At 39.9% G+C, this 144,179-nt stretch overlaps 1 protein-coding gene and 1 long non-coding RNA gene across 2 annotated transcripts; one reads left to right on the forward strand and one right to left on the reverse strand.

Annotated features, from left to right (window-relative positions):
* Window positions 1-5,291: 5,291 nt before the first annotated feature.
* On the reverse strand, window positions 5,292-12,164 carry LOC128647684 (uncharacterized). Its single transcript, XR_008400381.1, has 2 exons — window positions 12,049-12,164; window positions 5,292-5,869 (listed from the first exon to the last, which is right to left on the reverse strand). It is a non-coding gene; the product is annotated as an uncharacterized LOC128647684 (long non-coding RNA).
* Window positions 12,165-12,806: 642 nt separating this feature from the next.
* On the forward strand, window positions 12,807-117,766 carry FBXO4 (F-box protein 4). The gene is made up of 7 exons (XM_053701242.1): window positions 12,807-13,271; window positions 20,580-20,815; window positions 33,998-34,218; window positions 35,660-35,735; window positions 36,943-37,115; window positions 42,183-42,358; window positions 115,773-117,766. Exons 1-7 carry the CDS (start codon window positions 13,080-13,082, stop codon window positions 115,854-115,856), a joined length of 1,158 nt encoding a protein of 385 aa, XP_053557217.1. The 5' UTR covers window positions 12,807-13,079; the 3' UTR covers window positions 115,857-117,766.
* The last annotated feature ends 26,413 nt before the right edge of the window (window positions 117,767-144,179 follow it).

Consider the following 144,179-nt stretch of genomic DNA (forward strand, 5'->3'; position numbering starts at 1 on the left):
AGTCACACAAAGCTGCATGTAAATAATTAATACACTGATTAATTAACCCCAACTGTTCAATAAACCTCCTTCAGAGTATATTAACCCTGGATCCTATCAAGGTATAAAGGAGCCACACTGTGACCCTGTTATAGCGTTTTATGTATACAATTTGAAATGATCTTAGCTCCAGGATCTATGCTGTGGAACAGAACAAAGCCCCTCAAGTGTGACAGTCTTATAGCAGCTCTCCTGACATGTACTTGAGTGAGAGAAAGCAGGCAGTGAAACTTGTCAATACTGATTGCTTAGGAGCTGTTAGCAGTAGTCTGGATGGTTTCGCAGAAAAACTTTCCCTGCATCTCCAGACTCTAACATTCATCAATACTCTCACTGAGAAGTTGACATGACTACTTAAAAAACACCAGTCCTGTCTCGAAGGGCAGATACCCTTTTTCAGGACTCTCTGAATCTTCTGACACTTCTCTGCCACCTCCTAACATGACGAAAGGCAAAGAATGACTGCGGTAATGAGGAAGTTGGAGGGATATTTAAGACTTTGGCTGGGGTGTCTTTGCCTCTTCCTGGTGGCCAGGTGTTGTATTTCCCAACAGTAAGGAATGAAGCTGTGGACTCTCCCTATCTTAGGAAGGAAATATTGACACTTTGGGCCCAATTTGGACATTTCCACTTAGGGGTGTACTCACTTTTGTTGCCAACGGTTTAGACATTAATGGCTATGTTAAGTTATTTTGAGGGGACAGCAAATTTACACTGTTATACAGGCTGTACACTCACTACTTTATATTGTAGCAAAGTGTAATTTCTTCAGTGTAGTCACATGAAAAGATAGAATAAAATATTTACGAAAATGTGAGGGGTGTACTCACTTTTGTGGGATACTGTACATACAGTCATGGCCAAAAATATTGTCACCCTTGCATTTTTGTCAGATAATGCACCACTTCTCCAAGAAAATTTTTGCAATTACAAATGATTAGGCATTCTCATGTTTATTTATTTTGTTTGTATTGGTATGACACAAAAAGTGGTGAAAAAAAGCCAAATCTGACACATTCCAGGCAAAACTCCAAAAATGGACTTGACAACATTAATCGGCACCTTCTCAAAATTGTAAGAAATAATTGCATTAAAAGTTTGTGATGCTCCTGTAATTTGTAATTAAAAACTCACCTGTATCAATTAACAATAACTATTTACTAACTATTCTACCTAGTTAAAATAAATACAAACTTGCCTGTAAAATAAAAATAAAGCCTAAGCTAGCTACAATGTAACTATTAGTTATATTGTAGCTAGCTTAGGGTTTATTTTACAGGTAAGTATTTAGTTTTAAATAGGAATTATTTAGGTAATGATAGTAATTTTATTTAGATTTATTTTAATTATATTTAAGTTAGGGGGTGTTAGCGTTAGACTTAGGTTTAGGGGTTAATAAATTTAGAATAGTGGCGGCGACGTTGGGGGCGGCAGATTAGGGGTTAATAAATGTAGGTAGGTTGCGGTGACATTGGGGGAGGGAGATTAGGGGTTAATAAATATAATGTAGGTGTCGGCAATGTTGGGGACAGCAGATTAGGGGTTAATAAGTATAATGTAGGTGTCGGCGATGTCCGGAGCGGCAGATTAGGGGTTGATAAGTATAATGTAGGTGTCGGTGATGGCAAAATAGGGGTTAATAAGTAAGATTAGGGGTGTTTAGACTCGGGGTTCATGTTAGGGTGTTAGGTGTAAACATAAAATGTGTTTCCCCATAGGAATCAATGGGGCTGCGTTACTGAGCTAAACGCTGCTTTTTTGCAGGTGTTAGACTTTTTCTCAGCCGGCTCTCCCCATTGATGTCTATGGGGAAATTGTGCACAAGCACGTACAACCAGCTCACCACTGACTTAAGCAGCGCTGGTATTGGAGTGCGGTATGGAGCACAATTTTGCTCTACACTCACTTCTTGTCTGTTAATGCCGGGTTTATAAAAACCTGTAATACCAGCGCTGTAGGAAAGTGAGCGGTGAGAATAAAGTGCAACGCACCCCTCTTACCACAAAACTCGTAATCTAACCGATAGGTAACAAACGTACAGGAAGTTACCCCTGTTTGAACTGCATGAGCTGCAGTTCAATCATCAAGGGCCCAAATTTCTATCATCCACATAGTGGTAAAAAGTTTGACATCAATGGATTCTATACATGTGAAAGTACCCATGTGGTAAACATAATAAAATGTCCATGTACCTTAGATTATTTAGGAGAGACCACTCGAAAAGTAAGAGATTGTATGAGCCAACATTGCTCGAATATTAGATGTAAGAATCTAGAGGCTCCCCTGTCCAAGCATTTCCTGGAAAAAGGCCATGGCATGAGCCAGTTAAGATGGCAAGTCATTGACCATATCAAAATTCCGAGGAATGGCATAGACAGGGAGAGATTTTTACAACAAAAAGAAATGTGGTGGATACATAAACTAGACACATTATCTCCTAAAGGTCTCAATAAGGACTATGATTTAGCCTGTTTTTTTAGACAATGTTTCTTCTAATAATTTTTTGTTTTTAAACTATGTTTTTACTTACTAGGTTTATTTATTTTTTGTTTTCTCTATTTCCCAGATGCATAGATTTTGAAAAAGCTATCCAGCTAGCTCACAGTCCATTTTCATGTTCTACTTCACAATTGAGAAAGTGATATAATCAAGGTCAATATTCCCTGACCCCTGTATATATGTACAGATACTTAGCTATAATATATCTCCCTAAGACACTATGTCTCTAACATTGTATGCAAACATAATGTTGTAAATTTTGTTATTGTTACAAAAATGTTTTTTAAAATCATTGAAAATGTTACATTGAAAGCCCACAAGAGGGAGCCATTGTACAGCCAATGGCTGTCTGGCACGAAAAATGAAGGTACTACCCCCGAAACGTCGCTTTTTTAATGTCTTAAATAAAGAGTTTTTCAGATATCCAGGGCTGTAGACCTTGTTGAATATTGGTATTACCCAGGGACTTGGCAGTATCCCTTGTCTACACGAGCACTGTTCAGGAGTGCAGTTCCATCACTGTTGATGTATGTATATTCTCCTCTGTGACAGCATTTTATTAACCCCTTAATGACCACAGCACTTTTCCATTTTCTGTCCGTTTGGGACCAAGGCTATTTTTACATATTTGCGGTGTTTGTGTTTAGCTGTAATTTTCTTCTTACTCATTTACTGTACCCACACATATTATATACCGTTTTTCTCGCCATTAAATGGACTTTCTAAAGATACCATTATTTTCATCATATCATATAATTTACTATAAAAAAATGATAAAATATGAGGAAAAAATGGAAAAAAACACACTTTTTCTAACTTTGACCCCCAAAATCTTTTACATATCTAAAACCACCAAAAAACACCCATGCTAAATAGTTTCTAAATTTTGTCCTGAGTTTAGAAATACCCAATGTTTACATGTTCTTTGCTTTTTTTGCAAGTTATAGGGCCATAAATACAAGTAGCACTTTGCTATTTCCAAACCATTTTTCTTCCAAAATTAGCGCTAGTTACATTAGAACACTGATATCTTTCAGGAATCCCTGAATATCCCTTGACATGTATATATATTTTTTTAGTAGACATCCCAAGGTATTGATCTAGGCCAATTTTGGTATATTTCATACCACCATTTCACCGCCAAATGCGATCAAATACAAAAAATCGTTCACTTTTTCACAAATTTTTTCACAAACTTTCGGTTTCTCACTGAAATTATTTACAAACAACTTGTGCAATTATGGCATAAATGGTTGTAAATTCTTCTCTGGGATCCCCTTTGTTCAGAAATAGCAGACATATATGGCTTTGGCGTTGCTTTTTGGTAATTAGAAGGCCGCTAAATGCCACTGCGCACCACAAGTGTATTATGCCCAGCAGTTAAGGGGTTAATTAGGGAGCTTTTAGGGAGCTTGTAGGGTTAATTTTAGCTTTAGTGTAGTGTAGTAGACAACCCCAAGTATTGATCTAGGCACATTTTGGTATATTTCATGCCGCCATTTCACCGCCAAATGCGATCAAATTAAAAAAAACTGAAATCATTTACAAACAGCTTGTGCAATTATGGCACAAATGGTTGTAAATGCTTGTCTGGGATCCCCTTTGTTCAGAAATAGCAGACATATATGACTTTGGTGTTGCTTTCTGGTAATTAGAAGGCCGCTAAATCCTGCTGCGCCTCACACGTGTATTATGGCTAGCAGTGAAGGGGTTAATTAGGGAGTTTGTAGGGAGCTTGCAGGGTTAATTTTAGCTTTAGTGTAGAGATCAGCCTCCCATCTGACACATCCCACCCCCTGATCCCTCCCAAACAGCTCCCTTCCCTCCCCCACCCCACAATTGTCCCCGCCATCTTAAGTACTGGCAGAAAGTCTGCCAGTACTAAAATAAAAGGTTTTTTTTTTAAAAAAAATATAATAATTTTTAGCATACTTACATATGCTACTGTGTAGGATCCCCCCCTTAGCCCCCAACCTCCCTGATCCCCCCCAAAACCGCTCTCTAACCCTCCCCTCTACCTTATTGGGGGCCATCTTGGGTACTGGCAGCTTTCTGCCAGTACCCAGTTTGCAATAAAAAGTGGTTTTTTTTTTTTTTTTTTTTCTGTAGTGTAGCTTCCCCAACCCCCCTCCCCCCCCCACAGACAAACCCCCACCACCTTGCTGATCGTAAAAAAATTTTGACATTTTTCACATTTTTTATTTTCAGCATTTTCTGTAGTGTAGCGGTTCCCACCCGCTCCCTCCCCGTGCACGCGCCCTCCCCCACCCTCCCGTGCACGCGCGCGCGCCAGTGCGTGCCCCCAGCCACCCCCGCCCACGATCCCGCCCCCCTTCACATAATCAGGGCCATCGATGGCCGCCACCCGCCTCCTGGTCCGGCTCCCACCCACCAACGCAGCAAGCCACCGATCTCCGGTGCAGAGAGGGCCACAGAGTGGCTCTCTCTGCACCGGATGGCTTGAAAAGGTTATTGCAGGATGCCTCCATATCGAGGCATCACTGCAATAACCGGAAAGCATCTGGAAGCGAGCAGGATCGCTTCCAGCTGCTTTCCACACTGAGGACGTGCAGGGTACGTTCTCAGGCATTAACTGCCTTTTTTCTGAGGACGTACCCTGCACGTCCTCAGTCATTAAGGGGTTAAAACATTTACAATAATTTCTAAGGGGAATTGTGATTGTTCAGGACGAAACTAAAATGTCCTCCAAATCCATATTTTGGATTCGACAAAAGTACAAAAACACGTATTAATGCAAAGAAAAACATTTTTATTTCATTCACAATAATGTAAAATGCAATACATTTTAAATAAGAAAAAGTATTGAACTGAGAAGCAGCTAACAATAAAAGATGTATTGAAAGCTAAGAATGTTTTTTTCCCAATATTAAAATAGCTAAATGTAAGAGTAAAGTTTTAATGTCAATAAAGCAAATGGTGCAGCCATGTTGTAACCTAGTTTCCATCTCTGATAAAGCCACATAGGAGCAGTTATAAATGGGTCACTAGAACCAGTGATTGTGTCTGCACTTTTATCAGGCATTGTCCATGAATCAGAACAAGATAAATTATGACAAGTATATTGCAAAGTTTTTTTTACAGCAAATAATTAAATATTTTATATTGCAATACTGAAGTGTTTAATCTTTAAAATGATAACAAGATATAGAAGTGCGATAACAACGTTTCATTCCCAGCACATTGAGTATCACAAAGCTGTCTTTCTAAAACAAAACGTGCATACTTTGTTGTCGCATAATTGTAATATTTACTCCGTCATATCCAGCATTTATTTGTAAAGGTTTAGGAGCAGGGATTAGTTAGAAGGAGTCTGTAAAAATGAATTTTCTATTAAAAATCATGTAAAAACAAAAAATGCACAAATACATAAAATAGACAACTTTGTATTATAGTCAGTGGCGTAAAGGTGACAAGGAACAGTAAACACCATATAAAATATTAGTTAAGCATGGTTGTGCATTATTATGTACTTTCATTATTAAAGCAACAGTCAATTCCCAAATTGTTATTGTATAAAAAGATAGATAATGCCTTTACTACCCAATCCCCTAGCTTTTGCAAAACTGGGGAATGAGTAATAAAGGGATTATCTATCTTTTTAAACAATAAACATTTTTGAGTTGACTGTCCGTTTAACTGTGCTGTCTCTTCCTGTCATTTCTTGCAGCATGCTGTAGTTATCATGAGATTATCTGTGTATGCAACTATACTAAAATAAGTGTCACATGTCACCCCCAAGGCATAACATGCTGTAATCTGAGATGTCATCACAGAAAATGCAGCATGTCTGCAGAAAGAATAGGACACATGCAGGATGTGTTTGCGCTTTCACTTTGCAGCACTGCTCCACATTAGACTGTTCTCTTCAAACAGGCCTTTGCTCTGGCTGCACTGTGTAAGTTTTCCTAAACACAGTGCATCCAGAGCAAAGTGCTGTTTGAAGAAAACAGTCAAATATGGAGCAGCGCTGCAAAGCAGCAGAGCATTTATTGTTTATTGGCTCTCGGGGATTTTTTTCAACCCTCCCCTAGCCTCTCCTGATCTGCAAAGTTTTAACTTCTAAATGTAAGATGTTCTTGTGAGCACTGTGCCTTTTTTATTACTACATTTCTACCTTGTGATGTTAGATTAAGAGAAAAGGAAACACATTTATATGAGACATTTCTAAAAAGCTTTACTCTAAACTTAATCAACAAATTGCAATTGAGCTGGTGCTTAAGTGCAACTGCCTAATTTAAATTTTATTTCTAAATGACCTACAGAAAATTTGTCTCAAAAAAAAATCTCATTGCAGAAAGTGAAGAAAGGTTCTGCCTATGGGCATGTCACCTATCTCAGTACTGCAGTTATCATGAGATTGTCTAGTTATATGACAATCCTACAATGAGCCTCACATGGCCCAGTGGGAAAGGAGACCAGAAATCCCACTAATTGCATACTGTAGCTATAACAAGATAATGCTACAGTGAGACTACCATGGCATTTCAGAGTAGACCCTAATTAGTTACAACAAGGTAGAACAGGAACACAAATTTTATCAGGACTTTTCAGTGGGTGTATTCTTGAGCTGCTCTGCAGTGCCAAAATCCTGTAAAATGTGTACATATGTTTGGCAATGTGTGATTTAATTGCTAATATATATCATGCAGATAGAGAGAAAGGGACAGCAAGAAAGAGGAAGAGTGAGAGAGAGAGAGAGAGAGAGAGAGAGAGAGAGAGAAAACAAGATACAGCAAGAGAGAGAAAGTAAGCGAGAGTGAAAGAAAGAGAGACAGCAAGAGTGAGAGAAAGTGACAGCAAAAGAGAAAAAATCAGTGAGAGACAGTGGGAGTGTGACAGGGAAAGAGTGAAAGTGACAGCAAACGAAAAAAACCTTAGAGAGCGATAGCAAAAGTGTGACAGCAAGAGAGAGAGTGTGACATTGAGAAAGTAACAGCAAAAGAGAGAAAAAGCGTGACAGCGTGTGAGAGTGACAGAGTGAGAGTAACAGCTGGAAAGAGACAGCGAGTGTGACAGCAAGTGTGAAAGACAAAGCAAGAGAAAACGACAGTAAGAGAAAAGGGACAGCATAAGACAGAGAAAAAAAGCGTGAGAGTGTGACAGCAAGAGAGGCAGAGAAAGCAAAAGTGAAAGAAATGAGACCAAGAGAAAGGGACAGTGAGAAAGTGACATAAATGAGAGAGAGATAAAGCATACAGCAAGAGAGTGACAGAGTGAGAGGCAGCATGAGACAGAGAAAGACAGAAAGAGAGTGAGAGAGCGCGCAAGAGAAAGTGACATCAAAAAAAGAGAAAAAGCATGAGAGTGACAGTGGGAGAGAGTAAAAGCGTGAGATAGGAAGTGAGAGGCAGTTACAGAGAAAATGCAAGAGAGGCAGCGTGGGAGAGAGACAGCGTGAGAGAGAGAGCGCGAGAGAGAGAGGAGGCGTGAGAGAGAGAGAGAGAGAGAAGGCGTAAGAGATATAGAGAGAGCCAGCGTGAGAGAGAGAGAGAGAAAGAGAGACAGCGTGAGAGAGACACAGCGTGAGAGAGAGAGACACAGCGAGAGAGAGAGAGAGACAGCATGAGAGAGACACAGCGTGAGAGAGAGAGAGAGCGAGGAGGCGTGAGAGAGAGAGAGAGATAGGAGGCGTGAGAGAGATAGGAGGCGTGAGAGAGATAGGAGGCGTGAGAGAGATAGGAGGCGTGAGAGAGATAGGAGGCGTGAGAGAGAGCGAGAGGCAGCGTAAGAGAGATAGAGAGAGCCAGCGTGAGAGAGAGAGAGACAGCGCGCGAGAGAGACAGAGTGAGAGAGACAGCGTGAGAGAGAGAGAGACACAGCGTGAGAGACAGCGAGAGAGCGAGAGAGAGAGAGATAGGAGGCGTGAGAGAGATAGGAGGCGTGAGAGAGAGAGAGATAGGAGGCGTGAGAGACAGAGACAGCGTAAGAGAGATAGAGAGACAGCGTAAGAGAGAGAGAGAGAGAGACAGCGTAAGAGAGAGAGAGAGAGAGAGACACAGCATGAGAGAGAAAGTAAGAGAGTGAAAGAAAGAGAGACAGCAAGAGTGAGAGAAAGTGACAGCAAAAGAGAAAAAGCATGAGAAAGAATCAGTGAGAGACAGTGGGAGTGTGACAGGGAAAGAGTGAAAGTGACAGCAAACAAAAAAACATGAGAGAGCAATAGCAAAAGTGTGACAGCAAGAGAGAGAGAGACAGACAGCATGAGAGAGAGAGACAGCATGAGAGAGAGAGAGCATGAGAGAGAGAGAGACAGCATGAGAGAGAGAGACAGCATGAGAGAGAGAGAGCATGAAAGAGAGAGAGGCAGTGTGAGAGAGAGACACACAGAGTGAGAGGCAGCGTGAGAGAGTGACAGCAAGATAGAAAAAGAATGACAGAGGGACAGAAGAGAGAGAGTCAGGGTGAGAGAGAGGCAGCATGAAAAAGTAAAAGCGATAGAGAGGAAGTGAGAGGCAGTGACAGAAGAAATACTAGAGAGAGGCAGTGTGTAAGAGAGTGACAGCGTGAGAGGCAGTGTGAAAGTGATAGCCACAGAGAGGGAGAGAGAGAGAGACACACATACAGGTACACTGTGTGCCTCTGTCTCTTTTTCTGTCACTCTCTCTGTCAGTTTCACTCTTGCTGTCTCTATCAATCTCTCGTACATTGTCACTCTCTCTTGCTGCCACTGTCTCTCTGCCTCTCGCTTTCTCTCACTCTCTCCTGCCGTCACACTCACATGCTTTTTCTGTCTTTTGCTGTCACTTTCTCGCTGTCACACTCTCTCTCTTGTTGTTACTCTCTTACGCCATCACTCTCTCTCACTGTGTGTCTCTCTTTTTCTGTCACTCTCTCTTACGCCTTTTCTCTCCCTCTTTTTCCGTCACTTTCTCTATTGCTATTACGCTTTCTCTCGCTGTCCCTCTCTCTTGCTCTCAAGAGTTAAAGAATTGGTAAACTGTACATGTTTTTAAATCAAGGCTGGAATCTAAGTGATATTTTAGAGGGACGTTAAATAGATCACTTCTAATGAAGATGCGCAGTAATTTACTTTTTAATCTAGCCGTGCCATTTTAATACCCCTTTCTCCAGTCGGCCACTTTAAAAATCTTTTTTTTTTTTTGTGAGCTAACGGTTTGAACTGTTCTCAAATCAGCGCTCTAGCCGTACGGAACTTTTTTGTAGCTAGAGCATTGATTGGAGCGTGGGGTATTGGAATGGTAAGGCTAGATTATAAAGTAAGTTATAGCTCATCTTGATTAAAAGTGATCAATTAAAGGGTTACGAGCCATCTGGTTAAGCACCTGGGTAGTGCTTGGAGATTGGTGGCTAAATGTACCCACCAATCAGCAAGCGCTATCCAGGGTGCTGAACCGAAAATGGGCCGGCTCCAAAGCTTACAGTCCTGCTTTTCCAAATAAAGATACCTAGAGTACGAAGAAAAATGGATAATAGGAGTAAATTAGAAAGTTACCTAAAATTGCATGCTCTGTCTGAATCATGAAATAAAAAAAAATTAGGTTCAGTATCCCTTTAAAGTCCATGTAAGATATTGCTTAGATTCCAGACCTGATTAAAAACATGTAAAGTTTAGCATAACTAACGCTTCTCCAACAGTCATACATAGATTATTATGCCCAAGGTAGTTAAGATATATAGTGATAATCAGGACCGTCTTTAACACAGGGCAAAAGGGGCAGCTGCCCAGGGCCCAGTTTCTGTTGAGGGGCCCAAGAGTCCTAAAAAAAAAAAAAAAAAAAAAAAAAAAATTTTTTTTTTTTTTTTTTAATGGTTCATACCAGACTGCTGATGTGACATGGGGAACACACACATTCTATCCTAATACAAAGTACTCTGTGTATATATATATATATATATATATTTTTTTTTTTTTATTTTATTTTTTTTAAACTGTGCCAGACCGTGCTGGTGTCATGTGACATGCCAAGCTATTGCCATGTGCTGTTTTAGATGTGCACTGTGCAGCACTGAATGCTAAGCCCTAACTCGGCATCCAGCCATTCCCACTGCATAATAAAAGGTCCTACTGGGGTTACCACTATTACCAGGTCACTGCTCTAGTTGTGGGGATTGTTTCTGGGTAGGGCTGACTGTAGGCGCATGCAGCAGAAAGCTGGAGCGGCAAGCACGTGAGGATTTGAGCATCTGTGCAGCTGCACACACTGCTCTCTTCAGTCTTGAGGCTGTGCAACTCATCTCACACTGTATCCATGCAGCCTTGGACAGACAGCATCCAGTCTGCTGGTCCCCTTAGCCCTGCTCTTTCTGCTGTGGCCCTAAGATCAACTAACTGAAGTTTGTTAGGGGAACAGTGCTTTGTAGAAAGGTGTCAGTGGGAAGAATAAGTGAGTGCACACACACCCCTCCCCATGCAGCATTGTCTAGTGCAAGGTTAGAGGTAACTTGTTCCTAGCAAAGAAGTGACATGTGCTGCTGTGGCTGATGTATAGTGTCATGCTGATACTTCACACATTAATGTAAGGTTTATTTTTATAGTTTTTGTTTTCTCTCTGTCTCAGATTTTACAGCTTACCATAGTAGTTCTGCTGTTCCAGTCAGTAAACTTATACTGCACATCCATGCTTCCTCCTTTACCTTGCTTTGCTCCTGTTGGCTGCCCTAAATCTCTTTAACCAACTAACCTCACACCAGAATCACATTCAAAAGACTATTAAATGAATCCACAGTGGAGGAATTTATATATTTATTTACTTATTAGTACTGCTTAGGTCCAGTTTCACATATTGCAATTTATTTCATTTTTTTTAAATGATTAGCTCAGTAGTGGATAATCCACTGCTGGGCTAATAATAAAAAAAAAATGATTTAGTTGTTTTTTGGGATGTTGGGGTGGAGAGCGAAATTGCATGGGGGGGGGCAAGAAAATTTTCGCCCAGGGTCCAGTCAATATTAAAGACGGCCCTGGTGATAATATATGCTTGTTAAATAGGACATTAAACACTAAATAAATGCTAGATAGAATGATGCATTTAAAGAAAAAATTAGTTTGAGAATAACATGTAGCTGTATTTTTAAAGTTTTATTAGCTGTTTAAATATTGACAAAATAAGTGCAAAGTTTTAGTGGCTATAAAACAAAGGGAGCTGCCATGTTGTAACTTAGGTTACCTTCTCTGCTGTAGCCAACTAGGGACAGTTATAAATAAGTAACAAAAGTGTGCAGCCAATGGCTGTGTGGAATATAACAGTGTTCTACACTTCCATTTCTAACAGGAACTGAAAAGCTCACAATTTCATAATGGAATTACAGGAAAAGGGGACAAAATAAATAATAAAAGTATATTGCAGAGTTTTTTTTATATATACCATTTATCATTTTATATTACCATCTCAAAGTGTTGAATGTTCCTTTAAAAGGACAGTATATACCAACTGTCATATAACTGCATGTAATAGACACTAGTATAAAGAAGAATATGCACAGATACTGAACAAATAATCTAGTATAAAACTTTTTTTTTAAACTTACTTAGAAGATCCCAGTTTAGCACTATTGATGAGGTAAGGCTGGGACACCCAGTGAAAAGGACTGGGAAAACAGGAACAGCAGACAATCCATCCCCCTTCCCTGCATATGAAAAGACAGATTATACAAACAGGAGCCGCAGGGGTCTGTAGACATCGGTATACATCTAAAACTTTGGGGCTTTGTTAGGAGTCTGAAAATCAGCACAATGATATTTAAAAATCAGCAAAATTAAACATTTTTACAAAAAAACACTCCCAGGTGGGCTATATAAAAGGATCATGTACAAAACATGTATGCAAAGAAAATTCTAGTGTACAATCTATTTAACCATTTCCTGTTCTTATGCTTTTATATCCATTTTAAATACAAGTTTAAAATATATAGCTTAATAAATCTAGCTAAATGTCACTAATTATGTAATGACCACAAACATATACAAGACAACAATTTGTGTATATAAATAGTTAGCAGATTCAGTTGTACTTATCTTAGTGATTTTCCATTACTCATCTGCAATCCAAATACAAAAATGAAGAAATAAAACAAATGTTGGGCTCCATATGTAATCTCACTACCTTGCCACATTCATAAACTCAGATAACCACTCCTGACCAATCACACAGCTGCAGATGTAAAACAGAAGTTTTTTTTATTGATTTGAGTATCCCTTCTGCTTCCTCAACTCTCTCATACCATGTGATCACTGCAAGTCACGTGACTGCTGTAACGTCAGAAGGTCCTTTAGAGGAATGGAATCTAGCTGCTACCAAACACTCCTGACTTTTTCCCATCTGAATCTTGACTTTTCCACGAGGTCACGTGACAAAATATACTTCCTAACCACCAGCCGAAACCAAAACGTGGCCACGTGGAAGTTTCTAACAACAATGTTACGTCAAATGAAGAAAAAAAACAAGGAAGTATCGGGCTAGCAGAGCCTCCGGAAATTCCCAGCAAGCACTGACCTACCTCATTGTTACCATGGGGTGTGTCTGTCGTCCCTGGCCCTGGACAGAGTAACTCTCCTCACCATGGCGGAAGGTGGTTTAGCGATAACTGAATGGGGTCGGCTGGAGTCTGCAATCATCAGCGGTCTCAGGCATCTGAGAGATCGGTACCTACAGAGATCGCGTGTCTGGGGAGAGCAGAACAGAGATGTCACTGAAAGGGAACTATCAAGTGACAGCAGCGACCTGAATTTGACTTCCCTCTGTGGGTTACCGGTGAGCAACAGAGAGATCTAAGTTTTATTGAGCCGTTACAGTGTGATAAGGCTGCAAGTGAGTGTGTGCTCTAGTGACTATGAACAAAAATTCTGGGTGATAACTTCATCTGTGGGAAGAAAGTGACTGAATGTTGCTTGCAACTGACAGATCCCTGAGTGCACGAGATTTGCAAGTCCAGGAACCAGGGAGCAACTCTTCCTAGGATAACTTAAAGGGACACTGAACCCATTTTTTTTCTTTCATGATTCAGATAGATAGAGCATGACATTTTAATCAACTTTCTAATTTGCTCCTATTATCACATTTTCTTCATTCTCTTGGTATCTTTATTTGAAATGCAAGAACGTAAGTTTAGATGCCGGTCCATTTTTGGTGAACAACCTGGGTTGCTCTTGCTGATTGGTGGATAAATTCATCCACCAATAAAAAAGTACTGTCCAGAGTTCTGAACACCAAAAAATGCTTAGATGCATTATTTTTTAAATAAAGATAGCAAGAGAACGAAGAAACATTTATAATAGGAGTAAATTAGAAAGTTGCTTAAATTTGCATGCTCTATCTGAATCACAGAATAAAAAATTTGGATTCAGTGTCCCTTTAAGGGACATAAACCCCCCCCCCCCCATTTTTCTTTCATGATTCAAAAAGAGCAAGCAATTTTAAACAACTTTATAATTTACTTCTTTATTTTATTTGCTTCATTCTCTTAATATCCTTTTGCTGAAAGCATATCTAGATAGGCTCAGTAGCTGCTGATTGGTGGCTGCACATAGATACCTCGTGTGATTTGCTCACCCATGTGCATCACTATTTCTTCAACAAAGGATATCTAAAGAATAAAGCAAATTAGATAATTATATTACAATGTTGTTTAAAATTGTATTCTCTCCCTGAATCATGAAAGAAAATTTTGGGTTTGGTGTCTCTTTAGGTCTCCCAGCATATGTGACAGCTCACATTAATTTGCTGGCTATTGATTGTTTCTTGTATATTTGACAGCACTCTGTGTAGGGAGCTAGTTAATGACAGATCCCAGTGTGATAGTCTGTTTTGTGTGAGGGACAACTCACTGAGTTCTGCTCCATTTCATTTTCCTTCTGACACCTGCAGACTGATTGCCATCTCACTAAAGGCCTTATGAGCGTCTATAACATGTTACTGGGAACATATTACTGTGACAAAATATTTATTATACAGTGCCACTTTAAGTCACTTGTATTTACTAACATGTTGCTTTAAAGGGATACTGAACCCAAATTATCCTATTATCAATTTTTCTTCATTCTCTTATTATCTTTATTGGAAAAAGCAGGAATGTAAGCTTAAGAGCCGGCCCGTTTTTGGTTCAGGACCCTGGATAGCGCTTGCTGATTGGAATGCTAGACTTTCTCAAAAAACAAAACAACAAACATACAAAATTAATTAAGATTGTGTTAGGGTTAAAGGTTAATGAAACCCCAAATTTTTGTTTAAAAATTTAGATAGACCATAGAATTTTAGACAACTTTCCAATTTACTTCTTTTATCAGTTTTGCTTAATTATCTTGGTATCCTTTCTTGAAGGAGCAGCAATGCACTATTGGGAGCTAGCTGAACATATTGGTAAGCCAGTGGTAAGAGGTATAAATGTGCAGCCACCAATTAGCAGCTAATTTCCAGCTCCCCAGCCTAGATAGATATGCTTTTTAACCAAGGATACCAATATAATTAAGCAAATTACATAAAAGAAGCAAATTGGAAAGTTGTTTACAATTGTATGTTCTAGCTGAATCATGAAAGAAAATGTTTGTGTTTCATGTCCCTTTAAAGGGATAGTCTAGTCAAAATTAAACTTTCATGATTCAGATAGAACATGCAATTTTAAGTAACTTTCTAATTTATTCCTATTATAGATTTTTCTTCGTTCTCTTGGTATCTTTATTTGAATGTAAGTATAGGAGCCGGCCCGTTTTTGGTTCAGCACCTGGGTAGCGCTTGCTGATTGGTGGCTAAATTTAGACACCAATCAGAAAGTGCTACCCAGGTGCTGAACCAAAAATGGGCCGGCTCCTCCTATGCTTAGATTTTTACTTTTTCAAATAAAGATACCAAGAGAACGAAGAAAATTTGATAATAGGAGTAAATTAGAAAGTTGCTTAAAATTACATGCTCTATCTGAATCGTGAAAGTTTAATTTTGACTAGACAATTCCTTCAAGATGGTTATGTATAATAAGTAGCAGATCAATGTCCTGAACTCAAAACCGTTCACATTTTTGCCAGGTCACTGAACCATAATACAAACATTATAAATGTGTGATTAAAGCTGCTAGTATAACATGGAGAAATAACAGGAACAGAAAAGAATAATACAGCGCTAAAATCCAAAGGTTTATCTAAGCCACTCTCCTGCCACCTCCCCTAGATGGCAAAATTATAAAACTCAACAAAAAACGTAAATGAGAGGGCGCTAAAAGCTAAGAGAAACCAACACACTTAATCAGCATTAATTAGGCATCCATAATAAAGAAAAGAATACACCAAGTAATTTAAAAAGTTTTACTATCAAAAATAAATTGCACAATATGCGGGACGTCTCCCTGCAGAGGATAAATATTACAAATAAAATAAATCAAAAGAAAAGTACTATATGGAATACCACCCTAAAAATTAAAAATGTAAAAAATGAAAAAATATCAAAAATCAAAAAACAAAAAACAAAAATCTAAAAAACAATATTGCTGGCTAAGAGAATGTCCAATCTAAGGAAACGTCACATGTTCCTCTTTGTTGCTGTGGGATCCAGTGTATATCAGGGTTGGAAAACAAATGTTGCTGATTAGAAAGTGTCAATATAGTAGTTACTCCTTATGTTTGTATCAACTCTTCAAGTGTTAACACATATAGCAATTGTTTCCCATAATCTTATGTGTAGGCCAAAATACTGCTTCAGTATATGCAGAATGTGCAGTAGGTGGGACTTTGTTTATCAAAAAGGTATATTTGGATCACTACAGATAAATGAATATTGACTCTGTGAGCCTTGTTCGATAGTCACTAATTATTAGTATTTGTATACACTTCTCACCTTAACAGCCTGCTGTATGACATTTTACTTAGCAAAAATTACTTATACTTTTTACCGGAACTTTTCCTCGCCAAGCGCGATGACACTCTTAAGCGGCTGTGTGCCAGATGATCGCTTGTGACAGGCAGCTTGGGGTAATACCGGAAACTTTTCCTCGCCAAGTTCGATGACAATCTTGAACGGCTGTATATCAGATGACCACACTTGACAGGCAGCTGGGGTAATGCCGGAATCTTTTCTTCTCCGAAACCGTTACCTCTCCAGTCAGCGTCTTTACAGATTTTCACCTCCGTTGGTTGTATGCAGCTGTAGCAAAAGGGTAATCAGCTGAGCTGATATTGTGAAGCAACCTCCGCTCTTAGCGTATTCCACGCGCGGGTAATCTACTAGGTACCTAGTTGTAAGTTCTTGACAGGGTCAGCAACTCTCTTTCTCTACGCGTTTCACCCGTGTAGATGGGCTTTCTCAAGATGACAGTTGCTCCCGGAACTCATGTTTAAAAATCCGCTGCTGTGTTTCAATTGGATGATCATTTTCCTCAATTAGATCTTAAGGTGAGTTGCTAGTTAAGGTGGTATGTAGAGATCCAGAACAAAATTTTTTTGCTGCAACATTTGAATATTAGTCATTTAAAGGAGTTTCTATAAGTTTTTACTGGCCCCAGGAAATTTCGATTATTTGACATGGGTTATATCCGTACATTAAAGTTTTTCTTCAAAATACTATTTGAAGTATAAAGTGCTAAATGCATTAACAGAAAAAACATTATTAGGGTGGTATATTCCATTAGGTGGTATTCCAAAGTTTAAAAATTACTCTAAATTTACTCTATAGTTTAAACAATTTACTCTAAATAAAAGGAGTTAGTAATCAGATTGTACTCTGTATTCTTTACTGGCTTCTAAATGTGATATCTTTTATGGACTTTATTTATTAGAATTTGTTCTCCTGAAGGTACATTTTAAGATGTATAGCAGTACTGTTAAATGGTCCATGCCTGGCTTTGTCATAGAATTGTGTTATTGTTTTTTTCGGTAGTACATATTATTAGAAATCTGGGAAAGTTATTTGTATATAAAAAACAGAAGATGTGAATTGGTCACTTTGGGCTTATACTTTACATATAGTCTATAATTTGGGGGGTCTCTCTTGCTTTTAGACTCCTAGAAATGGTGATAGGTCCATTTCTGAATTCAGACCTCTTGGATGGAGGGTGTCAAGTTGATATATGAGCTCAGATTCCTTCTTTAATAACTTTTTTTCAAAATTGCCCCCTCTCCAGTCTCCTCTCACTATATGTATACCCCAAAATTTGAAGTGTTGCAGACTATTATTGTGGGTTTCCCTAAAATGCTTATAGAGATGGGTATCCATAAAAGATATCACATTTAGAAGCCAGTAAAGAATACAGAGTACAATCTGATTACTAACTCCTTTTATTTAGAGTAAATTGTTTAAACTATAGAGTAAATTTAGAGTAATTTTTAAACTTTGGAATACCACCTAATGGAATATACCACCCTAATAATGTTTTTTCTGTTAATGCATTTAGCACTTTATACTTCAAATAGTATTTTGAAGAAAAACTTTAATGTACGGATATAACCCATGTCAAATAATCGAAATTTCCTGGGGCCAGTAAAAACTTATAGAAACTCCTTTAAATGACTAATATTCAAATGTTGCAGCAAAAAAGTTTTGTTCTGGATCTCTACATACCACCTTAACTAGCATCTCACCTTAAGATCTAATTGAGGAAAATGATCATCCAATTGAAACACAGCAGCGGATTTTTAAACATGAGTTCCGGGAGCAACTGTCATCTTGAGAAAGCCCATCTACACGGGTGAAACGCGTAGAGAAAGAGAGTTGCTGACCCTGTCAAGAACTTACAACTAGGTACCTAGTAGATTACCCGCGCGTGGAATACGCTAAGAGCGGAGGTTGCTTCACAATATCAGCTCAGCTGATTACCCTTTTGCTACAGCTGCATACAACCAACGGAGGTGAAAATCTGTAAAGACGCTGACTGGAGAGGTAACGGTTTCGGAGAAGAAAAGATTCCGGCATTACCCCAGCTGCCTGTCAAGTGTGGTCATCTGATATACAGCCGTTCAAGATTGTCATCGAACTTGGCGAGGAAAAGATTCCGGTATTACCCCAAGCTGCCTGTCACAAGCGATCATCTGGCACACAGCCGCTTAAGAGTGTCATCGCGCTTGGCGAGGAAAAGTTCCGGTAAAAAGTATAAGTAATTTTTGCTAAGTAAAATGTCATACAGCAGGCTGTTAAGGTGAGAAGTGTATACAAATACTAATAATTAGTGACTATCGAACAAGGCTCACAGAGTCAATATTCATTTATCTGTAGTGATCCAAATATACCTTTCTTCATAAACAAAGTCCCACCTACTGCACATTCTGCATATACTGAAGCAGTATTTTGGCCTACACATAAGATTATGGGAAACAATTGCTATATGTGTTAACACTTGAAGAGTTGATACAAACATAAGGAGTAACTACTATATTGACACTTTCTAATCAGCAACATTTGTTTTCCAACACTGATACACACTGGATCCCACAGCAACAAAGAGGAACATGTGACGTTTCCTTAGATTGGACATTCTCTTAGCCAGCAATATTGTTTTTTAGATTTTTGTTTTTTGATTTTTGATATTTTTTCATTTTTTACATTTTTAATTTTTAGGGTGGTATTCCATATAGTACTTTTCTTTTGATTTATTTTATTTGTAATATTTATCCTCTGCAGGGAGACGTCCCGCATATTGTGCAATTTATTTTTGATAGTAAAACTTTTTAAATTACTTGGTGTATTGTTTTCTTTATTATGGATGCCTAATTAATGCTGATTAAGTGTGTTGGTTTCTCTTAGCTTTTAGCGCCCTCTCATTTACGTTTTTTGTTGAGTTTCATAATACAAACATAGCAATGCAGATTAAAACAATATAATATATATATATGTGTGTGTGTGTATGTGTGTTTTATGAAAAACAGCATATAGAGTCTGCCGTCTGTTTTTTTTGCATCACATTTTAAATGATTTTTTCAGAATATTTTATTTATTTAAAAAGCGTGTATTAAAAATTCAAAATGAAACTTTCTTGATTTAGATTCAATGTTAATCAATTTATTTATCTTATTAAATTTGCTTAATTTTCTTAGTATCCTTTGTTGAATGCACTACTGGGAGATTGTTTTTTTAGACATAATGCTATTGCACACTTAAAGGGATAGTCTATTTTATTGTTTTAGAAGATAGATAATCCCTTTATTTGCCATTCCCCAGTTTTGCATAACCAACACAGTTATATTAATATACTTTTTACCTCTGTGATTACCTTGTAGCTAAGCCTCTTCTGACAGCCCCCTGATCACATGACTTTTTATTTATTATCTATTGACTTGCATTTAGTACTGTGTTGTGCTAAATCTTAAATAACTCCTCCGGTGTGACCACAATGTTATGTATATGGCCCACATAAACTAGCAGTCTCCTGTTGTGAAAAGCAAATAAAAAAGCATGTGATAAGAGACTGTCTATAGTGGCTTAGAAACTGGCAGACATTTAGAGGTTTTAATGTTATAAAGTATATTAATATAACAATGTTGGTTATGCAAAACTGGGGAATGGGTAGTAAAGACGTTATCTATTTTTTAAGCATTAACAATTTTAGTGTAGACTGTCCCTTTAATAAACTACAGTATAGTGTAAATATTACTTTTATTTGCACTGGGTAACAAAAAAAAATGAGTTTGACTTTATTGCTAAATTTGCTTAATTGCTGTGGTCTGGAACCGAACCCCCAATATCTCCGAGGTATGCCTGTACTCTTCAACCAAGGATACCCACTAACAACGCAAATTTGTTAATAGCAGTAAATTGGAAAATTGTATAAAATTGCATGCTCTATCTAAATCATGAAATTTTAGTTTTACTGTCCCTTTAATGTTCAGAAACGTGATCAGCTGCGCAGTCCAACTCCAATTTTCAACTTTCTGATTGATCAAACATCTGGTGCCTGCAATTTATGTAATCTTGTAGTTAAATAACAAAGTGAATGAAAACGTAAGCAATCACTATGGTGATACAGTCAGACAAATCATACAAACTGCCTATATATAACATGCTGCTTTATCAATTAAAATGACCAGTTTTAAGTCATGCATAATCGTGACTTTATTTACTGATTCAGTATATTTTTCTATGTTTCAGACTGATATGCAGCTGTATATTATATCATTTCTTTCACCACAAGATGTATGCCAGCTTGGAATGACAAACCACTATTGGCATCTAATGGTACAAGACCGTCTACTCTGGCGATATTTTCTCTTACGAGATCTACCTACCTGGTCTTCCATTGAGTGGCAAAATGTACCAGATTTAGACGTTTTAACATCATGCTTTTCTGAATCGCCAGACAAAAAACCGTATGACTATATGAGTATGTAAGTGATGGGAACAGATTTTATAATAGTTTATATTTGCGTATAGCCTGCAAAAATAATAGTTTGCAGATATTAGACATTTAGAAAAGGTCCATAATAGTAAAAAAAAAATACATGTTCTAAACCGTTAAAGAATGGAATTTTAAGACTATTGATTATGCACTACTATGTATTTAACCCCACAAAGAGGATAAAAGCACAGTAGAAGTACTTATCGGGAGTCTGCTGATCCAGAGTGGACACTGCCGCTGATCCAATCAGCAGCGCTAGTTACATAGCTGATTAGTGCGACTAGCACTGTTGATTTAATCAGAGGTGGTTTCCGCTTGGAACACACAGTTCACTGTGGATCCCAAATGGTATTTCTACTGTGTGTTTAACACCTTTGCGTTGGTTAAACATACAGTAGTGATGGGCCCCTAGTCTTAAAATGACATGCTCTAACAAATTAGAGCATTTCATTTGTTTACTATTATGTCCCTTTAAATATAAGTTTAACTTGCATAATGTTTAAGATTATTTTCACCTGTTGAAATGTTCATTTATTAGGGTAAGACTGAGCCTGATTCTCTATATGATTAGTGCCCAGCCTGCCTGGAAACTGGAAAATCACTCAATAGCCTTGTGCTCTACTGGTTGGTACCTAGAGATCTAACCGTAAAATATCATCCGCATTTTGTTGATGAGAATTATTCTTGAAGAGAAATGAAACCCAAAATGTTTCTTTCATGATTCATGTAGAACATGCTTTTTAAACAACATTCCAATATACTTCTATCCTCATATTCTTTGTTTTCTTGTTATCCTTTGATGAAAAGCAGGGAACTCAGTTCAGGAGTGTGCATGTGTCTACAGCACTATATGGCAGCAGTTTTGGAAGAATGGTATACATTAGCAAGAGAACTAGATGTCCGCACTATTTCCAGTCTTGTAATGCCCCAACATGTGCACGCTACCTATCTAGATACAGGTGAAACTCGAAAAATTAGAATATCGTGCAAAAGTTAATTTATTTCACTAATGCAACTTAAAAGGTGAATAATATATGAGATAGATTCATTACATGCAAAGCAAGATAGTTCAAGCCGTGATTTGTCATAATTGTGATGATTATAGCTTACAGCTCATGAAAACCACAAATCCACAATCTCAGAAAATTAGAATATTAGATGCAATCAATAAAACAAGGATTGTACATAGAACAATATTGGACCTCTGAAAAGTATAAGCATGCATATTGTATGTACTCAGTGCTTGGTTTGGGCCCCTTTTGCAGCAATTACTGCCTCAATGCGGCGTGGCATGGAAGCTATTAGCTTGTGGCACTGCTGAGGTGTTATGGAAGACCAGGATTCTTCAATAGCGGCCTTCAACTCTTCTGCATTGTTCAGTCTCATGTCTCTCATCTTTCTCTTGGCAATGCCCCATAGATTCTCTATGGGGTTCAGGTCAGGCAAGTTTGCTGGCCAATTAAAGCACAGTAATCCCACGGTCATTAAACAAGGTTTTGGTGGTTTTGGCAGTGTGGGCAGGTGCCAAGTCCTGCTGGAAAATGAAGTCTGCATCCCCATAGAGCTTGTCTGCGGAAAGAAGCACGGAGTGCTCCAAAATCTCCTGGTAGACGGCTGCATTGACCCTGGACTTAATGAAGCACAGTGGACCAACACCAGCAGATGACATGGCTCCCCAAATCAACACAGACTGTGGAAACTTCCCACTGGACTTCAAGCATATTGCAGTGTGTGCCTCTCCATTCTTCATCCATACTCTGTGTCCTTGTTTTCCAAATGAGATGCAAAATTTGCTCTCATCAGAAAAGAGGACTTTGGACCACTGAGCAACAGACCAGGTCTGTTTTTCTTTAGCCCAGGTAAAACGCTTCTGATGTTGTTTGTTGTTCAGGAGTGGCTTGATAAGAGGAATACGACATTTGAAGTCCATGTCCAGGATCCTTCTGTGTGCGGTGGCTCTTGATGCACTGACTCCAGCCTCAGTCCACTCCTTGTGAAAGTCCCCAAAACTTTTGAATGGCCTTTTCCTGACAATCCTCTCCAGGCTGCGGTCATCCCTGCTGATTGTGCACCTTTTTCTTCCACACTTTTCCTTCCACATAACTTTCTATTAATGTGCTTTGATACAGCACTTTGGGAACATCCAACTTCTTTTGCAATTACCTTTTGAGGCTTTCCCTCCTTATGGAGGGTGTCAATGATGGTTTTCTGCACAACTGTCAGGTCAGCAGTCTTTCCCATGATTGTGATTCCTACTGAACCAGACTGAGAGACCATTTAAAGGCTGAGAAACCCTTTGCAGGTGTTATGGCTTAATTAGCTGATTAGAGTGGGACACTTTGAGCCTAGAATATTGCACCTTTTCACAATATTCTAATTTTCTGAGATTGTGGATTTGGGGTTTTCATGAGCTGTAAGCCATAATCATCACAATTATGACAAATCACGGCTTGAACTATCTTGCTTTGCATGTAATGAGTCGATCTCATATATTAGTTTCACCTTTTAAGTTGCATTAGTGAAATAAATGTACTTTTGCACGATATTCAAATTTTTCGAGTTTCACCTGTATCTCTTCAAAGAATAACATGAGAATGACACAAATTTGATAATAGAAGGAAATTGGAAACTTTTTTTTAAATTGTATTCACTATCTCAATCATGAAACTAAAATTGGGGTTCGTGTCCCTTTTAAGATACAGGGAGCTGATTTGAAAAGTACTTGTAGAGATCTAATGAATTGACTGATTATTCTTCCTTTTTTTATATCAGAAGTGGTGTTTTTTGATTGGCTCTTTGTAGTAGCTGCATAGACCTATGTGGTAACACGCAATAGATATTAAGAGAATAATAGGAGTTTTTGTTCCATGGGTCTTTAAATCTGTTAAACCCTGGTATAATATTTTCTTTCTTTGTTGATGTTTTTGGTACACAAATGCTGAATCGGTAAGTAATGAAGCATATCTGTAAAACACTTACTAGAAAATATCACATGGACATCTCTATGTAAAAAAACAAAATATCCTCGGTCACCACATCCCATTATAAATGGATATAAAGCAGTCTGTTTCATTGTTGTAATAAAAAAAAGCACTAAGAAGTGGTTAACTTAAAGGGACATAAAACCCAATTTTTTTCTTTCATGAATCAGATTAGGGCTGCACTATGATGCTATTAATCGTGATTTTAAATCGCCGCAATTTTTAATCTCGGGAGTATGTGTTTTTTTTTTTTATTAAAAACAATCCTTCCATGTGGCTGACTACTGCATTGAGGATTATTTTTGTAATAAAAAAATTTGCATACTGCTGCGATTTAAAATCGCGATTAATCGCATAATACGATCATGCAGCCATAGTACATACCCTAAGTATCAGACTGCAGACGTCCCTAGGGGGAAATATAAGTAAGTGACTTTCCCTCCTTTTCACTCTCCTGCATGGGCTCTGCTTTTAGACATAGATTGATCGGCTGCTACTGAGATCACAAACAGAACACGTTTTTATATCAAAAAATCGCAGCATGCAATTAATTGTGCAGCCCCAATTCAGATAGAACATAACATTTTAAACAACTTTCTAATTTACATCTATTATCATATTTTCTTTGTTTTCTTGTTATCTTTTGTTGAAAAGCAGAAATGTAAGCTCAGAGTGTGCACGTGTCTGCAGCACTATATAGCAGCAGTTTTGCAGCAGTGTTGTACATTAGCAAGAGCACTAGATGGCAGCACTATTTCCTGTTGTGTAGTACTTCGGGCATGTGCACGCTACCTACTTAGGTATCTCTTCAACAAAGAATAACATGAGAATGAAATAAATTTGATAGAAGTAAATTGGAAACTTTTTAAACATTGTATTCTCTATCTGAATTATGAAAGAAAAAATTTGAGTTTAATGTCCCTTTAAAATGAAAGTCAATCCTAGCGTTTGGGAAATGCTAGGATTGACCATTGAAACAAATAAAGGGGTCTTTCTTTCATTTTCACTCTGAAAGCTCCTTTATTTGTTTCAAGCGTTCACCGTTCTGAGCTGCTCAGACAGCCCACAGCAGAACGCTGTTTTGCTAGAGAGGTGACTTTTTTACCTCTTTGCCAATAGCCGTGTGGGAAATCTGACTTGGTGCCCTTTGGAGCCGGATTTCCCCTTTATTTGTTTCAATGGTCAATCCTAGCGTTTCACAAACGCTAGGATTGACTTTCACTTTAATATAAATCATTGAAATATGAATTATTCTTCATTTTAAAAGGATTTTACCTTTTCTTTCTTTTTTTAAACGTCATTTGTACAGGGTCTATAACTTCCTGTCACAACTTCTCTACAGGAAGACAAAGGAATAGTTTTCCCTTTGAATTGTTGCAAGAAGACGCCGATCTGCTAGCTGCAGTCAGTTTATTGCCCATGTTCAGTAGAGGACTTGTGACCTTCAGTGTTTGCTTATCTAGCTGTAGGCAGGGGCTGCGCTGAGAATATCTATGTTCATATTGAGCAAGAAAACAAGTAAATTGTTTGCTGGGTTTCTTTTATGTTTACTTTGATTTAACATATATTTTTTTCTACTAAAGGAGCACTGTTTCATATTCCTTTAAGCATCCAATTGGGATGCTTGTCCCAGGACTTGTATGGTAGTGCACATCTGATATGTGCTTTGCAGGAACAATCACTTCATTTCCCTACTCAGTTTAATGACGTTTACTGTGAAATCTTTTGAGATTATGGTAAAATTCCACAAGATCACAGTAAAGCAAAGTGTGAACTCTGTGCTGATTGGCTGTTTTTTCCTGCCATGCAGATGACAGTAAAAAAGAGTAGCTGATGTATAACTGGTCACAGAGCACTAACAAAGGTGAGCTGAAATCATTTTCAAGTAAAATATCTTCCTTTTTTACAGAGATGTTCATGTGATATTTTCACTAACTTTCAGTTAAAGGGACAGTCAAGTCAAAATTAAACTTTCATGATTCAGATAGGGCATGCAATTTTAAACAACTTTCCAATTTACTTTTATTATCTAATTTGCTAAATTCTTTAGATATCCTTTGTTGAAGAAATAGCAATGTACATGTGTGAGCCAATCACACAAGGCCTTTATGTGCAGCAACCAATCGGCAGCTACTGAGCATATCTAGATATGCTTTTTAGCAAGTGTTCTCAAGAGAATGAAGCAAATTAGATAATAGAAGTAAATTAGAAAGTTGTTTAAAATGACATGTTCTTTCTTAATCATGAAAGAAAAAAAATTGGGTTTCATGTCCCTTTTAACCCCTTAATGACTGAGGACGTGCAGGGTACGTCCTCAGAAAAAAGGCAGTTAATGCCTGAGAACGTACCCTGCACGTCCTCAGTCTGGAAAGCAGCTGGAAGCGATCCTGCTCGCTTCCAGCTGCTTTCCGGTTATTGCAGTGATGCCTCGATATCGAGGCATCCTGCAATAACATTTTTAAGCCATCCGGTGCAGAGAGAGCCACTCTGTGGCCCTCTCTGCACCGGAGATTGTTGGCTTACCGCGTTGGTGGGTGGGAGGCTGGTGGGAGGCGGGTGGTGGCCATCGATGGCCTTGGTGACGTGCAGGAGGGGCGGGATCGTGGGCGTGGGCGATCGGGGGCGCGCACTGACGCGCGCGCGTGCACGGGGAGGGAGCGGGTGGGAACCGCTACACTACAGAATAAAGTAAAAAAAAAAAGCATAAAAAAAGGGAATAAAAGTTTTTTATTTATTAATCAATTAAGGTGTTGGGGTTTGTCTGTTAGGGGGGGTGAATCTACACTACAGAATTTCTATTTTTGTTTTAAAAAAACACGTTTTTTTCTTGAAACTGGGTACTGGCAGACAGCTGCCAGTACCCAAGATGGCCCCCAATAATGCAGAGGGGGAGGGTAAGAGAGCTGTTTTGGGGGTGGATCAGGGAGGTTGGGGGCTAAGGGGGGATTCTACAAAGCAGCATATGTAAATATGCTAAAAAAAAAAAAAAGAACAAATTAAAAAAACCTTTTATTTTAGTACTGGCAGACTTTCTGCCAGTACTTAAGATGGCGGGGACAATTGTGGGGTGGGGGAGGGAAGGGAGCTGTTTGGGAGGGATCAGGGGGTCTGATGTGTCAGGTGGGAGGCTGATCTCTACACTAAAGCTAAAATTAACCCTGCAAGCTCCCTACAAACTACCTAATTAACCCCTTCACTGCTAGCCATAATATACGTGTGATGCGCAGCAGCATTTAGCGGCCTTCTAATTACCAAAAAGCAACGCCAAAGTCATATATGTCTGCTATTTCTGAACAAAGGGGATCCCAGAAAAGCATTTACAACCATTTGTGCCATAATTGCATAAGCTGTTTGTAAATAATTTCAGTGAGAAACCTAAAATTGTGAAAAATTTAACGTTTTTTTAAATTTGATCGCATATGGTGGTGAAATGGTGGCATGAAATATACCAAAATGGGCCTAGATCAATACTTGGGGTTGTCTACTACACTACACTAAAGCTAAAATTAACCATACAAGCTCCCTACATGCTCCCTAATTAACCCCTTCACTGCTGGGCATAAAACACGTGTGGTGCGCAGTGGCATTTAGCAGCCTTCTAATTACCAAAAAGCAACGCCAAAGCCATATATGTCTGCTATTTATGAACAAAGGGGATCCCAGAGAAGAATTTACAACCATTTATGCCATAATTGCACAAGTTGTTTGTAAATAATTTCAGTGAGAAACCTAAAGTTTGTGAAAAAATTTGTGAAAAAGTGAACAATTTTTTTTTATTTGATCGCATTTGGCGGTGAAATGGTGGCATGAAATATACCAAAATGGGCCTAGATCAATACTTTGAGATGTCTTCTAAAAAAAAATATATACATGTCAATGGATATTCAGGGATTCCTGAAAGATATCAGTGTCCCAATGTAACTAGCACTCATTTTGAAAAAAAGTGGTTTGGAAATAGCAAAGTGCTACTTGTATTTATGGCCCTATAACTTGCAAAAAAAGCAAAGAACATGTAAACATTGGGTATTTCTAAACTCAGAACAAAATTTAGAAACTATTTAGCATGGGATTTTTTTGGTGGTTGTAGATGTGTAACAGATTTTGGGGGTCAAAGTTAGAAAAAGTGTGTTTTTTTCCATTTTTTCCTCATATTTTATAAAAAAAATTAGAGTAAATTATAAGATATGATAAAAATAATGGTATCTTTAGAAAGCCCATTTAATGGCGAGAAAAACGGTATATAATATGTGTGGGTACAGTAAATGAGTAAGAGGAAAATTACAGCTAAACACAAACACCGCAAAAATGTAAAAATAGCCTTGGTCCCAAACGGACAGAAAATGGAAAAGTGCTGCGGTCATTAAGGGGTTAAAGGCATATGAAACCCAAAAGTTTTCTTTTGTAATTGACAGATCATAACGTTAAAAAAAGAAAGGAAAAAAAAACATTCAATTTACTTCTATTATCAAATTAGTTTTGTTCCCATTTTATTCTTTGTTTAAGAGATACCTAGGAAGGCGTCTGGATCACTATATGGCAAGTAATAGTGCTACCATCTAGTGCTCTTGCAAATGGATAACATTCTTGCAAAGCTGTTGCCATATAGTGCTCAAGACACGTGCACGCCCCTGCTTTTCAACAGAAGATACTAAGAGAACTAATAAAATGTGATAAGTAAATTAGAAAGTTGGTTAAAATTGCATGCTGCATCTGATTCATGAAAGACAAATGTGGGGTTTTATATCCCTTCACATTAGAACATTTTATTATTACACTGCATATTTGGGGTTGAACGCAATCCTGTGTACAATTTCTGATCTTCGGCAGGTATTGTCAGTGTTTTTTCGTTTTGTTTTTGCATGCTTCTGCCATTAATACCCGTAAAGCTTATGAGTATGGGTGTCATTATTATAAATTCAAATTGCAGGAAGTAGGCAAGGGTATATACTATAGATATATATGAAGACACTATGAATGCGCTTCAATAAAAACTTGTCAGCTTTCTATTATTAGTTAGGATCGTAGGTGTGTTAGAGCACTAATCACAGCTCATATACAACTAATCCTGTTGTCAAACAGATCTATTTCATAGAGACAGAGTCTATTAGGGAATATGTAGAGGCCTTACAGCGTGCTGACTATTCACTTCTTCTGATTTATGGCTCACCAGCCGTCTCAAATCAATGTGGACTTTAGTCACAATACAGCATAACGGAAATCGCCTCGGCAGGCCCACTCTACATACCTTCTTCACATGCGGCCGTCAGCCCCCTACGGACAGATCCTCCCCTCTGAGTAAACGTATGCGGGTATACTTGGAGACTATCAGGAAAACGGTTCCGCTTCTATTCCTTCCGCTCTCTAGGGCTGACAAGCCCCCAGGATCTCCTCTTCGGTTCTGTGGTGTGCGGCACGTCCGTGACGTCTCTAGATGGGTGTGTGCTCACCATCCAATCCTATTGCGGCTTCTCTACACAGCTGCTTAGCGTGGTGTAACGGCAATGTAAAAGTAATTTTGTCATTATTATAAGACATATAAAAGAATGGAGTTAAATCAGGAGTGCACTGTATTTAGGTTTAGTGCTGCCCTAGGCATTGAGTAATATTTTACTCCTCAAACTCTCTGCATCCACCAACTTATCCCCTTTTTGCCTCATATGTGTTTCTCACAAACATACTGAGCAGTAATTTATTCCCTCATTTATGCCAGGCTCACACAAAAGCACGTGATTATTCCGTTCTGTCATCACCTTTAGACCAATTTATAAACTATTTCTATTGCTTTGGAGAGCATAGGAGCTGCACAAAACTAAGCTGTTCTTCAACGTTTGTGGCCCCCCTAAAATAAAGTCAAAACTGATTGACCCATAAATGTATAATTTTTTTATTTTATAATCTTTTATTGAGGCTTTTATACATTACAACAAGAATCTTACAGTCGTTCACAGAGGTCATAAATATACAAAGGATTTTCAGGCAAAAACATTTAGGCACATAGTAAAATGAGCATCATTTGCAAACCTATGGAATGAAGTGGGAATAAAGGAGGCGTTGATACAATAACTAGTTAATTGCAAACTGAATACATATGCGATTGACAGGCTCCCACATTCCCCATAATGGTTTAAGCCAGGTTCTTACACTAGATATAACGGAGAGAGAAAATTAGACTGAGTGCTCAATGCCCAGAACAAGATTTCCTTAATAGCAGTGAATGCCTGAAATGCAATTAGACACAGTGAAGAAACCTAAATGAAACCTCCATTTTCTTTTTATATATAACCATGAGGTAACTACTGCATAGGTCACTTTTGGACCAACTAGCTTATGGGGGTATGGTTAATGGTAGTTACAGGGAGGCCACTGTTAAGCCTCTTGATGAAATAATAGGATAAATTAGAATAAAATTAGCGTCTTATTACATATTTGATAATATAGCATATGCAGTATATTGGAGATAAACATTGTGAACTTTAACAGCTTAAGCAATATAGCAATAGCGACAGTAAAATATAAACTTGTAATATATCCACTTGATAAAGCTTATTATGAACAACTGAGAATATAGAATTATCAGCGGATAAGCACCGGTCAGGTACGTGTAGAATATATGGAACTGGCTACAATGGCAGCGATGAACTATCAATAGCGTTCAGTGTGTAGTTAAAGGGCCACTGTAAGTAAATATTTTCTATGCCTGTTACTAACTAACTACCCCAAATACGCTTTTTATCAATAGCATTTCATTAACATATCTCTACCGTATATCAGAAATCTTGTCTGCAAATTTAATTGTTTTCCAAACCCACTCCGTGGGTATCTTTTGCTCTGTACCAATCCGTTTACAATACCTAGGTTTCAAAATGGCGCTTTAAACACAAAGTTATTGGTTTAGGTATTTTGAACATGCAGTGCTGAAAATAGTGGGCAGGATAACGTGACATCATTGGCGAATAAAAGATATAACTTTTAGAACGTTATGAAGCTTCGTTTTGGAGAAAATATAGGTCAGTAGGTTTTAATTAATGTTTATTAACTTTAATATGTTAGTTGTTTAGCTTAAAAGTTATAACAGAAAGTAATCCTTTAATATGGTGTTAACAATTTCCATTAGTTAGTAAACGAGTTAGACACACATGCTAGGCTAAAGCAAGAATATTATAACTGAAGTTCTTGTGAGCTGAAGACTTAGTGTTATCAATGGAATACAATTGTTAGCTCTGACGCATGCGAAAACCTAATGTGAAGTAGTTTCTGGGATAGATGACATGAGTAATGGTCAATTAGAAATAGCTAAGATAAAAATTAGTAACCAGAAGTATAAGTTTGGGTTTATACCCAGGTGGGCATTATAATGTATATGATATGTTGGAGCCCAAATTACACGGCTTTAGTTCCTATACACTGAACATAATCAGCAACAAATGAACCCTATTAAGATTGTCTAAGGGCTTCTATGACTGAGATTTTAATGCAGCTAAAAGTGAACCTTTATAGGGGAGGAAAAACAAAGTATGTAGACCCACTTGGTATGGGTTCAAATGTTTTCTCATGCATAGTAGGAGCCTGTATTAATACTGAATTGCAGCTTGTTATGAGGGCTCCATCGAGGTGCTGCAGTGCTCAAAAGTAAAGTAACATGGGAATCTGATGTCCTTTGCATAAGATGGAGGTGTGTATGTGTAAGCTATCTATGGCATACCTTGATCATATTTTTTTTCCATAAAGAAGAGGAATACATTGCGCCATTGCACATAATAGTGAGGAGAGCATTTCTTTGTAAAAGGGCTGCAGGGCGAGATATAACCAGTGTTGGTATCTGAATGTTAGGCTGAAGTTTAATGAACCCAACACTTATGCTCAAATGTCAGAAGCTGTATAGTTGAGGGAGGTGAATGGTGAAGCCAGATAAGAAGAGACCGCATACAAACATAATACCTATATAGAAACATATTTCAATGAGGCTGCAGTCCAGTTAATAGTCTGTGCAAACATATGTTCGTGCATAAGACCAAGGAGTCATTATTAATAAATGCCTGCCAGGAGGAATTGATGTACATGTGGACCCTACACAATACCTGCCCGTGCGGTCTGTAATAATAGATACATTACCCAATCCCAGTTCGTATGGCAATGACCTCATAGCTAGTAGAGCAAGAAGTGTAGTTGGAGCAATAGCGCTGATGGTGTGGCATTATCCACCTCAAAGCTACCGCAACACCAAGGGCGACGTAAACACGAGTACCAGGTATCATACTAGACCGAAGCCTAGAAGTCACTGAGCAAGGTTTGAAAGTGAAGGTTGCTTCTAGATTGCAGGATCGGTCCGACTTATGACCCAAGCGGTCGGTTGCATTTGCCCGGGCCAGAAACGTTCTCTCCTCCATTGCTATTACGGTCTCAGGTGGTTTGGCGATTGAGCAAAGGATCCCCGGTATCTGATTGCCCTTATTTGCTTCCTGATGTTTCTTATGTGTATCTTCAGTCAGCAGCGAGCCGTCGTGTACAGGCTCAGCCATGCAGGAGAAGGGCTGTGAGTAGCTGTGTGGTTTAACACTGTCTGCATTAGCTGCCATATTGTTCTCTGTAAAATCTCTCTCCCCAAGTTGGGCCCTCGTCAGGGACATCAACTGCGCAACATTTTTCCCCCAATGCTGACTTTCCTTGTGCTCCTCTTCATTTAGATCCTGCGATCTTGCTATGGTTAGCGCTGGTGCATATGCTGTATCTTTGTCTGAGGAGTTGTCACTCACTGCTCTCAAACTCCCGGACAGGGAGGTGAACTGTTCCTCCATCTTGTGTGTAAGCTGCTTCAGAAGCATCGCTATCTCTGCCGCCATAGTTGCCTATAATAGCAGGTTCTCATATGTCGGCATTGTCTATGAAATAGGAGTGCATTTAGAGCTTTTTAGTGTGTTCCACTTAGCCGACAGGAGTCGCTCATACCCTGTCTAACTTCCAACCTGGGGGGACTTAGTGATGATGAAATATAGGCCACCGCCTGCAGTCTGTCGATTTGGAGCTTCTAAAATCTGATTCACAGTAAAAAAAAAGGTATCCATAGACTCCGGATCCACTATTGAATGTATACCTTCAATTATACTGAAAGATCCACTGTTAGCATAGATGTGGTCGTCATTTAGATCAAGATACAGTCGGTGCTACTGGAATACGTGACGGCTTAGCCACGCCCCCCCAGTGTATATAATTTTTTAAGAAATATCTATCATTAGTAATATACTTTTTGTTCACTTTCCTTGTAATTTAACTGTGAAAATGTTATCCCTGAGAGATTGGAGTGCACCCTGCATGATTCTTTACATTGACTCTGCACCATTCGGCACAGTGATTGCTTGATCAGTGCAGGAGCTCATTTATGTCTGTTACGAACTTCCCACAACAAATGAGATACAGATAAGCACTTTAAAAGTGCTTAAAGAAAATGGTCTACTGTGTTAGAGCATTTTATTATTGCACTATTGTCTGTATATGACTGTGTTTAACCCTTGTACATGATTCTAAGATAACAAAGTACTTTGATAACCAAAGTAAACTGACAATTGCATCTATCTGTACCATTAACGTTTAATTTGGACTTGCATGCCCCTTTAATAGCTGATATTTACTGTTTTTTTAAAAAAAACACTTTTAAATTCTGTTCTATTTTCAAATGTGCTTCATTCTTTTGTGACCCTTGTTGAAAATGAATATGCACATATCATACACATGTGGAAGCTATTTGCTGATTGGCGCCTGCATACATTTGTCTCTTGTGATTGGCTAACTAGATGTCTTCAGCTAGCTGCAAGTAGTGCAATGTGTTTCCTTAAGCAAAGGGTAACAAGAGAATGAAGCAAATTTTGGAAAGTTGTTTAAAATTGCATATTCTATCCTAATCAAGAAAATGTTGGGGTTCGCTGTCCCTTTAAATATGCAAATTAGCACAATTTTACATGCTAAGTTATGAATTAAGCATGTTATTTTCCGACTGCAGTTAATTATGCAATGTATATGAAAATAAAAAAATTTGGATTTTTAAATATTTGTTGCATGCTTTTTTCTCATTTTAGAAATGTAACATCTGTCATAGTTCTAGCCTACCCAAGGCCAATACAGCAATCGGTAATCATTTCTACACTTTATAAGTACATCATTTTTTTTATTCACGTGTTGTTTTTTTATATAATCAGCTATTTGAAAAACTGCCCAAAAAACAGAAGATCTCTGAGATCTAAACATCCCATTTATGGAGCAGTCACTTCGTTTCTTCAATCGCTGGTGATTCACACAGAGCCTCGCTTCGCTATGTTTGGTCCTGGTCTAGAGCAACTTGATGACTCTTTGGTGACACGGATGATGACCTCTCCTGACCTGATACCAGTAGTGAGCATTGTGCAACGCCAAATTGATGGTGAGACTGGTAGCCATGCCCTATTATCATGGTTTTATATTATTTAGTTTATTTTGTTTTTTTAACATTTTGTTCATTCACAGCTAAAGGAAAACTAACAATACTATTTTAGTAACCTTCCTTTCAACAATTTCAAGTTTATTTATATTGTTGTAGTGAAATAGTCAAGAGAACTGTACACAATATTCAATAAAAGGCCTTATTAGCAATACATAAATTGGCATAAGAGCTTTTTCTGCTGGTTCATTTTCCCTTTACAGCTACACATCCTACTAGCTTTAAAGGGGCAGTAAACTTACATACTAATGTTATATAATTCTGTACATAGTGCAGAATTATATAACATTAGCTTACCGGCACATTTATACTTTCAATTATTTCAGAGAAATTATATGTGAAACCTTCCTTTTACCAGAACGCCGCTCTTTGCTCTACTGAGCGGGTCTGATTTTTCCACAGCGCATCCGGCAACACAGTCTAGTCACAGTGTGCCCGGTCACGCCATTAAAATGAATGTAGCTTGCACTGCTGCATTGTTGATTTAACTTTTAAAATCATATGAAATAATAATTCCAAAGTCATTAGCGCTGCATAACCTGTTGGTGCTCTACAAATAACTGATAATAATAATTTGTCTTTAAATTAAATGTAACATGGATGGGCAAAGATACTATGGAGTATATTTTTCTTGAATGTGAAAAGAAGCTTTCTATCTTCATAGACATAGTCTTAGTTTAGTGTACTTGGGTCATTTCTAGTCGTCCTGCAATTTAAAGGGCCATGACACCCACATTTTTTCTTTCATGATTTAGAAAGATAATGCATTTTTAAACATCTTTCTAATTTACTTCTATTATCTAATATGTTTTATTCTCTTGATATTCTTTGCTGGAAAGCATATCTAGATATGCTCAGTAGCTGCTGATTGGTTGCTGCACATAGAAGCCTCATGTGATTGGCTCACCCATGTGCATTGCTTTTTCTTCAACTAAGGATATCTAAAAAATGAAGCAAAATAAATAATAGAAGTAAATTGTAATGTTGTTTAAATTTGTATTCTCTATCTGAATCATGAAAGAAAGATTTTGGGTTTAGTGTCCCTTTAACCTAGAAACCTGTATTCTGACAGCAGATAAGAACTTGAAGTTCCACCCAGTCCACCCATATTTCTCATTGAAGTGTTTCACATTATAGTTGCTATCTTTCACTTTTTGCCATGCACTGGAGCTTTCTGTCTTCACAGGCAACTAATACAAACATATACCTTATTCCCAATTACACTATTGCATGATTTTAACAATAATGTTTTGAGAGAGATAATCCCAATTCATTTTATGAGTCCTGGGTTGCAAAGTGAATTTATGTGTGGTTTAATTTTGTGTTATTGTGTACTGACGCTTTTGGCTGTTTCCTGCATACATATTTGTTTGTTTTTACACAGGAATTGGTTCGGGTGTGACTTTTCAGCTAGACAGTCAACACAAATTCAACATTTTAACATTATATTCTACAACAAGGTAACCGTGTGCAATAATACTGGGCAATTAATTTGTTGTACCTATTTTTATACAGTACACGTTTTTAGTATTTACTTGAAATAATTTACTTAAAGGGACAGTAAATGTTTGAGAAAATGTTCCATAATTCTGCACTATGTGCAGTTCTTATGGCTTGTAACCTTTGGAGGAAAACAGACTTGTCCATGTGCGTGTCAATCCTTCCTCCTTTTCCCTCTCCCATCCATTAGATCCTGGCTTTACTGTTTGCTAGCTATGGCTGTCAGGAAGCAAAGCTTATATAAGTAAAAAGGGCTATACCCTGAAGACTTCTGCGATGTTTTCTATGTACTCCAAGAAGACACAAGGCATATACTCCCACTAGTAAGTGACTGTGTCACTGCTAATGGACTGTGAAGACAATGCGTGTTTGGTATTTCTGATTAATGTTATAATATATTTCATATTATGTGCATTGCCTACATTTATTTACATTATATATAGACACACACACATCTATACACACAAATACACACACACACTCACACACGTAATCACATGCACACACATACTCACACACATAATCACAGACACACATCTATACACACACTCACTCACACACACATATATAAACACACAGAATCACACACAAATACGCTCACACACGTGCTCACACACATACTCACACACTCATACACATCTATACACTTGCTCACACACATATAAACACACATAATCACACACACACACACACACACAAATATATATACATACACACACACACACACATAATCGCACAGATACACTCACACACAGTCAGACACACGTGCTGACACATGCGCATATATATATACACACACACGCACATATACACACACATAAACACATATACGTACATATATATTTACACAGGTACAAACACTGACACACACACCCATAAGCACATATATATTCGCACAAATACAAACACACACTCTCTCACACACACCAATAATTCTGCTGTCTTGTTATTAACATGATCTAGGTTAAAAACCTATTTCTAAGATCAATTTGTTTTCACATATCTTTCTTTTGCATCCTGACCTTACTCCTTTTTTTTTTTTTCTCTCCATGGAAAAATAATTACAATGAAAAATGCACCTTAGATCGCAAGCCCTTTTTGTGATGTTATTTTCTTAACTATAAAACCACGTTTTGCCGGATTCAAATAACCAATGTTATTTTGTAGAACGCAGCGAAAACAAGCTCGAATAGAACAGACCGCAACAGTAAACAAAATGTTTATGGGTAACAATCCCGGTGAGAACGAGGCACTCGTTTTTACTCTGATCCCTCAAGTGAAGGAAGTGTGTAAAGTTGTTGATGGCTTCATTTATGTGGCAAATGCTGAATCATGGAAAAGTGAGTAAATTGATTAAATCTTTATTCAGGTTGTTGCAAACTATAAAAGTCATTTTGTTTATAATTTATATGCAATTCTTTTTAATTATATATTTTTTTTATTCTGTCAGTGTGCAGTTTATTTTCATTACTTAAAATTGCTTTATTGATAAGCAATCATTTTTTCTTGATGTTCTGTTTGGCTTTTATAGTGTATGGATTTATGCACTAGATAATTAATGAATATTACAATAAAGTCAAAAGTGAGCTTTCAAGGTTCGGATAGTGCATGCCGTTTTAACCCTTTCACTGCTAAACCTTTTTCACACCCCTTTGCTAAGCTGATTTTGAGGTTGTTGTGTTTTTTTTTTTAAAATCAATTGTAAGCCATATTTCAGTAAGTGGCCAACACAAAGTATATACAGTTTGTTTCAGCAGAATCAGAATCTACTATTATTAAATGTATATTTCATTGCATGTGACAAGGCTGCAAAAAAAAATGTAAAATAAAATGTATATTTTTGTTGTTAGGATTTTAGTAAATAACATTAAAAATAACCATGTAACCACTGTTGCTACTGTTTGTATTAAAAACTAGAGAGTCCAATTGTGTCAGATTAGAAATTAACTTGTAGTATTTGGGATTTGCCAGTGTTCTGCAACTTGTCTTACATCTTATATTTACTGGATGGTTACAGTTGCTATGTTAATGGTCTTTAATAATTAATCACGGTTTCTTGCTAATTTCTCTCAGATTTCCTAAATTTATTTTATTTTTATTTTAAATCTATTTTTCAAACATATCCTTTGTGTATCTACTATTTGTTTCTGTTTGGATATTCTCTTGGATTTTCTCTTTGCTTCCTTTCTACTCTCCCCTATAATAATTTAATTAATAAGTCAGATTTGTGAATTTCACAAACCAGTAAAAAAAAAAAAATCCAAATTTCTAATATCATTATAAAAGCATATAAAATAAATAATAAATTGTAAATTAATTTCCAGTTCACTTGTTTTGTCGCAAAAAACTTTAATTCATTAGCACTTTTTTTCTATTAATTTAAATACATACTAAAGTCCAATTAAACTTCCATGATTCAGATAGGGCATGCAGTTTTAAAAAAACTTTCTAATTTACTTTTATCATCAAATTTGCTTTGTTCTCTTGTTATTTTTAGTTGAAAGCTAATCCTAGGTAGGCGCATATGCTAATTTCTAAGCCCTTGAAGGCCGCCTCTCATCTGGATGCATTTGACAGTTTTTCACAGCTAGAGGGCTTAAGTTCATGTGTTTCATATAGATAACACTGTGCTCATGCACGTGAAGTTATTTAAGAGTCAGCACTAATTGCCTGAAATGCAAGTCTGTCAAAAGATCTGAGATAAGGAGGCAGTCTGCAGAAGCTTAGATACAAGGTAATTACAGAGGTAAACAATATATTTCTATAACAGTGTTGGTTATGCAAAACTGGGGAATGGTAAATAAAGGGATTATCTATCTTTTTAAACAATAATATTTTTCGTGTTTACTATCCCTTTAATGTTGAACTGACTAATTGATTGAAGGGATGACTATAGCCTAGATTTATCAAGCCCCTACGGCAGCAAGTTCTCACAAGAACTTGCTCGCCGTGATTTATCAAGCAGCGGTCACCAGACCGCTGCTTCCCTAAGCTCTTCGCCACCTGTAAGGTGGCGAAATTCAATCTCCTTGGTCGAGTCCGACCAAGGAGATTGACAGCTCCTGCCCGCGCGTGATTGGCTGTGCGCGGGCAGGGGGCGGGATTGCACTGTTAATTACCTACGGGTAATTTCGCCCCCCCACAGGCAAGCTGAGGCGTACAGGGGCGCATATACGTGCCCCTGTACGCCTCAGCTAAGATAAATCTAGCCCTTTATACGGTACATGTGAGCTAAGGATGTCAACATCATGACTGTTATTTCAGTTAGTGGGTCTGACTTTTCTCTTTAGAATATTTTAGACATTGCATCTGATTTACATTAAGTGTAAGTAGAATGACTGCTCGGGTCCCATTTTATTTGCGTCTGTCGTCTCATGTTTTTCTTGGTTCAATAAAGTCAGATATAACAAAGGTGACACATTTTTATAAAAAGAGGCAAAAACGTAAGAAAGAAACAGCCACTATAAACAGCTTTACTTTCTCTCTGCGATATTTGTGACCGTAGAATCTACATTCTAAAGAAGGACAATTTATTAGCTTTAAAGAATTCAAGTTCTTGTGGCGTTAAAGCATTAGATTTAAGTATATAAAGTTAATATACAATAAATAATTAGATCCCAGTTATGTTATCTTTGGATAGTATACAGATAGTGGAGTATTTTGGGGATTGAAAATGCTCTTATGTGTTATGGCATTTTGATATTGCGCTCTTGTTTGCGTATAACCTGCAAATGCGTTAAACACATAGTTAAAGCCATCTCCATAGCAACAATGCGCTACTGGTAGCTAGCTGAAAACATCTGGTAAGCCATTGACATGAGGCATATGTGTAGCCACAGTCAGAAGCTAACTCCCAGTAGTGCATTGCTGTTCCTGAGCCTACTTAGGTATTCTTTCAACAAAGAATATCAAGAGAACAAACTAAATTTAATACTAGATGTAATTTAACATAGTTACATAATAAATTAATTGAAAATCACTCATCTCCATCATTTTCAATCTTTAACACACTCATTTTCACTACTGTTTATATTAAAAAAGGTAAAACCAAAATTGGCAATTTAAATAGTACCTCAAAGGGACAATGTCAGCTTGGATCAACAAGCTACTATACTGTCAATACGAACGGTTATTTCCCTCTGTATCCTATTCTGCAGAAAAAAAAATAAAAAAAATGTCTAGTCCTTTTTTTAATATCACCTACTGAATTTGCCAAAAAAAAAGCCTCATTAGGCAAATAATTCCATATTGTTATTGATCTTACTGTAAAGAACCTATTGCGCTACTGTAGTTTATTTCTTTCATAAAGGTTGTGTGAGTCCACGATCCATTACTCCTGGCCACTAGGAGGATGCAAAGATCCAAAGCTCCAAGAGCCCTTAAAACCCCTCCCACCTTACTGGAAACTAGTCTTGTCTTTGTAGGAGAAGAAGGAAGGTCCTCCAGGTGTTTGTAAGAAGGGTTTTCAGACCAATTTAAGGCCCAGTTTCTCCTCAGAGAGCTACATTCTGGACAGAGGGATGTCGTTGGAGTATGGATAGTGGCACGAAAACACCCTATGGGAGTTAGTCACAGCGCTGCGGAATCTGTTGGCGGTCTACAAATAACCAATAATAATAATAATAATGTGTTGCAGGGACCGGTCCCTAACCTCCTCCTGTCAGTTCAAAGTTATTCACCATATATCTATTGATCCCCTGCTATCACATGTACAGCACTGGATTGGATATCTAGTGGAAGCAGTTTTTTTCTGCTTATGGTAAGTCCGTTAGTATGGGTGCCAATCACGTAAGTGTGGGGGTTGTTGCCACCTGCTTAGCATATAGGCTATTAGTAGGTACTCACTTATGGGTATATCATAACTTGGGAACTATTATGTCAGGCATTTTAGCCATGGGTTTGTATTTGTAAGTACCTTATTTTCACTCTATGTAGGCATTGAGGTGTGTTAAATGTTTATTTTTTTCACGCTTCAGCTTGTTCGTGTGTGTTAGATATTTCATTTAGTGTGCTTCGTTTTTTCACGCGCTTAGTATTATGGGCATGTCATGTAAAGCAGAAGGTATCATCAATAATTCTGATTGCTCCAGCTTGGCCTCGCAGGACTTTGTTTGGAGATCTGCTACAGATGTCCACTTGTCTTGCGTGGCCACTTCCTCACATAGCAGACATATATGGCTTTGGCATTGCTTTTTGGTAATTAGAAGGCCTTGTATTATGCCCAGCAGTTAATTAGGTAACTTACAGGGTTAATTTTAGCTTTAGTGTAGAGATCAGCCTCCCACCTGACACATCCCACCCCTGAACCCTCCCTGACCCCTCTCAAACAGCTCTCTTCCCTCCCCCATCCCACAATTGTCACCACCATCTTAAGTCTGCCAGTACTAAAATAAAAGCCTTTTTTTTTTATCTTTTTTTTTTTTTTAATATATATATATATATATATATATATATATATATATATATATATATATATTCTGCAGTGTAGGATTCTCCCCCCCCCCCCAAACAGCTCTCTAACCCTCCCCTTCTAACTATTTGCCGCCATCTTGGGTACTGGCAGCTGTCTGCCAGTACCCAGTTTGCTAAATTTTGAGTCTTTTTTTTATTTTTTATAACCTAATTTTTTCTGTAGTGTAACTGCCCCCCTCAATACCCTACCCCTCCCACATCCCTTTCCCAACATTTACCCCGCCCCCCCTCTCCCTCCTTTCCTTTCACTAAAAGTGTTCCATAGTGTAGCGGTCCCACCCCTCTCTTCCCCACGGCACTCTACGGAAATCCTCCAGCGATGAACCGCCAACCCACCTCCCTGCTATAGCTTTCACCCACCAATGATCGGCACCTCTGCATCGGGTGCTTAGCAAAGGGTATTGCATGATGCCTCAACATCGAGGCATCGCTGCAATACCCTGAAAGCAGCTGGAATCAATCACGATCGCTTCCAGCGCTTGAAACCCCTGAGGACGTGTCAGCCATGTCCTTGGTCGTTAACGACTGTTTTTTTGTAGGACGTGCCTGGCACGTCCTCGGCCGTTAAGGGGTTATATATATATATATAAACTGTTAATAGATATAGACACATATAAACACATAAATATATATAAGTGCATTAGAGCCTTTTGCCAATAAAGTGAATTTAAAGTTTGACAAAAAAAATCCTATTAAAAACAGGGGCACTTTGATTCATTAAACTTTACATTTCACTTGTTTTGTTAAAATACTTACCTTTTATTCTTAAAAGCCGCTCCAGCGCTTCCCCCCTGCCCGTCGCAAGCCTCTTCATACGTCACCAGTGATGAATCTGGCTTCCTCTTTCCTTGGATTTGGATATTTAATATAATTTTAGCTTTTGTTTAGTGGGATTCTGATTCGTAAATTTGATGCTTTTTGTACACTTTTTTTAGGGCACAATCGCGAGGAAGAAGTGGCACAGATTTCAGCCATGACTGATCCATCGTTGGGTTCAAAGAGGAGGCCGATGTTGGTTTTATCATGTGTAACACATCCTGGAAATAAACGTATTCCCAGTGTGTATATGGCACATGAATTATGTCTTAACAGGTTAAATCGACCCTGGTTGGTAAGATATTAAGTTACATATTACTCCTTTTAGAAAAGTGTTGTCTGAAGGCAAGTTAGCAAATAAGAATTTTATCCAGTTAGCATTTACATTCTCTGAATTTAAAAATGTGCTTTTTCTTTCTTATGTCATTGAGTGTCCACGATTCATTCCAATTACTAGTTTGATATTCAACTCCTGGCCAGCAGGAAGAGGCAAAGAGCACCCCAACAGAGCTGTTAAGTGTCACTTCCCTTACCCATAATCCCCAGTTATTCTCTTTGCCTCTGTCAATGGAGGATGTGCAAAGATGGTGTCTGAAGATATATAATCCTTTTATGGGTACTTTTCCTGCAAGCAAGGATTGGGGCAATGCTGTTTCCATGTCAACCTCTTTAGTAAGAGTAATTGTGGGTATTAGCAGTTAGAAAGCAGCGAAGTGGTCTTTGCTTTATTTTTAACACCATTGCTACCCCTCTATAGAAAGCCAGGGTTGGTTACTCTGTTCTTTCTTTTTCTATGGGTCCCTGACAGAGAGTGGAGTATCCACAGGTAAGTGCCTTTGCCTTCTAGGTACTGAAGGACAGCACTTTTGAGGTTAATTCCTCTAGTGGATCAACATCTGGGACAAAATTTAGCCTTATATATGGGGTTAACATTTGGGCAGTATTGCAGGTACTGGTGTATGTGAGAGGTTAAGGGGTTGATCATTTTTCCCCTTAAATTTGACAGAAACGCTTGCTTTTGTCAGTGGCGGAGTTTCTTTTTCTTGGATCTGATCATGTGACTCCACTCTTCCGTTTTGCTACTTATGAAGAGTGGAGCGTCGTTACAGTCAGCTCAAACTTTTTGATATTAGCTATCGGATCGCAAAAAAGTCTAGCAGATCTGGACAAGAGCTATTCAGCTGCTAGGTTGATCGGATCTGCTCAAAGCAGGACAGTAAAATCGGCTGTGAAAGGAGACATTTTCTAAACAAGCAGGAGAGTCTCCTTGTCAGTTACTAGTTGCGACTCCGTTCCTGGTGTGTTAAGACTTCTCAGCCAGACTGAGGAATAGAGGTGTGAGAAAAAGATTTTTTTTTTTTTTGCTGCAGAACATTGTTTTAGGGGGTTGATATATATTTAAAATTTTTGGGAATTAGCTCTGTAATTATGGACACAGACCAAAATGCATCTATTTCCTTTGACAAATGTTTGCTTTGTCTGGAGGCTCAGGTTGTACCTCCTGTGCAATTTTGCGCCACATGCCTAGCTAAGACTTTGAAGTTTAAAGATAAATTACTCCTTTCTGAGCCATATATCTCTCAAGTTAATACTGTTCATGATATGCCTCAGCTTTCTCCTCGAACGTCCTCAGCCATAATAGTTTCACATACAGTGCCTTGCGGTTCCTCTCAACCTCCTGGGGTAGTTTATTTGCCATGAGATTTTGCTGCACAGATAACTTCTGCGGTTTCTGCAGCTTTATCAGCTTTCCCTGCTATGGGTAAGCATAAGAGGAAGTCTAAAAAATGTTCTACTAGTAAGGTTTCTGACCCCACTAAAACTGCGCTGGTCAACCTTTCTCAATTGTCTGATGAAGAGGATACCTCAGTAGCTTTTGAGGGCGAGATTTTAGACTCTGACTTTAAAGGGGAAAATTCTGAAGATTCAGAGGAGGTTAATTTTAGGTTTAAATAAGAACACCTTCAATTACTTTTAAAGGAGGTCCTTGCTACTTTGGACGACTCCGACTCTTCTGTCGCTAGCAACCCCAAAAAGTCTAGTAAACTTAATAGAGTTTATGATGTTCCTTCATCCGTGGAAGTCTTTCCCGTTCCAGACCGTATGTCGGAAATTATAACTCGGGAATGAGAAAAGCCAGGGATTCCTTTTTTCCCGTCCCCTGTTTTTAAGATAAAATGGTTCCTGTTGCTGATTCTATACGCGACTCGTGGCGTACAGTGCCCAAGGTAGAGGGAGCTATCTCTACTCTGGCCAAGAGGACCACTATTCCTATTGAGGATAGTTGCTATTTCAAGAATCCCATGGATTAAAAGCTAGGGGCTTTTTTTAAGAAAGATGTACATTCATCAGGGATTACAGTGGCAATCAGTTGTAAGTATTGCCATGGTGGCGGGGCAGCATCTTATTGGTGCGATTCCTTGTCTGACCTGATTACAGAAGAGACCACTATAGAGGAGATAAAGGATAGGATCAAGGCTCTTAAGTTGGCCAACACTTTTATCTGTGATGCCAACATGCAAGTGCTCAGACTGGGAGCCAAAATTTCTACACTGTTCTAGCTCGCAGAGCTCTGTGGTTAAAATCTTGGTCTGCAGATGTAACATCCAAGTCCAAGCTTTTGTCCTTACGGGTTATATGCCTTTCCTCCCTTATAGGGTCTTAGAGAATGGTTATTCTGTATTCTTAATATCAGGGCACCAAACTCCAATATTATATAAGTAGAATGGCCTCACTTCTTATATAAGTAATAGTGAGTGCAATAATTAGAAAGGACAGAGAGAGAGTAAGTAAACTATAATATGTATATTTATTATGCAGTATGCAAATTATTACAGAAATAAAGATTGGTTAGAAATATAATTTACAATAACATAAATCAGTTATTCATTACAAATCCTTATAAGTACAGAATATTACTAAATTATATGCTTGCTATAGTAATATATCATTTACATACCAATTCAACAGTCTTGACAGGTCTTTGTTATCAGGTGAAGGCTGAATGAAAAGTGTAAGATCCGTATTCTTTGTCGGGGGACTTTTTATATGCTTTTTACAGCTACCAAAAATACCTAAGACTATATTTGGCTACACATTATTAATAGTACATTAGATCATTACTAATGACCTATGATTAATATATGCTGACTAGAATATATTATATGCTGTTTATCAGTCTAAGTTAGTCTCAGAAATTTTACAAAAAGTTTCATGTGGTTAGACATCTGCTTCCTGTAACATTGTGGTTATGTGTTGGAAAAGGGAAAGAGAAATTATAAGGTCATACTTATGCTAACTTTGGATAGAGGAAGCATAAGTTCATACATATGCTAACTTTCACCTACTTACAAATAAATAGCAATGAAATGTTCTTTTAATTTGAACTAAACAGCTTGTAATGAAAGCATATGTGCTAGAGGTGTTTACCTGAATTTTATGCATAACCTGTGACAATAAGGGCAAGACCTTATTTGGTCCTGGTCTGGCTGAGATCATTTCTGAAATTGCAGGTGGAAAGGGATCTTTCCTACCTCAGAATTCTGGTGAGCTTTAGGTCTATTCTTCTTATCCTAATTTTCGTTCCTTCCCTAATTTCAAGGGACAAAAGTCTTCCTCTTCTTCTTCAAAGCCGGAACAATCCAGGACTTTATGGAGGTCCAGTCAGCCTTGGAACAAGCCGAGAAGCCTTCTGCTGATTCTAAGTCAGCATGAAGGAGCCGCCCGATCCAGTTTTGGATCAGGTGGGGGGCATTCTTTCCTTTTTTTTTGACAGGCTTAGATCCGCGATGCCCCAGATCCTTGGGCCGTGGATATAGTATCACAGGGTTACAGAATGGGATTCAAGTCATGCCCCCCCAGGTCCAGATTTATCCTGTCAAGGGTATCGGGAAACCAGGTAGAAAGGCCTTCTTAAACTGCGTAAAGGACCTATCTTCCCTGGGAGTGTTTGTTCCAGTTCTTGTAGAGGAAAAGGGTGAAGGATTCTGTTCAAATCTCTTTGTGGTTCCCAAAAAGGAGGGAACTTTCCCTCCCATCCTAGACCTAAAGTGTCTCAACAAATTCCTCAAGGTTCCGTCCTTCAAGATGGAAACTGTTTGCTCCATTCTTCCCTTGGTCCAAGAAGGTCAGTTCATGACGACCATAGATCTGAAGGACGCGTATCTTCATGTTCCCATCCACAGGGAGCATCACCAGTTTCTGAGGTTTGCTTTTCTGGACAAACATTTCCAGTTTGTTGCCCTTCCTTTTGGCCTTGCTACGGCTCCCAGAATCTAAACAAAGGTTCTGGGGGCTCTTTTGGCAGTGGCCAGATCTCAGGGAATAGCGTTGGCGCCTTACCTAGACGACATCTTGGTTCAATCGTCATATTTTCAACTAGCAAGATCTCATACAGAGATGTTATTGTCTATTCTACGTTCCCACGGGTGGAAAGGGAATCGCGAAAAGAGTTCTCTAGTACCAGATTCAAGTGTGTGTTTCTTGTGAACAATTATAGATTCTCTATACATGAACATTTTTCTGACGGATGTCAGGAAATCCAAATCGCTTCGTGCCTTTCTCTCCAGTCTTCTATTCGTCCATCAGTGGCTCAATGCATGGAGGTAATTGGTCTGATGGTTGCTTCGATGGATATCATTCCCTTTGCTCGGTTCCATCTGAGACCTCTGCAGTTATGCATGCTTGGTCAATGGAACGGAGACCACTCAGATCTATCGCAGATGATAGATCTGGATGGTCTAACAAGAGACTCTCTCTTGTGGTGGATGTCTCAGCGCACATGCTTCCTGAGACCTTCCTGGGTGCTTGTGATCACCAACGCCAGCCTGTTAGGCTGGGGAGCAGTTTGGGGCTCCTTAAAAGCTCAGGGCCTTTGGACCCGGGAGGAGTCTTCTCTTCCCATAAACATCTTAGAGTTGAGAGTGATCTTCAATTGAAAGCTTGGCCTCAACTAGCCTTGGTCCGGTTTATCAGATTCCAATCGGACATCATCACCTCGGTGGCTTACACAGGAACTTGGAGTTGGTTAGAAATGAAGGAGGTGGCACGCATTCTACAGTGGGCGGAAGCTCACGATTGTCTCCTATCTGCAATCCACATTCCAGGGGTGGTCAACTAGGAAGCGGATTTTCTGAGCAGATAGACCTTTCATCCCAGGGAGTGGGCTCTCCGTCTGGAGGTATTCTCAAAGATAACCCTCAGGTAGGGGTTCCGGAGTTGGGTCTTATGGCATCACATCAAAACGGCAAGCTTTCAAAGTATGGTTCAAGATCAAGAGATCCTCAAGCCGCTCTGATAGACGGTCCGTCGGTTCCTTGGAACTTCGGTCTGGCTTACCTGTTTACTCCATTTTATCTCCTTCCACGAGTCATTGCTCGTATCAAACAAGAGAGGGCGTCCTTGATTCCAATAGCTCCTACATGGCCTTGCAGGATTTGGTTCGCAGACTTGGTAAAGATGTTGTCTCTTCCACCTTGAAAGTTTCCTCTGAGGAAGGACCTTCTACTTCAGGGTCCTTTTCTCCACCTAAATCTGGATTCTCTGAAGCTGACTGCTTGGAGATTGAACGCCTAGTTTTGGCTAGACGTGACTTCACTGAAAAGGTCATTGATACTATGCTTCTGGCTCGTAAGCCTGTTACTCGCAGAATTTACCATAAGGTATGGCGTAAATAACTTTTTTTGGTGTGAATCAAAGGGTTTCTCTTAGAGCAGGGTAAGGGTTCCCCAAATTTTGGCTTTTCTTCAGGAGGGCGTGGAAAAGGGTTTGTCAGTCAGCACTCTAAATGGTCAGATTTCTGCACTGTCTATTCTTTTGCACAAACGTCTAGCAGATCTGCCAGATGTTCAATCTTTTGTTCAGGCCCTGGTCAGAATCAGGCCTGTGTTTAAACCTGTTGCTCCTCCTTGCAGCCTTAATCTTGTTCTTAAAGTTTTGCAGCAGGCTCTGTTTGAGCAGATGCATTCTGTTGATATTAAATTATCTTGGAAGGTTTTGTTTCTTCTTGCTATTTCTTCTGCTCGCAGAGTTTCAAAACTTTCAGTTCTGCAATGTGATTCCCCTTACCTTATTTTTCATGCGGATAAGGCGGTATTTCGTCCCAAGCTGGGATTTCTTCCTAAAGTAGTGTCGGATCGCAATATCAGTCAGGAAATTGTTGTTCCTTTCTTTTGTCCTAATCCTTCTTCTCAGAAGGAATGCCTGTTGCACAAACTGGATGTTGTGCCTGCTCTAAAATTTTGCCTTCAAGCAACTAAAGATTTTCAGCAGTCTACTGCCCTGTTCGTTGTTTTCTCTGGCAAGTGTAAGGGTCAGAAGGCCACTTCTACTCTTTCTCTCTGGTTGAGAAGTGTTATCCGGTTGACTTACGAGACAGCTGGACAACAGCCTCCTGAGAGAAATACGGCTCATTCCACTAGGGCTATCTCCTCTTCCTGGGCTTTCAAAAATGAAGCTTCTGTGGAGCAAATTTGCAAGGCAGCCACATGGTCCGTTTTACATACCTTTTACCAAATTCTATAAATTTTATACTTTTGCCCTTACTGAGGCTTCCTTTGGGGGAAAAGTTCTTCAAGCGGTTATGCCTTCTGTTTAGGTCCGCCTGTCTTGTTCTCCCTCCCTTTCATTCTGTGTTCTATAGCTTGGGTATTAGTTCCCACTAGTAATTGGAATGAATTGTGGACTCTCCATGCCATAGGAAAGAAAACAAAAATGTATGCTTACCTGATAAATTTATTTATTTCCGGGCATGGAGAGTCCACGACCCACCCTTATTTAAATTAAGATGGCTGTATTTTTGTACAAACCTCATGCACCTCTATACACTTGTGTTATCTTCTTTTTCTATTTTCCTTCCACCGAATGACTGGGGATTATGGGTAAGGGAAGTGACACTTAACAGCTCTGCTGGGGTGCTCTTTGCCTCCTCCTGCTGGCGAAGAGTTGAATATCCCACTAGTAATTGGAATAAATCGTGGAGTCTCCACCATGCCCGGGAAGAAATACATTTATCAGGTAAGCATAAATTTAGTTTTTTTTCTTCTTCCTTGTAAATGTTTGTTTTATAGAGCTGCACGTAAACGCGTACAATGAAAGCATCAGTTCTTACAGTTCTGTTTAGTGTATTTTTTGGTATTACTATTATTACTAACAGCATTATAACTTTGTCATATGAAATTATTTTTGTATGTCTGCTACAATAATCCAATGGTTCATGTCCTTTAAACTACTTTAGCTTAGATTAGTAAAAATCTCCTAGATGATGATGCACAATGGTTGCTTAGTGTGTACTTTAGGGTTGCACCGATACTTGTATCGGTACCAATACCAAGTATTTGCATGAGTACTTGTACTCGTGCAAATGCACCGATACTTAAACCGATACCTCCACTTCCTACCCATATGCTATCTTGTGGCGTTTTTTCAAACTGCATGTTCCCATTTCATTTTAAACTGGAGTGGAGACTAAACTAAAAATTGTTTACTACATTACTGTTCTGCCAATACAAATTGCTCTTATTTGTATTATTGTAGGAGAGATCACTGTACCTCGTTCAGACAAACCCCTGAAGTACTGGGCAGTTAATTAACAGATTGCCAGCTCTGGTTAAAATGACCCAAAAATATCTTTCTGCCCCATGCAGTAGTGTCGAAAGATAAAGGCTGTTCAACTTAGAATCGAACCTCCATACAAATGTCAGTTTGATGTTATATAACAGCCCTACAAGCCAATTGTATCACCCCTTTAAATTTAATATTTTATTGTAATATTTTTTATTTATAAACATGTTCAGTGAACTTTGTGACAAATAAAACTGTTTTATTATTTCATATTGAATTACAGTCCTTTATAATTATAAAGAAGGAATCTTAAATAATTAGTCTGTATTGTGCTTGGTAAACTGTCACATAACATAAAAAAAAAAGTATCGGTCATTGGTATCGGCGAGTATTTGAAAACAAGTATCTGTACTTGTACTCGGTCATAAAAAAATGGTATCGGTGCAACCCTAGTGTACTTGTACTTCAGATTTGTCTCTAATTGGCCACAGTGTACATCAAACACAATAGTATTTGCTGGGGAAAACAATGGACTGATGTTTTAGCTCTGCAATACACCCAAACAAACAGTTCAGTCCGCTTAAGCCCAGTATTAGAATATGCACTATAAGAATGTTCACCTTTTCTCCCATACAACTTAATGGAGACATTTGAAGAACGACAATATGGAAATAAAAGCAATTACTGTAATGCTGTAAAGCGTTTAGCTGTGGATCCTGCTTTCCTTTCCCAGCTACCTTTGGCTGGATCTGCAGCTTCCTTTCCACATTTAGAGAAAGTCGATTAGTAGGGCGTCCTAATGAATTGCAATAGTGCAAAATGGCTGTCACTCTCTACCTCCAGCACCAATCACCTGTGATCTGCTCTCAAGTGCGATATTCTGACCATGCTGCACCTCGGGTTAGACTAGTACAGTAATATAACACATTTTCGTGAGCACCAGTCTAGAATAAAATGGTTTTCTTTATTCATTCAAGATGGATAAAATGTGTACAAATTCAAAAGTTGCTGTTCCCATTATTTGTTTGCAGACTTAATTTCTCTCTCTTTCTCAAAAATTACTCAAAACTTACAGTACCGTTAATCCGGAAAATGTTTGTTTTGTAATTTTCCCTATGGGCCTTGCACCCAGACCTGTCTGGGGTTAACTTCCTGGGACTCTGGGGACAGTGCGGCTGCCTGAGAGTGCTATTGAGCACCTAGAGCTGTGCATGTTGCAGGGTCATAGGATGTGAACCCAGTCCAGTCTGAGAGTACAGTCCCCTTCCATGTTTTGTTTATGTCTAGGGTGATTACATAAGTCTGTGCACCCTTGACTTGTTCCCAGTTTGTTTGATTGAGAGCTTGCATTGTTTGGCTGTTGTAAGGACCCAGGTTTTGGGAGAGACCTTGACGTGGTACCTGGGCTTGTCCCATTTGGCCAGATGCAATAACTGACTCTTCCATTTTTGCTTTTAAAGCGACAGTCAACCCAAATTTTCAAATAGGTAATTCCTGTAAACTTGCTAATGATTCTTATTTTGCACTAATTTAGTAGCCTAAATTGTTTCCAAGCATTAGTACTTACTTTTTTTCTCTTGTGGCTGTTTAAAATGCCCGCCTGCCCCCTCCCATATTTCATCATCAGGATCTTCATTGTCCAGCCCTAACTGCTAATTCTCGTCCGTCCACACTCCCGTGTTTTGCGCATGCGCAATGCGCCGCTAACGCTGTAGGGGAAATGAGAAGGGATTTAGAGTTTTTTAAAACCTTCCCCCTACAGCGTTAGCGGGCACTACGCATGCGCAAAACACAGGAGTGTGGACGGACGAGAATTAGCAGTTAGAGCTGGACAATGAAGATCCTGATGACGAAATATGGGAGGGGGCAGGCGAGCATTTTAAACAGCCAAAAGAGAAAAAAGGAAGTACTAATGCTTAGAAACAATTTAGGCTATTAAATTAGGCTATAGTGCAAAATAAGAATCATTAGCAAGTTTATAGGAATGACCTATTTGAACATTTGGGTTGACTGTCTCTTAAATCTTAGCTGAGAGCTTGCAAGTGAGTGCTGGACTTTCTCTGTGTGCTGTATTAATTTGTTTTGTAATTTTCACTATGGGCCTTGCACCCAGCCTGCATGTTGCAGGGTCATAGGATGTGTACCTAGTCCAGTCTGAGAGTGCAGTCCCCTTCCGTGTTTTGTATGTGTAAAAAAAATTAAATATATATATATATGTATGTGTGTATATATATATATATATATATATATATATATATATATATACTGTATATACACACACAAGTCCAAGAAGGTAGAAGCACTTCTGGTAGCAATAAATAGGCATTTTGTTTTGAAAACGGGGGAGACCCTGAAGCGTCAACAAATAAATGGATTATTATAATTAAGACCCTGTGAGTGCCTTCCGTTCTATTGGACATTTTATATATATATATCAGGGACGTGCACTCATAGGAGGCAGGGGAGGCAGTGCCTACCCTGCCATATGTGGCCAAAGCTTAATTAAATTTTAATTAAAACAAAAAAAAGTCCCAAAAAAAATATTTCCCCCCCATGTAATGCTATGGAGAGGCAGGTACAGGAACGCTTCTCTCCATTGCAGTACATGGGTCAAAGGAAAAGCTGAGCTGCAGCTCACCTGTTTTGTCTCAATATATTAGCAGCAAAAATTGGGACCAATAGGAGGCACCCCTCTTAATGCCTCCTAGCAAGTGAAGGATATATAGATTAATCAGAAGGAGGATGCAGTAAGCAGGGTCATGTGACACAACTGGAAGCTGAGGTAACCTAAAAACAGATGACACCAAGCAGAAGAGTAAAGTAGTATTCTACATCTCTTGTGATTCACAAATTGTTCTCAGATACAGCTCATTAACAGGGGGGGGGCAGTAAGTGAGCATAACCCAATACTGACAGGAAGTCAAAGGGTCAATTCAAATTTAAATCCATAATTTAAAACCCAGAGTTTGAAGTTAAGTGTGCAGTGTCCACATTATTTAGATTAAAGTTTCTTTCATGTAATTAGCAAGAGTCCATGAGCTAGTGACGTATGGGATATACATTCCTACTAGGAGGGGCAAAGTTTCCCAAACCTCAAAATGCCTATAAATACACCCCTCACCACACCCACAATTCAGTTTTACAAACTTTGCCTCCTATGGAGGTGGTGAAGTAAGTTTGTGCTAGATTCTACGTTGATATGCGCTCCGCTGCAAGTTGGAGCCCGGTTTTCCTCTCAGCGTGCAGTGAATGTCAGAGGGATGTGAGGAGAGTATTGCCTATTTGAATGCAGTGATCTCCTTCTACGGGGTCTATTTCATAGGTTCTCTGTTATCGGTCGTAGAGATTCATCTCTTACCTCCCTTTTCAGATCGACGATATACTCTTATTTGTATACCATTACCTCTGCTGATTTTCGTTTCAGTACTGGTTTGGCTTTCTACAAACATGTAGATGAGTGTCCTGGGGTAAGTAAGTCTTATTTTCTGTGACACTCTAAGCTATGGTTGGGCACTTTATTTATAAAGTTCTAAATATATGTATTCAAACATTTATTTGCCTTGACTTATTTTCAGACAGTCAGTTTCATATTTGGGATAATGCATTTGAATCAATCATTTTTTCTTACCTTTAAAAAATTTGACTTTTTTTCCCTGTGGGCTGTTAGGCTCGCGGGGGCTGAAAATGCTTCATTTTATTGCGTCATTCTTGGCGCAGACTTTTTTGGCGCAAAAAATCTTTTCTGTTTCCGGCGTCATTTTTTGACGTCCTTTTGCGCCAAAAATGTCGGCGTTCCGGATGTGGCGTCATTTTTGGCGCCAAAAAGCATTTAGGCGCCAAACAATGTGGGCGTATTATTTGGCGCCAAAAAATATGGGCGTCGCTTTTGTCTCCACATTATTTCAGTCTCATTTTTTCTTTGCTTCTGGTTACTAGAAGCTTGTTTATTGGCATTTTTTCCCATTCCTGAAACTGTCATTTAAGGAATTTGATCAATTTTGCTTTATATGTTGTTTTTTCTCTTACATATTGCAAGATGTCTCACGTTGCATCTGAGTCAGAAGATACTTCAGGAAAATCGCTGTCTAGTGCTGGAACTACCAAAGCTAAGTGTATCTGCTGTAAACTTTTGGTAGCTATTCCTCCGGCTGTTGTTTGTATTAATTGTCATGACAAACTTGTTAAAGCAGATAATATTTCCTTTAGTAATGTACCATTGCCTGTTGCAGTTCCCTCAACATCTAAGGTGCAGAATGTTCCTGATAACATAAGAGATTTTGTTTCTGAATCCATCAAGAAGGCTATGTCTGTTATTTCTCCTTCTAGTAAACATAAAAAATCTTTTAAAACTTCTCTCTCTACAGATGAATTTTTAAATGATCATCATCATTCTGATTCTGATGACTCTTCTGGTTCAGAGGATTCTGTCTTAGAGATTGATGCTGATAAATCTTCATATTTATTTAAAATGGAATTTATTCGTTCTTTACTTAAAGAAGTACTAATTGCTTTAGAAATAGAGGATTCTGGTCCTCTTGATACTAATTCTAAACGTTTAGATAAGGTATTTAAATCTCCTGTGGTTATTCCAGAAGTTTTTCCTGTTCCTAATGCTATTTCTGAAGTAATTTCCAGAGTATGGGATAAATTGGGTAATTCATTTACTCCTTCTAAACGTTTTAAGCAATTATATCCTGTGCCGTCTGACAGATTAGAATTTTGGGACAAAATCCCTAAAGTCGATGGGGCTATTTCTACCCTTGCTAAACGTACTACTATTCCTACGTCAGATGGTACTTCGTTTAAAGATCCTTTAGATAGGAAAATTGAATCCTTTCTAAGAAAAGCTTATCTGTGTTCAGGTAATCTTCTTAGACCTGCTATATCTTTGGCTGATGTTGCTGCAGCTTCAACTTTTTGGTTGGAGACTTTAGCACAACAAGTAACAGATCATGATTCTCATAATATTATTATTCTTCTTCAGCATGCTAATAATTTTATCTGTGATGCCATTTTTGATATTATCAGAGTTGATGTCAGGTTTATGTCTCTAGCTATTTTAGCTAGAAGAGCTTTATGGCTTAAAACTTGGAATGCTGATATGGCTTCTAAATCAACTCTACTTTCCATTTCTTTCCAGGGTAACAAATTATTTGGTTCTCAGTTGGATTCCATTATCTCAACTGTTACTGGTGGGAAAGGAACTTTTTTACCACAGGATAAAAAATCTAAGGGTAAAAACAGGGCTAATAATCGTTTTCGTTCCTTTCGTTTCAACAAAGAACAAAAGCCTGATCCTTCATCCTCAGGAGCAGTTTCAGTTTGGAAACCATCTCCAGTCTGGAATAAATCCAAGCCTTCTAGAAAGGCAAAGCCTGCTTCTAAGTCCACATGAAGGTGCGGCCCTCATTCCAGCTCAGCTGGTAGGGGCAGGTTACGTTTTTTCAAAGAAATTTGGATCAATTCTGTTCACAATCTTTGGATTCAGAACATTGTTTCAGAAGGGTACAGAATTGGTTTCAAGATGAGACCTCCTGCAAAGAGATTTTTTCTTTCCCGTGTCCCAGTAAATCCAGTGAAAGCTCAAGCATTTCTGAATTGTGTTTCAGATCTAGAGTTGGCTGGAGTAATTATGCCAGTTCCAGTTCTGGAACAGGGGATGGGGTTTTATTCAAATCTCTTCATTGTACCAAAGAAGGAGAATTCCTTCAGACCAGTTCTGGATCTAAAAATATTGAATCGTTATGTAAGGATACCAACGTTCAAAATGGTAACTGTAAGGACTATCTTGCCTTTTGTTCAGCAAGGGCATTTTATGTCCACAATAGATTTACAGGATGCATATCTGCATATTCCGATTCATCCAGATCATTATCAGTTCCTGAGATTCTCTTTTCTGGACAAGCATTACCAGTTTGTGGCTCTGCCGTTTGGCCTAGCTACAGCTCCAAGAATTTTTACAAAGGTTCTCGGTGCCCTTCTGTCTGTAATCAGAGAACAGGGTATTGTGGTATTTCCTTATTTGGACGATATCTTGGTACTTGCTCAGTCTTTACATTTAGCAGAATCTCATACGAATCGACTTGTGTTGTTTCTTCAAGATCATGGTTGGAGGATCAATTCACCAAAAAGTTAATTGATTCCTCAGACAAGGGTAACCTTTCTGGGTTTCCAGATAGATTCAGTCTTCCTCAGACAAGGGTAACCTTTCTGGGTTTCCAGATAGATTCAGTGTCCATGACTCTGTCTTTAACAGACAAGAGACGTCTAAAATTGATTTCAGCTTGTCGAAACCTTCAGTCACAATCATTCCCTTCGGTAGCCTTATGCATGGAAATTCTAGGTCTTATGACTGCTGCATCGGACGCGATCCCCTTTGCTCGTTTTCACATGCGACCTCTTCAGCTCTGTATGCTGAATCAATGGTGCAAGGATTACACAAAGATATCTCAATTAATATCTTTAAAACCGATTGTACGACACTCTCTAACGTGGTGGACAGATCACCATCGTTTAATTCAGGGGGCTTCTTTTGTGCTTCCGACCTGGACTGTAATTTCAACAGATGCAAGTCTCACAGGTTGGGGAGCTGTGTGGGGATCTCTGACGGCACAAGGAGTTTGGGAATCTCAGGAGGTGAGATTACCGATCAATATTTTGGAACTCCGTGCAATTTTCAGAGCTCTTCAATCTTGGCCTCTTCTGAAGAGAGAATCGTTCATTTGTTTTCAGACAGACAATGTCACTACTGTGGCATACATCAATCATCAAGGAGGGACTCACAGTCCTCTGGCTATGAAAGAAGTATCTCGAATTCTGGTTTGGGCGGAATCCAGCTCCTGTCTAATCTCTGCGGTTCATATCCCAGGTATAGACAATTGGGAAGCGGATTATCTCAGTCGCCAAACGTTGCATCCGGGCGAATGGTCTCTTCACCCAGAGGTATTTCTTCAGATTGTTCAAATGTGGGAGCTTCCAGAAATAGATCTGATGGCGTCTCATCTAAACAAGAAACTTCCCAGGTATCTGTCCAGATCCCGGGATCCTCAGGCGGAAGCAGTGGATGCATTATCACTTCCTTGGAAGTATCATCCTGCTTATATCTTTCCGCCTCTAGTTCTTCTTCCAAGAGTAATCTCCAAGATTCTGAAGGAATGCTCGTTTGTTCTGCTGGTAGCTCCGGCATGGCCTCACAGGTTTTGGTATGCGGATCTTGTCCGGATGGCCTCTTACCCTCCGTGGACTCTTCCGCTACGACCAGACCTTCTGTCGCAAGGTCCTTTTTTCCATCAGGATCTCAAATCCTTAAATTTAAAGGTATGGAGATTGAACGCTTGATTCTTGGTCAAAGAGGTTTCTCTGACTCTGTGATTAATACTATGTTACAGGCTCGTAAATCTGTATCCAGAGAGATATATTATAGAGTCTGGAAGACTTATATTTCTTGGTGTCTTTCTCATCATTTTTCTTGGCATTCTTTTAGAATTCCGAGAATTTTACAGTTTCTTCAGGATGGTTTAGATAAAGGTTTATCCGCAAGTTCTTTGAAAGGACAAATCTCTGCTCTTTCTGTTCTTTTTCACAGAAAGATTGCTAATCTTCCTGATATTCATTGTTTTGTACAAGGTTTGGTTCGTATAAAACCTGTCATTAAGTCAATTTCTCCTCCTTGGAGTTTGAATTTGGTTCTGGGGGCTCTTCAAGCTCCTCCGTTTGAACCTATGCATTCATTGGACATTAAATTACTTTCTTGGAAAGTTTTGTTCCTTTTGGCAATCTCTTCTGCCAGAAGAGTTTCTGAATTATCTGCTCTTTCTTGTGAGTCTCCTTTTCTGATTTTTCATCAGGATAAGGCAGTGTTGCAAACTTCTTTTGAATTTTTACCTAAAGTTGTGAATTCTAACAACATTAGTAGGGAAATTGTGGTACCTTCATTATGTCCTAATCCTAAGAATTCTAAGGAGAAATCATTGCATTCTTTGGATGTTGTTAGAGCTTTGAAATATTATGTTGAAGCTACTAAGTCTTTCCGAAAGACTTCTAGTTTATTTGTTATCTTTTCTGGTTCTAGAAAAGGCCAGAAAGCTTCTGCCATTTCTTTGGCATCTTGGTTGAAATCTTTAATTCATCTTGCCTATGTTGAGTCGGGTAAATCTCCGCCTCAAAGGATTACAGCTCATTCTACTAGGTCAGTTTCTACTTCCTGGGCGTTTAGGAATGAAGCTTCGATTGATCAGATTTGCAAAGCAGCAACTTGGTCCTCTTTGCATACTTTTACTAAATTCTACCATTTTGATGTATTTTCTTCTTCTGAAGCAGTTTTTGGTAGAAAAGTACTTCAGGCAGCGGTTTCAGTTTGAATCTTCTGCTTATGTTTTTCATTAAACTTTATTTTGGGTGTGGATTATTTTCAGCAGGAATTGGCTGTCTTTATTTTATCCCTCCCTCTCTAGTGACTCTTGCGTGGAAAGATCCACATCTTGGGTAATCATTATCCCATACGTCACTAGCTCATGGACTCTTGCTAATTACATGAAAGAAAACATAATTTATGTAAGAACTTACCTGATAAATTAATTTCTTTCATATTAGCAAGAGTCCATGAGGCCCGCCCTTTTTTGGGGTGGTTATGATTTTTGTATAAAGCACAATTATTCCAATTCCTTATTTTATATGCTTTCGCACTTTTTTATCACCCCACTTCTTGGCTATTCGTTAAACTGAATTGTGGGTGTGGTGAGGGGTGTATTTATAGGCATTTTGAGGTTTGGGAAACTTTGCCCCTCCTGGTAGGAATGTATATCCCATACGTCACTAGCTCATGGACTCTTGCTAATATGAAAGAAATGAATTTATCAGGTAAGTTCTTACATAAATTATGTTTTTTGACATTGAATATTGCTAAGTCTCCCTTTTTCATGGTTATTTGACCTAATTAGGTACAAACTCCATATATGTTATGTCTGTTCAGTCACAGGATGCAGTATCTATTTTTATTTTTCTCTGTGTCTCCATTTATTTAAAGACTGCTGTTAACTTGTAATTCACAAATCAATTGAAAGCTGTTGCATTGTGTTTTTAATATGTGCTGCTTTTATACAAGTGTATATTAATAAAAAGCAGATAATGAGTCATTTAAAAATATATGTAATTATTGCAGTTAAATGTTTTTAGAAATAATGCCATTGTAAAGTAACTGGTTAAACACATAGTCAAAGGGAGACATTAAAAATTAAACTTTCATGATTGAAGTAGAGCATGAAATTTTAATAGATTTTTCTAGTTATTTATATTTTGAGAATTAGCATCAACTGTTACTGGCCCCATATCAGCAAATCAAATTAGTTTTTGAAAGGAACATGAAAGTCATAATTACATTTCCATCATTCAGATAGAAATTGCACACACAAAATAAAAAAAATAAACTTTCTATTTTACTTTTATTATTGTGTACTTAATTCTTTTGGTATCCTTTGGTGTCCTTTGTTGAAGAGCATACCTAAGTGGGATGTGCACGTTCGTTTTTTGAACACCATATTGCAGCAGCTGTGTTGGCAGTATTGATAACTTATCCTTTGTGTAAAACTTGTATGGTAAATTATTTCTATTTTTACAATACAGTAGTGAGTAGAGAAGATTGTGTATCATTCTAATTGCTTAGTAATTGGCACTGTGCCACAGAATTGTGTGAGTGTGTATGTGAGCAGAGTGTGTGTGGGTGTCAGTGAGCAGAATATGTGTGCTTTATTCTCCAGGTAATCAATACATTTTCTCAACAATGGTCCTCAAGTACCCCCAACAGGCCAGGTTTTCATTATAGCTGAATCAGTGCACAGGTGAAGTAATCAGCTGATCAGTAACTCAGTGATTACTAACTTGCTCCCACCCATCACCTGATTATGTCACCTGTGCACTGGTTCAGCTATCATTTAAACCTGCCCTGTTGGGGGTACTTGCGGCCCTCTGTACATATGTTTCTCTGGCATATCATGTCTAGTGCCTCACCAGCCTCTGACATCACTGCATGTCACTGATATATATATATATATATATATATATATATATACTGTGTGTGTGTGTGTATATGTATATATATATATATATATATATATAATTTATTTATATATATGTTTATATATACCTTTCCATTGCATTCCCTTAATAGGATAAATGTCAGTGCTTGCTCCTTATTGTAATAGCGTCAAAAATATCCAGGCACTCGAGCTTCATTTTAAAGTATTTATTTCCGGTACAATCTGGTTGTTATCACATTCCCAACGTTTTTATCTAACAATCAGACCTTTGTCAAGGTTAAATTATCTATACAATAAAATAAAGAAAGAAAGCATATGTTATTTATCATTGTCAATTTTTTTGGTACTTTGTTGTTATTGTTAGTTTCATTTAATGTTTAGTTATGCTTATGAAGATTATTGTACTTTTGTTACATACTTCTTAAAGGGACATAAAACTCTCTCGCCTAGATTTAGAGTTTTGTCGGTAAAGACTTGCGGTGCTAACGCTCCTTTTTTTTCCAGCGCACCCTTAAGACAACGCTGGTATTACGAGTTGTCTGAATGGCTGCGTTAGCCTCAGAAAAGGGAGCGTTGAGCATAATTTAGCTCCACTTCAACCCTCAATACCAGCGCTGCTTACGGTAGCGGTAAGCAGGAAAAACGTGCTCGTGCATGATATCCCCATAGGAAACAATGGGGCTGAGCTGGCTGAAAAAAAACCTAACACCTGCAAAAAAGCAGCGTTCAGCTCCTAACGCAGCCCCATTGATTCCTATGGGGAAATAATTTTTATGTCTACACCTAACACCCTAACATGAACCCCGGGTCTAAACACCCCTAACCTTACACTTATTAACCCCTAATCTGCCGCCCCCGACATCGCTGACACCTGCATTTTATTACTAACCCCTAATCTGTCGCTCCGGACACCGCCGCAACCTACATGATCGCTATGAACCCCTAATCTGCTGCCCCTAACATCGCCGACAACTACATTATATTTATTACTCCCTAATCTGCCACCCCCCAACGTCGCCGCCACCTACCTACACTTATTAACCCCTAATCTGCCGCTCCGGACACCGCCGCAACCTACATTATCGCTATAAACCCCTAATCTGCTGCCCTTAACATCGCCAACACCTACATTATATTTATTAACCCCTAATCTGTCCCCCAACATCGCCCCAACTATATTACATTTATTAACCCCTAATCTGTCCGTCCCCCCCCAACGTCGCCGCCACCTACCTACACTTATTAACCCCTAATCTGCCGACCGGACCTCGCTGCCAATATAATAAATGTATTAACCTCTAAACCACCACACTCCCGCCTCGAAAACACTATAATAAATTGTATCAACCCCTAATCTGCCCTCCCTAACATCGCCACCACCTACCTACACTTATTAACCCCTAATCTGCCGACCGGACCTCGCTGCCAATATAATAAATGTATTAACCTCTAAACCACCACACTCCCGCCTCGAAAACACTATAATAAATTGTATCAACCCCTAATCTGCCCTCCCTAACATCGCCACCACCTACCTACAATTATTAACCCCTAAACCTAAGTCTAACCCTAACACCCCCCTAAGTTAAATATAATTTAAATTAATCTAAATAAATGTACTATAGTTAAATTATTCCTATTTAAAACTAAATACTTACCTATAAAATAAACCCTAATATAGCTACAATATAACTAATAGTTACATTGTAGCTATTTTAGAATTTATATTTATTTTACAGGCAACTTTGTATTTATTTTAACTAGGTACAATAGCTATTAAATAGTTAATAACTATTTAATAGCTACCTAGTTAAAATAATTACAAAATTACCTGTAAAATAAATCCTAACCTAAGTTACAAATACACCTAACACTACACTATCAATAAATTAATTAAATAAATTACCTACAATTAGCTAAACTAAAATACAATTAATAAACTAATCTATAATACAATAAAAAACAAACACTAAATTACAGAAAATAAAAAAAATTACAAGAAGTTTAAACTAATTACACCTAATCTAAGCCCTCTAATAAAATAAAAAAGCCCCCCAAAATAATAAAATGCCCTACCCTATTCTAAATTAAAAAGTAATCAGCTCTTTTACCAGCCCTTAAAAGGGCTTTTTGCGGGGCATTGCCCCAAAGTAATCAGCTCTTTTACCTGTAAAAAAAATACAACCCCCTACAACATTAAAACCCACCACCCAGATACCCCTACTCTAACCCACCCAAACCCCCCTTAAATAAACCTAACGCTAACCCCCTGAAGATCTCCCTACCTTGAGTCGTCTTCACCCAGCCGAGCCAAATTCTTCATCCAAGCGGAGCAAGAAGAGGTCCTCCATCCGGTAGAAGTCTTCATCCAAGCGGGGCAGAAGGTCTTCCATCCGATTGAAGTGTTCATCCAAGCGGCATCTTCTATCTTCATCCATCCGGAGCAGAGCGGCAGCATCCTGAAGACCTCCGACGCGGAACATCCATCCTGGCCGACGACTGAACAAAGAATGACGGTTCCTTTAAATGATGTCATCCAAGATGGAGTCACTCGAATTCCGATTGGCTGATAGAATTCTATCAGCCAATCGGATTGACCTTGCATTCTATTGGCTGATCGGAACAGCCAATAGAATGCAAGGTCAATCCGATTGGCTAATTGAATCAGCCAATCATAATTTTCCTACCTTAATTCCGATTGACTGATAGAATCCTATCAGCCAATCGGAATTCGAGGGACGCCATCTTGGATGATGTCATTTAAAGGAACAGTCATTCGTCGTTCAGTCGTCGGCCAGGATGGATGTTCCGCGTCGGAGGTCTTCAGGATGCTGCCGCTCCGCTCCGGATGGATGAAGATAGAAGATGCCGCTTGGATGAACACTTCAATCGGATGGTAGACCTCTTCTGCCCCGCTTGGATGAAGACTTCTACTGGATGGAGGACCTCTTCTTGCTCCGCTTGGATGAAAAATTTGGCTCGGCTGGGTGAAGACGACTCAAGGTAGGGAGATCTTCAGGGGGTTAGTGTTAGGTTTATTTAAGGGGGGTTTGGGTGGGTTAGAGTAGGAGTATGTGGGTGGTGGGTTTTAATGTTGGGGGGGGTGTATTTTTTTACAGGTAAAAGAGCTGATTACTTTGGGGCAATGCCCCGCAAAAAGCCCTTTTAAGGGCTGGTAAAAGAGCTGATTACTTTGTAATTTAGAATAGGGTAGGGCATTTTATTATTTTGGGGGGCTTTTTTATTTTATTAGGGGGTTTAGATTAGGTGCAATTAGTTTAAACTTTTTTTTTGTATTATAGATTAGTTTATTTAATTGTATTTTAGTTTAGCTAATTGTAGGTAATTTATTTAATTAATTTATTGATAGTGTTGTGTTAGGTGTATTTGTAACAGGTTAGGATTTATTTTACAGGTAATTTTGTAATTATTTTAACTAGGTAGCTATTAAATAGTTATTAACTATTTAATAGCTATTGTACCTAGTTAAAATAAATACAAAGTATTGTAGCTATATTAGGGTTTATTTTATAGGTAAGTATTTAGTTTTAAATAAGAATAATTTATTTAATTATAGTAAATTTATTTAGATTAATTTAAATTATATTTAACTTAGGGGGGTTTTAGGGTTAGACTTAGGTTTAGGGGTTAATAACTTTATTATAGTAGCGGCGACGTTGGGGGCGGGAGATTAGGGGTTAATAATTGTAGGTAGGTGGCGGCGATGTTAGGGAGGGCAGATTAGGGGTTAATACAATTTATTATAGTGTTTGCGAGGCGGGAGTGTGGCGGTTTAGGGGTTAATACATTTATTATAATGATGGCGAGGTCCGGTCGGCAGATTAGGGGTTAATAAGTGTAGGTAGGTGGCGGCGACGTTGGGGGGGGGCAGATTAGGGGGTAATAAAAATAATATAGGTGTCGGCGATGTTAGGGGCAGCAGATTAGGGGTTCATAGGGATAATGTAGGTGGCGGCGGTGTCCGGAGCGGCAGATTCGGGGTTAAAAATTTTTATTATAGGGTTTGCGATGTGGGGGGGCTTCGGTTTAGGGGTTCATAGGTAGTTTATGGGTGTTAGTGTACTTTATTGCACAGTAGTTAAGAGCTTTATGTTCCCGCGTTAGCCCATAAAACTCTTAACTACAGACTTTTTTTTGCGGTTGGAGTCTTGTCAGTAGAGGCTCTACCGCTCACTTCTTCCAAGACTCGTAATACCAGCATTAGGCAAATCCCATTAAAAAGATAGGATACGCAATTAACGTAAGGGGATCTGCGGTAGCCTGGAGTCGCGGAAAGAAAGTGAGCGGTAGACCCTTTCCTGCCTGACTCTAAATACCATCGGGCGTTAAAAAGCTGCGTTAGGACCCCTTAACGCTGCTTTTTAACCCTAACGCAGAACTCTAAATCTAGGCGTCTGTGTTCTCTGTATTTGTCTTTCTTAATATGAGGAGAGTCCATGGCATCACTCCTTACTGTTGGGAAATACTGAACCTGGCCACCAGGAGGAGGCAAAGACACCCCAGCCAAAGGCTTAAATACTCCCCCTACTTCCCTCATATCCCAGTCATTCTTGCCTTTCGTCACAGGAGGTTGCCAGAGAAGTGTCAGAAGATTCGGAGTAGTTACTTATGAAGGCTATCTACCCTTCAAAATGAGACTGGTGTTTTAAGTAGTCTTGTCAGCCTCTCAGTGAGAGCATTGACGAATGTTAGAGTCTGGAGATGCAGGGAGACCCATCCAAACTCCTATTAACAGCTCCTAAGCAATCAGTGTTGAGGAGTTTAACTGCCTGCTTCAATCACTCAAGTCCATGTCAGGAGCGATGCTACAAGACTGTCAAACTTGAGAGGCTGTGTTTCTGTTCCACGGCATAGATTCCGATAAGATTGTTTCATTTTTTTATACACATATGATAACGCAAGAATACAGGGTCACAGTGTGGCTCCTTTTATCTGTATTGAATCAAGGGTTAATATCTCCAGAGGGGGATTATTGAACAGGGGGAATTTTATTTTATTATGATTATGCTGGGACATGTGTGAGATGAGGCTCAGGTAGATGTTGGAACGTACAGGTTTTTACTTTCGTTTTTTGAAGCTGGCACTTTTTTTTTTTCCTATTATAGCAGGGGCGGTCCTGCATTGCGCACCATGTGACCTGGTGTGGTCACACTGATTTCCGTACGGTAAAACGGAGAAGAAGCGGTTTCTCTGTTTGGCCTGGGTCATAGGAGGTGGTGAGTGCCCCACCCATTGGGGGTATAAAGGTGCCGTTTTATCTTATTAATCAATAGTCTGCTTTATAAGCACAAGCTGTGGAGGATTCTGATGCGTTAGAGGGTACTCCCTCTTTACCGTAGTCTAATACCTGTCTAATACCTATATTGTGAGGAGGCTATGGTACACCCGACTGCTCAATTATGTTCCACATGCCTTGATAAAGTTATCATGTCAAAGAAAGTTAATATGTTTGATACCACTGAGCCGTCTACCTCTGAGGAGTCTCCGTCCCGTGAGGTGCACACCCTACAGTCATCTCCTAATACACATGCAGCTTCCCGTAGCACTCCTAATCCTCCATCTGGACGGGGCCCTTTTACCGCCAGACTTTAATGAGCAGTTACAAACGGCAGTGTCTGCAGCCTTTAGTGCTTTACCTTGCCCTGCTAAGTACAAGCGAAAGGTCAAATATTGCTATCCTTCCCAGGGGTCATCTACTAGCTTTTTGGATTTGTCTGATACCAGATTATCCGATGATGAAGATTCCTCTGATACTTCAGAGGGTGCTCTTTCTGGGTCGGAATCTGCTGCCTCTAAGCCTCCAGCTGCGGAGGAACCAGACTTTAGATTTAAGATTGAGCATTTACGTTTTCTGCTAAAGGAAGTGTTTGCTACGTTAGAGGTTCCAGAGCCCAAATTGCCTGAGGAACCTTTGATTCCTAAATTAGATAAGGTCTACAAGGATAGGGTTGTACCACAAACTTTCCCGGTTCCCGTAAAGATGGCTAACATTATTAAGAATGATTGGGAAAGAATTGGCTCTTCATTTTCTCCTTCCTTTAAGAAATTGTTCCCGGTTGGAATTGTGGGGTTCCATCCCCAAGGTAGATTGGCGCTATCTCCACGCTTGCTAAACGCACTACTATCCCACTTTAGGCTAGTTTGTCATTTAAAGAGCCCATAGATAAGAAAATCAAAACTCTGTTAAGAAAGATGTTTCCACATATGGGATATTTTTTTCAACCGGCAGCGGCTGTTGCTGGAGTAGCTACCTACTGGAGCAACTCCTTATCTGAGTTGATTGAGGTGGAGGGTCCCCTCGATGTGATCCAGGAAAGAATTAAGGCCTTATGGGTGGCTAATTCTTTTATTTGTGATGCAAATATGCAAATTATTCGCCTGAATGCCAAGGCTTTAGGTTTTTCTGTTCAAGCCCGTAGGGCACTCTGGTCTGCGAACATGACTTCAGTCGAGACTTCTTTCCCTCCCATTTAAAGGAAAGATTCTATTTGTTCCAGGCCTGGACTTAATTATCTCCACGGTTACTGAAAGCAAAGGTGCCTTTTTACCACAGGATAAGAAGAACAAACCTAAGGGACAAGGTCCTATTTGTCGTTCCTTTCGTTCGGATAAATCCCAACGTCAGCAGCCCTCCGTTAAGCCCGAGCAATACAAGGGGACTTGGAAGCCGGCTTAGTCCTTGAATAAATCCAAGCAGAATAAGAAGCCCGCCGAGACAAAGTCAACATGAAGGGGCGGCCCCCAAATCGGCTCTGAATCTTGTAGGGGGCAGACTTTTGCTCTTTTCGAATGCTTTGTTTGGGGACTTGCTAGAACCATAGGTCCTGGAGGTCATCGCTCAGGGATACGGGATAGGTTTCAAGTCTCATCCACCCAGGGGCAGATCCCTATTGCCAAACCTGTCTTCAAGGCCAGAAAAGAGAGAGGCCTCTCTGGGGTGCGTGAGGGATCTCTCCTCCCTGGAAGTCATTGTCCTGATACCTCTTGCAGAAAAAGGTCCTGGGATACTACTCAAACCTTTTTGTGGTCCCAAAGAAGTAGGGAACTTTCCGCTCGATTCTGGATCTGAAGTGTTTAAACAAATTCCTATATGTCCCCTCTTTCAAGATGGAGACAATAAAGTCCATCCTTCCCTTGGTTCAGGAAGGACAGTTCATTACCACAATAGATCTGAAGGATGCTTACCTTCACGTTCCAATACACAAGGAACACTTCAAATTCCCAAGGTTAGCGTTCCTGGACCAGCACTTCAAGTTTATTGCACTAATTCTGTTTGGTCTAGCTACTGCTCCAAGAGTTTTTACAAAGGTTCTAGGGGCTCTGCTTGCAGTGGCCAGAACCAGAGGCATAGCAGTAGTGCCATACTTGGACGATATTCTGGTTCAAGCACCATCCTGTCATCTGGCAGAAAACCATTCGAAAGCTCTTCTATTTATTCTTCGATCTCGAGTTCTCTTATTCCCTGTACCAGGGTCGAATTCCTGGGTACTATAATAGACTCCATATCCATGAGGATATTCCATCCTGGAATATTGTGACTACGGATGCATATCTATCAGGATGGGGAGTGTTTGGGGTGCCAGGAAGGCACAGAGCCTGTGGACTCAAGAGGAGTCCCTCCACCCGATCAACATTTTGGCCTCTTCTGGGTTTGTCCCAGTTTATCAGATTCCAATCAGACAACATAAACTTGGTGGCTTACATCAACCGTCAGGGGGGAACAAGGAGCTCCCCTGGAAGTATCTCGGATTCTGGAATGGGTGGAGGCCCACAACTGCTCGCTGCAGGCGATACACATTCCGGGTGTGGACAACTGGGAAGCGGATTTCCTCAGCAGACAATCCTTTCATCCGGGGGAATGGTCTCTCCATCCTGAGGTGTTTGTGGAGATTTGCAACAGATGGAGGACGCCGGAGATGGATCTCATGGCATCCCGGCTCAATTCCAAGCTACCCAGATATGGGTCAAGGTCCAGGGATCCTCAGGCGGAGCGAATAGATGCATTAGCAGTGCCTTGGAGGTTCAATCTAGTTTACATTTTTCCGCTGTTACCACTTCTCCCTCGTGTAGTGGCCCGCATCAAGGATGTGGTTCGCGGACCTGGTGGGGATGTCCTCATTTACTCCATGGAAGTTACCTTGTTGCAGGGGTCTGCTGGAACAAGGTCCTTTTGTTCATCAAAATCTAGATTCTTTGAGGGTGACTGCGTGGAGATTAAGCACTTAATCTTAGCCTAGAGAGGTTTCTCTGAGAGGGTTATTGACACTCTCGTTCAGGCTTGTAAGCCTGTTACTCATCACATCTATCATAAGTTATGGAGAACTTATTCTGGTGTGAAGAGCGTGGTTTCGTTTGACATAAGGTCAAGGCTGCCAGGATTCTTTCCTTTCTCCAGGAGGTTCTGGAGTAGGACCTTTCTGCCAGTTCCCTGAGGGGACAGATTTCGGCCCTTTCTGTTCTGCTGCATAAGAGGCTTGCAGAGCTCCCTGACTTGCAATCATTTGTTAAGGCTCTGATCAGGATCAGACCTGTGTTTAGATCTTACGCTCCCCTTTGGAGTTTGAATCTTGTTCTTAAGTTTTTGCAATGGGCTCCGTTTGAGCCTATGCATTCGTTTGACATTAAATTGTTGTCCTGGAAGGTTCTTTTTCTATTGGCTATTGCGTCGGCACGCAGAGCTTCTGAGATTGCTGCTTTGGATGTGAGCCTCCTTATCTGGTGTTCCATACTGATAAGGCTGTCCTACGTACCCGCTTGGATTTTCTGCCTAAGGTGGTGGCTGATCGTAACATAAATCAGGAGATTGTGGTTCCTTCCTTGTGTCCTAATCCTCCTCCTTCAAAGGAACAATTTACTTCATAATCTGGATGTTCAAGCTTTGAAGTTTTATCTTCAAGCTACTAAGGATTTTAGACAATCTTCTTCCTTGTTTGATATCTACTCTGGGAAGCGTAAGGGTCTGAAGGCCTCTTCGACTTCCTTATCCTTTTGGTTGAGGAGTGTTATATGCTTAGCTTACGAGTCAGCGGGGCTTAGACCTCCTCAGAGGATTACGGCTCATTCCACTAGAATAAGTGGCTTCCTCTTGGGCCTTTAAGAACGAGGCCTCTGTATCAGATTTGTAGGGCGGCTACCTGGTCCTCCTTGCATACTTTTTAAAAATTCTACAAATTTGACGAAGCAGCTTTTGGGAGAAAGGTTTTGCAGGCTGTGGTGCCCTCAGAATAGGGACCGACTTTCTTTTACCCCTCCTGTTATCATTCAGTGTCCTCTAGAGCTTGGGTATAGGTTTCCCAACAGTAAGGAATAATGCCATGGACTCTCCTCATATTAAGAATGAAAACATAAATTATGCTTACCTGATAATTTTATTTCCTTCTGTATTAGAAGAGTTTTCGGCCTCTGCCCGTATACTCTGATGGGGGGACCAAAATTAGTTTTTCACTTCCGGCACCATTTATACCCTGATATTTCTTCTTCTGTTCCTTGTTCCCTTGGCAGAATGACTGGGATATGAGGGAAGTGGGGGGAGTATTTAAGCCTTTTGCTGGGGTGTCTTTGCCTCCTCCTGGTGGCCAGGTTCAGTATTTCCGAACTGTAAGGAATGATGCCATGGACTCTGCTCATACAGAAGGAAATTAAATTTCAGGTAAGCATAATTTATGGGTTTTTTTTGTTTTTTTTTAAATCCAGATATTCTCAGTTGGTACTAATTTTTTCCTAGCACATTTAGGTCTCATGATATTACTTCCATTGGTGTGCACTGCTGTTTTTTTTAACAAAGGATACAAAATGAAGAAAAAAATCTTATAACTAAATTTTAAAGTTGTTTACAATTGTATACTCAAACATTGGGTTTCATATCCCTTTGATTATCTTAGCATACTTTTTGGAAAATCATACCTACATAGACTCAGGAGCAGTAATTAACTACATTTTGGTGTCTTGTGGTTAAGGGCTACACGTGTCTTGTCATTGGCTTACGTGATATTTTCAGATAGCTCTAAGTAGTGCATTGCTTCTCTAGCAACAAAGGATACCAGCAGAACAGAGCAAATTCTAGATTACAATTAAATTTGAAAATTATTTAAAATTCTTTGATCTATCAGATTTATGTAATAATAATAGTTTTTACTGTCTTGTACCTTTATATTTATATACGTATTGTTTTTAAAAATATTGCAGTTGCAAAGGTGTTTTATAAATGGCTGCTTAACCAAACAACATAGAAATAAAACATGGCTGATGTTTCCATGCATTGCTTTCCTAACTCCCCTGGAAGAATAAAAATATGGATGGAGAGTACTGGCGATCATTTCATGATATAGATGCATTAATCAGATTAATAAGACAGAAACAACAAAATACCACATACAGAGTATGCTCTATACATTTTACAGAAGATAGCTTTAAAATGGTTGCATCTCGGAAAAAACTCAATATAAATGCCCTCTATTTCTTTCATGTAATTAGCAAGAGTCCATGAGCTAGTGACGTATGGGATATACATTCCTACCAGGAGGGGCAAAGTTTCCCAAACCTCAAAATGCCTATAAATACACCCCTCACCACACCCACAATTCAGTTTTACAAACTTTGCCTCCGATGGAGGTGGTGAAGTAAGTTTGTGCTAGATTCTACGTTGATATGCGCTCCGCAGCAAGTTGGAGCCCGGTTTTCCTCTCAGCGTGCAGTGAATGTCAGAGGGATGTGAGGAGAGTATTGCCTATTTGAATGCAGTGATCTCCTTCTACGGGGTCTATTTCATAGGTTCTCTGTTATCGGTCGTAGAGATTCATCTCTTACCTCCCTTTTCAGATCGACGATATACTCTTATATATACCATTACCTCTGCTGATTCTCGTTTCAGTACTGGTTTGGCTTTCTACAAACATGTAGATGAGTGTCCTGGGGTAAGTAAATCTTATTTTCTGTGACACTCTAAGCTATGGTTGGGCACTTTGTTTATAAAGTTCTAAATATATGTATTCAAACATTTATTTGCCTTGACTCAGAATGTTCAACTTTCCTTATTTTTCAGACAGTCAGTTTCATATTTGGGATAATGCATTTGATTTAATAATTTTTTCTTACCTTCAAAAATTTGACTATTTTCCCTGTGGGCTGTTAGGCTCGCGGGGGCTGAAAATGCTTCATTTTATTGCGTCATTCTTGGCGCGGACTTTTTTGGCGCAAAAATTCTTTTCCGTTTCCGGCGTCATACGTGTCGCCGGAAGTTGCGTCATTTTTTGACGTTATTTTGCGCCAAAAATGTCGGCGTTCCGGATGTGGCGTCATTTTTGGCGCCAAAAAGCATTTAGGCGCCAAATATTGTGGGCGTCTTATTTGGCGCTAAAAAATATGGGCGTCGCTTTTGTCTCCACATTATTTAAGTCTCATTTTTCATTGCTTCTGGTTGCTAGAAGCTTGTTCTTTGGCATTTTTTCCCATTCCTGAAACTGTCATTTAAGGAATTTGATCAATTTTGCTTTATATGTTGTTGTTTTTTCTCTTACATATTGCAAGATGTCTCACGTTGCATCTGAGTCAGAAGATACTACAGGAAAATCGCTGTCTAGTGCTGGATCTACCAAAGCTAAGTGTATCTGCTGTAAACTTTTGGTAGCTATTCCTCCAGCTGTTGTTTGTATTGATTGTCATGACAAACTTGTTAATGCAGATAATATTTCCTTTAGTAAAGTACCATTGCCTGTTGCAGTTCCTTCAACATCTAAGGTGCAGAATGTTCCTGATAACATAAGAGATTTTGTTTCTGAATCCATAAAGAAGGCTATGTCTGTTATTTCTCCTTCTAGTAAACGTAAAAAATCTTTTAAAACTTCTCTCCCTACAGATGAATTTTTAAATGAACATCATCATTCTGATTCTGATGACTCTTCTGGTTCAGGGGATTCTGTCTCAGAGGTTGATGCTGATAAATCTTCATATTTATTTAAAATGGAATTTATTCGTTCTTTACTTAAAGAAGTTCTAATTGCTTTAGAAATAGAGGATTCTGGTCCTCTTGATACTAATTCTAAACGTTTGGATAAGGTATTTAAATCTCCTGTGGTTATTCCAGAAGTTTTTCCTGTTCCTAATGCTATTTCTGCAGTAATGTCCAAAGAATGGGATAAATTGGGTAATTCATTTACTCCTTCTAAACGTTTTAAGCAATTATATCCTGTGCCGTCTGACAGATTAGAATTTTGGGACAAAATCCCTAAAGTTGATGGGGCTATTTCTACCCTTGCTAAACGTACTACTATTCCTACGTCAGATGGTACTTCGTTTAAGGATCCTTTAGATAGGAAAATTGAATCCTTTCTAAGAAAAGCTTATCTGTGTTCAGGTAATCTTCTTAGACCTGCTATATCTTTGGCTGATGTTGCTGCAGCTTCAACTTTTTGGTTGGAAACCTTAGCGCAACAAGTAACACATCATGATTCTCATGATATTATTATTCTTCTTCAGCATGCTAATAATTTTATCTGTGATGCCATCTTTGATATTATCAGAGTTGATGTCAGGTTTATGTCTCTAGCTATTTTAGCTAGAAGAGCTTTATGGCTTAAGACTTGGAATGCTGATATGGCTTCTAAATCAACTCTACTTTCCATTTCTTTCCAGGGTAACAAATTATTTGGTTCTCAGTTGGATTCTATTATTTCAACTGTTACTGGTGGGAAAGGAACTTTTTTACCACAGGATAAAAAATCTAAGGGTAAAAACAGAGCTAATAATCGTTTTCGTTCCTTTCGTTTCAACAAAGAACAAAAACCTGATCCTTCATCCTCAGGAGCAGTTTCAGTTTGGAAACCATCTCCAATCTGGAATAAATCCAAGCCAGCCAGAAAGGCAAAGCCTGCTTCTAAGTCCACATGAAGGTGCGGCCCTCATTCCAGCTCAGCTGGTAGGGGGCAGGTTACGTTTTTTCAAAGAAATTTGGATCAATTCTGTTCACAATCTTTGGATTCAGAACATTGTTTCAGAAGGGTACAGAATTGGTTTCAAGATGAGACCTCCTGCAAAGAGATTTTTTCTTTCCCGTGTCCCAGTAAATCCAGTAAAAGCTCAAGCATTTCTGAATTGTGTTTCAGATCTAGAGTTGACTGGAGTAATTATGCCAGTTCCAGTTCAGGAACAGGGGATGGGGTTTTATTCAAATCTCTTCATTGTACCAAAGAAGGAGAATTCCTTCAGACCAGTTCTGGATCTAAAAATATTGAATCGTTATGTAAGGATACCAACGTTCAAGATGGTAACTGTAAGGACTATCTTGCCTTTTGTTCAGCAAGGGAATTATATGTCCACAATAGGTTTACAGGATGCATATCTGCATATTCCGATTCATCCGGATCATTATCGGTTCCTGAGATTCTCTTTTCTGGACAAGCATTACCAGTTTGTGGCTCTGCCGTTTGGCCTTGCTACAGCTCCAAGAATTTTTACAAAGGTTCTCGGTGCCCTTCTGTCTGTAATCAGAGAACAGGGTATTGTGGTATTTCCTTATTTGGACGATATCTTGGTACTTGCTCAGTCTTTACATTTAGCAGAATTTCATACGAATCGACTTGTGTTGTTTCTTCAAGATCATGGTTGGAGGATCAATTTACCAAAAAGTTCATTGATTCCTCAGACAAGGGTAACCTTTCTGGGTTTCCAAATAGATTCAGTGTCCATGACTCTGTCTTTAACAGACAAGAGGCGTCTAAAACTGATGGCAGCTTGTCGAAACCTTCAGTCACAATCATTCCCTTCGGTAGCCTTATGCATGGAAATTCTAGGTCTTATGACTGCTGCATCGGACGCGATCCCCTTTGCTCGTTTTCACATGCGACCTCTTCAGCTTTGTATGCTGAATCAATGGTGCAAGGACTACACAAAGATATCTCAATTAATATCTTTAAAACCGATTGTTCGACACTCTCTAACGTGGTGGACAGATCACCATTGTTTAATTCAGGGGGCTTCTTTTATGCTTCCGACCTGGACTGTAATTTCAACAGATGCAAGTCTCACAGGTTGGGGAGCTGTGTGGGGATCTCTGACGGCACAAGGAGTTTGGGAATCTCAGGAGGTGAGATTACCGATCAATATTTTGGAACTCCGTGCAATTTTCAGAGCTCTTCAGTTTTGGCCTCTTCTGAAGAGAGAATCGTTCATTTGTTTTCAGACAGACAATGTCACAACTGTGGCATACATCAATCATCAAGGAGGAACTCACAGTCCTCTGGCTATGAAAGAAGTATCTCGAATTTTGGTTTGGGCGGAATCCAGCTCCTGTCTAATCTCTGCGGTTCATATCCCAGGTGTAGACAATTGGGAAGCGGATTATCTCAGTCGCCAAACGTTGCATCCGGGCGAATGGTCTCTTCACCCAGAGGTATTTCTTCAGATCGTTCAAATGTGGGAACTTCCAGAAATAGATTTGATGGCGTCCCATCTAAACAAGAAACTTCCCAGGTATCTGTCCAGATCCCGGGATCCTCAGGCGGAGGCAGTGGATGCATTATCACTTCCTTGGAAGTATCATCCTGCCTATATCTTTCCGCCTCTAGTTCTTCTTCCAAGAGTAATCTCCAAGATTCTGAAGGAATGCTCGTTTGTTCTGCTGGTAGCTCCGGCATGGCCTCACAGGTTTTGGTATGCGGATCTTGTCCGTATGGCCTCTTGCCAACCGTGGACTCTTCCGTTAAGACCAGACCTTCTGTCACAAGGTCCTTTTTTCCATCAGGATCTGAAATCCTTAAATTTAAAGGTATGGAGATTGAACACTTGATTCTTGGTCAAAGAGGTTTCTCTGACGCTGTGATTAATACTATGTTACAGGCTCGTAAATCTGTATCTAGAGAGATATATTATAGAGTCTGGAAGACTTATATTTCTTGGTGTATTTCTCATCATTTTTCTTGGCATTCTTTTAGAATTCCGAGAATTTTACAGTTTCTTCAGGATGGTTTAGATAAAGGTTTGTCCGCAAGTTCCTTGAAAGGACAAATCTCTGCTCTTTCTGTTCTTTTTCACAGAAAGATTGCTATTCTTCCTGATATTCATTGTTTTGTACAAGCTTTGGTTCGTATAAAACCTGTCATTAAGTCAATTTCTCCTCCTTGGAGTTTGAATTTGGTTCTGGGGGCTCTTCAAGCTCCTCCGTTTGAACCTATGCATTCATTGGACATTAAATTACTTTCTTGGAAAGTTTTGTTCCTTTTGGCCATCTCTTCTGCCAGAAGAGTTTCTGAATTATCTGCTCTTTCTTGTGAGTCTCCTTTTCTGATTTTTCATCAGGATAAGGCGGTGTTGCGAACTTCTTTTGAATTTTTACCTAAAGTTGTGAATTCCAACAACATTAGTAGAGAAATTGTGGTTCCTTCATTATGTCCTAATCCTAAGAATTCTAAGGAGAAATCGTTGCATTCTTTGGATGTTGTTAGAGCTTTGAAATATTATGTTGAAGCTACTAAATCTTTCAGAAAGACTTCTAGTCTATTTGTTATCTTTTCCGGTTCTAGAAAAGGCCAGAAAGCTTCTGCCATTTCTTTGGCATCTTGGTTGAAATCTTTAATTCATCTTGCCTATGTTGAGTCGGGTAAAACTCCGCCTCAGAGAATTACAGCTCATTCTACTAGGTCAGTTTCTACTTCCTGGGCGTTTAGGAATGAAGCTTCGGTTGATCAGATTTGCAAAGCAGCAACTTGGTCCTCTTTGCATACTTTTACTAAATTCTACCATTTTGATGTATTTTCTTCTTCTGAAGCAGTTTTTGGTAGAAAAGTACTTCAGGCAGCGGTTTCAGTTTGAATCTTCTGCTTATGTTTTTCGTTAAACTTTATTTTGGGTGTGGATTATTTTCAGCAGGAATTGGCTGTCTTTATTTTATCCCTCCCTCTCTAGTGACTCTTGTGTGGAAAGATCCACATCTTGGGTAATCATTATCCCATACGTCACTAGCTCATGGACTCTTGCTAATTACATGAAAGAAAACATAATTTATGTAAGAACTTACCTGATAAATTCATTTCTTTCATATTAGCAAGAGTCCATGAGGCCCGCCCTTTTTTTGTGGTGGTTATGATTTTGTATAAAGCACAATTATTCCAATTCCTTATTTTATATGCTTTCGCACTTTTTTATCACCCCACTTCTTGGCTATTCGTTAAACTGAATTGTGGGTGTGGTGAGGGGTGTATTTATAGGCATTTTGAGGTTTGGGAAACTTTGCCCCTCCTGGTAGGAATGTATATCCCATACGTCACTAGCTCATGGACTCTTGCTAATATGAAAGAAATGAATTTATCAGGTAAGTTCTTACATAAATTATGTTTTTTCCATCAAGGTCTAATGAGAACCAAAATATTTGTCACAATTAAAGGAATTGTCTAGTCAAAATTAAACTTTCATGGTTCAGATAGAGATGCAATTTTAAGCAATTTTCTAATTTACTCCTATTATCAATTTTTCTTTGTTTTCTTGCTATCTTTATTTGAATGTAAGCTTAGGAGCCGGCCCATTTTTGGTTCAGCACCTGGATAGCGCTTGCTTATTTGTGGCTAAATTTAGACACCAATCAGAAAGCTCTACCCAGATCCTGAACCAAAAATGGGCCGACTCCTATGTTTACATTCCTGCTTTTTCAAATAAAGATACCAAGAAAATGAAGAAAAATTGATAATAGGAGTAAATTAGAAAGTTGCTTAAAATTGTTAAAAGTTTTTAATTTTGACTAGACTATTCCTTTAAGAGACTATAAATATTGGACATACAGCTACAGTGTTTGGTCATGTTGAAGAAAGTAACTTGAATATTTGTAGAAATATACCATCATCTGAAACTATTACAATTACAACATAAGTATAAAATGAAAAACAAATATGAACTTTTCTTTAAAATTTTTACACATTAACAAGCATCCAATTTTGATTTTTAAAACAAACCGTAATTAATGTTTTTGAAAATATTCATTTTATAATGAAATACAATTAAAGCATGAAATGTGAAAAACCAAAAAAAAAAAAAAAAGCTATCATTGCTTCTCTTACATTCCTACCCATCAAAGTTTTGTTTGGTAATGATTACAATAATGAATCTTTTAGAAAAGATTCTTTAGTTTTATAACATATAATTGAAGTATGAAATGAGAACAAAATAACAACTATTTTAAAATAGTTTCTCTAACATTCCTATTCCAGAAAGTTTATTTTTCTAATATAAACAGTCGTGAATTTTCTTTGTCAGAATCTCGTAAATATTTATTTCTCCAACATTGGTGTGTCCGGTCCACGGCGTCATCCTTACTTGTGGGAAATATCTCTTCCCCAACAGGAAATGGCAAAGAGTCCCAGCAAAGCTGGCCATATAGTCCCTCCTAGGCTCCGCCCACCCTAATCATTCTCTTTGCCGTTGCACAGGCAACATCTCCACGGAGATGGTTAAGAGTTTTTTGGTGTTTAAATGTAGTTTTTTATTCTTCTATCAAGTGTTTGTTATTTTAAAATAGTGCTGTTTCCACATAGGACTGTTGAGATGAAGTAACTTCAGTTGGGGGAAACAGTTAGCAGACTTTTCTGCTTAAGGTATGACTAGCCATATTTCTAACAAGACCATGTAATGCTGGAAGGCTGTCATTTCCCCTCATGGGGACCGGTAAGCCATTTTCTTAGTCAAGCAAACAGAATAAAGGGCTTAATATGGGCTATAAAACTGGTAGACACTTTTATGGGCTAAATCGATTGTATAGGGGTTAAATTTGTAAACGGCTCCGGTTCCGTTATTTTAGGGGTTAAAGCTCTGAAAATTGGTGTGCAATACTCTTAATGCTTTAAGACACTGTGGTGAAATTTTGGTAATTTTTGAACAATTCCTTCATACTTTTTCACATATTCAGTAATAAAGTGTTTTCTGTTTAAAATTGAAAGAGACAGTAACGGTTTTGTTTTAAAACGTTTTTTGTGCTTTATTGACAAGTTTAAGCCTGTTTAACATGTCTGTGCCTTCGGATAAGCTATGTTCTATATGTATGAAAGCCAATGTGTCTCCCCATTTAAATTTGTGTGATAATTGTGCCATAGCGTCCAAACAAAGTAAGGACAGTACTGCCACAGATAATGAAATTGCCCAAGATGATTGCTCAGATGAGGGGAGTAAACATGATACTACATCATCTCCTACTGTGTCTACACCAGTTTTGCCCACGCAGGAGGCCCCTAGTACATCTAGCGCGCCAATGCTTATTACCATGCAACAATTGACGGCTGTAATGGATAACTCCATAGCAAATATTTTATCCAAAATGCCTACATATCAGAGAAAGCGCGATTGCTCTGTTTTAAACACTGAAGAGCAGGAGGGCGCTGATGATAATTGTTCTGTCATACCCTCACACCAATCTGAAGTGGCCATGAGGGAGGTTTTGTCAGATGGGGAAATTTCAGATTCAGGAAAAATTTCTCAACAAGCTGAACCTGATGTTGTGACATTTAAATTAGAACATCTCCGCGCACTGCTTAAAGAGGTGTTATCTACTCTGGATGATTGTGACAACTTGGTCATTCCAGAGAAATTATGTAAGATGGACAAGTTCCTAGAGGTTCCGGTGCACCCCGACGCTTTTCCTATACCCAAGCGGGTGGCGGACATAGTGAATAAGGAGTGGGATAAGCCCGGCATACCTTTTGTTCCCCCCCCTATATTTAAGAAATTATTTCCTATGGTCGACCCCAGAAAGGACTTATGGCAGACAGTCCCTAAGGTCGAGGCGGCAGTTTCTACTCTAAACAAGCGCACTACTATTCCGATCGAGGATAGTTGTGCTTTCAAAGATCCTATGGATAAAAAATTGGAGGGTTTGCTTAAAAAGATTTTTGTACAGCAAGGTTACCTTCTACAACCCATTTCGTGCATTGTTCCTGTCACTACAGCAACGTGGTTCTGGTTCGAGGAACTAGAAAAGTCGCTCAGTAGAGAGACTCCATATGAGGAGGTTATGGACAGAGTTCATGCACTTAAGTTGGCTAACTCTTTTATTTTAGATGCCGCTTTGCAATTAGCTAGATTAGCGGCGAAAAATTCAGGGTTTGCAATCGTGGCGCGCAGAGCGCTTTGGCTAAAGTCTTGGTCAGCGGATGTGTCATCCAAGACAAAATTGCTTAACATCCCTTTCAAAGGTAAAACTCTATTTGGACCAGAATTGAAAGAGATTATCTCAGACATCACTGGGGGAAAGGGCCACGCCCTTCCACAAGATAGGCCTTTCAAGGCCAAGAATAAGTCTAATTTTCGTTCCTTTCGCAATTTCAGGAACGGACCGGCCTCTAATTCTGCATCCTCTAAGCAAGAGGGTAATGCCTCACAACCCAAACCAGCCTGGAAACCGATGCAAGGCTGGAACAAGGGTAAGCAGGCCAAGAAGCCTGCTGCTGCTAACAAAACAGCATGAAGGAGTAGCCCCCGATCCGGGACCGGATCTAGTAGGGGGCAGACTCTCTCTCTTTGCTCAGGATTGGGCAAGAGATGTTCAGGATCCCTGGGCACTAGAAATAGTTTCTCAGGGTTATCTTCTGGAATTCAGGGAACTACCCCCAAGGGGAAGGTTCCACATGTCTCACTTATCCTTAAACCAAATAAAGAGACAGGCATTCTTACATTGTGTAGAAGACCTGTTAAAGATGGGAGTGATACACCCAGTTCCAATAAAGGAACAAGGAATGGGATTTTATTCAAATCTGTTCGTAGTTCCCAAAAAAGAGGGAACTTTCAGACCAATTTTGGATTTGAAAATCCTAAACAAATTTCTCAGGGTACCATCGTTCAAGATGGAAACCATTCGAACGATTCTACCCACTATCCAGGAAGGTCAATTTATGACTACCGTGGATCTAAAGGATGCGTACCTACATATTCCTATCCACAAAGAACATCATCAGTTCCTAAGGTTCGCCTTTCTGGACAAACATTACCAGTTTGTGGCCCTCCCATTCGGGTTAGCCACTGCTCCAAGGATTTTCACAAAGGTACTAGGGTCCCTTCTAGCGGTTCTAAGACGGAGGGGCATTGCAGTAGTACCTTACTTGGACGACATTCTAATACAAGCGTCGTCCCTGTCAAAAGCAAAGGCTCATACAGACATCGTTCTGGCCTTTCTCAGATCACACGGATGGAAGGTGAACATAGAAAAAAGTTCTCTGTCTCCGTCAACAAGAGTTCCCTTCTTGGGAACAATAATAGATTCCTTAGAAATGAGGATTTTTCTGACAGAGGTCAGAAAGTCAAAACTTCTAACACTTGTCAAGTTCTTCATTCTGTTCCACGTCCTTCCATAGCGCAGTGCATGGAAGTAGTAGGGTTGATGGTTGCAGCAATGGACATAGTTCCTTTTGCACGAATTCATCTAAGACCATTACAACTGTGCATGCTCAAACAGTAGAATGGGGACTATACAGACTTGTCTCCAATGATTCAGGTAGATCAGAAGACCAGAGATTCACTCCGTTGGTGGCTGACCCTGGACCATCTATCCCAGGGAATGAGCTTCCGCAGACCAGAGTGGGTCATTGTCACGACCGACGACAGTCTAGTGGGCTGGGGCGCGGTCTGGGAATCCCTGAAAGCTCAGGGACTATGGTCTCGGGAAGAGTCTCTTCTCCCGATAAACATTCTGGAACTAAGAGCGATCTTCAATGCTCTCAGGGCTTGGCCTCAGCTAGCAAAGGCCAGATTCATAAGATTCCAATCAGACAACATGACGACCGTTGCGTATATCAATCATCAGGGGGGAACAAGGAGTTCCCTGGCGATGAAAGAAGTGACCAAAATAATTCAATGGGCGGAGGATCACTCCTGCCACCTATCTGCGATCCACATCCCAGGTGTGGAAAACTGGGAAGCGGATTATCTGAGTCGTCAGACATTCCATCCGGGGGAGTGGGAACTCCACCCGGAGATCTTTGCCCAACTAACTCAATTATGGGGCATTTCGGACATGGATCTGATGGCGTCTCGTCAGAACTTCAAGGTTCCTTGCTACGGGTCCAGATCCAGGGATCCCAAGGCGACTCTAGTAGATGCACTAGTAGCACCTTGGACCTTCAACCTAGCTTATGTATGTCTACCGTTTCCTCTCATTCCCAGGCTGGTAGCCAGGATCAAACAGGAGAGGGCCTCGGTGATCTTGATAGCTCCTGCGTGGCCACGCAGGACTTGGTATGCAGACCTGGTGAATATGTCATCGGTTCCACCATGGAAGCTACCTTTGAGACAGGACCTTCTTGTTCAGGGTCCATTCGAACATCCAAATCTGGTCTCCCTCCAGCTGACGGCTTGGAGATTGAACGCTTGATTCTATCAAAGCGTGGGTTTTCAGATTCTGTGATACTCTGGTTCAGGCCAGAAAACCGGTAACTAGAAAGATTTACCATAAAATATGGAAAAGATATATCTGTTGGTGTGAATCCAAAGGATTCCCATGGAATAAGATAAAATTCCTAAGATTCTCTCCTTTCTACAAGAAGGTTTGGAGAAAGGATTATCTGCAAGTTCTCTAAAGGGACAGATCTCTGCTTTATCTGTCTTACTACACAAAAGACTGGCAGCTGTGCCAGATGTTCAAGCATTTGTTCAGGCTCTGGTTAGGATCAAGCCTGTTTACAGACCTTTGACTCCTCCCTGGAGTCTAAATCTAGTTCTTTCAGTTCTTCAAGGGGTTCCGTTTGAACCTCTACATTCCATATCTTGGAAAGTTTTGTTTTTGGTTGCTATTTCTTCTGCTAGAAGAGTTTCAGAGTTATCTGCTCTGCAGTGTTCTCCGCCCTATCTGGTGTTCCATGCAGATAAGGTGGTTTTGCGTACTAAGCCTGGTTTTCTTCCAAAGGTTGTTTCTAACAAGAATATTAACCAGGAGATAGTTGTACCTTCTTTATGTCCGAATCCAGTTTCAAAGAAGGAACGTTTGTTACACAATTTGGACGTAGTCCGTGCTCTAAAATTCTATTTAGAGGCTACAAAAGATTTCAGACAAACATCTTCTTTGTTTGTTGTCTATTCTGGTAAAAGGAGAGGTCAAAAAGCGACTTCTACCTCTCTTTCCTTTTGGCTTAAAAGCATCATCCGATTGGCTTATGAGACTGCCGGACGGCAGCCTCCTGAAAGAATCACAGCTCACTCCACTAGGGCTGTGGCTTCCACATGGGCCTTCAAGAACGAGGCTTCTGTTGACCAGATATGTAAGGCAGCGACTTGGTCTTCACTGCACACTTTTGCCAAATTTTACAAATTTGATACTTTCTCCAACATAGGTGTGTCCGGTCCACGGCGTCATCCTTACTTGTGGGATATTCTCTTCCCCAACAGGAAATGGCAAAGAGCCCAGCAAAGCTGGTCACATGATCCCTCCTAGGCTCCGCCTTCCCCAGTCATTCTCTTTGCCGTTCTACAGGCAACATCTCCAGGGAGATGGCTTAGAGTTTTTTGGTGTTTAAATGTAGTTTTTATTCTTCAATCAAGAGTTTGTTATTTTAAAATAGTGCTGGTATGTACTATTTACTCTGAAACAGGAAAGAGATGAAGATTTCTGTTTGTAAGAGGAAAATGATTTTAGCAACCGTTACTAAAATCGATGGCTGTTTCCACACAGGACTGTTGAGAGGAATTAACTTCAGTTGGGGGAAACAGTGAGCAGACTTTTGCTGCTTGAGGTATGACACATTTCTAACAAGACTCGGTAATGCTGGAAGCTGTCATTTTCCCTATGGGAACCGGTAAGCCATTTTCTTAGTTTAAGTAAAAGAATAAAGGGCTTCATTAGGGCTTAAAAAACTGGTAGACATTTTTCTGGGCTAAAACGATTACTTTACTAAGTATATTTGGCAGATTATTACTTTTAATAGTTGTTAAATCTTGGGGATTGTTTTAATAAAAACGGCAGGCACTGTATTGGACACCTTTTTCACTGGGGGCCTTTTCTAGTCATAGACAGAGCCTCATTTTCGCGCCTCTAATGCGCAGTTGTTTTTGGAAAGCATGGCATGCAGATGCATGTGTGAGGAGCTAAGAACCACTGAAAAAGCTTATAGAAGGCATCATTTGGTATCGTATTCCCCTCTGGGCTTGGTTGGGTCTCAGCAAAGCAGATACCTGGGACTGTATAGGGGTTAAATGTAAAAACGGCTCCGGTTCCGTTATTTTAAGGGTTAAAGCTTTCAAATTTGGTGTGCAATACTTTTAAGGCTTTAAGTTACTGTGGTGAAATTTTGGTGAAATTTGAACAATTCCTTCATACTTTTTCACATATTCAGTAATAAAGTGTGTTCAGTTTGAAATTTAAAGGGACAGTAACGGTTTTATTGTAAAACGTTTTTTGTGCTTTGTTGACAAGTTTAAGCCTGTTTAACATGTCTGAACCATCAGATAACGATGTTCTATATGTATGAAAGCCAATGTGTCTCCCCATTTAAATATATGTGATATATTTGTGTCATAATGTCCAAACAAAGTAGGGATAATAATGCCATAGATATGATATTGCCCAAGATGATTCCTCTAATGAGGGGAGTAAGCATGGTACTGCATCATCCCCTTCTGTGTCTACACCAGTTTTGCCCACACAAGAGGCCCCTAGTACATCTAGTGCGCCAATACTTATTACCATACAACAATTAATGGCTGTAATGGATAATTCTATTGCATGCATTTTTTTCCAAAATGCCTACTTATCAGAGAAAGCGTGATTGCTCTGTTTTAAACACTGAAGAGCAAGAGGACGCTGATGATATCTGTTCTGACATACCCTCACACCTATCTGAAGGGGCCAGGAGGGAGGTTTTGTCTGAGGGAGAAATTTCAGATTCAGGGAAAATTTCTCAACAAGCAGAACCTGATATTGTAACTTTTAAATTTAAATTTCAACATCTCCACGCACTACTTAAGGAGGTATTATCTACTCTGGATGATTGTGACAATTTGGTCATTCCAGAGAAATTAGGTAAGATGGACAAGTTCCTAGAGGTTCCGGTGCCCCCCGATGTTTTTCCTATACCCAAGCGGGTGGTGGACATAGTAAATAAGGAGTGGGAAAGGCCCGGCATACCTTTTTGTCCTCCCCCTATATTTAAGAAATTAGTTCCTATAGTCGACCCCAGAAAGGACTTATAGCATACAGTCCCCAAGGTCGAGGGGGCGGTTTCTACTCTAAACAAACGCACTTCTATTCCTATAGAAGATAGTTGTGCTTTCAAGATCCTATGGATTAAAGGTTAGAGGGTTTGCTTAAAAAGATGTTTGTTCAGCAAGGTTACCTTCTACAACCAATTTCATGCATTGTTCCTGTCACTACAGCTGCGTGTTTCTGGTTCGAAGAACTAGAAGAGTCGCTCAATAAAGAATCTTCGTACGAGGAGGTTTTGGACAGAGTTCAAGCTCTTAAATTGGCTAACTCTTTTCTCCAACATAGGTGCGTCCGGTCCACGGCGTCATCCTTACTTGTGGGATATTCTCTTCCCCAACAGGAAATGGCAAAGAGCCCAGCAAAGCTGGTCACATGATCCCTCCTAGGCTCCGCCTACCCCAGTCATTCTCTTTGCCGTTGTACAGGCAACATCTCCACGGAGATGGCTTAGAGTTTTTTAGTGTTTAACTGTAGTTTTTATTATTCAATCAAGAGTTTGTTATTTTGAAATAGTGCTGGTATGTACTATTTACTCAGAAACAGAAAAGAGATGAAGATTTCTGTTTGTATGAGGAAAATGATTTTAGCAACCGTCACTAAAATCCATGGCTGTTCCACACAGGACTGTTGAGAGCAATTAACTTCAGTTGGGGGAACAGTGTGCAGTCTCTTGCTGCTTGAGGTATGACACATTCTAACAAGACGATGTAATGCTGGAAGCTGTCATTTTCCCTATGGGATCCGGTAAGCCATGTTTATTACGATCGTAAATAAGGGCTTCACAAGGGCTTATTAAAACTGTAGACTTTTTTTGGGCTAAATCGATTCATTATTAACACATATTTAGCCTTGAGGAATCATTTTATCTGGGTATTTTGATATAATAATATCGGCAGGCACTGGTTTAGACACCTTATTCTTTAGGGGCTTTCCCAAAGCATAGGCAGAGTCTCATTTTCGCGCCGGTGTTGCGCACTTGTTTTTGAGAGGCATGGCATGCAGTCGCATGTGAGAGGAGCTCTGATACTTAGAAAAGACTTTCTGAAGGCGTCATTTGGTATCGTATTCCCCTTTGGGCTTGGTTGGGTCTCAGCAAAGCAGATACCAGGGACTGTAAAGGGGTTAAAGTTAAAAACGGCTCCGGTTCCGTTATTTTAAGGGTTAAAGCTTCCAAATTTGGTGTGCAATACTTTTAAGGCTTTAAGACACTGTGGTGAAAATTTGGTGAATTTTGAACAATTCCTTCATGTTTTTTCGCAATTGCAGTAATAAAGTGTGTTCAGTTTAAAATTTAAAGTGACAGTAACGGTTTTATTTTAAAACGTTTTTTGTACTTTGTTATCAAGTTTATGCCTGTTTAACATGTCTGAACTACCAGATAGACTGTGTTCTGAATGTGGGGAAGCCAGAATTCCTATTCATTTAAATAAATGTGATTTATGTGACAATGACAATGATGCCCAAGATGATTCCTCAAGTGAGGGGAGTAAGCATGGTACTGCATCATTCCCTCCTTCGTCTACACGAGTCTTGCCCACTCAGGAGGCCCCTAGTACATCTAGCGCGCCAATACTCCTTACTATGCAACAATTAACGGCTGTAATGGACAATTCTGTCAAAAACATTTTAGCCAAAATGAACACTTATCAGCGTAAGCGCGACTGCTCTGTTTTAGATACTGAAGAGCATGACGACGCTAATAATAATGTTTCTGAAGGGCCCCTAACCCAGTCTGATGGGGCCAGGGAGGTTTTGTCTGAGGGAGAAATTACTGATTCAGGGAACATTTCTCAACAAGCTGAACCTGATGTGATTACATTTAAATTTAAGTTGGAACATCTCCGCATTCTGCTTAAGGAGGTATTATCCACTCTGGATGATTGTGACAAGTTGGTCATCCCAGAGAAACTATGTAAAATGGACAAGTTCCTAGAGGTGCCGGGGCTCCCAGAAGCTTTTCCTATACCCAAGCGGGTGGCGGACATTGTTAATAAAGAATGGGAAAGGCCCGGTATTCCTTTCGTCCCTCCCCCCATATTTAAAAAATTGTTTCCTATGGTCGACCCCAGAAAGGACTTATGGCAGACAGTCCCCAAGGTCGAGGGAGCGGTTTCCACTTTAAACAAACGCACCACTATACCCATAGAGGATAGTTGTGCTTTCAAAGATCCTATGGATAAAAAATTAGAAGGTTTGCTTAAAAAGATGTTTGTTCAGCAGGGTTACCTTCTACAACCAATTTCATGCGTTGTCCCTGTCGCTACAGCCGCATGTTTCTGGTTCGATGAGCTGATAAAGGCGGTCGATAGTGATTCTCCTCCTTATGAGGAGATTATGGACAGAATCAATGCTCTCAAATTGGCTAATTCTTTTACCCTAGACGCCACTTTGCAATTGGCTAGATTAGCGGCTAAGAATTCTGGGTTTGCTATTGTGGCGCGCAGAGCGCTTTGGTTGAAATCTTGGTCGGCTGATGCGTCTTCCAAGAACAAGCTACTTAACATTCCTTTCAAGGGGAAAACGCTGTTTGGCCCTGACTTGAAAGAGATTATCTCTGATATCACTGGGGGTAAGGGCCACGCCCTTCCTCAGGATCGGCCTTTCAAGACAAAAAATAAACCTAATTTTCGTCCCTTTCGTAGAAACGGACCAGCCCAAAGTGCTACGTCCTCTAAGCAAGAGGGTAATACTTCTCAAGCCAAGCCAGCTTGGAGACCAATGCAAGGCTGGAACAAGGGAAAACAGGCCAAGAAACCTGCCACTGCTACCAAGACAGTATGAAATGTTGGCCCCCGATCCGGGACCGGATCTGGTGGGGGGCAGACTCTCTCTCTTCGCTCAGGCTTGGGCAAGAGATGTTCTGGATCCTTGGGCACTAGAAATAGTCTCCCAAGGTTATCTTCTGGAATTCAAGGGGCTTCCCCCAAGGGGGAGGTTCCACAGGTCTCAGTTGTCTTCAGACCACATAAAAAGACAGGCATTCTTACATTGTGTAGAAGACCTGTTAAAAATGGGAGTGATTCATCCTGTTCCATTAAGAGAACAAGGGATGGGGTTCTACTCCAATCTGTTCATAGTTCCCAAAAAAGAGGGAACGTTCAGACCAATCTTAGATCTCAAGATCTTAAACAAGTTTCTCAAGGTTCCATCGTTCAAGATGGAAACCATTCGAACTATTCTTCCTTCCATCCAGGAAGGTCAATTCATGACCACGGTGGATTTAAAGGATGCATATCTACATATTCCTATCCACAAGGAACATCATCGGTTCCTAAGGTTCGCATTCCTGGACAAGCATTACCAGTTCGTTACGCTTCCTTTCAGATTAGCCACTGCTCCAAGGATTTTCACGAAGGTACTAGGGTCCCTTCTAGCTGTGCTAAGACCAAGGGGCATTGCTGTAGTACCTTACTTGGACGACATTCTAATTCAAGCGTCGTCCCTTACTCAAGCAAAGGCTCACACGGACATAGTCCTGGCCTTTCTCAGATCTCACGGATGGAAAGTGAACGTGGAAAAGAGTTCTCTATCTCCGTCAACAAGGGTTCCCTTCTTGGGAACAATAATAGACTCCTTAGAAATGAGGATATTTCTGACAGAGGCCAGAAAAACAAAGCTTCTAGACTCTTGTCGGATACTTCATTCCGTTCCTCTTCCTTCCATAGCTCAGTGCATGGAAGTGATCGGGTTGATGGTAGCGGCAATGGACATAGTTCCTTTTGCACGCATTCATCTAAGACCATTACAACTGTGCATGCTCAGTCAGTGGAATGGGGACTATACAGACTTGTCTCCGAAGATACAAGTAAATCAGAAGACCAGAGACTCACTCCGTTGGTGGCTGTCCCTGGACAACCTGTCACGAGGGATGACATTCCGCAGACCAGAGTGGGTCATTGTCACGACCGACGCCAGTCTGATGGGCTGGGGCGCGGTCTGGGGATCCCTGAAAGCTCAGGGTCTTTGGTCTCGGGAAGAATCTCTTCTACCGATAAATATTCTGGAACTGAGAGCGATATTCAATGCTCTCAAGGCTTGGCCTCAGCTAGCGAGGGCCAAGTTCATATGGTTTCAATCAGACAACATGACAACTGTTGCGTACATCAACCATCAGGGGGGAACAAGGAGTTCCCTGGCGATGGAAGAAGTGACCAAAATCATTCTATGGGCGGAGTCTCACTCCTGCCACCTGTCTGCTATCCACATCCCAGGAGTGGAAAATTGGGAAGCGGATTTTCTGAGTCGTCAGACATTGCATCCGGGGGAGTGGGAACTCCATCCGGAAATCTTTGCCCAAGTCACTCAGCTGTGGGGCATTCCAGACATGGATCTGATGGCCTCTCGTCAGAACTTCAAAGTTCCTTGCTACGGGTCCAGATCCAGGGATCCCAAGGCGGCTCTAGTGGATGCACTAGTAGCACCTTGGACCTTCAAACTAGCTTATGTGTTCCCGCCGTTTCCTCTCATCCCCAGGCTGGTAGCCAGGATCAATCAGGAGAGGGCGTCGGTGATCTTGATAGCTCCTGCGTGGCCACGCAGGACTTGGTATGCAGATCTGGTGAATATGTCATCGGCTCCACCTTGGAAGCTACCTTTGAGACGAGACCTTCTTGTTCAGGGTCCGTTCGAACATCCGAACCTGGTTTCACTCCAGCTGACTGCTTGGAGATTGAACGCTTGATCCTATCGAAGCGAGGGTTCTCAGATTCTGTTATCGATACTCTGGTTCAGGCCAGAAAGCCTGTAACTAGAAAGATTTACCACAAAATTTGGAAAAAATATATCTGTTGGTGTGAATCTAAAGGATTCCCTTGGGATAAGGTTAAGATTCCTAAGATTCTATCCTTCCTTCAAGAAGGATTGGAAAAAGGATTGTCTGCAAGTTCCCTGAAGGGACAGATTTCTGCCTTGTCTGTGTTACTTCACATAAAGCTGGCAGCTGTGCCAGATGTTCAAGCCTTTGTTCAGGCTCTGGTTAGAATTAAGCCTGTTTACAAACCTTTGACTCCTCCTTGGAGTCTCAATTTAGTTCTTTCAGTTCTTCAGGGGGTTCCGTTTGAACCCTTACATTCCGTTGATATTAAGTTATTATCTTGGAAAGTTTTGTTTTTAGTTGCAATTTCTTCTGCTAGAAGAGTTTCAGAATTATCTGCTCTGCAGTGTTCTCCTCCTTATCTGGTGTTCCATGCAGATAAGGTGGTTTTACGTACTAAACCTGGTTTTCTTCCAAAAGTTGTTTCTAACAAAAACATTAACCAGGAGATTATCGTACCTTCTCTGTGTCCGAAACCAGTTTCAAAGAAGGAACGTTTGTTGCACAATTTGGATGTTGTTCGCGCTCTAAAATTCTATTTAGATGCTACAAAGGATTTTAGACAAACATCTTCCTTGTTTGTTGTTTATTCCGGTAAAAGGAGAGGTCAAAAAGCAACTTCTACCTCTCTCTCTTTTTGGATTAAAAGCATCATCAGATTGGCTTACGAGACTGCCGGACGGCAGCCTCCCGAAAGAATCACAGCTCATTCCACTAGGGCTGTGGCTTCCACATGGGCCTTCAAGAACGAGGCTTCTGTTGATCAGATATGTAGGGCAGCGACTTGGTCTTCACTGCACACTTTTACCAAATTTTACAAGTTTGATACTTTTGCTTCTTCTGAGGCTATTTTTGGGAGAAAGGTTTTGCAAGCCGTGGTGCCTTCCATTTAGGTGACCTGATTTGCTCCCTCCCTTCATCCGTGTCCTAAAGCTTTGGTATTGGTTCCCACAAGTAAGGATGACGCCGTGGACCGGACACACCTATGTTGGAGAAAACAGAATTTATGTTTACCTGATAAATTACTTTCTCCAACGGTGTGTCCGGTCCACGGCCCGCCCTGGTTTTTTTAATCAGGTCTGATAATTTATTTTCTTTAACTACAGTCACCACGGTACCATATGGTTTCTCCTATGCTAATATTCCTCCTTAACGTCGGTCGAATGACTGGGGTAGGCGGAGCCTAGGAGGGATCATGTGACCAGCTTTGCTGGGCTCTTTGCCATTTCCTGTTGGGGAAGAGAATATCCCACAAGTAAGGATGACGCCGTGGACCGGACACACCGTTGGAGAAAGTAATTTATCAGGTAAACATAAATTCTGTTTTTTATTTTAGATGCCGCTTTGCAATTAGCTAGATTAGCGGCGAATAATTCAGGGTTTGCTATCGTGGCGCGCAGAGCGCTTTTGCTTAACATCCCTTTCAAGGGTAAAACACTGTTTGGCCCTGACTTGAAAGAGATTATTTCAGACATCACTGGGGGAAAGGGCCACGCCCTTCCTCTGGATAGGTCTTTTAAGGCTAAAAAGAAGCCAAATTTTCGTCCCTTTCGCAGAAACGGACCAGCCTCAAATTCTACACCCTCTAAGCAAGAGGGTAATACTTCTCAAACCAAGCCAGCCTGGAGGCCGATGCAAGGCTGGAACAAGGGTAAGCAGGCCAAGTCACCTGCCACTGCTACCAAAACAGCATGAAGTGTTGGCCCCCGATCTGGGAAGGATCTGGTGGGGGGCAGACTTTCTCTCTTTGCTCAGGCTGGGGCAAGAGATGTTCAGGATCCTTGGGCGCTAGAAATAGTTTCTCAAGGTTATCTCCTGGAATTCAGGGAACTACCCCCAAGGGGGAGGTTCCACGGGTCTCAATTATCTTCGAACAGGCATTCTTACACTGTGTAGAAGACCTGTTAAGCATGGGAGTGATTCATCCTGTTCCATTAGGAGAACAAGGGATGGGTTTTTACTCCAACCTGTTCATAATTCCCAAAAAAGAGGGAACATTCAGACCTATTTTAGATCTCAAGATTCTAAACAAGTTTCTAAGGGTTTCATCATTCAAAATGGAAACCATTCGAACGATCCTTCCTACCATCCAGGAAGGTCAATTCATGACCACGGTGGACTTAAAGGATGCGTACCTACGTATTCCTATCCACAAGGAACATTTTCGGTTCCTAAGGTTCGCCTTTCTGGACAAGCATTACCTGTGGCACTTCCATTCGGATTAGCCACTGCTCCAAGGATTTTCACAAGGGTACTAGGGTCCCTTCTAGCGGTGCTAAGACCAAGGGGCATTGCAGTAGTACCTTACTTGGACGACATCCTGATTCAAGTGTCGTCTCTGTCAAAAGCAAGGGCTCATACGGACATTGTCCTAGCCTTTCTCAGATCTCACAGGTGGAAAGTGAACATAGAAAAAAGTTCTCTGTCCCCGTCAACAAGAGTTCCCTTCTTGGGAACAATAATAGTTTCCTTAGAAATGAAGGTTTTTCTGACAGAGGCCAGAAAATCAAAACTTCTAAGCTCTTGTCAGGTACTTCATTCTGTTCTTCTTCCTTCCATAGCGCAGTCCATGGAAGTAATAGGGTTGATGGTTGCGGCAATGGACATAGTTCCTTTTGCACGAATTCATCTAAGACCATTGCACCTGGGCATGCTCAGACAGTGGAATGGGGATTATACAGACTTGTCTCCGACGATACAAGTAGATCAAATAACCAGAGATTCACTCCGTTGGTGGCTGACCCTGGACAACCTGTCACAGGGAATGAGCTTCCGCAGACCAGAATAGGTCATTGTCACGACCGACGCCAGTCTGGTGGGCTGGGGCGCGGTCTGGGAACCCCTGAAAACTCAGGGTCTATGGTTTCGGGAAGACTCTCTTCTCCCGATAAACATAATGGAACTGAGAGCGATATTCAATGCTCTCAAGGCTTGGCCTCGACTAGCAAAGGCCAAATTCATAAGGTTTCAATCAGTCATCATGACGACTGTTACATATATCAACCATCAGGGGGTAACAAGGAGTTCCCTGGCGATGGAGGAGCATCCGGGGGAGTGGGAACTCCATCTGGAAATCTTTGCCCAAATAACTCAATTATGGGGCATTCCAGACTTGGTTCTGATGGCCTCTCGTCAGAACTTCATGGTCCCTTGTTACGGGTCCAAATCCAGGGATCCCAAGGCGACTCTATTGGATACAATAGTAGCACCTTGGATCTTCAACCTAGCTTATGTATTCCCACCGTTTCCTCTCATTCCCAGGCTGGTAGCCAGGATCAATCTGGAGAGGGCTTCGGTGACCTTGATAGTTCCTGTGTGGCCACGCAGGACTTGGTATGCAGACCTGGTGAATGTGTCATCGGCTCCACCATGGAAGCTACCTTTGAGACAGGACCTTCTTATTCAGGGTCCATTCGAACATCCGAATCTGGTTTTCCTCCAACTGACTGCTTGGAGTTTGAACGCTTGATTTTATCAAAGCGTGGGTTTTCAGATTCTGTAATAGATACTCTTATTCAGGCTAGAAAGCCTGTAACTAGAAAAATTTACCATAATATATGGAAAAAATATATATGTTGGTGTGAATCTAAAGGATTCCCATGGAACAAGATAAAAATTCCTAAGATTCTTTCCTTTCTACAAGAAGGTTTGGAGAAAGGATTTTCTGCGAGTTCTCTGAAGGGACAGATCTCTGCTTTATCTGTTTTACTTCACAAAAGGCTGGCAGCTGTGCCAGACGTTTAAGCGTTTGTTCAGGCTCTGGTAAGAATCAAGCCTGTTTACAGACCTTTGACTCTTCCCTGGAGTCTTAATCTAGTTCTTTCAGTTCTTCAAGGGGTTCCGTTTGAACCCTTACATTCCATAGATATTAAGTTATTATCTTGGAAAGTTTTGTTTTAGGTTGCAATTTCTTCCGCTAGAAGAGTTTCTGAGTTATCTGCTCTGCAGTGTTCTCCGCCCTATCTGGTCCATGCAGATAAGGTGGTTTTTACGTACTGAGCCTGGTTTTCTTCCGAAGGTTGTTTCCAACAAAAATATTAACCAGGAGATAGTTGTACCTTCTTTGTGTCCGAATCCAGTTTCATAGAAGGAACGTTTGTTACACAATTTGGACGTTGTCCGTGCTCTAAAATTCTATTTAGATGCTACAAAGGATTTCAGACAAACATCTTCCTTGTTTGTTGTTTATTCTGGTAATAGGAGAGGTCAAAAAGCAACTTCTACCTCTCTATCTTTTTGGCTTAAAAGCATCATCAGATTGGCTTATGAGACTGCCGGACGGCAGCCTCCTGAAAGAATCACAGCTCATTCCACTAGGGCCGTGGCTTCCACATGGGCCTTTAAGAACGAGGCTTCTGTTGATCAGATATGTAAGGCAGCGACTTGGTCTTCACTGCACACTTTTATCAAATTTTACAAATTTGATACTTTTGCTTCTTCTGAGGCTATTTTTGGGAGAAAGGTTTTGCAAACCGTGGTGCCTTCCATCTAGGTGACCTGATTTGCTCCCTCCCATCATCCGTGTCCTAAAGCTTTGGTATTGGTTCCCACAAGTAAGGATGACGCCGTGGACCGGACACACCTATGTTGGAGAAAACAGAATTTATGTTTACCTGATAATTTACTTTCTCCAACGGTGTGTCCGGTCCACGGCCCGCCCTGGTTTTTTAATCAGGTCTGATGATTTATTTTCTTTAACTACAGTCACCACGGTATCATATGATTTCTCCTATGCAAATATTCCTCCTTTACGTCGGTCGAATGACTGGGGAAGGCGGAGCCTAGGAGGGATCATGTGACCAGCTTTGCTGGGCTCTTTGCCATTTCCTGTTGGGGAAGAGAATATCCCACAAGTAAGGATGACGCCGTGGACCGGACACACCGTTGGAGAAAGTAATTTATCAGGTAAACATAAATTCTGTTTTTGATTCTTCGGAGGCTATTTTTGGGAGAAAGGTTTTGCAAGCCGTGGTGCCTTCCGTTTAGGTAACCTGATTTGCTCCCTCCCTTCATCCGTGTCCTAAAGCTTTGGTATTGGTTCCCACAAGTAAGGATGACGCCGTGGACCGGACACACCAATGTTGGAGAAAACAGAATTTATGCTTACCTGATAAATTTCTTTCTCCAACGGTGTGTCCGGTCCACGGCCCGCCCTGGTTTTTTAATCAGGTCTGATGAATTATTTTCTCTAACTACAGTCACCACGGTACCATATGGTTTCTCCTATATTTTTCCTCCTGTCCGTCGGTCGAATGACTGGGGTGGGCGGAGCCTAGGAGGGACTATATGGCCAGCTTTGCTGGGACTCTTTGCCATTTCCTGTTGGGGAAGAGATATTTCCCACAAGTAAGGATGACGCCGTGGACCGGACACACCGTTGGAGAAAGTAATTTATCTGGTAAGCATAAATTCTGTTTTTAAAGGGTTCTAAAATCAAACAATTTTTTCTTATGCTTTAGATAGAGAATCAATTTGAAATCGACTTTCCAGTTTGGTACTATTATCTATTTTGCTTCATTATCTTCCTATCCTTTGTTCAACAAATAGTAATGGAAATTGGTGAGCCAATAACATGTGGTGTATATGTGCTGCAAGTAAACAGCATCTGCTAATTTCACCTATGGTTGTTTTTATACAAAGGATAGAAAAACAAGGAAATAAATTACATAATAGAATGAAAATGTAAAAGTGGATCAAATATATATGCTCTATTGGAATGCACTGTGTGTGTGTGTGTGTGTGTGTGTGTGTGTGTATGTATGTACAGTATGTGTGTACTGTATTTGTGTATGTACTGTGTGTGTATTGTGTGTACTGTGTGTGTTGTATGTATGCTTGTATGTATGTTTATATGTATGGGTGTGTATGTTCACATAATGACTTAAAAAAAATACGCTGGAATATCCCTTTAACATCCAAAACGTTTATGCTACATTGATGATATTCAAAGATAAACTTAATTCCATCATCATTGGTATTCATCCAATTCACAAACTCTTGAGCTCTAGATTTTTCACCCTGCCAAATAAACAGCATGTTGACTATATAGCGTTTGTAAACAACTATTTCTTGCCCAAAGGGGTTACCATCTCCATGGATGTGAGACAGCTCCTACCAACCCATAAATAGGTTGGCATAGAAGTGGCAAATTTCGCCCCCATAGCCATCCCACATTTCTGGGGAGATCTCTCAAACTCAAAATAGTTGTGCTTGTGTGTGAGGAGAAACCTTATTACTCTAAGCACAAAAGATAAACTTAATTCCATCATCATTGGTATTCATCCAATTCACAAACTCTTGAGCTCTAGATTTTTCACCCTGCCAAATAAACAGCATGTTGACTATATAGCATTTGTAAACAACTATTTCTTGCCCAAAGGGGTTACCATCTCCATGGATGTGAGACAGCTCCTACCAACCCATAAATAGGTTGGCATAGAAGTGGCAAATTTCGCCCCCATAGCCATCCCACATTTCTGGGGAGATCTCTCAAACTCAAAATAGTTGTGCTTGTGTGTGAGGAGAAACCTTATTACTCTAAGCACAAAAGAACAAAATGTAGGATCCTGCCGAAAATTTCTGTAAAGAAAGAATCGTATTGCTGAAAGGCCCTTCTCATGGGGAATAGACAAGTACAATGAGCACACATCCACTGTTATTCAGCTAAATTCTGTTTTCCAAACTACTTTGGACATAATTCTAAGCACTTGTTTAGTATTAAGTACAAAGCGCCATAAGTCTTGTACTAACAGTTGTAAAATTCCACAGCAAAGGAGAAAAGATTAACAATAATTGAGGTTTTTCAATAGGTATGTCCCTGGACTGCAAAACGATTCAAATGTAAGGCTTTTAATTTTTTTTTTAAATTTAGGGAAAACTTTGACTCGTATGTAAAAAATAAAATAAAAATGAATGTCCCTTTTTGGTAAACATACAGAAACTGAAAACCCCAATACCTCTTCAGGTGTTTTTTTTTTATTTATAAACAACCCTCTTCCTTACGTTCTGTGCTCCACCAGACAGAATTAATGATTGCTCTCCAGATTCTGCTCTAACTCAGGCACTTTCTTACTAATGACACAGTGAGTCCACGGATCATCTCTAATTACTATTAGGAATATCACTCCTGGCCAGCAGGAGGAGGCAAAGAGCACCACAGCAAAGCTTTTAAGTATCACCTCCCTTCCCTCGAACCCCAGTCATTTTCTTTGCCTACGTTAAAACCTACGTTAAAAAGCAAGGAGGTAGTAAAGTTTAGGTGTCTGAAAGAAGATTCTTCAATCGAGATTTTATTATTTTAAAGCAGAACAGGTTTGTTCTGATCTTTCCTGGGGTGTAGCCATAGCCCATGTCAGTCTCTTCAGTAGAGCAGTGGTGGCTTTTAAGCAATTGAGAACTTGTGGGGTATAATCCTCACTGCGCCTCCCAAATAATTGTTGCTGCCCTATCTTGAAAGCCTGAGTAAGATTGTTCAGTCTTTCTGTTTTTTCCACAGGTCCATGTGAGAGAGAATGCCTCTCAAACCTAGTGAGCTGCCCTGCTGCCAGGCAGATTTCCATTAAAGTAAGTGCTAAATTTATTTTCTAACAAGAAGAGAAGAAACTTTTTGCCACTTTAACAGTTAACTCTGTTGGGACGTTAAATACATTAATCCTATTATAGGTTAATAGGATAATGTGAGGCAGTTTGTGCAGGAACTGGGGATGAGAGGACTCATTACTTAATAAGGCTCAGTCAGTGTTTTTTCTACGGTGTGTTCCGGTCAGGGGTATAGCAACTTGGTAGTGTGTTTTACTTGTTGTTTCTCTGGGCGGCTTTACTTTCACAGTGGTAGGTTAATGCCGGCCGGCCAGCCGGCCGGCCAGGAAGTTTCAGTTAGGTACGCCCACGATGGGCGGAGCTTTCTGAAGCGGCAAAAGAGTTTTTGCACGCTTTTTTCTTAATCGCTTCCTGCGAGACGGATGGGTGACATACTTTATTTGCAGCTCTGCATTCTCAGAAGTCTGTGAGAACTGTTGCCCGATACCCGGTGGGAGCAGCTCTGGATTGAGTCTGGATAACTTCTGTTGACGCCGGTAACCAGCGGGACAGGTAGGCACCTCAGCAGGGCTTGCTGAGGTGTAGAGGCTGTCTGGGGTTCTCTAGAGCCGCTGCTCTGCTCTTAGAAAATAGAAAGTTACTTTTAGCATTTAAACTGCTAGTAACGTTTTTTACATAAATTTCAAATTTAATTAAAGTATTTTCTTTTTTTGTTTATTCATTTATTGGGTAAAGATGGACCAAGAGACCCTGCAAAATGTTACTTATACTTTGTGCTTTGATGCTAATGTGGAACCACTAATCCCTTTTTGTTCCTCATGTATTGAGAGAACATTGCAATACAGGGATAGACTTTGAATCTGAGCCAGCATTGTCTGGGGCGGATGCTGTTCAGGGGTCTCCTGTTCAAGTTATGCTGCAGCTTTCTCCTCAAGCATCCCAAACCTTATCATCTACACATGCAGTGCCCTGCGTTTCCTCTCACACTCCAGTTGGAGTTACCTTGCAAGACATTGCTACCCACATATCCTCGGCGGTAACTGATGCGCTGTCTGCTTTTTCCCATGCTGCAGGGAAAGTGAAAAAGGAAATGTAAAGAATCAGTGAGTAAGGTTTCTGAAAAAGTCGTGGCTATGCTGAATGTTTCCTCCCTGAATTCTGAGGAGGAAGATACTTCGGTAGCATCTGAGGTGGAAATCTCAGATTCAGACAGTGTAATTCCTTCTTCAGATGCTGAAGTTGTATCCTTCATGTTTAAGCTATAACACCTCCAGTTCTTACTTAAAGAGGTTTTGGCCACCTTAGACGACGCCGACATGACTGTCGTAGTCAACCCTAAGAAGTCTAGTAAGTTAAACAAATACTTTGACGTGCCTTCCTCGGTGGAGGTTTTTCCGGTACCAGACTGGACTACAGAGATTATTGCTCAGGAATGGGAGAGACCTGGTATCCCTTTTTCTCCATCCCCAATTTTTAAGAAGATGTTTCCAATAGCTGATTCTATCAAGGAGTCTAGGCAGACGGTCCCCAAGGTGGAAGGGGCAATTTCCACTTTGGCTAAGAGAACCACTATTCCCATAGAGGAGAGCTGTTCCTTTAAGGATTCTATGGATAAGAAGTTGGAAGGGTTACTTAAAAAGATGTATGTACACCAGGGTTTACAATGGCAACCTGCGGTGTGTATTGCTACCCTCACCAGTGCGGTGGCATACTGGTTTGATGCGTTGTCTGAATCTATTCAGACAGATACTCCCCTTGAGGAGATTCAGGATATGATCAAGGCTCTTAAGTTGGCCAATTCCTTTATTACGGATACTTCCCTACAATTATTAAGTTCGGAGCAAAAATTTCTGGTTTTGCAGTCCTGGCCTGCAGAGCCTTATGGTTGAAATCATAGTCTGTGGATGTGTCGTTTAAGTCTAAGCTTTTGACTATTCCCTACAAGGGTAAGGCCTTGTTTGGGCCAGGCTTGGCTGAAATTATTTCAGACATTGTGGGAGGTAAGGGTCATTTCCTGCCTCAGGATAAGAAGAATAAGCAGAATGGACGTCAGAGTAATTTTCTTTCCTTTCGAAACTTCAAGGGTAAAACTTCCTCTGCCAAGCAGGAACAGTCCAAACCTTCCTGGAGGTCCAACCAGTCTTGGAACAAGGGGAAGCATTCTAAGAAGCACGTTAATTACTCAGTCAACATGAAGGGTCTGCCCCTGATCTGGGACCGGATCTTGTGAGGGGCAGACTTTTCTTCTTCGCTCAGGCCTGGGTTCGGGATGTTCCAGATCCCTGGGCGGTGGACATCATGTCCCAGGGATACAAACTAGAGTTCAAGACCTTTCCTCCCAGAGGCAGGCTTCTGCTCTCAAGATTATCTGTAGACCAGATAAAAAGAGAGGCGTTCTTACACTGTGTCAGGGACCTTTCCGACCTGGGAGTAATAGTTCCTGTTCTAATGCAGGAACACGGTCTGGGATGTTACTCCAATCTGTTCGTAGTTCCCAAAAAAGAGGGAACTTTCAGACCAATTTTAGACCTCAAAAGTCTAAACAAGTTCCTCAGAGTACCGTCCTTCAAGATGGAAACTATTCATTCCATTCTTCCCTTGGTTCAAGAGGGTCAATTCATGACAACAGTAGATTTAAAGGATGCATACCTGCATGTTCCCATCCACAGGGATCATCACAAGTTTCTGAGGTTCGCTTTTCTAGACAAACACTTCCAGTTTGTGGCTCTTCCATTCGGCCTTGCCACAGCTCCCAGAATTTTTTTCAAAGGTCCTGGGATCCCTGTTGGCGGTGCTCCGGTTGCGGGGAATTGCAGTGGAGCCTTATCTGGAGGACATTATGGTTCAAGCGCCATCAGCTTTCAACAAGCAAACTCCCACACACAGAGATGTTATCTTTTCTGTGTTCTCACGGATGGAAGGTGAATTTGGGAAAGAGTTCCTTGATACCAGCTACAAGGGTAGTGTTCTTGGGAACCATAATAGATTCCTTATCAATGAAAATATTTCTGACAAAGATCAGAAAGACAAAGGTTTTCGACTCTTGTCTTTCCCTTTAGTCCTTTCCTCGGCCGCCAATGGCCCAATGTATGGCGGTAATTGGTGTGATGGTAGCTGCCATGGACATCATGTCCGGTTCCATCTCAGACCTCTGCAGTTATGCATACTCAAACAATGGAACGGGGATTATGCGGATCCGTCTCCGCGTTTACATCTAGATCAAGCGACAAGAGATTCTCTTCAGGAACATCTCTCCAAGGGAACCTGCTTCCGCAGACCTTCCTGAGTGATTGGGACCATGGATGCCAGCCTGTTGGGATGGGGAGCAGTCTGGGGCTCGCTAAAGGCTCAGGGGTTATGGACTCGGGAGGAGTCAGTTCTTCCCATAAACATCCTAGAGCTGAGGGCAATCTTCAATGCTCTTCTGGCCTGGCCTCAGTTAGCTTCAACCCAGTTTATCAGGTTCCAGTCGGACAACATAACTTCGGTGGCTTACATCAACCATCAGGGAGGAACTCTGAGTTCCCTGGCTATGACAGAGGTATCCAGGATTATCCAGTAGGCGGAGACCTACAACTGCTGTCTATCTGCTATCCACATTCCAGGAGTGGACAATTGGGAAGCGGATTTTCTGAGCAGACAGACTTTTCACCCGGGGGAGTGGGAACTCCATCCGGAGGTGTTTTCCGTCTTGATTCTCAAATGGGACAGCCGGAGCTGGATCTCATGGCATCTCGACAGAATGCCAAGCTCCCGAGGTACAGGTCGAGGTCAAGGGATCCTCAGGCTGTACTGATAGATGCTCTGGCGGTCCCTTGGAATTTCAGTCTAGCATACCTGTTTCCTCCGTTTGCTCTCCTTCCTCGGGTCATTGCATCGGTGATCCTCATTGCACCGGCGTGGCCTCGCAGGATCTGGTATGCAGATCTAGTGATGTCATCTCTCCCACTTTGTAGACTTCTGCTGAGGAAGGACCTTCTACTTCAAGTGCCCTTCCTTCACCCAAATCTCGTTTCTCTGAAGCTGACTGCTTGGAGATTGAACGCTTAATTTTATCTAAGCATGGTTTTTCTGAGTTGGTCATTGAGACTGTTTCAGGCTTGTATGCCTTTTACCAGAAAGATTTACTATAAGATATCTGTATTGGTGTGAATCTACTCTTGGAGTAGAGTTCGGATTCCTAGGATTTTGTCTTTTCTCTAGGAGGGTCTGAAGAAGGGATTATCTGCTAGTACCTTGAAGGGTCGTCTTCTGCTCAGAGAGTCTCAGAGCTCTCGGCGTTGTAGTGTGAATCCCCTTACCTTATTTTTCATTCGAATAAGGTAGTTCTGCGTTGTTTCCTCCCTAAAGTGGTTTCGGATAGGAACATTAATCAAGAAATCGTTGTTCCTTCTTTGTGTCCTAACCCTTCTTCTCATAAGGAACGTCTGTTGCACAACCTAGATGTGGTGCGTGCGTTGAAATACTATTTACAGGCGACTAAGGATTTTCGCCAGTCTTCTGCATTGTTTGTTGTTTTCTTTGGGAAACGCAAGGATTAGAAAGCTACTGCTACTTCTCTTTCTTTGTGGCTGAAGAGTATAATTCGTTTGGCCTATGAAACTGCTGGACAGCAGCCTCCTGAGAGAATCACGGCTCATTCCACAAGGGCTGTTTACTCTTCCTGGGTGTTGAAGCTTCTGTGGAACAGATTTGCAAGGCTACAACTTGGTCCTCTCTACAAACTTTTTCAAAATTCTATAAATTTGATACTTTTGCCTCGGCTGAGGCTTCTTTTGGGAGAAAGGTTCTTCAAGCAGTGGTGCCTTCCATTTAGGTTTCCTGTCTTGTCCCTCCCTTATCATCTGTGTCTTCTAGCTTGGGTATTGATACCCAATAATAATTAGAGATGATCCGTGGATTCACCGTGTCATTAGAAAGAAAACAAAATTTATGCTTTCCTGATAAATTTATTTATTTTTTGACACGGTAAGTCCACGGCCCGCCCTGTTTATTTAGACATTTTTTTTGTGTGTTGTAAACCTCAGGCACCTCTGCATCTTTTGTTACTTCCTTTCTCTCTTTTTTTTCCTTCGGTCGAATGACTGTGGTTGGAGGGAAGGGAGTTGATACTTAACAGCTTTGCTGTGGTGCTCTTTGCCTCCTCCTGCTGGCCAGGAGTGATATTCCTAATAGTAATTAGATATGATCCGTGGACTCACCGTGTCAAGAAAGAAAGAAATGTATCGGGTAAGCATAAATTTTGTTTTTGTCATCCTTCAAGCATGCTATATTGTTCACTTCTGAAACATCACATTTGTTATTTGCTACAACGTATATTATGTACCTTATTCATATGTATTCTAGTAGGATCTGCAGTTATGCTTGATTCTATAAATAGGAGGTTGGGCAGTAGTATGGTTTGATGGCTAAGCTGTTCTTTTTGTTACTATCATTAAGTTTTTAGTGCAATGCAGCGGGGCTTGGTACGTTGGAGTCATGCGTCATTAAAGGGATACTAAACCCAAATATTTTCTTTAATGATTCAGATAGAGCATGCAATTTTAAGCAACTTTCTAATTTACTTGTACTGTCAATTTTTATTCGTTCTCTTGCTATCTTTATTTAAAAGTAGGAATTTAAAGCTTAGGAGCCAGCCCATTTTGGGTTCAGCATCATGAATAGCTCTTGCTTATTGGTGGATACAGTTAGCAAACCAATATGCAAGCATAACCCAGGTTCTCAACAAAAAATTGGCCGACTCTTAAGCTTTACATTCCTGCTTTTTAAATAAAGATAGCAAGAGAATGAAGAAAATTTGATTATAGGAGTAAATTAGAAAGTTGCTTAAAGTGATGGTAAAGTTACGGTAATGTCAATACAGTATAGCATAAAGTGTGTAAAATAAACATAAGTTTAATTCATCAATTCTTATATTTTTCAATATTAATCAAGTTGTCCCCTTTCTAAATCAATTGCCGAATGTCCACAAATTCAACCTGTGTTTTTTTTTTTTTTTTTTTATCAGTGGGTCACGTTTTTGTTGAATCCAATTGAAATGGACGCCACTCCACGTCATCCGCCCCTTTAGTTGTAAGCGCATGCGTGCTACTTACATGTGAGAAAGTTAAATAGAAGTACTGCAGTAGTGCATTTGGAAAGAATGATCGGCGATTAGCGCATGCGCACTGGTTCGCAGCATCGGCGATTAGCGCATGCGCAATTATAAACTGCAGTTTGACCGCACATTTGAGAGACACAGAGAGCAGGTGGGACCGCTGAAGGAAATCACAAAGATAAGACGACAGAAGTAGGGCATGGGAGGAGTTGTGAGCTAAGCGGTAGGGATTTTTAAATATAATTTTAATGCAAAATATTGAAGTAATAGAAAAAAAAAACTACTAGACTAGATTAGGGTCATATGGACAAATGCTAGGTTGTCTTAAATAATGTCAAACTTTACCTTCACTTTAAAATTGCATGCTCTATCTAAATCATTGAGGAAAAAATGTGGGTTTAGTGTCCCTTTAAGTACGACTATGTTGCAAGTCATTTTTCTCTTGTATGTCCTGTTTTATCCTTGTGGTTTTGTGATACACATGTAAGTGTTGCACACCATTTACCACATACTAGTGTGCATTTAATTTTTTCATACTTTGTGCATCCATATTTTACACTGTTGCATGTGGTACTTCTCATTTTTGTATACGTATTAATGTAGTGTTTATTTTGCAAGAACAATGATGTGGTGGTTTGTTCGTAGTCACTTGGGCCATTGTATGTACTCTGTAACGTTTAAAAAAAACAAAACAAAAAACAACACATCTGCTTATTATAATGTTGGCACATGTTGATAAATATATCATTTATTGCTTTTTAATCTGATTATCATTCTCTCCTATTTTTCTATCGGGAAGTTTGCTTCATTGTTTATACATTTGCATAGTTCAGTCCAGTCTGAAGTGGTGCAGACATTCAACAGAACCCCCAATGTATTCTCTTGATCACAACCTGCCAACACTCTAGGACAGCAACTTTCATTTCAGAATTCCTTTGTCTGAGAGCTGGGCATCTGCTTCTGTAGGACAATATGCCTTTTTCTTTTCAAGTCAAAATGATTGCTGTATGCTACATAACATTTCAATAAAGTGATTGAAGACATCAAGGAAATCAGAGCCTGCAGTGTGTAAAATACCTGTAACCTTATACCAATTTGCCTTATGGGGACTGGCACGTGTCAGATGTTTTTTTTGGGGACTAGGACGTTCATCAACTGGATTCCATCTCCAGTAGGTTATGCACTAGTTATTATACAATGAGTTTTGCCTGGTTTTGTATTGCATTGCGGAATTGGTGAGCACTACCAGCATGAGCCAAGATAAATATGTTGGCTCAATTCCTTCAAGAAGCACTCGCCAAGAATTCTTTTTTCTTTTGCAAGATGTACCGAGTCCACGGATTCATCCTAACTTGTGGGATATTGTCCTTCCTGACAGGAAGTAGCAAAGAGAGCACCACAGCACAGCTGTCTATATAGCTCCCCCCTTAACTCCACCCCCCAGTCATTCTCTTTGCTGGCTCTAAGCAGGAAGGGTAAAGAGAAGAGGTGTTAAACTGTTAGTTTTTATTTTACCTTCAATCAAGAGTTTGTTATTTTAAATGGTACCGGTGTTGTACTATTTGCTCTCAGGCAGGACATAGATGAAGATTTCTGCCTGGAGGATGATGATCTTAGCATTTGTAACTAAGGTCCACTGCTGTTCCCACATGAGCTGAGGAGTACAAGAAAACTTCAGTGTGAGGAACGGTTCTTGCTATACAGCAATGAGGTATGTTCAGTCATTTTTCTGCAGAGACTGTGTTAACTCAGAAAGGCTGACAGTATCCCCTTTAGGGGAAGGGGAAGCAGTAATCCTAGGGTTAAGAGGTTTTACTAGCTTGCATAAAGGGCTTATTTTGTTTATTTATTTTGGGCACTCAGTTTGTATGTGAAATTGGAAGGACAAACGTTTGGGTGTTCTGGGAGTAATGTTCTTTATTGGGACTTTTGCAGAGGGTTCATTTGGCTTATATTGGGGTTATTATAACCCACATGGCTTCAGGCAAGGTTTTTTTGGATTTGGGTAGGCCCCAGCCACATCGAGTGTGGTGGGCGGGGCCTATTTCTTTCATGTAATTAGCAAGAGTCCATGAGCTAGTGACGTATGGGATATACATTCCTACCAGGAGGGGCAAAGTTTCCCAAACCTTAAAATGCCTATAAATACACCCCTCACCACACCCACAATTCAGTTTTACAAACTTTGCCTCCGATGGAGGTGGTGAAGTAAGTTTGTGCTAGATTCTACGTTGATATGCGCTCCGCAGCAAGTTGGAGCCCGGTTTTCCTCTCAGCGTGCAGTGAATGTCAGAGGGATGTGAGGAGAGTATTGCCTATTTGAATGCAGTGATCTCCTTCTACGGGGTCTATTTCATAGGTTCTCTGTTATCGGTCGTAGAGATTCATCTCTTACCTCCCTTTTCAGATCGACGATATACTCTTATATATACCATTACCTCTGCTGATTCTCGTTTCAGTACTGGTTTGGCTTTCTACAAACATGTAGATGAGTGTCCTGGGGTAAGTAAATCTTATTTTCTGTGACACTCTAAGCTATGGTTGGGCACTTTCTTTATAAAGTTCTAAATATATGTATTCAAACATTTATTTGCCTTGACTCAGAATGTTCAACTTTCCTTATTTTTCAGACAGTCAGTTTCATATTTGGGATAATGCATTTGAATTAATCATTTTTTCTTACCTTCAAAAATTTGACTCTTTTTTTCCTGTGGGCTGTTAGGCTCACGGGGGCTGAAAATGCTTCATTTTATTGCGTCATTCTTGGCGCGGACTTTTTTGGCGCAAAAATTCTTTTCCGTTTCCGGCGTCATACGTGTCGCCGGAAGTTGCGTCATTTTTTGACGTTATTTTGCGCCAAAAATGTCAGCGTTCCGGATGTGGCGTCATTTTTGGCGCCAAAAGCATTTAGGCGCCAAATATTGTGGGCGTCTTATTTGGCGCTAAAAAATAAGGGCGTCGCTTTTGTCTCCACATTATTTCAGTCTTATTTTTTCATTGCTTCTGGTTGCTAGAAGCTTGTTCTTTGGCATTTTTTTCCCATTCCTGAAACTGTCATTTAAGGAATTTGATCAATTTTGCTTTATATGTTGTTTTTTCTCTTACATATTGCAAGATGTCTCACGTTGCATCTGAGTCAGAAGATACTACAGGAAAATCGCTGTCTAGTGCTGGAGCTATCAAGCTAAGTGTATCTGCTATAATTTTTTGGTATCTGTTTCTCCAGCTGTTGTTTGTATTGCATGTCATGACAAACTTATTAATGCAGATAAAATTTCCTTTAGTACTGTTACATTACCTGTTGCTGTTCCGTCAACATCTAATTTTCAGAGTGTTCCTGATAAACATAAGAGATTTTATTTTTTAAATCCATTAAGAAGGCTATGTCTGTTATTTCTCCTTCTAGTTTACATAAAAGTCTTTTAAAACTTCGCTTTTTTCAGATGAATTTTTAAATGAACATCAGCATTCTGATACTGATAATGGTTCTTCTGGTTCAGAGGTTTCTGTCTCAGAGGTTGATGCTGATAAATCTTTGTATTTGTTCAAGATGGAATTTATTCGTTCTTTATTTAAAGAAGTATTAATTGCATTAGAAATAGAGGATTCTGGTCCTCTTGATACTAAATCTAAACGTTTAATTAAGGTTTTTAAATCTCCTGTAGTTATTCCAGAAGTGTTTAATCTCCCTGATGCTATTTCTGAAGTAATTTCCAGGGAATGGAATAATTTGGGTAATTCTTTTACTCCTTCTAAACGTTTAAGCAATTATATCCTGTGCCATCTGACAGATTAGAGTTTTTTTGGGACAAAATCCCTAAGGTTATGGGGCTGTCTCTACTCCTGCTAAATGTGCTACTATTCCTACGGTAGATAGTAATTCATTTTAAGGATCCTTTAGATAGGAAAATTTAATCCTTTCTAAGAAAAGCTTACTTATGTTCAGGTAATCTTCTTAGACCTGCTATATTTTTAGCGGATGTTGCTGCAGCTTCAACTTTTTGGTTAGAAGCTTTAGCGCAACAAGTAACAGATCATAATTTTATAGCATTATTATTATTCTATAACATGCTAATAATTTTATTGGTGATACCATCTTTTGATATCATTAGAGTTGATGTCAGGTATATGTCTCTAGCTATTTTAGCTAGAAAAGCTTTATGGATTAAACTTGGAATGCAGATATGTCTTCTAAGTCAACTTTGCTTTCCGTTTCTTTCCAGGGTAATAAATTATTATTTCAACTGTTTCTGGAAGGAAGGGAACTTTTTTACCAAAGGATAAAAAATCTAAGGTAAATTTAGGTCTAATAATCATTTTTCGTTCCTTTCCTCACAATAAGGAACAAAAGCCTGATCCTTCATCCTCAGGAGCGGTATCAGTTTGGAAACTATTTCCAGTTGGGAATATATCCAAGCCTTATAGAAAACCTATAGCCAGCTCCTAAGTACCCATGAAGGTGCGGACCTTATTCCAGCTCAGCTGGTATGGGGCAGATTACGTTTTCTTCAAAGAAATTTTGATCAATTCCGTTCTCAATTTCTGGTTTTAGAACATTGTTTCAGAGAGGTACAGCATTGGCTTCAGTTAAGGCCTCCTGCTAAGAGATTTTTTTCTTTCCCGTGTCCCAGTTAACACAGCAAAGGCTCAGCATTTCTGAAATGTGTTTCAGATCTAGAGTTGGCTGGAGTAATTATGCCAGTTCCAGTTCTGGAACAGGGGCTGGGGTTTTATTTTATCTCTTCATTGTACCAAAGAAGGTCAATTCCTTCAGACCAGTTCTGGATCTATCAATATTGAATCGTTATGTAAGGATACTAACATTCAGTTTCTGTAGGACTGTCCTGCCTTTTGTTTAGCAAGGGCATTATATGTCTACTATAGATTTACAGGATGTGTATCTGCATATTCCGATTCATCCAGATCACTTTTAGTGTCTGAGATTCTCTTTTTAGACAAGCATTACCAGTTTTGTGGCTCTACCGTTTGGCCTAGCCTCAGTTCCAAGAATTTTTTTCAAAGATTCTCGGTGCCCTTCTTTCTGTAATCAGAGAACAGGGTTTTGGTATTTCCTTATTGGACGATATCTGGGTACTTGCTCAGTCTTCTCATTTTCGAAGAATCTCATATGAATCGACTTGTGTTGTTTCTTCAAGTTCATGGTTGGAGGATCAATTTACCATTCAGTTCATTGATTCCTCAGACAAGGGTAACCTTTTTAGGTTTCTAGAATAGATTCAGTGTCTATGACTCTGTCCTTGTCAGACAAGAGAAGTTTAACATTGATTTCAGCTTGTCAAAACCTTCAGTCACAATCATTCCCTTTGGTAGCCTTATGCATGGAAATTTTAGGTCTTAGGACTGCCGCATCAGATGCGATCTCCTTTGCTCGTTTTCACATGCGACCTCTTCAGCTCTGTATGCTGAACCAATGGTGCAGGGATTACTCAAAGATATCTCACTTAATATCTTTAAACCGATTATACGACACTCTCTGACATGGTGGACAGATCACCATCGTTTAGTTCAGGGGGCTTCTTTGTTCTTCCGACCTGGACTATAATCTCAACAGATGCAGGTCTTACAGGTTGGGGAGCTGTGTGGGGGTCTCTGACGGCACAAGGGGTTTGGGAATCTCAGGAGGTGAGATTTCCGATCAATATTTTGGAACTCCGTGCAATTTCAGAGCTCTTCAGTCTTGGCCTCTTCTGAAGCGAGAGTTGTTCATTTGTTTTCAGATAGACAATGTCACAACTGTGGCATACATCAATCATCAAGGAGGGACTCACAGTCCTCTGGCTATGAAAGAAGTATCTCGAATTTTGGTTTGGGCGGAATCCAGCTCCTGTCTAATCTCTGCGGTTCATATCCCAGGTATGGACAATTGGAAAGCGGATTATCTCAGTCGCCAAACGTTGCACCTGGGCGAATGGTCTTCACCCAGAGGTATTTCCTCAGATTGTTCAAATGTGGGAACAACCAGAAATAGATCTGATGGCTTCTCATCTAAACAAGAAACTTCCCTGGTATCTGTCCGGATCCAGGGATCCTCGGGCGGCGGCAGTGGATGCATTATCTCTTCCTTAAAAGTGTCATCCTGCCTATATCTTTCCGCCTCTAGTTCTTCTTCCAAGGGTATTCTCCAATATTCTAAGGAATGCTCGTTTGTCCTGCTGGTAGCTCCAGCATGGTCTCACAGGTTTTGGTATGCGGATCTTGTCCGGATGACCTCTTGCCAGCTGTGGACTCTTCCGTTAAGACCAGTCTTTCTGTCTCAAGGTTCTTTTTTCCATCAGGATCTCAAAACCTTAATTTTAAGGTGTGGAGTTTGAACGCTTGATTCTTGGTCAAAGAGGTTTCTCTGACTCTGTGATTGATACTATGTGACAGGCTCGTAAATCTGTATCTAGAGAGATATATTATAGAGTCTGGAAGACTTATATTTCTTCAGGATGGTTTAGATAAAGGTTTGTCCGCAAGTTTCTTGAAAGACAAATCTCTGCTCTTTCTGTTCTTTTTCACAGAAGGATTGCTAATCTTCCTGATATTCATTGTTTTGTACAAGCTTTGGTTTGTATAAAACCTGTCATTAAGTCAATTTCTCCTCCTTGGAGTTTGAATTTGGTTCTGGGGGCTCTTCAAGCTCCTCCTTTTGAACCCATGCATTCTTTGGTCATTATATTACTTTCTTGGAAAGTTTTGTTTCTTTTGGCCATCTCTTCTGCCAGAAGAGTCTCTGAATTATCTACTCTTTTTTGTGAGTCTCCTTTTCTGATTTTGCATCAGGATAAGGCGGTGCTGCGAACTTCTTTTGAATTTTTTACCTAAGGTTGTGAATTCTAACAACATTAGTAGAGAAATTGTGGTTCCTTCATTATGTCCTAATCCTATGAATTCTAAGGAGAAATCATTGCATTCTTTGGATGCTGTTAGAGCTTTGTAATATTATGTTGAAGCTATTAAGTCTTTCCGAAAGACTTCTAGTCTATTTGTCATCTTTTCCGGTTCTAGAAAAGATCAGAAAGCTTCTGCCATTTCTTTGGCATCTTGGTTGAAATCTTTATTTCATCATGCCTATGTTGAGTCGGGTAACACTCCGCCTCAAAGGATTACAGCTCATTCTACTAGGTTAGTTTCTACTTCCTGGGTGTTTAAGAATGAAGCTTCGGTTGATCAGATTTGCAAAACAGCAACTTGGTCCTCTTTGCATACTTTTACTAAATTCTACCATTTTGATGTGTTTTCTTCTTCTGAAGCAGTTTTTGGTAGAAACGTACTTCAGGCAGTGGTTTCAGTTTGAATCTTCTGCTTATGTTTTTTCATTAAAAATTTTATTCTGGGTGTGGATTATTTTCAGCAGGAATTGGCTGTCTTTATTTTATCCCTCCCTCTCTAGTGACTCTTGTGTGGAAAGATCCACATCTTGGGTAATCATTATCCCATACGTCACTAGCTCATGGACTCTTGCTAATTACATGAAAGAAAACATAATTTATGTAAGAACTTACCTGATAAATTCATTTCTTTCATATTAGCAAGAGTCCATGAGGCCCGCCCTTTTTTGTGGTGGTTTTGATTTTTTTGTATAAAGCACAATTATTCCAATTCCTTATTTTATATGCTTTCGCACTTTCACCCCACTTCTTGGCTATTCGTTAAACTGAATTGTGGGTGTGGTGAGGGGTGTATTTATAGGCATTTTAAGGTTTGGGAAACTTTGCCCCTCCTGGTAGGAATGTATATCCCATACGTCGCTAGCTCATGGACTCTTGCTAATATGAAAGAAATGAATTTATAAGGTAAGTTCTTACATAAATTATGTTTTTCGCGCCTCTGTTGCGCATTTAGTTCTACTGGCAAGCAGCAAGAAACTTCTCCTGAGGCCCTGATATTAATCCTGAGGGCCTAATCGAAGCTTTAATACCTTTCTATCGTTCCCTAAGGGCAGGTAGGGCCACAGCAGAGCTGTGGCAAGGTGCTAATAGATGTTTAAACAGGTTTTAGACATTTTGTGATCCGGTTTTGTTAATTGGGGGTGCATTGCTTATTTACTTGGGTGCAATCCTCCTAAAGCTTAATAGGTACACTGTAAAAATTTCAGAAAATTTGAAGCTATTTTAACCTGTTTTGCAGTTTGTGTATGCCTTTTTTTCTTTTAAAGGCACAGTACCGTTTTTTGAAAATTGTGTTTTTTTCAAGTGTTTTCCAAGCTTGCTTGTCTCATTACTAGCCTGTTTAACATGTCTGACATTGAGGAAACTCATTGCTCAATTTGTTTAGAAGCCATTGTGGAACCCCCTCTTAAAATGTGTCCCACTTGTACTGATATGTCTATAACTTGCAGACAACATATTTTCAGTTTGGCAATGGATGATTCTCAGACAGAAGGAAATCAGGTTTTGCCATCTAGTTCTCCCCAAGTGTCACAACCAGTAACGCCCGCACAAGTGACGCCAAGTACTTCTAGTGCGTCTAATTCTTTCACCTTGCAAGATATGGCCTCTGTTATGAATACTACCTTTACAGAGGTTTTATCTAAACTGCCAGGGTTGCAAGGGAAGCGCAGTAGCTCTGGGTTAAGAACACATGCTGAGCCTTCTGACGCTTTAGTTGCCGTATCCGATACTCACAATGTTCTGAGGTAGGGATGAGGGATTTGCTATCTGAGGGAGAAATTTCTGATTCAGGAAGATTACTCCCTCAGACAGATTCAGATATGACAGCATTTAAATTTAAGCTAGAACACCTCCGTTTATTGCTTAGGGAGGTTTTAGCGACTCTGGATGATTGTGACCCTATTGTAGTTCCAGAGAAATTGTGTAAAATGGACAAATATTTAGAGGTTCCTGTCTACACTGATGTTTTTCCGGTCCCTAAGAGGATTTCGGACATTGTTACTAAGGAGTGGGATAGACCAGGTATTCCGTTCGCTCCCCCTCCTGTTTTTAAGAAAATGTTTCCCATATCTGACACCATGAGGGACTCATGGCAAACGGTCCCTAAGGTGGAGGGAGCTATTTCTACTTTGGCTAAGCGTACAACTATACCTATTGAAGACAGTTGTGCTTTCATAGATCCTATGGATAAAAAATTAGAGGGTCTCCTAAAGAAAATTTTTGTTCATCAAGGTTTTCTTCTTCAACCTATTGCATGCATTGTTCCTGTAACAACTGCAGCTGCCTTTTGTTTTGAGGCTCTAGAAGAGGCTCTTCAGGTGGAGACCCCACTAGAGGATATTCTGGACAGAATTAAGGCTCTTAAGCTAGTTAATTCTTTTATTACAGACGCCGCTTTTCATCTCGCTAAGTTAGCGGCAAAGAATTCAGGTTTTGCCATTTTAGCGCGAAGAGCGTTATGGCTTAAGTCCTGGTGGGCTGATGTGTCCTCTAAATCCAAGCTTTTGACCATCCCTTTCAAAGGTAAGACCCTATTCGGGCCTGCACTGAAAGAGATCATTTCAGATATCACTGGAGGGAAGGGTCATGCCCTTCCCCAAGATAAGTCGAATAAGTCAAGGACCAAACAAAATAATTTTCGTTCCTTTCGAAACTTCAAGGGTGGTCCTGCTTCCTCTTCCCCTGCGGCAAAGCAAGAGGGGAACTTTGCTCAATCCAAGCCAACCTGGAGACCTAACCAGGCTTGGAACAAGGGTAAACAGGCCAAAAAGACTGCTGCTGCCACTAAGACAGCATGAAGGGGTAGCCCCCGATCCGGGACCAGATCTAGTAGGGGGCAGACTCTCTCTCTTTGCTCAGGCCTGGGCAAGAGACGTTCGGGACTCCTGGGCCGTAGAAATTGTAACCCAGGGGTACCTTTTAGATTTCAAGGATTCTCCTCCAAGGGGGATGTTCCATCTTTCTCAATTGTCTGTAAACCAGACAAAAAGAGAGGCGTTCTTACGCTGTGTAAAAGACAAAGATCATCACCATTTCCTCAGGTTTGCCTTCCTGGACAAGCATTACCAGTTTGTGGCTCTTCCCTTCGAGTTGGCCACAGCGCCAAGAATCTTCACAAAAGTGCTAGGGTCCCTTCTGGCGGTCCTAAGGCCGCGGGGTATAGCAGTGGAGCCTTATCTAGACGACATCCTTATTCAAGCGTCGACTTTTCAACTAGCCAAGTCTCACACGGACTTAGTGTTGGCCTTTCGAAGATCTCATGGGTGGAAGGTGAACGTGAAAAACAGTTCTCTTGTTCCTCTCACAAGAGTTCCATTCTTGGGAACTCTGATAGATTCGGTGGACATGAAAATTTTTCTGACGGAGGTCAGGAAATCAAAGATTTTAACCACCTGCCGAGCTCTTCATTCCATTCCTCGGCCGTCAGTGGCTCAGTGTATGGAGGTAATCGGACTAATGGTAGCGGCAATGGACATAGTTCCGTTTGCTCGCTTGCATCTCAGACCACTGCAACTATGCATGCTCAGACAGTGGAATGGGGATTATGCAGATTTATCTCCTCAGATAGATCTGGATTAAGAGACCAGAGGCTCTCTTCTTTGGTGGTTGTCACAGGATCACCTGTCCCGGGGAATGTGTTTCCGCAGGCCAGCGTGGGTTATAGTGACGACGGACGCCAGCCTACTGGGCTGGGGTACAGTCTGGAATTCCCTGAAAGCACAGGGTTTGTGGACTCAGGAGGAGGCCCTCCTACCGATAAATATTCTGGAATTAAGAGCAATATTCAATGCTCTTCAGGCGTGGCCTCAGCTGGCTTCGGCCGGATTCATCAGATTTCCGTCGGACAACATCACGACTGTAGCTTATATCAATCATCAGGGGGGAACAAGGAGTTCCTTGGCGATGATAGAAGTTTCCAGGATAATCCGATGGGCAGAGACTCACTCTTGCCATCTATCAGCGATCTATATCCCAGGGGTAGAGAACTGGGAGGCAGATTTTCTAAGTCGTCAGACTTTTCATCTGGGGGAGTGGGAGCTCCATCCGGAGGTGTTTGCTCAACTTATTCAGCTATGGGGCACACCAGAATTGGATTTGATGGCGCCTCGTCAGAACGCCAAGCTTCCTTGTTACGGATCCAGGTCCAGGGATCCTCAGGCAGTACTGATAGATGCTCTAGCAGTACCCTGGTCGTTCAACCTGGCTTATGTGTTTCCACCTTTCCCTCTCCTTCCGCGTCTGATTGCCAGAATCAAACAGGAGAGAGCTTCGGTGATTTTGATAGCACCTGCATGACCACGCAGGACTTGGTATGCAGATCTGGTGGACATGTCATGTCTGCCACCATGGACTCTGCCACTGCGACAGGACCTTCTGATCCAAGGTCCGTTCAAGCATCCAAATCTAATTTCTCTGCAACTGACTGCTTGGAGATTGAACGCTTGATTTTATCAAAGCGGGGTTTCTCCGAGTCGGTCATAGAAAGCCTGTCACCAGGAAAATCTATCATAAGATATGGCGTAAATATCTTTTTTGGTGCGAATCCAAAGGCTACTCATGGAGTAAGATCAGGATTCCTAGGATTTTGTCCTTTCTCCAAGAAGGATTGGAGAAGGGCCTATCGGCTAGTTCCCTAAAGGGACAGATTTCTGCTTTATCAATTCTATTGCACAAGCGTCTGGCAGATGTTCCAGACGTTCAGTCGTTCTGTCAGGCTTTAGTTAGAATCAAGCCTGTGTTTAAACCTGTTGCTCCGCCATGGAGTTTAAATTTAGTTCTTAATGTTCTTTAAGGGGTTCCGTTTGAACACATGCATTCCATAGACATTAAGCTTCTATCTTGGAAAGTTCTGTTTCTAGTTGCTATCTCTTCAGCTCGAAGAATTTCTGAGCTATCTGCTTTACAATGTGACTCGCCTTATCTTGTTTTCCATGCTGATAAGATGGTTTTGCGTACCAAACCTGGGTTCCTCCCTAAGGTTGTTTCTAACAGGAATATCAATCAGGAAATTGGTTCTAAAAAGGAACGTCTGTTGCACAACTTGGACGTGGTTCGTGCCTTGATGTTTTATTTGCAGGCAACCAAAGATTTTCGCCAATCATCTTCATTGTTTGTTGTCTATGCTGGGAAGCGTAGAGGTCAAAAGGCTACGGCTACCTCTCTTTCCTTTTGGCTGAAAAGCATCATCCGTTTGGCTTATGAGACTGCTGGACAGCAGCCTCCTGTAAGAATTACAGCTCACTCCACTAGAGTGGTGGCTTCCACATGGGCTTTTAAGAATGATGCTTCTGTTGAACAGATTTGTAAAGCTGCGACTTGGTCTTCGCTTCATACATTTTCCAAATTTGATACTTTTGCTTCTTCGGAGGCTATTTTTGGGAGAACGGTTTTGCAAGCAGTGGTGCCTTCAGTTTAGGTTCCTGTCTTGTCCCTCCCTTCATCCGTGTCCTAAAGATTTGGTATTGGTATCCCACAAGTTAGGATGAATCCGTGGACTCGGTAAATCTTGCAAAAGAAAACAAAATTTATGCTTACCTGATAAATTTCTTTCTTTTGCGATGTACCGAGTCCACGGCCCGCCCTGTCTATTCAAGACAGATAGTATTTTTTATGTAAACTTCAGTCACCTCTGCACCTTATAGTTTCTCCTTTTCTTCCTTGGCCTTCGGTCGAATGACTGGGGGGTGGAGTTAAGGGGGGAACTATATAGACAGCTCTGCTGTGGTGCTCTCTTTGCTACTTCCTGTCAGGAAGGACAATATACCAAAAGTTAGGATGAATCCGTGGACTCGGTACATCGCAAAAGAGAGAAATTTATCAGGTAAGCATAAATTATTATTTTTTTTTTTTGTTCACTGCTTTTTATATAAGAATGGAGTGTTGCAGGAAGAGGAAGGATCTTATTTCCACTTGAATATGCGGGGTTCGGAGTTTAAGTTTCTACCTGTCCCCTTGAAAGTGTTCATATCTTCACTGGTGTGTGCTGCTTAAAGGGATACTAAACACAATTTTTTTTTTGTTTAATGATTCAGATAGAGTATGCAAATTTAAGCAACTTTCTGGTTTACTCCTATTATCAATTTTTCTTCAATCTCTTGCTATCTTTATTTGAAAAGCAGGAATGCAAAGCTTATGAGCCTGCCCATTTTTGGTTCAGCACCATGAATGGCGCTTGCTGATTAGTGGCTAAATGTAGGACATAGGAGTAAATTAGAATGTTGTTTAAAATTGCATGCTCTATCTGAATCATGAAAGAAAAAAATTGTGTTTAGTGTCCCTTTAATGAACTGATTCAAAATAATGAAACTATACTACTTTTTTGCAATGAACAATAAAATATTGCTTTTTATAATGCTTCATATTCTATATACATTCTACACTTTTTTCATAAAAAAATAAATAAATAATAACAGAAAAAAGTGACAAAAATATGTATAGCATGAAGAAAACTCTAGATTATTTTTTCTTAAATGCAGATTTTAAATTCTAGCCTCTGTAAAAACTGTGGTTTATCTATGAGAGCTGCTGTCACAGATTAATAGCTTTCCAACTAATACAACTCTTGACTATTTTTTCCCTTTTCTTTCAGGTACAAAATACAGAAGCATCAACACTTTCAGGACTACATGAAGGCATTGTATGGATTTTTAGTGAAGTTGGGAGAAAGATGTAGCCTATTAATTTTAATGTTAAATGCTATAAATATTATAATATACATACAAATTCAAGTAATTCTTCATATATTTATGTATTTTTTTTTTAAAAAAAAGCTGCATATGATTTTATACATCTTTATTTCAGTCAATATTATTTAGTCTTCTGCAGTAGTTTCCTATTTTAAATAGTAAACTGCACAAAACTGAAACAAAAAGGATAGGTCAGAAAATACTGGCCAAAAGTTTGCACTGCTAGCACTTCTGTTTCCCTAGAATATCATTTGTATCCTTGGCGTAGGAGTGAGCTGTAATAAAATATAACTTTTATTATGATTAATTAAAAACTGAAAAAAGATTAAAGGGACAGTCTAGTACAAAATAAACTTTCATGATTCAGATAGAGCATGTAATTTTAAACAATTTTCCAATTTACTTTTATCACCAATTTTGTTTTGTTCTCTTGGTATTCTTTGTTGAAAGCTTAACCTAGGAGGTTCATATGCTAATTTCTTAGACCTTGAAGCCCACCTCTTTCAGATTGCATTTTAACAGTTTTTCACCACTAGAGGGTGTTAGTTCACACATTTCATATAGATAACACTGTGCTCGTGAAGTTATCTGGGAGCAGGCACTGATTGGCTAGACTGCAAGTCTGTCAAAAGAACAGAAAAAAAGGGGCAGTTTGCAGAGGCTTAGATACAAGATAATCACAGAGGTTAAAAGTATATTATTATAACTTTGTTGGTTATGCAAAACTGGGAAATGGGTAATAAAGGGATTATCTATCTTTTAAAACAATAACAATTCTGGTGTAGACTGTCCCTTTAAGAACACGAGAGGCTCTGTGATGCTGTACACCATCCACCTCATTGCTGAAAGATATATATCTGAGTCTATTGAAATCTATTATGGATAAGTCAATCGAGGTATATAAGTAGTTATTTAGATACTAGGTATAAGTGTGCCAGCTTTTGGGGTGTTAGGTTATTGCCTTGACACTGTCAATATCAGTAGCAGACCTACTCAACAGAGGGCCCTGGTGCAATTTTTTTGGGGGCCCCCTAAAGGTACCCAGTAGTAAGCAATGGCAATATGTATATGTTGCTCTGTATAATGATTTTGGGGATAAACAACCTGCACTAATTAAAGGCTCTTGTACACATTCTGCACATGCTCATGTATAATCTGGCTGCTATGGGCTCCTCCAGCACTTGGGTCCTTGTGCAACTGCACCTGCTGCACCAATGGTAGTTCTGCCCCTGTTCAATATTCTTACATACACAATGTGTTGCACAGCACTCTAGTATGGAAAAATCAAAATACCATAGGTCTCCCTTGATCTATAAGATTGTGATAATTGGATGCTTGGATGGAATATATCAGCATTTTATCAATTGCTGTTAATCTAACTTGTCAATATGTTACTTTATCTGTGTTTTTAAATTCATATGAACTTTCCAATGATAATACTTTCGCTTGTTAAAGGACCACTCAATGCAGTAGAATTGCATAATTAACAAGTGCATAATAAAAATACAATAATTTAACACCTACTCTGAATTTCAAATAAGCAGTAGATTTTTTTCTGACTTATTTTTTCTCCCATTGTCCAGTCCCCTGTATCATGTGACAGACATCAACCAATCACAGACTAGTATAGGTATACCCTACAAGCTACATGCTCAGTAGGATCTTGTTCCTCAGAAAGTGGGTATATAACAAGATTGTGCAAAATTAGATAATGGCAATAAATTGGAAAGTGTCTTAAAACTTCTGCTCTATCTAAATCATAAAAGTTTATTTTGACTTGAGTGTCCCTTTAAAACTGCACCTGTGGTATATTGTGCATGTGACTTCAGTTGGTATTGATTAAGTATATAGGATCTCAGAGGTGATATAAAAATAAAATCAATTCCATGCAATTACACTATTTTGTCTTCTTATTTATTTTGTCACTGATAATGTTTGGTGTACTTGTTGGAGAAAAACCCACACATGAGAGAAATCACAGAATTAAATTGAAGTTTGGGTTTGTTCTAATAGATTAAGCTTATGCCTTTGATGAGTAATGCTGTGATAGTATTTATTTGCAGTGAATTTTTTTGTTAATTTAATTTACTTGTTACGTTAAATTGTGCACATTGAATTTTGTGTTTTAAGTGCCTTAGGAATCTCTCCTTGATAGCTGCCTATTATTGTCACAGTTATACTACAGTATACGCATTGATTATTTGCTTGTATTGACCCTTGTACCTTTTAATAGCAGTCAGTGTGTGTACACAGTTCTTTTTTTGTTTAATATACGACGTTTGATTAGATTAATATTGCTATCATTACAAACTGCAAATACTTGTAGCAGGTTTATACATCATTGGGAACAATATTCTATTTATTTAGACCTTGGCGTGCTGACATGGCGTAGTTTAACGTTATTTAACTTGTAACAAAGTAATTGTTTTGTATTACTGGGGTCAAATGGCTCATAGCTACAGTATACTCTAAACCAGAGCTTTCCAAACTTTTGATGTTGGTCACACACTTTTTAGACCTACATCATTTCGCGACACAGTAATTCAGTTGTACTAGCAAACAGGAGGTTAAACTAATTTGTTTTAAGAGGTGTAAAAAAGCACACTTTGACTTCTGACTTCAGCTCAGCATTTAAGCTGCCGCCCTCAGAGCTCTGTGAGTCCGACTGACTACTGCCCGCGCTGCAAACACACTGCTGTCCCACTCACTGACTATACATGCAGTCACAAGTTAATTGAGGAGACTACACGTGTAGTCAGGAGCCAATGTGCCGCCAATGGGAATAGTTTCAGTTCCTGCTGAGCTGCACCAATAGGTATCAATCATGTGTCAATCACGTGATATGTATAGCAGGCAGGCGGAAAGTCGGAAACCAAAAAAAAAATTAAAACAAAAAAAATTTAATTAAAAAAAAATTGTGCTGAAGCTGGGACAAACCTACACACTGCTGCTGACACACTAATGCATCACGATACACAGTTTGGAAAGCACTGCTCTAAACAAATAACTAAAGGATTTTAGTTAGTGTGAGTGGGCTGTTGCTACAATTCAACTTCCCAATGAAAGCCAGTATAATTACCTTATTCCTCATCCAATCTTAACCTGCAATTAGTTATCCATAATGACCGGTGGCTAGAAAGTAAAGATTACAACATTGGCAGAGACAGTCTGCTATTTAAAATGGAAAAACAAATTGGGGAATAGTTAACATGTTTCACCATGCTGTTGCGGCTTTTTCAAAAGGTGATGCGTCTCGGGGTATAAATGGCATTAGACTCCGCCCTCAAGTTAATCCATGGCCAATCAGAGCCATCCTGGGATTGGTCGACGATATGATATCAGCGTCATAGATCCGTCCTAGAATTAATTAACTTAAATTTGCTGGGATTTCCTTATGGGCCTCAAGGAGAGAGACTTGTACAGTTGTTAAACACTGGAGTGTATCAAGGAGGAGGTTTGCTTTTTGTCTACCATTAGTCTGTGTTGTTCTTGAACTATGAGTTTTGTCATTTCAGTTTGCTTCATTGTTTATACATTTGCATAGTTCTGTCCAGTCTGAAGTGGGGCAAACATTCAACAATACCCCCAATCACCTGATTCAGAAAATCAGAGTATGCAGTGTGTAAAATACATGTAACCTTATACTGTGGCCGGATTTGATTTTACCCTGTGCTACACTTGTATTTGTACATGTAATTTTAGCTAACACAGTGCTTAACTGTGCAATAAAGTTTGTTCATAGTATGCTTGTCTGAATAAAAGCTGCTATGTAAATGTTTTAGCTAAGACTGTGCTAGTTTGCATATTGAAATTGCTATAAAATGTTTGATTAAAAACTATACCAACAGTAAGAAATACATTCTTTCAGAAAGACACTTATACATTACTATAAATGAAAGATATCTTTTAAATCTTTAATATACATCTCCTATACAGGAAGGAGTGTAACCTTACTATATAAATAAATAATCTAGAGCTGCAACAACTAATCGGTATAATTGATTATGAAAATAGTGGTCAACGAATCTCATAATCGATTAGTTGGTTTGTGCACAGCACCAGCTGCTTCACTCTGATGAGCCCCTGCACATGGTATTGTGTTTTATGGATATGCCCTTAGCCTAATGGACATCTACAGGCATTTTACTTTTCACTTTTTCAGGACACTATAGGTTTCTTTTTAAGTTTACAACTACTCCTGTCTTATGTGCAACCCAGAAATAAAATAGGAGTCATCATTTGGATTGTTTATACTAAATCAGGTGATTTGGGACTATGCTTTGCATGATATAGTGCTGAGCTTGTTATTTACACCTAGCCCTAGATTGATGGCATTTGTTATATGAATTGATGTCACTATTACCTGTTAGCACAGCTTGCTTGCTATTGCTGATTATATGTACTCTATAGATACATGTGTAAGGTTGTATCCTTTTACTGATATATAGTCTTTAGCCCTTTTTCCTTTTTTTTCTTTCTTCTATTTTTAATTAATTGGAATATGTTCCAAATTCAACCTCTGTAAGTATATATCTGTTATTTTAAGAGTGGACTAGATATTTTCCCCCCTAACCTTATAGCTGGTTATTTACCAGTGCATATACTGTAGATATTCAATATATTTCTCCAACATAGGTGTGTCCGGTCCACGGCGTCATCCTTACTTGTGGGATATTCTCCTCCCCAACAGGAAATGGCAAAGAGCCCAGCAAAGCTGGTCACATGATCCCTCCTAGGCTCCGCCTACCCCAGTCATTCTCTTTGCCGTTGTACAGGCAACATCTCCACGGAGATGGCTTAGAGTTTTTTAGTGTTTAACTGTAGTTTTTATTATTCAATCAAGAGTTTGTTATTTTGAAATAGTGCTGGTATGTACTATTTACTCAGAAACAGAAAAGAGATGAAGATTTCTGTTTGTATGAGGAAAATGATTTTAGCAACCGTCACTAAAATCCATGGCTGTTCCACACAGGACTGTTGAGAGCAATTAACTTCAGTTGGGGGAACAGTGTGCAGTCTCTTGCTGCTTGAGGTATGACACATTCTAACAAGACGATGTAATGCTGGAAGCTGTCATTTTCCCTATGGGATCCGGTAAGCCATGTTTATTACGATCGTAAATAAGGGCTTCACAAGGGCTTATTAAAACTGTAGACTTTTTTTGGGCTAAATCGATTCATTATTAACACATATTTAGCCTTGAGGAATCATTTTATCTGGGTATTTTGATATAATAATATCGGCAGGCACTGGTTTAGACACCTTATTCTTTAGGGGCTTCCCCAAAGCATAAGCAGAGCCTCATTTTCGCGCCGGTGTTGCGCACTTGTTTTTGAGAGGCATGGCATGCAGTCGCATGTGAGAGGAGCTCTGATACTTAGAAAAGACTTCTGAAGGCGTCATTTGGTATCGTATTCCCCTTTGGGCTTGGTTGGGTCTCAGCAAAGCAGATACCAGGGACTGTAAAGGGGTTAAAGTTCAAAACGGCTCCGGTTCCGTTATTTTAAGGGTTAAAGCTTCCAAATTTGGTGTGCAATACTTTTAAGGCTTTAAGACACTGTGGTGAAAATTTGGTGAATTTTGAACAATTCCTTCATGTTTTTCGCAATTGCAGTAATAAAGTGTGTTCAGTTTAAAATTTAAAGTGACAGTAACGGTTTTATTTTAAAACGTTTTTTGTACTTTGTTATCAAGTTTATGCCTGTTTAACATGTCTGAACTACCAGATAGACTGTGTTCTGAATGTGGGGAAGCCAGAATTCCTATTCATTTAAATAAATGTGATTTATGTGATAATGACAATGATGCCCAAGATAATTCCTCAAGTGAGGGGAGTAAGCATGGTACTGCATCATTCCCTCCTTCGTCTACACGAGTCTTGCCCACGCAGGAGGCCCCTAGTACATCTAGCGCGCCAATACTCCTTACTATGCAACAATTAACGGCTGTAATGGATAATTCTGTCAAAAACATTTTAGCCAAAATGAACACTTATCAGCGTAAGCGCGGCTGCTCTGTTTTAGATACTGAAGAGCATGACGACGCTGATAATAATATTTCTGAAGGGCCCCTAACCCAGTCTGATGGGGCCAGGGAGGTTTTGTCTGAGGGAGAAATTACTGATTCAGGGAACATTTCTCAACAGGCTGAACCTGATGTGATTGCATTTAAATTTAAGTTGGAACATCTCCGCATTCTGCTTAAGGAGGTATTATCCACTCTGGATGATTGTGACAAGTTGGTCATCCCAGAGAAACTTTGTAAAATGGACAAGTTCCTAGAGGTGCCGGGGCTCCCAGAAGCTTTTCCTATACCCAAGCGGGTGGCGGACATTGTTAATAAAGAATGGGAAAGGCCCGGTATTCCTTTCGTCCCTCCCCCCATATTTAAAAAATTGTTTCCTATGGTCGACCCCAGAAAGGACTTATGGCAGACAGTCCCCAAGGTCGAGGGAGCGGTTTCCACTTTAAACAAACGCACCACTATACCCATAGAGGATAGTTGTGCTTTCAAAGATCCTATGGATAAAAAATTAGAAGGTTTGCTTAAAAAAAAATGTTTGTTCAGCAAGGTTACCTTCTACAACCAATTTCATGCATTGTCCCTGTCGCTACAGCCGCATGTTTCTGGTTCGATGATCTGATAAGAGCGGTCGATAGTGATTCTCCTCCTTTGGAGGAGATTATGGACAGAATCAATGCTCTCAAATTGGCTAATTCTTTCACCCTAGACGCCACTTTGCAATTGGCTAGGTTAGCGGCTCAGAATTCTGGGTTTGCTATTGTGGCGCGCAGAGCGCTTTGGTTGAAATCTTGGTCGGCTGATGCGTCTTCCAAGAACAAGCTACTTAACATTCCTTTCAAGGGGAAAACGCTGTTTGGCCCTGACTTGAAAGAGATTATCTCTGATATCACTGGGGGTAAGGGCCACGCCCTTCCTCAGGATCGGCCTTTCAAGGCAAAAAATAAACCTAATTTTCGTCCCTTTCGTAGAAACGGACCAGCCCAAGGTGCTACGTCCTCTAAGCAAGAGGGTAATACTTCTCAAGCCAAGCCAGCTTGGAGACCAATGCAAGGCTGGAACAAGGGAAAGCAGGCCAAGAAACCTGCCACTGCTACCAAGACAGCATGAAATGTTGGCCCCCGATCCGGGACCGGATCTGGTGGGGGGCAGACTCTCTCTCTTCGCTCAGGCTTGGGCAAGAGATGTTCTGGATCCTTGGGCGCTAGAAATAGTCTCCCAAGGTTATCTTCTGGAATTCAAGGGACTTCCCCCAAGGGGGAGGTTCCACAGGTCTCAGTTGTCTTCAGACCACATAAAAAGACAGGCATTCTTACATTGTGTAGAAGACCTGTTAAAAATGGGAGTGATTCATCCTGTTCCATTAAGAGAACAAGGGATGGGGTTCTACTCCAATCTGTTCATAGTTCCCAAAAACGAGGGAACGTTCAGACCAATCTTAGATCTCAAGATCTTAAACAAGTTTCTCAAGGTTCCATCGTTCAAGATGGAAACCATTCGAACTATTCTTCCTTCCATCCAGGAAGGTCAATTCATGACCACGGTGGATTTAAAGGATGCGTATCTACATATTCCTATCCACAAGGAACATCATCGGTTCCTAAGGTTCGCATTCCTGGACAAACATTACCAGTTCGTGGCGCTTCCTTTCGGATTAGCCACTGCTCCAAGGATTTTCACAAAGGTACTAGGGTCCCTTCTAGCTGTGCTAAGACCAAGGGGCATTGCTGTAGTACCTTACTTGGACGACATTCTGATTCAAGCGTCGTCCCTTCCTCAAGCAAAGGCTCACACGGACATTGTCCTGGCCTTTCTCAGATCTCACGGATGGAAAGTGAACGTGGAAAAGAGTTCTCTATCCCCGTCAACAAGGGTTCCCTTCTTGGGAACAATAATAGACTCCTTAGAAATGAGGATTTTTCTGACAGAGGCCAGAAAAACAAAGCTTCTAGACTCTTGTCGGATACTTCATTCCGTTCCTCTTCCTTCCATAGCTCAGTGCATGGAAGTGATCGGGTTGATGGTAGCGGCAATGGACATAGTTCCTTTTGCGCGCATTCATCTAAGACCATTACAACTGTGCATGCTCAGTCAGTGGAATGGGGACTATACAGACTTGTCTCCGAAGATACAAGTAAATCAGAGGACCAGAGACTCACTCCGTTGGTGGCTGTCCCTGGACAACCTGTCACAAGGGATGACATTCCGCAGACCAGAGTGGGTCATTGTCACGACCGACGCCAGTCTGATGGGCTGGGGCGCGGTCTGGGGATCCCTGAAAGCTCAGGGTCTTTGGTCTCGGGAAGAATCTCTTCTACCGATAAATATTCTGGAACTGAGAGCGATATTCAATGCTCTCAAGGCTTGGCCTCAGCTAGCGAGGGCCAAGTTCATACGGTTTCAATCAGACAACATGACAACTGTTGCGTACATCAACCATCAGGGGGGAACAAGGAGTTCCCTAGCGATGGAAGAAGTGACCAAAATCATTCTATGGGCGGAGTCTCACTCCTGCCACCTGTCTGCTATCCACATCCCAGGAGTGGAAAATTGGGAAGCGGATTTTCTGAGTCGTCAGACATTGCATCCGGGGGAGTGGGAACTCCATCCGGAAATCTTTGCCCAAGTCACTCAGCTGTGGGGCATTCCAGACATGGATCTGATGGCCTCTCGTCAGAATTTCAAAGTTCCTTGCTACGGGTCCAGATCCAGGGATCCCAAGGCGGCTCTAGTGGATGCACTAGTAGCACCTTGGACCTTCAAACTAGCTTATGTGTTCCCGCCGTTTCCTCTCATCCCCAGGCTGGTAGCCAGGATCAATCAGGAGTGGGCGTCGGTGATCTTGATAGCTCCTGCGTGGCCACGCAGGACTTGGTATGCAGATCTGGTGAATATGTCATCGGCTCCACCTTGGAAGCTACCTTTGAGACGAGACCTTCTTGTTCAGGGTCCGTTCGAACATCCGAATCTGGTTTCACTCCAGCTGACTGCTTGGAGATTGAACGCTTGATTTTATCGAAGCGAGGGTTCTCAGATTCTGTTATTGATACTCTTGTTCAGGCCAGAAAGCCTGTAACTAGAAAGATTTACCACAAAATTTGGAAAAAATATATCTGTTGGTGTGAATCTAAAGGATTCTCTTGGGACAAGGTTAAGATTCCTAGGATTCTATCCTTCCTTCAAGAAGGATTGGAAAAAGGATTATCTGCAAGTTCCCTGAAGGGACAGATTTCTGCCTTGTCGGTGTTACTTCACAAAAAACTGGCTGCTGTGCCAGATGTTCAAGCCTTTGTTCAGGCTCTGGTTAGAATTAAGCCTGTTTACAAACCTTTGACTCCTCCTTGGAGTCTCAATTTAGTTCTTTCAGTTCTTCAGGGGGTTCCGTTTGAACCCTTGCATTCCGTTGATATTAAGTTATTATCTTGGAAAGTTTTGTTTTTAGTTGCAATTTCTTCTGCTAGAAGAGTTTCAGAATTATCTGCTCTGCAGTGTTCTCCTCCTTATCTGGTGTTCCATGCAGATAAGGTGGTTTTACGTACTAAACCTGGTTTTCTTCCAAAAGTTGTTTCTAACAAAAACATTAACCAGGAGATTATCGTACCTTCTCTGTGTCCGAAACCAGTTTCAAAGAAGGAACGTTTGTTGCACAATTTGGATGTTGTTCGCGCTCTAAAATTCTATTTAGATGCTACAAAGGATTTTAGACAAACATCTTCCTTGTTTGTTGTTTATTCTGGTAAAAGGAGAGGTCAAAAAGCAACTTCTACCTCTCTCTCTTTTTGGATTAAAAGCATCATCAGATTGGCTTACGAGACTGCCGGACGGCAGCCTCCCGAAAGAATCACAGCTCATTCCACTAGGGCTGTGGCTTCCACATGGGCCTTCAAGAACGAGGCTTCTGTTGATCAGATATGTAGGGCAGCGACTTGGTCTTCACTGCACACTTTTACCAAATTTTACAAGTTTGATACTTTTGCTTCTTCTGAGGCTATTTTTGGGAGAAAGGTTTTGCAAGCCGTGGTGCCTTCCATTTAGGTGACCTGATTTGCTCCCTCCCTTCATCCGTGTCCTAAAGCTTTGGTATTGGTTCCCACAAGTAAGGATGACGCCGTGGACCGGACACACCTATGTTGGAGAAAACAGAATTTATGTTTACCTGATAAATTACTTTCTCCAACGGTGTGTCCGGTCCACGGCCCGCCCTGGTTTTTTTAATCAGGTCTGATAATTTATTTTCTTTAACTACAGTCACCACGGTACCATATGGTTTCTCCTATGCAAATATTCCTCCTTAACGTCGGTCGAATGACTGGGGTAGGCGGAGCCTAGGAGGGATCATGTGACCAGCTTTGCTGGGCTCTTTGCCATTTCCTGTTGGGGAGGAGAATATCCCACAAGTAAGGATGACGCCGTGGACCGGACACACCGTTGGAGAAAGTAATTTATCAGGTAAACATAAATTCTGTTTTTTATGTTAAAATGAAGTCCAGGCTTACTTTGTTGAGAGGCCCCTTGAATTGGTGGAGAACTAACAAAGATAAATAGCCCACCTTGGTGAAATTGGCAAAACCCTACTTATGCATCCCAGGCACCTCAACACCATCTAAGCAGGCAAAATAGCTTGCAAAAAAGAGAGCCAGCCTCAGCCAGGAGTATGTGGTCATGATGACATATTTGCATTTCAATGCAAAGTTTCTGAAAGAGTGAATAGCAGAATGTTATAAACAGTAATAGTCTACCTCTTACTAGTTCTACCTATTTCTCCAACATAGGTGTGTCCGGTCCACGGCGTCATCCTTACTTGTGGGATATTCTCTTCCCCAACAGGAAATGGCAAAGAGCCCAGCAAAGCTGGTCACATGATCCCTCCTAGGCTCCGCCTTCCCCAGTCATTCTCTTTGCCGTTGTACAGGCAACATCTCCACGGAGATGGCTTAGAGTTTTTTGGTGTTTAAATGTAGTTTTTATTCTTCAATCAAGAGTTTGTTATTTTAAAATAGTGCTGGTATGTACTATTTACTCTGAAACAGAAAAGAGATGAAGATTTCTGTTTGTAAGAGGAAAATGATTTTAGCAACCGTTACTAAAATCGATGGCTGTTTCCACACAGGACTGTTGAGAGGAATTAACTTCAGTTGGGGGAAACAGTGAGCAGACTTTTGCTGCTTGAGGTATGACACATTTCTAACAAGACTTGGTAATGCTGGAAGCTGTCATTTTCCCTATGGGATCCGGTAAGCCATTTTTATTAAATAAGAATAAAGGGCTTCACAAGGGCTTTAAAGACTGGTAGACATTTTTCTGGGCTAAAACGATTGATTTATAAGCATTTTTAATAGTTTATAGCTTTGAGGAGTTATTTTATTCTTGGGAATTATGTTGAATAACCGGCAGGCACTGTATTGGACACCTTTTTCTCTGGGGGCCTTCTCTAATCATAGACAGAGCCTCATTTTCGCGCCACTAATGCACAGTTGTTTTTGGGAAGCAAGGCATGCAGATGCATGTGTGAGGAGCTCAGATACATAGAAAAAGCTTACTGAAGGCGTCATTTGGTATCGTATTCCCCTCTGGGCTTGGTTGGGTCTCAGCAAAGCAGATACCAGGGACTGTATAGGGGTTAAATATAAAAACGGCTCCGGTTCCGTTATTTTAAGAGTTAAAGCTTTCAAATTTGGTGTGCAATACTTTTAAGGCTTTAAGACACTGTGGTGAAATTTTGGTGAATTTTGAACAATTCCTTCATACTTTTTCACATATTCAGTAATAAAGTGTGTTCAGTTTAAAATTTAAAGTGACAGTAACGGTTTTATTTTAAAACGTTTTTTGTACTTTGTTATCAAGTTTATGCCTGTTTAACATGTCTGAACTATCAGATAGACTATGTTCTGTATGTGAGGAAGCCAAGGTTCCTTCTCATTTAAATAGATGTGATGTATGTGACAAAAAATTTAGAGAAAATGATGCCCAAGATGATTCCTCAAGTGAGGGGAGTAAGCATGGTACTGCATCATCCCCTCCTTTGTCTACGCCAGTCTTGCCCACACAGGAGGCCCCTAGTACATCTAGTGTGCCAATACTCCTTACTATGCAACAATTAACGGCTGTAATGGATAATTCTATAAAAAACATTTTAGCCAAAATGCCCACTTATCAGCGAAAGCGCGACTGCTCTGTTTTAGAAAATTCTGAAGAGCATGAGGACGCTGATGATAATGGTTCTGACATGCCCCTACACCAGTCTGAGGGGGCCAGGGAGGTTTTGTCTGAGGGAGAAATTTCAGATTCAGGGAAAATTTCTCAACAAGCTGAACCTGATGTGATTACATTCAAATTTAAATTGGAACATCTCCGCGCTCTGCTTAAGGAGGTGTTATCTACTCTGGATGATTGTGACAATTTGGTCATTCCAGAGAAATTATGTAAGATGGACAAGTTCCTAGAGGTCCCGGGGCCCCCCGAAGCTTTTCCTATACCCAAGCGGGTGGCGGACATTGTAAACAAAGAATGGGAAAGGCCCGGCATACCTTTTGTCCCTCCCCCTATATTTAAGAAATTGTTTCCTATGGTCGACCCCAGAAAGGACTTATGGCAGACAGTCCCCAAGGTCGAGGGGGCGGTTTCTACTCTAAACAAACGCACTACTATCCCTATAGAAGATAGTTGTGCTTTCAAAGATCCTATGGATAAAAAATTAGAGGGTTTGCTTAAAAAGATGTTTGTTCAGCAAGGTTACCTTCTACAACCAATTTCATGCATTGTTCCTGTCACTACAGCAGCGTGTTTCTGGTTCGATGAACTAGAAAAGTCGCTCAATAAAGATTCTTTTTATGAGGAGATTTTGGACAGAATTCATGCTCTTAAATTGTCTAACTCTTTTACTTTAGACGCCACTTTGCAATTGGCTAGATTAGCGGCGAAAAATTCGGGGTTTGCTATTGTGGCGCGCAGAGCGCTTTGGCTAAAATCTTGGTCAGCGGATGCGTCTTCCAAGAACAAATTGCTTAACATACCTTTCAAGGGGAAAACGCTGTTTGGCCCTGACTTGAAAGAGATTATTTCAGATATCACTGGGGGTAAGGGCCACGCCCTTCCTCAGGATAGGTCTTTTAAGGCTAAAAATAAACCAAATTTTCGTCCCTTTCGCAGAAACGGACCAGCCCCAAGTTCTACATCCTCTAAGCAAGAGGGTAATACTTCTCAAACCAAGCCAGCCTGGAGGCCAATGCAAGGCTGGAACAAAGGTAAGCAGGCCAAGAAACCTGCCACTGCTACCAAGACAGCATGAGATGTTGGCCCCCGATCCGGGACCGGATCTGGTGGGGGGCAGACTTTCTCTCTTCGCTCAGGCTTGGGCAAGAGATGTTCTGGATCCTTGGGCGCTAGAAATAGTCTCCCAAGGTTATCTTCTGGAATTCAAGGAGCTACCCCCAAGGGGGAGGTTCCACAGGTCTCAATTGTCTTCAGACCACATAAAAAGACAGGCATTCTTACATTGTGTAGAAGACCTGTTAAAAATGGGAGTGATTCATCCTGTTCCATTAGGAGAACAAGGGATGGGATTCTACTCCAATCTGTTCATAGTTCCCAAAAAAGAGGTAACATTCAGACCAATCTTAGATCTCAAGATCCTAAACAAATTTCTCAAGGTTCCATCGTTCAAAATGGAAACCATTCGGACAATTCTTCCTACCATCCAGGAAGGTCAATTCATGACCACGGTGGATTTAAAGGATGCGTATCTACATATTCCTATTCACAAGGAACATCATCGGTTCCTAAGGTTCGCCTTTCTGGACAAGCATTACCAGTTTGTGGCACTTCCATTCGGATTAGCCACTGCTCCAAGAATTTTCACAAAGGTACTAGGGTCCCTTCTAGCGGTGCTACGACCAAGGGGCATTGCAGTAGTACCTTACTTGGACGACATACTGATTCAAGCGTCGTCCCTACCACAAGCAAAGGCTCATACGGACATTGTCCTGGCCTTTCTCAGATCTCACGGGTGGAAAGTGAACGTAGAAAAAATTTCTCTATCTCCGTCAACAAGAGTTCCCTTCTTGGGAACAATAATAGACTCCTTAGAAATGAGGATTTTTCTGACAGAGGCCAGAAAATCAAAACTTCTAAGCTCTTGTCAAGTACTTCATTCTGTTCTTCTTCCTTCCATAGCGCAGTGCATGGAAGTAATAGGTTTGATGGTCGCGGCAATGGACATAGTTCCTTTTGCGCGAATTCATCTGAGACCATTACAACTGTGCATGCTCAGTCAGTGGAATGGGGATTATACAGACTTGTCTCCGACGATACAAGTAGATCAGAGGACCAGAGATTCACTCCGTTGGTGGCTGACCCTGGACAACCTGTCACAGGGGATGAGCTTCCGCAGACCAGAGTGGGTCATTGTCACGACCGACGCCAGTCTGGTGGGCTGGGGCGCGGTCTGGGAACCCCTGAAAGCTCAGGGTCTTTGGTCTCGGGAAGAATCTCTTCTCCCGATAAATATTCTGGAACTGAGAGCGATATTCAATGCTCTCAAGGCTTGGCCTCAGCTAGCAAAGGCCAAATTCATACGGTTTCAATCAGACAACATGACGACTGTTGCGTATATCAACCATCAGGGGGAACAAGGAGTTCCCTGGCGATGGAAGAAGTGACCAAAATCATTCAATGGGCGGAGACTCACTCCTGCCACTTGTCTGCAATCCACATCCCAGGAGTGGAAAATTGGGAAGCGGATTTTCTGAGTCGTCAGACATTTCATCCGGGGGAGTGGGAACTCCATCCGGAAATCTTTGCCCAAATAACTCAATTGTGGGGCATTCCAGACATGGATCTGATGGCCTCTCGTCAGAACTTCAAGGTTCCTTGCTACGGGTCCAGATCCAGGGATCCCAAGGCGACTCTAGTAGATGCACTAGTAGCACCTTGGACCTTCAACCTAGCTTATGTATTCCCACCGTTTCCTCTCATCCCCAGGCTGGTAGCCAGGATCAATCAGGAGAGGGCATCGGTGATCTTGATAGCTCCTGCGTGGCCACGCAGGACTTGGTATGCAGACCTGGTGAATATGTCATCGGCTCCACCATGGAAGCTACCTTTGAGACAGGACCTTCTTGTTCAAGGTCCGTTCGAACATCCGAATCTGGCCTCACTCCAACTGACTGCTTGGAGATTGAACGCTTGATTTTATCAAAGCGAGGGTTCTCAGATTCTGTCATTGATACTCTTGTTCAGGCCAGAAAGCCTGTAACTAGAAAAATCTACCATAAAATATGGAAAAAATATATCTGTTGGTGTGAATCTAAAGGATTCCCATGGAACAAGATAAAAATTCCTAAGATTCTATCCTTTCTTCAAGAAGGTTTGGAGAAAGGATTATCTGCAAGTTCTTTGAAGGGACAGATTTCTGCTTTATCTGTTTTACTTCACAAAAAGCTGGCGGCTGTGCCAGATGTTCAAGCTTTTGTTCAGGCTCTGGTTAGAATCAAGCCTGTTTACAAACCTTTGACTCCTCCTTGGAGTCTCAATTTAGTTCTTTCAGTTCTTCAGGGGGTTCCGTTTGAACCCCTACATTCCGTTGATATCAAGTTATTATCTTGGAAAGTTTTGTTTTTGGTTGCAATTTCTTCTGCTAGAAGAGTTTCAGAGTTATCTGCTCTGCAGTGTTCTCCTCCTTATCTGGTGTTCCATGCAGATAAGGTGGTTTTGCGTACTAAACCTGGTTTTCTTCCGAAAGTTGTTTCTAACAAAAACATTAACCAGGAGATAGTCGTGCCTTCTTTGTGTCCGAATCCAGTTTCAAAGAAGGAACGTTTGTTGCACAATTTGGATGTAGTTCGTGCTCTAAAATTCTATTTAGATGCTACAAAGGATTTCAGACAAACATCTTCCTTGTTTGTTGTTTATTCTGGTAAAAGGAGAGGTCAAAAAGCAACTTCTACCTCTCTCTCTTTTTGGCTTAAAAGCATCATCAGATTGGCTTATGAGACTGCCGGACGGCAGCCTCCTGAAAGAATCACAGCTCATTCCACTAGGGCCGTGGCTTTCACATGGGCCTTCAAGAACGATGCTTCTGTTGATCAGATATGTAAGGCAGCGACTTGGTCTTCACTGCACACTTTTACTAAATTTTACAAATTTGATACTTTTGCTTCTTCTGAGGCTATTTTTGGGAGAAAGGTTTTGCAAGCCGTGGTGCCTTCCATCTAGGTGACCTGATTTGCTCCCTCCCATCATCCGTGTCCTAAAGCTTTGGTATTGGTTCCCACAAGTAAGGATGACGCCATGGACCGGACACACCTATGTTGGAGAAAACAGAATTTATGTTTACCTGATAAATTACTTTCTCCCAAAAATAGCCTCAGAAGAAGCAAAAGTATCAGACCTGGTTTTTTAATCAGGTCTGATGATTTATTTTCTTTAACTACAGTCACCACGGTATCATATGATTTCTCCTATGCAAATATTCCTCCTTTACGTCGGTCGAATGACTGGGGAAGGCGGAGCCTAGGAGGGATCATGTGACCAGCTTTGCTGGGCTCTTTGCCATTTCCTGTTGGGGAAGAGAATATCCCACAAGTAAGGATGACGCCGTGGACCGGACACACCGTTGGAGAAAGTAATTTATCAGGTAAACATAAATTCTGTTTTTCAAACATTTTGTGGTTTTGTTTTGCTTAATTAAAAATTTTTGTTCTGCTGCTTAAAAAATTGATTTTATTTTAAATATAGGATTATTATTATTTTTAACCGATTAGTCGATTAATCGAAAAAATAATTGGCCGATTAATCGATTATGAAAATAATCGTTAGTTGCTGCTCTAAAATAATCCTGTAAATAAAGGATCTGTTAAATCTTTTCATATGATTATCCTGTAGATAAAGGATATAATCTTTCATATGATTATCCTGCAATATTCAAATATATGTTTAAATAAAGTTCTTCTACAATATATAAGATTTATAACTATGCTTAGTGGAATTAAAATACTAACAAATGATTTTATATGATTTTCTGTACTGAAACTAAAATGGAGGATTGTTTAACCTTGTATTAGAAAATCCTAAAATGGATGCTCATTGCAATAATTACAAGTGAGTATGTCTAACTCTTGTATAACAGATTTTCAAGGCCACGTTGCTGATGTACAAAACTGTTGATGCTAGAAAAAGCTAGACAAGTTTTGTTGATGTTATAATTATGCCAAAAATACATATAAAAAGAAAACAAAAAATTATGACGTCATCCAAATAAAAACCACTATAAATACACCATGTAAACATGAGGCAGGTGACTCTGACAGGATGTTATAGAGCACCTCTAAGGATAAGATTTGGTTGCAAAGTCATTTCGAGTGGTATGTAAATAATTGTTATTGAAAGCAAGCTTAACTGATAGTCAATTAACTCGGTGTGTAGTTTGGATTTAAATTAATTTAATTTTTTTTTTTTTTAATTCTTTTTATTGAAAGAAGACACACATGGAAATAGACAATTATACAGAGACTTTGTTCTCCTGATAACATTAGGAGATACAATATGATACTAGCAGACATTACTTTAAATACCAAGGTTTGACAATCAGTCTCATACAGTTACCATAATAATTTCAAACTTATGGTTATCATGTTAATGAAAAGTGTACGTTTCATCTATTTTTCCAAGTGACCTTCCACATTTTTTTTTTTTTTTAAAAACAGCAAAAACAACAAACAAACAAAAAAAAAACCAACTAAGTCTTACACACTTAACCTTTAAACTATAAACTAAAACAACTACTAATGTGCACCTTGATGTTAGTTAATATTAGAAACTAGAAGAATAGATATTCCTCCTGTTGGGTGTATGCATATAGAAATTATGTAGCTAAAAAGGAGGTTAATAGTAATGTACTAAGTAGCCTAAGGAAGATACCTGCCGTCTATGTAGTCACACATGGAAGGGGGACTATTGAATGTCTGCCGGTTGCAATTTGAAGTTAGATAAAATTCTATTCAAGAGGTTGATGAGGGATCTAACTAAGCAACTTGCTTGATTAATCAGGCCCTTTGAGGTATTAAAGATTTAGAACCCCAAAGAATATACATTTTAAGACAAAATCATATCCCTCTGCAAAATTACCCTCCCTAGAGGGGCATATGATACAAGCATTATCTAATAAACAGATATATGAATATTGAAGATGCTGTTCTAGGGATTAAATGATAGACCTGATCTCCATTTTGTGTTGCATCTTTGTACTTTAATATACAGTTAGGGTTTGAAAAGCATACAGTCCCTAAGCTAAGGAAATATAATGGTGCAGAGTAAACCGCAAGGTTAGGGTTTTGCTATGTTTTTAAACTTAAAAAAAAAAAAAAAAACCCACACAAAACAGAAAGCCAAAAACAAATTTCAAACACTAAATTAACTGTAGGGGAACCCTACAACAATATGGTGGCTCAAAACAAAACAGAGAAACTGCTCTTAAGTAAGAAAGAAAAATTCTAATGATAAACTTTAGTACACATGGCAATATTTAGCATTGTATATCTAACATGTAAAAGTCCTAAAAACTGGAGACCTGGCTAGTCTGTCATACATTCTTTGATAGGTCAATTTTAAGTCTAATTACATAAAAAAGGCTTAACTTAGGTGCCTGGTAGATCCTCTAAGCAGAGTGTATTATAATATTCAGTGATATAGCCTATGTTATAAATAAGCAAATTGGCATGAATATACTGGTTCCGTAAGGCACAAAATATAACTACAAACACTCTTGTGTTTAAACCTTTAACAGAGTGCAAGGACACCAGAGGGGTTGACTTTTGAAAGATTCTATCCTCAAGGCTTACACCATAAAGGAGCATGTCAGCAGGCATTACAAAAGAAATCATATAAGTATACATTAGGACATAACGATAAAAAAAATTAAAAATGAAGTAGCCACCATTTAACTCATAGTAATAAAGATAAAGCATGTTCAGCGTCATAAAAAATATTAGGAGTACTCGCGGTACCGGCATCCAGTATTAAAGTCCATAAAAGACTAAGAAGATGTAATTTGGAGCAAAATGGTGGGTAGCAGCTTAAGACATAAATGATTTATAATTTAGCCGACACCGGTCGATAAGCGCTCCTCGTGCAAATGCAAAGAAACAGTCTCCACTTTCAAGCCCTGTTTCCCCTCTTCAGGTAAGCCAGTAGCCGATGTCATAGTAGGGAAGACAAAGCAATGATCCCTGTACTCTATCAGATTGACAATAGGGCTGTTTAACGGATCTAGATGCAAGATGAAATCTGTGCTGTGCACATTCAGCATGTCTGGCGCCCTCCATTTCAACAGAGACTGAGGCTTCACAACCGCAGCATTTAACAGATCAGGCCCTTCACTCTTACCACAGCTGTCTCTCAAGGGTGCTTCCAGGGGTCCCAAAAGAATCTCCTTTGTGTCTTCAAAAGAAGTTTGGATAGTGAAAGCTGTATCAGCCGTTGAAAGTTCCGCCACGCTAAGATCCGAATGCAGAGCTGGCACGCCTGTGGATTTGGAAGCGCGCAGGTAGGTCAGTAAGTTCTGCGTAGCTGTTTCTAGTGCATTGAATGCCGGTGAAAGGTGAGCTGCCAAGGCAGCAACTATATCTTGTGTAGATACACTGATCTCCATGGTGGGCATGTTTGAGATACTGTAATATCTGTATCACGTGGCAGGCCTTGCACCTTACCCAATACCGTCTGGTATTATACAATTCTTCGACTTCTCGGCAGCCAAGAGGTGTCCGTCTTGATCCCAAGGGGCTCCCGAACAGCTGTTCTGTTAAGGGAAACATGATGGCTCTTAGTATGACCACGTTTCAGCTGTAAAGGGCAAGATTTTACAGAGAGCAATTTAATTTTTATTACTTCTGTAAGCTAATTTTTCTGCATAATAAATAATTTCTTTAAAAACAATATTTCTCTCTCAATACCATTTCTAATTATTGTACTCAGAAACTTTCTTTATAAGAAATGAGACCTATTTCATTGGTATAATATTAAAGGTCAGTGCTTGAAAATCATATTTCAATATAACTGTGCTTTAAGACTTTATGAGTGAATTAGGAGTGAACCACTACAATACCAATTTGCCTTCTCGGGCTGGCACGTGTCAGGTGTTTTTCTTGGAGACTGGAATAGTCCAGGAAGTTCATCAGCTGGATTCCATCTCCAGTAGGTTATGCGATAGTTGTTGTTATAAAATGAGTTTTGCAAGGTTTTATTTTGCATTGCTGCATTGGTGAGCACTACCAGGGTAAGCCAAGATAAATGGAATAAATATGTTGGCTCAATTCCTTCAAAAAGCACTCACCAAGAATTCCTTTTTCTTTCATGTAATTGGCAAGAGTCCATGAGCTAGTGACGTATGGGATATACATTCCTACTAGCAGGGGGGCAAAGTTTCCCAAACCTCAAATGCCTATAAATATACCCCTCACCACACCCACAACTCAGTTTTACAAACTTTGCCTCCTATGGAGGTGGTGAAGTAAGTTTGTGCTTGATTTTTATGATTTCTTCTATGATAAGTGCTTCTTAGCATTGCGAAGCCCATTTCCTCTCAGAGTACAGTGTTTGTCAAAGGGAATGCGAAGAGAGTATCGCCTATTGATTTTTTGGTTTCCCTCACGGGAAATCTTTTCAAGGGTTCTTTGTTATCGGTCGTAGGGATTCATCTCCTACCTCCCTTTTTAGATCAACGATATACTCTTATATACCATTACCTCTGCTGATAGTTTTCAGTACTGGTTTGGCTATCTGCTATATGTGGATGGGTGTCTTTCGGTAAGTATGTATCTTTATTTATTTAAGACATTCTCAGCTATTGTTTGACGCTTTATGTATTAATATAAAGTTTTTAATATATGTATTTTACTTATATTTGCCATGAGTCAGGTCTATGTGTATTTCCCTTTTGCAGTCTAAACAGTTTCAGTATAGGAATCATGTTTGGGAAGTTTATTTAAACTTTTTTCTTACCTGGGGTTCAGTCTTTTTCTAATTTGACTTTCATTTTTTTTGCAGGCAAATTTCGGCTTGCGAGGGCGTAATTTTTTTTATAGCGTCATTCTTGGCGCAAATTTTTTTGGTACGAAGTTGCGCCTTTGCCGCAAATTTCGTAATTTCCTGCATCTTTGTTGACGCTAGTTGTTTTGGCGCGAAATTGCGCTTGTTATGGCGCGAATTGTGTCATTTCCTGGTGTTAGTTTTGCGTAAAAAAATGTTAACTTCTTTTTGCGTAATGCGTCATTCTTGGTGCCTGATTTTAGTTATTTTACCCCTCTCCCTCTTTTGCTCGCTGTTTTCATGATCTTTTAAAGCTATTATGCCTGCTTTTGTTTTTCTCTACTGAAACTGTTACATTGTGGAAATTGAATGTTTTGCCTAATGTTATTTTTCTTTTTCTGTTACATTTTGTGAGATGTCTCATTCTGATCCTGACTCTGATATTACTGTAGAAACTATGATGCCCTGAAACACAATTCTACAAAGCTAAGTGTGTTCTTTTCAGTTTTTAAGCTGTTATTTCTTCAGCTCAATTATGTGGCATTTATTTATCATGTGTTATGCTAGCAATGTTTCTACATGTACAATAACATTTACTGTTTTTACATATTCAGTTCATGTACCTGATTTCATCTGCAAACATCACATGTTGTTGCTTATATCATAAAAGGTTATGACTGCTATTATGCCTTTAAGTAAACTTACAAGGTTTTTTCAAAATTAAGATTTAATTAATTTTGTTCTGACCGACAGCATACTTAAGTTTATTCTACTGATGAAGGTTTCTTTGGCTCAAAGAATCCTGTATCAGACAGTTTGTTAAAAATTCTCTTTATTTTATGATTTGAACATTTTTTATTCTTTGTTAAGGAAATGTTTCTATTTATAGCTTTTAGGAGTCTAGTCCTCCTATTAACTTTGTTGTTAATTCTTTTCAAATCTGGATTTTAACATTTTTGCTTTTGAGTTTTTTTCCTATTCAATATACTATCTGTATTATATTCTAGAGAATGGTTATTCTGATTCCCTCTTGGGACTGTACTACTATTTCTATGGAAATTGGTACTTGTTTTCAGGATTCTTTAGAATTTGAATATAACCTTAGTAGAGCATATTCATGTACTGTTTATATTTTTAGCTCAGCTTTATCTGTGGCTGACATTGCTGTTCTCTCAACCTTTGTTGAACACTTAGCATAAGCAGTTTCAGATTCTCAAGTATATAACTCTGTTTATTTACTTTAGATGTATTCATTTAATTATGTTTACTATATCTATTATTATGATTTCAAATATATTGTATTATCTCTCTCTTGTTAGGATAAAGAAGCGTTTTTTGTATCCTTCTGGGAGAAAAACGCTATATAATTACTAGTTATTAGACTGCATGAAGGTGCGGTTCTCAAACCAGTCCTTCTGGTGGGGGGCAGATTAAATTGTTTTTGGATGAACTCAGTCCAAATTCTATACTATTCTTAGGGTTTGAATAGATTTTTAGAATGAGACCTCCTATGGGAAGAATCTTTCTTTCTCAGTACACTCTGTGAATTTTTTTAAGGAGTAATTATGCCAGTTCTTTTTGCAGGAACATGATTTGGGTTTCTATTCAATTCTATTCTTTGTCCCTAAGAAGAAAGGTTTATTCAGTTCATTCTTGGATCTCAAGACTTTTATATTGCTTTGTTAGAGTCTCAACTTTTAAGTTGGCGTTTATAAGGACTATTATGCCTTTTTGTTAAGGTCATTTCATGTCCACTTCATTTTTCAGGATGTTTATCCTGATATTTTATTTCATTCAGACCATTTGTGGATTTTGAGATTTTCTTTTTAAGCTTTACCAATTTGTCGCTTTTCCATTTGGTTTAGTGACAGCTTTATGAATCTTTTCAAAGTTTCTTTTTTGCCCTTCTTTCTGTCTTCAAACAGTAGGGTATTATGGTGCTTCCTTATTTAGAAGGTATCTTGGTATTAGCTTAAACTTTTCTTTTATTAAAGCCAGACAGACAGAATGCTAATGCACTGTGGCCGTGCTCTGTAGCAACCTGAGGGTTGCAGGTTCGATTCCCGGCAAGGTCCATTCAGCCTTTCATCCTTCTGAGGTCGATTAAATGAGTAGTGTCTTGAGTCCCTTACGGGTGATTAGAAACGCTTTACAAGTACCCAATACATACATATGAAAGAGCAGTATTCAAATATATGGACTTTTCTTTTTGTGGAATCCCTCATGAATCAACTAAGTTTTGTTTCTTCAAGACATGGTTAGAGGATTTAATTTACCTAAAAGTTTTGTGATTCCTCAGACAAGGGTCACTTCTTTTTGGGTTTCTAGATGGATTCTGTGTTCATGTCTTTGTCTTTATGAGACAAAAGTCAATTGTAATTGGCCTGTCTAACTTACAGTCTAGAACATTTCTTTCAGTGGCTATGTGCATGGAAGTTTTAGATATCATAACTGCAGCATCAGGCGTGGTTCCCTTTGCTCGTTTTTCTCTGAGATCTCTTTTTGCTTTGCATACTGAATCAATGATACAGGGTTTGTTTTTAGATATCACAGTTGATATTTTTAAATCCTAACACTCTCTCTCTGTTTTGGTGATTAGTCTATCATCATTTTATTCAGGGGGCCTCCTTTTGTTCGCCCTTCCTGGACTGTATTCTTAATGGATGCAAGTCTTACAGGTTGGGGAACTGTCTGAGGGTCTTTTTGACAGCACAAGGGGTTTGGAAACTTCAAGAGGTGAGGTTTCCAATAGATATTTTAGCACTCCGTGCTATTTGTCAGAGCTCTTTCAGGCTTGGCCTCTTTTAGGAGAGAACTTTTTCATTTTTTGCTTTCAGACAGACAATATCACAACTGTGGCATATGTCAATCAACAATAGGGACTCATAGTTCCTTAGTAATTAAGAAGTATCTTGAATACGTTCTTAGATGGAATTCGCCTTTCTATTTTCTACGTTTTTAGACATTTGGAAGGTGGATTATCTCAGCCGTCAGTCTTTACATCCGGGAGAGTGGTGTCTCTATACAGATGTGCTTTCTCAATTTCCCAGGTACCTTTTCACGTCCAGGTATCCTCAAGTGGAGATGGTGGATGCATTAGCAGTGTCTTGGTTTTGCAACCTGACTACATCTTTCCACCTCTGTTTTTTTCTTCCAAATGTTATTTCCAAGATCGTTTTGGAACAGTGTCATGTGTTTCTGATAGCATCAGCATGGCCTCTCACATTTGGTATGTGGATCTTGTTCGGATGTCCAGTTGCCATCCTTGGCTGCTTTCTCTTTGTCCAATGCAAGTAAAAAAGCACAGTCCTGCACTCTTTGGCCAGCCCTCTTGTTTTAGGGGCTATTTTTCCATCGGGATCTCAAATTACTAATTTGGGGGTATGGAAATTGATTAATGTTTAGTCATAGAGGGTTCTCTGACTGGTTATCGCTATGTTGCAGGCTGATAAGTCTGTTTCAAGGAACATGTATTATCAGGTTTGGAAAAGCTATATTTTATAGTGTTCTCATAAATTCTCTTGGCATTCTTTTAGAATTCCTAGGATTTTTCAGTTTCTTCAGGTTGGTTTGGATGTTTGTCTGCAAATTTTTTTGAAGGGACAAAAATCTGATCTTTCGGTTTTATTTCCTAGAAAGATTGTTTAAACTTCCTGATATTCACTGTTTTGTTCAGGCTTTTTGGTTTGTATCAAGCCTGTTCATTTATTAATTCTCCTTATTGGAGTCTTAATTTGGTTCAACGATTTAGCAGGCTCTTTCTTTTGAGCCTATATTTTCTTTAAAGATTATCTACTTTCTTGGAAAGTATTGTTTTTGTTTGGCTATCTCTTTTGCTAGAAGAGTTTCTGATTTATCAGCTCTCTCTTCTGTGTCTCCATATCTGATTTTTTCATCTAAATAAGTTGTTTTGTGGACTTCTGTTTTTCATAAGGTTGTGCATTTGAACAACACTAGTAGAGAAATTGTTGTTCCTTCCTTGTTTTCTAATCCTAAATAATTCTTTGAGAGTTCTTTACATCCTTTGATGTGGTAAGAGCTTTGTAATTCTTTATCAAGGTTATTAGGATTTCAGAAGACTTCTAGTCTATTTGTTGTTTTTCTGGTTTCAGAAAAGGTTAGAAAGCCTCTGCCATTTATTTGGCATCCTCGTTAAAGCTTTTGTTTTTCAAGGCTTATTTGGAGGCTGGGTAGGTTCCACCTCAGAGATTTACAGCTCATTCTGCTAAATTCAGTCGCCATTTCTTGGGCTTTTTCATAGTGAAGCTTAAGATAATCAAATTTACAAAGCAGTATTTTGTTCTTCTTTGCATACTTTTGTTGTTTTTTACCATTTTAATGTATTTTGAAAACTTAATTATTGTGTGGATTTAATTTCTCAGTGGAAATAGCTGTTGTTATTTTATCCCTCCCTCTCTAGTGACTCTTCTGTGGACTTCTACATCTTGAGTATTTCTATCCCATAAGTAACTAGCTCATGGACTCTAGCTAATTACATGAAAGAAAACATAATTTATGTAAGAACTTACCTGATAAATTTATTTCTTTCATATTGGCAAGAGTCCATGTGGCCCACCCTTTTTATGGTGGTTATGTTTTTTTTGTATAAAAGCACAATTATATTTCCAGTTCCTCTTTGTGTATGCTTTTTTACTCCTTTGTGTTATCACCTCACTTCTTGGCTATTCGTGAAGCTGAGTTGTGGGTGTGGTGGGAGGTGTATTTATAGGCATTTGAGGTTTGGGAAACTTTGCCCCCTCCTGGTAGGAATGTATATCCCATACGTCACTAGCTCATGGACTCTTGCCAATATGAAAGAAATGAATTTATCAGGTAAGTTCTTACATAAATTATGTTTTTTGTTCACTGCATTTTATATAAGAATGGTGTGTTGCAGGGAGAGGAAGGGTCTTATTTTCCCTTGAAAATGTGGGGTTTAAGTTTCTACCTGTCCCATTGAAAGTATACAGATCTTCACTGGTGTGTGCTGCTTAGTGAACAGATTCAAAATATTGAAACTACACTACTTTTTTGCAATCTTCAGTAAAATATTATATTCTAGAATGCTTCATATTCTATGTACATTCTAAACTTTTTTTTCCCCCATAAAAGAAAATAAATAGCAAAAACAAAATAGAGAAATATGTATAACCTGAAGGAAACTCTAGATTATTTTTTCTTAAAGGGACAGTCAACACTAAGATTGTTGTTATTTAAAAAGATGGACAACGCCTTTACTACCCATTCCCCAGCTTTGTACAACCAACATTGTTATATTAATATACTTTATAACATTTAAACCTCTACATTTCTGCCTGTTTCTAAGCCACTACAGACAGCCTCTTATTAAATGCCTTTTATTAGCTTTTCACAACAAGAGACTGCTAATCCAAGTGGGCCATATAGATAACATTTTGCTCTCTACCGTGGAGTTGTGCAGGAAACTGCACTAATTGGCTAAAATACAAGTCAATAGATAATAATAAATAAATAGCCATGGGATCAGGGGACTGTCAAAAGAGGCTTAGATACAAGGTAATCACAGAGTTTAATAGTATATTAATATGACCGGGTTGGCTGTGCAAAACTGGGTTATGGGTAATAAAAGGGATGATCTATCTTTTTAAACAATAAAACATTTATTTGTAGTTTTGAAGGTTTCATTCTCCATTGTGTGGTGGAAGAGATAGATCTACCCTAATCCAGGTCATTGATAGAGTTGTATATCACTTGTTTCCCCACTTTGCTGTACTATTGGGCTGAATGGAAACCCCTAGCAATACTTAAAGGGACAGTCAACACAAAAATTGTTATAGTTTAATAAGATAGATAACGCCTTTACTACCCATTCCCCAGCTTTGCACAACCAATATTGTTATATTAATATACTTTATAACAATTAAACCTCTAAATCGCTGCCTTTTTCTAAGCCACTACAGACAGCCTCTTATAACATGCTTTTTTTATTAGCTTTTCACAACATGGGAGTGCTTGTTCATGTGAGCCATATAGATAACATTGTGCTCACGCCCGTGGGTTGTGCACAACACAGCACTTAGCTTAAATGCAAGTCAATATATAAGAAATAAGAAGTCAAGTTATCAGGAGGCTGTCAGAAGATGCTTAGATAGAAGGTAATCACAGAGGTAAAAAGTATATTAATATAACAATCTATTTAGTGTTTGGAAGTATGCATATATTTAGCATGTGTTTAGAGTAATGTGCTCTTTATTATCCAACTAATTAGGGATTCCTAGTTTACTGTGTAGCGAAATGATGATTTTATATACTCCTGTTGGCAACTATATATCTTTCTTATGTAATAATAAATTGATTGCTGTTTTCACTGCATAATTTGTGGCTCTGGCATTTTTTTCTTGATGTGTGCTCTCTCTCTCTCTGGGTATATACTGGAATAGCAAAATTTATTTTTTGCATAGATTTTTGAGTGCTGAAATCCCTTTCTTTTTGATCAGGAGTCAGACTGATCAGATAATCTTTCTAATATAATTGTAATATTTATTTTTTGAGGGTCTGCACCAAAACCCTATTTAATGGTTTTGGCATAACTGCCTAAACTTAAAGGGACACTGTAACCAAAATTTTTCTTTCGTGATTCAGATTGAGCATGACATTTTAAAGGGACATTAAACACTAAATACATGCTAGATAGAATGATGCATTCAAAGAAAAGATTAGTCCATGACTAACTTGTAGATGTATTTTCTTCTGTTAAGTGTGATCAGTCCACGGGTCATCATTACTTCTGGGATATTAACTGCTCCCCTACAGGAAGTGCAAGAGGATTCACCCAGCAGAGCTGCATATAGCTCCTCCCCTCTACGTCACTCCCAGTCATTCTCTTGCACCCAGCAACTAGATAGGTCGTGTGAGAGGACTATGGTGATTATACTTAGTTTTATATCTTCGATCAAAAGTTTGTTATTTTAAAATAGCACCGGAGTGTGTTATTACCTCTCTGGCAGAGTTTGAGGAAGAATCTACCAGAGTTTTGCTATGATTTTAGCCGGAGTAGTTAAGATCATATTGCTGTTCTCGGCCATCTGAGGAGTGAGGTAAACTTCAGATCAGGGGACAGCGGGCAGATGAATCTGCATAGAGGTATGTAGCAGCTTTTATTTTCTGACAATGGAATTGATGAGAAAATCCTGCCATACCGATATAATGTCATGTATGTATACTTTACACTTCAGTATTCTGGGGAATGGTACTTCACTAGAATTACACTGTAAGAAAGACATAAAGCT

The sequence above is a fragment of the Bombina bombina genome, chromosome 2, assembly GCF_027579735.1.
Source record: "Bombina bombina isolate aBomBom1 chromosome 2, aBomBom1.pri, whole genome shotgun sequence".
Classification (NCBI taxonomy): Eukaryota; Metazoa; Chordata; class Amphibia; order Anura; family Bombinatoridae; genus Bombina; species Bombina bombina.

What these genes read in the sequence shown, in the direction of transcription:
- FBXO4 (XM_053701242.1), top strand. Translation starts at nt 13,080, where the DNA reads ATGGCGGAAGGTGGTTTAGCGATAACTGAATGGGGTCGGCTGGAGTCT. An exon ending in CCGTATGACTATATGAGTAT is followed by an intron (nt 20,816 to 33,997) that starts GTAAGTGATGGG and finishes TTATATAATCAG; the next exon opens with CTATTTGAAAAACTGCCCAA. An exon ending in GGTTAAATCGACCCTGGTTG is followed by an intron (nt 42,359 to 115,772) that starts GTAAGATATTAA and finishes CTTTTCTTTCAG; the next exon opens with GTACAAAATACAGAAGCATC.